The sequence below is a fragment of the Carassius auratus genome, linkage group LG44F, assembly GCF_003368295.1.
Source record: "Carassius auratus strain Wakin linkage group LG44F, ASM336829v1, whole genome shotgun sequence".
In the NCBI taxonomy this organism is placed as follows: Eukaryota; Metazoa; Chordata; class Actinopteri; order Cypriniformes; family Cyprinidae; genus Carassius; species Carassius auratus.
This window is the reverse complement of record NC_039298.1, coordinates 1,456,965-1,589,060: the sequence shown is the minus strand read 5'-3', so window position 1 is coordinate 1,589,060 and position 132,096 is coordinate 1,456,965. Positions and strand designations below refer to the sequence as shown.

Genomic DNA, 132,096 nt, shown 5'->3' with positions numbered 1-132,096 from the left:
AATATATATATATATATATATATATATATATATATATATATATATATATATATATATATATATATATATATATATATATATCAAATTAAAAGTTTTATTTTAATGTACATTTTAAATCCTTGGGTCATAATACACTTTTGTCGTGCTTAAAAAGGGTGCACTTAGTTTGATTAGTTGACTAACATACTAAAGTACTGTTTAACTACCAAAGCCCCTTTCACACTGCACGTCTGACCCGCAATATTTCCAGAACATTGCTGGGTCGCCTTCTGTGTGAAAGCAACCAAGTCCCGGGATTGGTTAACGAATTGAATGGGACAAGCGCTGTGTGAACAAAAGCCAGATCTAATTCCATGTGGAAGTGATGACGCGCGTTATCGCGTGACTCTTTTACCGGCTGTTTTGAAGGAAGATCAAAGTTCGCGACTAAAACATATGTGCAAACTGTAATGAAGCAGAGATCAGTTAGTTCCTCACTTTCCGCGCTGACGCAGAGATCGTTTGCTTGCTTCAGTTAAAGTATAACGTGCCAAGCGTTTTCGACTCGTACATTACACGTCACGCGCTGATGTCACGTGTCGTTACGGGATCTTCAAGGGTTGTGTGTGAAAGCACGCACATATACCGGGTCATCACTGGCAGTGTGAAAGTGAAAAATCTAGCGACCAGGGATGTTCCGGCAAGATGGCGGGCTGAACACACGCGCCCTCACTAAGCGGCCTAGATATCTCCCGTTTTCTATTACGAAAATAAGCTTGTTTCTCAATTACACCTACCCAGAGTGACTTTAAAGATTTGGTGTTATTGTTGTTGACCTAGAAAATGCGAAAATCTCACCAAACAACTCATCCCAAGATTATTATTCCTTCGGACCATCGCGTGGCTCAAACTGCAGCTTCAGAGATGGAAACAACAACTGATTCATTAGAGAAACGCCGTGATTCCTCTCACTTTACACCCACTAAAGTACATATGTCGAAAAAGCTAAAACCTCAAGAAGAGGACATCACCAACGCTACTCTGCTGCAAGCCATTATTTCCCTAACTGCTCGCTTCGATTCACAAGATGAAAAGTTAGAAGAATTGGCGAATCAAATGCGAAACAATTGCATCATGATTGCAGAGATTTCCAAAGCGGTTGAATTTAACTCGGCTGAAATTAAAGACTGCAAAGAAAAGTGCAAAGAGTTGAGCAAATCGGTCATGGGTTTAACCACCGCACACAATGACTTGGAAAGCAGAACATCTGATCTTGAACGATATAAAAGAAGATGGAATCTTCGGATTAATGGCATGAAGGAGAAGTCTGAAGAGGATCCCCGCAGGGAGGTGATTGACCTGATTGCCGAAATTGCTCCGCACTTGATACAGAAGTTAGACGATATTATTGACACTGTGCACCGGATCGGTAAGAAAGAATCAGGAAGACCAAGACAGATGATTGTCCAATTCGCAATGCGGAAATACAGGGACGAAATTTGGAAATCAACGAAAAACTCATCTGTTTGCCTTAACCGGGGAGTCAGATTTGTGGAAGACTTCACGAAGGAAGACCATAACGCTCATGCCGTTCTGTGGCCGCTGATTGCTCAAGCACGTAAAGAAGGAAAAAAAGCGTATGACAGAGGTCCGTTTGGTTACATTGAAGGACGACGCATTGACCCAACGAAATCCTTCACTTGAACTTTTTACGGGTAGGATGGTGTGAGATGTGATATTTTGGAGAAATGCTGGGTTGCGAAATGTGTACTCGGTTAATTGTCATCCATTTAGTACATATCTGATTCGAGTTCGCAATCTGTGTCTTTTTTTTCTATTTTTTATTTTTATTTGTTCTTCGTATGTTTCCAGTTAAGTTACCGTTTTCATTACTCTCTTTAAATGTTCGGGGCATTCAAAATAAGGTCAAAAGAAAGGCTATGTTTTTATTTTGTAAAGGAACTGGTTCGCATTGTATTTTTTTGCAAGAGACGCACTCTACCGTAACTGATGTTGCTTTTTGGTCGAATCAATGGGGAGATAAAATGCTATTAAGCCACGGATCCTCCCACTCTGCAGGGACTGCGATTTTATTTAACAACTGTCCAGGTAAAGTGATTTCTGTTAAAACTGATTCTAATGGACATTGGGTTGCAATTGTTCTGGATATTGAATCTATCTTTTTTATTTTGGTCAATGTTTATGGTCATAATAATGCAAAACAAAATCAACAGCTTTTTGCTGAGGTCTCTTCTTTAATTTGTAATTTTAAGAGGTTATTCCCAACAGATAATATTGTTATAGGTGGAGACTTTAATGTTACACCAGATGAAACTCTTGACAGGCATCCACCTAAAAGTAGTTCATCTCAACCGAACTCTATGATTACTCACTTTTGCAACAATCTTAAAGTATTGGATGTATGGAGACATCTTAACCCTAACATCAATAAATTTTCCTGGTTTAGACCTAATGCCTCTAGCAAATCGAGGATCGATTATTGGTTAATCTCAGATAATTTGTTACATTTTGTGAAGGATTGCTCTATTTCACCAACACCTCTAACAGATCATTGCGCTATTGTCTTGGTTGTTGAGCCAAAGAGTAAGATTTCATATAAAAAGGGGTATTGGAAATTTAATTCTGATTTGCTTGAAAATGCAGGATTTTGTGCAAAGATTAAAGATTTAATTAAAGTAATTGAGAATAGTAATGATTTCAGTTCTCATAAAGCCAGATGGGAATTTCTTAAATTTAAAATTTGTGAATTTTCTATAAGCTATAGTAAAATGCTTGCCAAATTAAGAAGACAACATGAATACAAACTTATATCTGAAATTAATAAGTACTGTAGCAAAAATGCATTAAGTAGCATTGAAAAAAGTAATTTTATTTCTCTTCAGACACACTTGGATAACTTATATATCAAGAAAGCTAAAGGTGCATACATTCGCTCAAAGGCCAAGTGGATAGAGGAGGGTGAGAAAAGCACGTCCTATTTTTGTAGATTAGAAAAAAGAAGACAGTCTTAAAACAATATTATTTCCCTAATGGTGAATAATACTGAAAGTACTGATCCTACAATAATAAGTAAAGAAGTTCATAATTTCTACAGTGATTTATATTTATCTAATTTTTCTCCAAAAGAATGTGATGACTTCTTTGAAAAAATTTGTAATTTTATTCCTAGGATTGACAATGAATTAAGAGATCTTTGTGATGCACAATTAGGTATGGAGGAACTCGATCTAGCAGTTCAGAAACTTAAGTCAAACAAATCCCCTGGTCCCGAAGGCCTTACAGGAAATTTTTATAAATTTTTTTGGAATGATTTGAAAATGTTATTATTTAATGCTCTTACTGAATCTATTGAAGATGGATTTTTGTGCCCCACAATGAGTCGAGGCTTGATCATTTTAATTCCCAAACCAGATAAAGATCATAGATATTTAGATAATCTCCGCCCAATCACCTTGCTTAACAATGATTATAAAATTTTTACACACGTTCTTGTCAATAGACTGAAAGAGGGCCTTAATGGGGTAATTAATGAGGTTCAATCGGGTTTCCTTAAAGGTAGATCTATTCACAATAATGTAAGACTAGTAATGGATATGGTTGAATACAATCATTTGATAAAGGATGATGGATATATTCTTTTCTTAGACTTCAAGAAAGCCTTTGACACATTAGAACATAGGTTTTTATTTAAAGCTTTAGAGCTCTTTGGTTTTAGTGAGCAATTTCTCAATATTATTAAAATTATTTATAAAGATATGAACAGCTCCATTTCTCTTCCTTACGGTACTTCACAAAGATTTTCTATTAGTCGTGGAATAAGACAGGGCTGCCCTCTATCCCCTCTTTTATTTATTTTGGCTGCAGACATGTTGTCTACTTTAGTTATTCATGATCGAACGGTACAGAAATTAAATGTATTTGATAAAAGTATAGCAATCAGTCAATTGGCAGATGATACTACGTTATTCTTAAAAAACAAGGATCAAATTCATCTGGCTATTTCATTAGTTAATACCTTTGCTAAGGCATCAGGACTCCAGCTAAATTTAAGCAAATGTGAACTCTTTGCCCTTCATCAGAGTGATATCACTTGTCTGAATAATATTCCGGTAAAAAATAAGGTAAAATATTTAGGCATTACAATTACCAAAGATCAGAAAATTTGTACGAAAGATAATTTTGAAAATAATCTACAAAAAGCAAACCGAATCTTAAATTGCTGGTTACAAAGAGATCTTTCAATTTTTGGTCGAATTTTATTAACCAAAATCGAATACTTATCCAGATTGATTTATCCAGCTCTTTCTTTAGCTCCCCCCACAAATTTTATTAAAACTTGTTCCCGGAAAATGTATAATTTTATTTGGAGACAAAAAGCTCATTATATTAACAAAGTTGACATTGTTAAATCTTATGAACAAGGCGGTTTGAATGTGATTGAATTTGAAAACATGAATATTTTGCTAAAACTCAAATGGCTAAAAATGTTTGTCTGTAATGAAGATAGTTTTTGGTTTACAATTCCCTCAGCTTTGTTTCAAGAATTTGGTGGAATTCAATTTTTGCTCAATTGTGATTTTGATTTATCGAAACTCCCGGTGAAACTATCAACATTCCATCAACAGGTTCTCTTATATTGGAAATTGGCATATAAACACAATTTTACACTGTTTCTATCTGGAACAACTAATATATAGTGCACAGGAACAAATCTTTATGCTTTAAGAATTGGCTAAGCAGAAGTTTATGGTCGGTGAAGGATCTAATGGATGAAAAGGGTAACCTCTTAGACTATAATGCTTTTACATTGAAGCATGGATTTACCTGTCACCCGAAGGAGTTTTTCACTGTCATTAATGCAATACCTTCTGGATTAAAAATGTTGATGAGATGCTCCCTTTCTTATGCTAAAGTTAAACCAGCTCTTCCTACTTTATTCATTGGAGATATTAATTTTAAAAGTGTTCATTGTACTAACAAGTATTTAAGACAGATCGTCTTAATAACATGTTATCCCTGTCAAATTAAAAGAAACAAGATAGATAACATGTTTAGTAAGAATACTGTAAAATATCTTAGAACAGCTTATTTACATTTTCCTATTCCCCCTAAAGCAAAAGAAACGCATTTCAAAATTTTTAATGAGATTTATCCATCTAATAAATTCTTAAATCAAAAATTTAAAATAGATACTGTCCCCTGTTCCTTCTGTAATATCCATTCTGAAGACACTGACCATATCTTCTTTACATGTAATTTTTCCAAAGTCTTCTGGATATCATTTCAGAACTGGTTGATAGAAAAAGAGGTGGTTGTTGATGGTTTTGCTTTTACTTTACAACATATCTTATTTGGTATTCCCAAAGATTGCTATGTTAACTTTTATTTGATTAATAACATTGTAATAATGGCAAAATATTTCATTCATAAATGTAGATTCTTTAAGTCCCTTCCATTATTTGTGGTGTTTAAAAAAGAACTAAAGTGTTATTCTAAAGCCCTTGAGAGAATGAAAGGTGGGAGTGCGTTGAAGCTGCTTGATCTTTTGATTTCATATGATTTGGTGTGATTTTGTCCCTAAATTTAATTTAATTTAATTAGTTTCTATTTATTTATTTTATTTATCTGACTAAGTAAGTTGTAAGATATGATATAGCCTTTTTTTTTTTTTTTTTATCCTTTGTTAGTAATTTTTTGGTTAAATTGTGTTGAGCCTATCATTCGATATCTTTATGTCCTGTAGAAGGAATGCAGTTGCCTTGGTTGTATGTATAATTTTGTATTCAATAAAAAAAAAAAAATAAAAAAAAATATATATATATATATAATATTTATAAACATAAAAAAAAAAAAAAAAAAAATCTAGCGACCAGGGAACAATTGCAGGAACACTTTACCCCTGTATTTGCCGGAATGGCAGTGTGAAAGGGGCTTTAGGCTAATAGCCTATTTAAAGTTAATATATTTTAAATTCACTAAATTCCAACTTTATCATTTTAAATATGTAACCACAAATATATTTAAATACATGACAATACATGACAAATTATGTTAAAGTATATTTTAGTTTATTATAAATGCTTGTCAGTACATTCAGCAATACACTTAAAACCATTTAAGGCTATTAAAGTAATTATGAAAATGCATATAAAGATGTGCAAGTGCTCCTTAAGTCGGCCGAAACCAAGTATGGCTAATTGCATTTAATGTAAATGTAAATTTAAACTGTACTAGAATTTGCAATTAACAATTAATTGCAACAGATATTTTCAAATATCATCGAACATTTGCTCTCCAGAAGTCTTGAATATCTGCTATTGTTTTGGAACAAACCTCTTTTTAAAGGAGGACTGGGATGATAAGTTGATTCCCATCTGTAATAAATAAATGGATTGTATTAAAGCAGGCACTGATGGGCAAACCACAGACAGTGACTGTAAATCTCACCAAAAATATGTTCGCACAGCCAGAGGTAAGATTACATCATTTATTCCTTCTCAGTGTATTCATTTCACAAAACCAACACATCATATACACCAGCCGCATATACATAAACTAGACTTTTAAAGACAATGTGAGTGGTGTTTGCTCGACATGATGTTAGGGTTTTGGGCATGATTGTTAAGGCACTGATTTGGTTTAGCCATAGAAATGCATTGAATGAATTGCCAAGGACAACAGTTTCACCTAAAAATCTTCTTTACTCTTCAACTAAAGAAAACAGTCACCTACATCTTTAATGGCCTGAGGGTGAGTAAATCAACATGAAATTTTCATTTTTGGTGAACTATCCCTTTGAAGCAGACAGACAAGTTTACATTATTAAGATATAGCCTTTTGAAAAAAACTCTGGCGCCTAAAGGGTTAAGTGAAATGAGTTCCACTTTAATAAAAAAATCTATAACAAACATGATTAATGTAACCATTTCAATGAAAAAGGGATGTTTTGTTATTACACTGGCTTGTTCACCATTATTGCTGAAGGATATTTGTGTAAGATATTTTATATCAACCTGCGAATATAATTTGCTTACCTGCAGTTAACAGGACATTAATAACCCATCTGAATGATCGAGCTGATGCTGCTTCCTCAAGAAAGTTTTATGATCATGTATCTTAAGAAATATCACACAAGATGTAGTGCAATATACCCTCGAGAGCAAATGTGATACTCAACTTACACAACAGTTCATTAAGAAGTTAATATTGTGTTATTTTAGACACAACGTTGTCTGTTTTGCTCAATTTTGCCAACCAAAACATAAAGACAAATCAGAACTGTTCATCCCCGAGCAACTCACAGCGGGATTTCATTTCTTAATCCACGTTTTGAATGAATTTGGTGAACCATTTGGCGCGTTGAACCATTTTCCATAGTCACATTTGTTTTTCAGTGGCGCACAGACCGATCGGTGTTTGACATCAAAGTACCGCGAGAACGATTCAAAAGCACAAGGAGTCGTCTGCGCTCTAAGCTCTTGCGGTTCTTTGATGTCACACACCGATCGGTCTAATGGTGATGATCAGCTTCAAGTTGAACAAGCTTAATGATTCAATGAACCATTCATAAAGAACCCTTTACTTTACTCCTGAATGAACCAGCCATTTGAACAAATCGAATGACTAAATGACTCGATGACTTAATCATTCGAGATTAAGACATTTACCACCACTAACTGGCTATTATTTTATATTTTCATAGTAGTAATAATAAAATTAAGAAATTATTGCATTTGGATTGCAAGTATTGCAACTCTTAACTCAAGTGTCTCAAAAACAGACACATGCACATTAAAAATGACTCTTATCTAATCAATTCATAGAAAAACCTTTCTTTGAATTAATTCACATATATTAAGGGCATTGTGTATACTGTTACTGTTGTTGTTTATTGTATATGTTTTATACATGCTTATAATAGATCACTAGTTAATATAACCTCATCTATATGATGTTTGGTATCTATGAGTTCGTATTTTCATGATCTAAATGAGCGTGTATATTATATTTTGATGCCTATGCAACACATTAGTTTTATAAGAATCTTAAAGATTCTTCTCTTGAACCCCCCCCCCCCCCCAAATCTAATTTCATATGCAAGACACTAGACTACAGACAAAGAGTTGTAAAACTTCCCTCCAAAATCACCATTCCTTATTGGCTCATTCAAATCCTAAGGGTGTGACATCATCCCCCTATATAGATCACCGATCACCAGATCAGGCGCCTCTTTACAAAGGTGTGTTTGAACTAAGAAACTGATGTTTCCTTCAGGCTGTAGATCTGCTGAATGTCAAATTGTACCATAGCTTCATGATTTTATTTATCTTCTTTTTACTGCTTGCTTAAGCTTTGACCCCTTCTCCTATGCCAACTGTATGCATATATGTGTGTGTTAGACTAATTTTATAAGTGTTTATGTAGTTAATAAAGTCTTACTTGTATGACATTTCAGGTTGTTCATTGTTTGTTCATAACTGAAGTCCCTAATCATGCAGATTTTTGTTACATGCTCTGAGTAGTATTATACAGTAAGAAAGATATTTTCATTAACCAGGAAATTAACGTTCTTAGAATTGACAGACAGTTGACACTGAGAGGACAAGTAAATACTTACAGCGGATCTAAATATTTATAATTACTCATAACTAGTTATGATTGATTATTCATATTTCCCCCTTGAGCCGATTCGCTACAAAAATTTTACTGGAGTAATATTTTATTATATGTATCTGTACTTTTACTCAAGTACTTGATTTGTGTACTTCAGCTACCCCTGGTATTAATAATATGCATGCTAATAAGCAAGTAGTTAACAGTGAATAATGCTCCTTAATCTAATGTGCTACTGAATGTTTTTATTTGAAAAAATAATACAATGTAATACAATACTATGTTGTGAATGAGTATTAATGTATCAGTATTGGAATATACAAAGTCTCACAAATGTAAAGTACTATAACAAAATAATAATTAATATGACTCATGCTTAGACTAAATCAATGCTCCAGTCAGTTCAAATGTTGTGAGACTGATGTAAATCTAGAGAACAAGTGTGGCAAAAGTTAAAACTTTAAGACTGATTTGTGGGGTTATTCTAACTGATGAATTAAAGAGAACCAGCTCAAGATTCATTCATTTGTGATTCAGATCACAGTTTGAAGTGTTCATTGTCATGTGCAGTGAGGAAATGCAACAGAAAGATGTGTAAAAATAGATTTCATTCATTTGAAATAAACTGGCATATTGATACAAATAAAGTTTTAAAATTCTAAAAGTTTTTTAAATTTCTAATTGCGAGTGATGATGTCACAATTCTTTAATTTCTGTTGGCATCGGCAAACACTGAAGTTTTAACTTTAGGCTGGATCACTGCTGAATAAAACGTGGCATTCGGTGAGAAAAAATAGCTGATTTTATCCATCAGAATTTGAAGAGCTTGATGCCAGAATACAAGTTTACTAAAGACAATCTCTAAATAGCTATTTAACTATTTGACACAGATCAGTGAATTATTCACAGTAATACTAGAAAAGTTAATTAATGAAAAAGGTATGAAGATGCATGCTGATTTCCTGTTCACTATTGATGAACATATATAAATGTGAAAAACATATAAAACAGTATCCAGGGACTAAATAGGAAGTACCGCCATGCTGTGGAGCCCTGGTTTAGACTATAATCTGTTCTCAAGCTAAGGGTGAACACCTGCTCAGGGCATGGAGCTAGATGCTAATTACTCCCATTAGCATTCAAGAGGAAGGAACATGAATAGTCATCGAAATAACAGAAGAATAGTGCAAAATTAAACCTCTGATCTGAACACAAATCGGAGCACAAAAAAGTCTGATATTTAGAGTCTGTGCACTAAAAATCTGTGAATCATATCTCCAACGACAGCTTGCATGGATTGATTGAGCAGTTGCAAACAAAAAAGTCATTAATGTGGAATCAGTGCTTCTCTAGAGAAGATTGCCTGAGAGAGAAAATAATTGAGATGTCGCCAGCGTTTCCTCTGAAACTCTACGAGCAAAGACAGGTCAGGTACATGTCACAGCACCCGTAATGGGATCGTGGGATCATTGGGGTGAAAGAGTTTTTGTTGTTGGCATCCACCTGCACATCCAAAACACTGAGAGTGCATAAATTACTCTCTCTTTAAATTAAGCTTACACAGGGAGTTTCACGGTAATGCCATAGAAAAATCCTTTTTTTTTTTGGTTTCTCAGAGATGCTTTCACTTTCACAACTCTTTTAGTGTGAAACACATTTTAGTAATATAAAGTATTTTTTTTTTTTTTTTTTTTTTACATTTATGCAGATGCTTCTATCCAAAACAACTAACAGTGCATTCATACTATACATTTTGTTTGTTATTTAGTTTTTTTTATTCGCTTTGGTACTATTTTCACAAGCAAGGTGTACATTTTCACAACTCATAGTATTAATATCACATCACATCATCAAAAGTGCACTTTTTTCAAACATTTCAGCATATTTTCGATTGTGTTAGTACAATACACAAAACCACAAAGTATCCTTTTCACTACACAAAATAAGTGTTTCATCTTAATAAATGTTTCATTCACAGTAACCACCTTTCATAAATCTCTTACTATCAAACTTTTGATTTTCGTCTCTTCTCGTTCAGTTTAATACATTTGTCTATTATTTAATCCAACTGATCATAATGGTTAATCACAGAACCGTTTGGTAAACCTATAGATTTTAAATTGGTTTGTCAGGAATATACAGTATATGGATTTTGAGAACTACAGAAATAAAAATGCTGTTTTGTACGAACATATAAATAATGTCCAAGTGCCTGGACAACCTGGAGGAAACATCTCCATGTGCGCAGCTATCTCTGAAGATGGTGTTGTAGGACGTAGGCCATTACTTGGCTCCTATAATGCTGCACATCTTATTGAGTTCCTCAATGAAATTGAGCCAGCCTTTCAAGGTGAAGGGGTCACTTATGTAATTTTGTGGGACAATGTCAGGTTCCACCACACAGAGGTAGTTCAAGCATGGTTTCAGGCCCATCCCCGATTCATGACCCTCTACCTGCCTCCATACTCTCCCTTCCTCAACCCTATTGAGGATTTTTTTTCAGCATGGAGGTGGAAGGTCTATAATCGCCAACCCCTTGAGCGTGCTGCCCTCCTTCAGGCCATGGATGATGCATGTGATCACATTAGTGTAGACCAATGTCAAGCATGGATTCGCCACGCCAAAAGGTTTTCTCCAAGGTGCTTGAACAATGATAACATTCATTGTGATGTGGATGAGAATCTATGGCCAAATGCTCAAGATAGGCTTGATCCAAATTAATTTAATGTGTGCACTAAATGTTATGTTTTCTTCTCCTTTAGTTAAATTTCATTATAGAAAGTATACCTATGTTACAATTATATCTGAAAAATAAAAACTAATTTGCCCAAATTATTGTAGAGGATGTCTTCATTGATCCTTCACTTGATTACACATAGGATGGATATTTTGGAAATTATAGATTATGTAAACGTTGGGTAATGTATTAAAAATATTGGTATATAAAAGTGTATTGCCTAATGTGAAAATTGTGTAATCTGTCTTTTATAGTACTGTAGCATATTCATTTCAGCACTTCTAAGGCCGATTTGAAACCAGTATCTTGCATTGTTTGCCGTTGGATGAACTGAATGTTAAAAGTACTAAACTGAAAGAAGATCATACTGTTGTGTTTCGGTGATTAAACCAAATGTTCTCATTACATATTACAATAATCTTGTGTTTATATGGAATGAAAACATGTGCAACTGAATTAAAGCACGAGATCAGGTTTTGAAAGAATGACTAGCTGTGTTACAAGTGTGATCAGTTTGGATTCATGACACTCAGCAAAGGATTTCTCAAGGTTTCTTTCATGTCATAGATGTCTCCATAACATTGCCATTTTGCTCAGTCTGCTCAAAAGCTCAGATAAGTACGCTCCATCTTACTCACTGATTTATTGTAGGTTATTTCCATCCGGAAGTGTGACAAGAATCCATTTTACTTTGGTTGAGGAGACTGTGTGTGAACTGTCGATAACCACAGCTAACTAATTACTTTGCACCCTCACAGTTGGCCAAACAAATCGACTGGACCGGATTAGCTTAAATGGCACAAACTAGCATTTTATTGCATTCACCTTCACAACAAACGATTATGAGCCTTAGCGTCAGGAAGAGTAGCCTATATTGATTTACGGCAGGAAACAAGGCTCCTATGGAGGAGTGAGTCAGACTCAAGACTGCCCATGTCGCACATAATTACAGATTCTATAAGAAAGGCAGCAAAGCACATCCAAATCTAATACTTGCATTATATCTTCTATCATGCCTTTGTAAAGGGAGCATAGATAGGATAACCGAACATCCTGTGCTTAGAGTTTGTTGGTTAAAGAAGAAAAATGCAGTGTGATGGAGCATTTAGTTTATAAATGTCCATTTGCGGCAGAGAAATAAGAACTGGATTCATGTAAAGCTCATTTGAATCTATTCTAGATCATTAGACTTGATATTCATGATGCCTGGAAAGCTGATCCGAAAAGGCTCCTTCATAGAAAAAATGGACAAGTAAGTCACTTTGCAAAACTTTTTGTAAAGCATACCATTTAAAGTGAAAAAAAAAAAAAAAAAACTTTTTCCTGTTTATTGTATGATTTGACACATTGCAAAGTAGCGTCAAACCACATTTTCATTCTCATTGACTTATTTGTATACAAGGTGCAACACATATATTGCTACTTCAATGCATGATCTGGCACATTGCAAAGTATGCACACTGTTTTCCCCTAATAATTAAATGATCTGACTTTTACATGCAAAATACTTCCTACAATTTGATTGTTTTGTCTCATTGCAAATGCCAAAAAACATATCTGACTCAAATATGGATACTGTAGCTCTCACATTACATGCAGAACACATATTCACATTCATTTCATTTTTGGTTTAACTCCTTTAAACATTTGGTATTAGAGGGTTTAATGTCTGCCCAAAGAAATATTCCTCTCCACTACACAACGACCGCTAGCAGTCTGAACGGTTGACACATGAAGGATGGATCCACCGATCTTGTTTACACACATTCTGACCCCTCCATCTACACGTCACCTCAGAAAGATGCGTCAGACCAGGTGACGTCTTTCCAATCTTCTGCTGTCCAGTTTTGAGGAGTCTATGTCAAGACTGACCTCAGTTTTCAGCCATAACCTGACAGGAGCAGAAGCCAGTGTCGCTTCTGACAAACACTGCAATGCACGATTATTTTAGCTTCTGTTGTCATCCTGTCACCATTCTGAACTCTCATTAAAAAAAAAGCAATTTAGTCCACATCACTGCCACTCAGATGGTTTTCACACAATTTTCTGTAATAGGATGGTTACATATATATATATATATAGAAGATGAAAATCTGGTGCAGCCCATGAGGATGATATGCAAAGCAGTGCTTAAAGCAGCTGTTAGAAACACAATAATACACACTGACCCTCCTTTGTTCAGGGATTAATTATTCCATTTATACAGATATTTACATATTAAGAAATTTGCTAGCATTAAAAGCAGTTGAATTGATTTTTTTCAGTTTTTATATGTAAGAGCCACAAGTAATTTCTTTATATCATTGTGGATTTAATTATTTTGAATTGCAATATAATATAATATATATATATATATATATATATATATATATATATATATATATATATATATATATATATATATATATATATATATATAAACTTTACATTTGAACTCCCATAATATCACTTTGTATGATGACGAATGTCTGTGATGTAATTAACTACATAGGGCTGTAGAGGCTTGATGTTTCAGAGTGAAGCACACATACGTCCAAATATACAGTGAACATAGCAAACAAAACAAATCTCTGTCTGTGCCTATGTCTGCTAATACACTACTTCCTTTTTCTACTGGTCTCTGGAATTGCCAGTCTGCTGTAAACAAAGCCGATTTCATTACTTCTATTATTAGTCATTCAAAGCTTCATCTCATGGCCCTAACAGAGACCTGGATCAAACCAGAGGACACTGCTACACCTGCGGCACTCTCCAATAATTTCTCATGTTCCCACTCTCCCCGTTTGACTGGAAGAGGTGGAGGTACTGGTCTGCTCATCTCTAACGATTGGAAATTTAATCCGTTACCATCTTTGGGTAGCAACAGCTCCTGTGAATCACATTCAGTTACTGTTACATACCCTCTTAAAATACATTTTGCAGTTGTCAATCGACCCCCAGGACCACTGGGTAACTTTTTGGATGAACTAGATGTGTTGCTCTCAATCTTTCCTGAGGATGGTACTCCCATATTTATGCTTGGAGACTTCAACATCCATCTAAATAAACTTTGCTGATTTCCACACTCTGCTTGCCTCTTTTGATCTCAACCGAGTGTCAACTACTGCTACTCACAAATCAGGAAACCAACTGGACCTCATTTATACTGCTCTACTGATCATGTTCTGGTTACTCCACTGCACACGTCGGATCACTTCCTCCTCACTCTTAACCTCAACAATTCGTCTAACTCTCGCATGGTTTTTAAAACATTTTACTCGCTCCTTTGTCCTCCTCCTCCCCTTTGAGGACATTACAATTAAAAAGTTACAATTAAAAACATCAGTGCACAATTTTCCACACCACAATCAGTCCAGCACATCTCACCAGCAGACATAAACTCATTCACATCCTTGTCTTTAACATGTCTTTCCAGACAGTTCTATCAAACTTACAATTAATCCAGAACGCGGCAGCAAGATTCATTTTTAATGAGCCGAAAAGAATACACATCACACTCCTGTTTGTCAATTTGCACTGGTTTGCAATAGCTGCTCGCATACAATTCAAGGCATTAATGTTTGCCTACAAAACCACCACTGGCTAAATGTATTGCCTCAGACTTATGTGCCTCTAGAAGCTTGCGTTCTATAAGTGAACGTCGCTTGATGGTGCCATTCCAAAGAAGCACAAAGTCACTTTTACGGACTTTTAAATTAAATGTTCCCTTCTGGTGGAATGAACTCCCCAACTCAATCCGAGCAGCTGAGTCCTTAGCCATCTTCAAGAATCGGCTTAAAACCCATCTCTTCCATCTTTATTTGACCCTCTAACTTTAACACTCACTATTCTAATTCTATTCTTTAAAAATCTAACTACCTTTCTAATCTTTTTGTAATCTATTTTTTTATTTATTTTTACAATTATATATATAAAAAAGACCTCTAACACTAGCCTGCTCTGTTCTTTCGATTCTATCAGTTTTCTTTTTATTATATTATTTAAAAGCCCTTGCTACGTGTACTGCATTTAAGCTGACTGAGACTTATATATCATTGCTCTTTTGTTGTTTTTGATTGCTTCCACTGTCCTCATTTGTAAGTCGCTTTGGATAAAAAAAGCGTCTGCTAAATGACAATGTAAATGTAAAAAAGACAAAGTCAGGTTTAATATTCCTACAACAGGTTTTATTTCCCTGACAAACTGCAGGACCTGCATCACTGCTCTACACAGAGAAATGAGAAGAGTACAGACTGGAATACACATCCTTCCTGACGTTCAAAGACAATACTTAGAAAATAACGCACTATACCATCATTACTTAACAATAGTACAGAAAAAATTAAAAAAGGAAAGGAAAAAGTTAATAAAAATAAAAAATAAATCCACAACAGATTTCAGTCAAGCCTGAAGGAAAGGGTGGATTACAATCAAGGCCAAACCCAAAGGGAGCGTATGACTGCAAGCTCTACAGGGTTATTAGACAGCTTGACTTGAAGAGAAAGGCTAGCGTATGCAGCGTGACATATAAACAGAAATACAGTTTCAGACAGAATATTGATCATGTGCATTGTGCACACTAACTCACACAAGCTCCAAACACACAGGGAAAAGCTCTGGTTGTATAAAAATATTCGACTGTTTGTGAAATGGACAAGCTCAGCAGGCTCCTGGAAGCCGTGTGAATGACAATGAGACTCCATTTCTCTGGCTCACTCATCCGGACACAACAGCTCGACGGTGAATCCCTCGGACTCAGGCCATCTTCTCAAACACATACACCAGATATATGCCTAAGAAGAGAGAGGAGGCAGTTGTTGGTTGTTAAGGAAGAGACATCATGGTAATCACATACAATGCATGTACTAAATTAAACTATGCAAAAATATCATTTGAGAAAAAAAGATAGGACCGTTTTAGAAGAGTGTCTAATAAAATATAACAATAAACACATTTTGCACAATTGTAATGAATGCAAACCACCACATCCACATAAAAAGAACGCCTTGATTCCACCATGGCACACGTCATCAAAAAAACAAAACAATTATTGTAACTACTTGAACTTTTCCGATCGTGTAGTTGCAAGTTAAGTGCTTCTAATTTAATAGTTTTTCTTTTTCTCTGATGGCCAGCCCACACGCTGTATTTCAGTAGGAGGAAATATCAAGTAATTTATCTAAAGAAGAAAAGTGATTTCACAGCTGGAGTCTTTAATTTCCTGGCTTAGGCACGGCCAGCGTTTTCAATACAAATGAGCCCTTCTGCATGCTACACTATGAGCTCAGCTGCGACTTTTGATAAAAGTCACTGCATTATCTTACTTGCATCTTTCGTTTTTTGTCATGTGAACTTATAAAAACCTTTGAGACAACATCTAATGTTTCACGAAGTTACATGTATTTCAAAGGACGCCACTGAACACTGATTTCAACAGGGAGGACATCACATACTTGTAGCCTCCCACTCAGACTTGCTCAAGGTCCCCTGTGGAGAAAGAGCAAACTATCAGAACACAGTAAACACCGAGAAAAAATGCTTTCTGTTGAAGAAAACGATATTGTGTCTCACCAGTGGACGTCTGGCGGCAGGACTGGCAGCGATTCTCTTGGCGTGGTCGTACTCGCCCGGACTGTCCGACGCTAGCTGGCTCCTCTCGTCCGGAGGGTATTGCTAGGACAACAAGATGACACAAAACTGTTTTTTGATTCTGATTCTGTCAAAATAAAGATAAGGCGGCATGGTTTGAAAGGCATCATTATCTACAGATCACAGATATAAAGTTAGGCAGTTGTTAGGTTGTCTGAAGGGGTTGCGAGAGCCAACTTTCAAGTCTGTAATGATGTTGCCAACCACCATGTGTCTATGATGTTTGAATGATTCACACTGCTGTTCGGTTGTTAGCGTGTTAAGAGTGATATGTAAGACTGCTTTCCTATCAAGTCAAAAGAGCCCACCATCGTATCACTACAATAATCTGGTGCTGAGATATGCTACATTGTAATTATACTTAATTGTTGCTAGGGTGCTGTAAATGGTTGCTAGGGTGATGCTAGGAAGTTGCTGGGTCACTACTTATTGGCCATGTCAACTGCAGCTAGATTTGGTAATCAATTCACCTTTAAGAGCCTAATCCTGTTCTGTACACCGAGTTCAGTCATTTACAGGAGTGACAACTGCATCACCTCCTAAAAACTCAGGTAGTGTTAACCACATATACAGAAATGATATGCAGTGTACGGAAGCGAACTCAACAACTTGTTGTTAGTGACATATTTAAACATGTTTTAAGAGTTGTGTCTGTTCAGTATGTGCAGTGGAAGAAATATGTGTGTATGTGTGTAGAAATGTATGTGTGTGGAAGAAATCACAGGCTACGTTTCGACTCGGTGTTGCAAAAAAAAAATTAAAAAGTGTTATCTTGCCACATACCAAAATATCACAATCTGCACCTGCCTATTTTATCACTTCATAAACTGGATCTCTTTATGATCCGAGCCAAAACAACAAACCCAAAGACGCTTAATAATCATCGCTTATAATAAGTGGATATGGTAACCCTTCAGGAGTGTGCTCTGCTGCGAAACAGCTCTCCAAACAATATCTTACAGCTCTGTCGATGGTGGTTTAGTTAAAATCACCAAACATAAGTCTTCGGTCGCTGCAATATTACTTTAGTAAAAAAAAAAAAGAAAAGCAGATATCCAAACCACAAGACGCCAGAACATGGCTGTGGTTTCATTGGTATCAATCACCTCAGTCCTGGAGAACGGGTTCGGTTCTGTACACGCACAGAATTGTAATTTAGGGGATTTACTCCTGCTGTCGCTCCTGAAACTTTACAGTGTGTGCGTGGCCAAATTACAGAGACATTTCCAAGGCTCTATGAGAGCCTGAATTAAGTCCCCAGGTGTTTTAGACCAATTTGTCAAGATGGTGAAATTTCTACAGAAGAACAAAGATATAAAGATGAAGAGAAGATCTGGCTCACATCGAAAAGCCTAGGATGAAATCAGACCAGTTTCATCCAGTCTGCTCAAAATCAGTTTTTTGTTTTTTTTGAGAGGGATTTCTCACTGGGAAAAGAGGCTTGAGGAGCATTAAATATGCTCAGTTTGTGCTAATACGCAGTTATGACAGCTGTGTTTGATTGAGGATTTGTGCTCATGTGGATACAGTCGACTTGACTGAAAACGTCAATCACAACAGGAACATGCTTTTAAAGACACATACAGGACTAATAAAAAATAGTATTTGCTAATATTATATAGCTATAATACAAAAAATGCCATAATTACTTTGTCAGTGACATTGAGTGTCACTTTATAGTCAGGAAAAATAACCATTTTATAATAAACGGTGCATTTAATTTCTCTTAAAAAACATAGTTCATTAATTTAACTGTGAACTTGATAAAATTACAGGAAATACAACAACAAAAACAAAAGACACAGAAACTTATATATTTACATTTAACTTATATTTTATATTTAAAGTCCATATAAAATGGCACTCACAACCCATGGTAATTTTATAAGGCAATGTATTCCTGAATAAAAGCAGCGAATTATAAGTAGTGGTCAACCGATATATCGGCCGATATTTGCCCTTTTTTTTTTTTTTTTTTTTTTAAATATCGGCATCAAAGTTTTTCTGCTCAGCTGATGTGTTCGAGGCGGGATTTATTTTGATGGCGCTGAGAGGGGCAGTGTCTGAGCACAGTGCTCTCACTCTCTTTTGTTTAATGTCATCATTAACAGTAATAGAAAGACAAACATTATAATGGTTTCTCGTTTGCTGTCAGCATTAAGCAAATACGCATTTATATCCTTTAAACAAATCTTTGAATTGCTAATGAACATTTAATTTCACAAACCTTACAAACTTAGTCAAAATCCAGCTGTATCCAGCATGATGTGTATCCTGTGTATGTGTATCCAGCATGATCATGTGTTCCCTGTGCAATGGTCAGTCCGTGTGAATTGAATGCTTTAAACTTTAAACTCGTGATTTCAAATTATGCTGCACTTTATGCATTCGCCCACTGTCATATTAATGTCATTTTCACTGTGTGCTGTGTGTAAAATTACTGTTACCCTGGCTTTATTTGAAAAATATGATTCCCAGTGCACACAATTTACTATAATACTGAGTGCACTGTTGGTTACAGTGTTTACTTCCTTTTTATTTCTTTAAATACTTATTGGTGTAAAATACTTGGTGATCTAAAGTATACGAATGTTTATTTTATACATTTTTTACTCCATTGCCAAATAATTGTACATTTCTTCAATATTAATAAAACTATCATAAAAACAATATCCACCGGCCGCTAATTAATCAGAATTTGACTGACTTATTAAAAATGTCATCTCTACATAACAGGTGGTTTAAAAGAAAATTCTGGATTTCTGGCTGTGATGTTATTATTTGACATATTATTCAATATATAGATTTTACTAGTAAAATAGACACTATAGGAAAAAGGAGAACTGTACCATAAAATGCTGAAATTTTGCATAATTTACAATGCATATAATAATGCATTATATTATTAAGTGATTAATTGTAATGGAAGACTATGTAATTAAAATTAATTGAAATACATTTAAATACTGTAAAAAAAAAAAAAAAAAATCCGATTTTTTTAGTGTCACATTTAGTAAGTAGATCTTTTTTGTACCGTGAGAAATAGGAGGATTTTCCACCTGGCTACCACCGCAAGTATATTTCAAACCTGTGCACTGTTTTAGGCATTTAGCAGAACAAAAGCTTATTTGTTGTTGTTTAAAGCTCAAGACTACACAACGAAAACTATCACGAAGCTCTTATTTAGTGTGTACTGTGACTGGAATGGATAGATCATCGTCTGAGAGACTTTATATCAGTCATATCGCAGAAAATGTACAGTGAAATTATTATGAAATAGGATTATAACTACTATAATCAGAATTAGACTAAACTTAGGGGTGGGTGATATGGTATAGGAAAATCACTATTTTATCACGCTTCTTTGTCATGTTGGTTTTACTATTTTGCAAATTGTCTGAGCAGTACAGCCAAACTAATCGCCTTTTTTTCAAAAACAAAGCATTACAAGTTAGCAAAATATAAAAGGCAGATATTTAGGCCAAAGTAGGCGAAGATACACAGTACAAATACACATAATATACACATAAAACAAGTAGTGGTTTATTATTAGCACTTTATAGATGAGTTAACAAATAAAAATAAACACTAGAAAAACTTCACTGTATTAATTATGAATTGATTCATATTAAAGCAACTCAAGTTCTTCAGCCAAGAGCAGAGAGTGATGTCGTTTTATTAACGGTCAATAACAATTAACAAATCTGTCTTCATTTACTCACTCTCATGTTGTTTTAAACCCGAATTAATTCCTTCCTTCTGTTGAACACAAAAGTTATTTTGAAGAATGTAGGGAACCAAAAACTTCACAGTGATTCACAGTGACTTCCAAAGTACTATCAAAGTTAATGGGGACCAGCAACTGATTAAACGGTTTACTGTTTTTTTTACCATTTACTGTAACTGTTTAGTTAATTTTTGATATTAAGTGTTTTTTATTATGCCATTTAAAAAAAGAAAAAAAAACTCTTGAAATTCGACATGACATTTATTGTGCAACTACAAATATTTCAGCAAAATTTATATTTTAGTCAGAGAGTTATTGCGCTCCTATTTCATTAAGCTCTGTCTGTTTGGTGCGTATGCGCTCGGCGGAGCTTGTTCTAAATGAAGTCTGTGGAGTTTAGTGGAGAATTGCAAAGCCAAAGCTCATGAACTTCTGACAGCAAAATGGAAATATTTCCATGGCTTTTTTTTTTTTTACATTTACAGATGGAGAATATGCCTGTGAAATTTAAGTTATGCATTAAGGAAAAGAGCATAGTTCAAACACATTAAACGGTGCGTCTCTGTCAGCCTCACACACAGCCTTTTTCGTCAAAGCTTCTGACGAGGTGAGCGCGAGCCACTTTGAAATTAAACTACAAGCTATAACTATAGGCTACTAGGAGAGAAAACAAAAAGTTATTTAAATGCAAAAAAAAAAAAAAAACACACAACAAAATGTTTATGCCACAAGGCTTTAAAGCACATGCAAATAGTGTACTTTTGTGATTGTGAATAAGGGAAGTGTCCCATCAGTGTAACTCCACCGCTGAGTAACATTTGATGTGAATGTATGTGACATTAAGTGCATTGAGACAGAGGCTACAGAACTGCAGCTGATAGAATGAGCACTGTAGCAAAATACGATATTTCTTCTAAAGCAGATCGTTTAGATCTTTTAATCATTCACACACCCCAATTAAACTGAAATAAGCTAGATATTTATTGACAGAGCTACAAACCTCCAGCCCCTGCATCCACTGCATCAGAACCTTATTCTTCTCTTCTTTAACCTTCTCCTCAAAGAACTCTTTGAAGGTTTTCTTGTAAACCAGACGCATGTTGTACTTTTTCGCCATTCTGGACAAGAAATGAAAAAAGATAGAAGTTATTAAGAAACAAAAACGAAATAAATGCATGATAATACAATTAGAAATAAAAAAAAACATCATCATTCATGATATTTGAATGTATTTATAAACGAGGGGCTTGTTTGTTTGAATCTGTAATCTTATAAGTCCATCGAAAGCAAACTGCAGGTGTTAAGGATCTTCTTAAAGCAGAGCTAAACATTATGAAATCAAGCATGTGTCCAAAACATATTAATGGAGCTGTAGCACCCTCTGCTGACATCAGGAGAGGAACAATGTGTTTGAGAGGAAGAGGAAACACTCACTCCTCAAACAGCGGGAAATACACCAGAAACTCCGGGACGTTCACCACACCCTCCAGACTGAAGTCATACTGACAGCCGAACAGAGGGTAGTCTCCCTTCTTCTGGAAGCTCACCCTGAACACTTCATTTCCAAAACTGTCGGAGTCCGACGCCTCCAAACGCTTCCTGTGGATCGAGAGATCGTAATATTAAAGCACATACTCAATGTGTAACAGCTGTGGTCAACAAATAATATCACTGTTTTGATGCTCTAGAACAAAATGAGAATTTATTTGGTCTGGTTGACATGATTACATTATTTCGTTGCCAACAATTTCTGTGCTTTAATTTGATAGAGATATCTTAACAACATCTCAGATTTAAAATCCAGTGGTAGAAATGCAGATTGTATTAGGAGGTTCGTTCGATTCATTACTATGAATAAATAAAAACTATACATATTCCATTAATCAGCTCAAAACACAAACTGAATGATTTGTTTGCATCAAAAACTACTTTTCTTTTTTAATAATAGAAGTATTTTCTATACCTAATGTACAAGTACATGAAGAACTGTTCAAGGGTTTGAGGTTAGTATGCTTTTTTGGTAACACTTCAGATTAGGGAACATATTCACTAAGGGCTTTTTGTTTAGGCATGGGGTTAGGGGTGCAACAATTCACTCGTTTTCTCGATTAATCGATTACAAACCCTGACGATTCATATGCATCGATCTTGAAACATGATTTTTGAATCGTGAATCGCCGATCTTAGACAGTAATCTATTTAAAATGCTAAGAATCTAATGAGTCTAACGTGCCAGCCTTTATCTGCAGCTAAACTGAATAAAAGCAGAATGAAACATAAAAAATGAATAAATAAATAAAATCCATGAATGATGCAGTGCTAATTGGCATATCATCTATTACAGTACAGAAACTATAAAGTATATTTTCTACCTTCTGTGCAGAAAATTGAAATATTGCTAATTAAATGTAGCCTAGTATATAAATCAATCATAAAATTGCCATTAGGAAAAATATATAGATTACAAATGATAGATCATTGTCCAGCAGTGTATTTGATTTCTTACAGCTAATTAAAAGTAATAAAAAAGAGGAGAATAAATAATAAAAATTATATTATAATAATATATAGGCTACATACATAAAATAATTGTATTTGACATTTATGTCACTTCTGAAAAATGATGGCTACGTCCCTGGTGTGACAAAATGTTAGCTTATGCATAATACTTTTAAAGGTCTTTTTTTTAATCTTGGCTTACACACATTTTTACGTATGCCATGTCATGCCATTAAACTAGCATTTAACAATGGACAAAATATATATATACTTTTTTTACCTATGGTTCTCTAAACATAAAGGCTGCTGTAATTTGAATTAAATAATTTAAATAATCCTGTGAATGCACTAAAAGAATGCAGAACTGAATCGTTATAATCGAATCGAATTTAATTGAGAATCAAATCTAATTGAATTGTTCTAAGTTTGCAAAAATCTAAATCAGATATCGGAATCAAAAACCTTTTGAATCGCGATTTGAATCGAATCACTGCCTACCCAAAGACTCACAGCCCTAAATCAGGTTAAGGGATCTAACATATGGTCATGCAGAATTAGACATTAACATGCACTTTATAAGTACTAACAAATGGCTGATATGCAAGTGATGTGCATGCTAACAAGCAACTAGTTCTTTAAGGAGAGCGGGAGATCTTACACCAGCTCATAAGCATCTGGAGTGGTCCCGATGAAGAATCCTCCCGGCCGCAGTCTCTCACAGGCGTTTCTCAGCATGGTGTCAGCCTGCTGCTCGCTCTCGAACGAATAATGACACACAAACTGACAGCTGCACACGTCAAACCGCAGCTCAGGGTCCCGCAGCTTCTCGGACAGCAGCTCCTGAGACAGACAGACAGAGAACGTGACCCTGCACTGTCACGCACTAACTTTGACCTCTCCTCCTCATTACAATGAAATCACTGAGTGTCTCCAACACATGAAGCAGCTGGTGAAGTGTGTAATCTTTGCAGAGCTGATAAAACAGCCGCTCATACCCTGCTGCAGTCTGCGGTGATGAACTCTGCTGAGAAGGTGCGGTCGTTCGGGTGACCCCTCCGTCTCACATCATTATAGCGCTGCTGACACTGCTCGATGGACACCGCAGCGATATCTGTGGCGTACAAACAAGTCACTGATTTACAATGTGAAGACATTTAAAGCTAATATGAAGCGCATTTGTCTTGATTAGTGGTCTGGATTTTGAGCAATGCTGCGTGGGCTTCCAGAAAGGAGATGACGAAAAGGAACTCAGAGCCGACTTATTTAGAAGTTGGCTCCACCCCTATTGACAGGCTGAAATGCCATTGGTTCGTGCAGCTACACAAACTTGAACAATTCTGGCTTTGGTATCAGGCTACGTTTAAACGATAATGATGTAGTTAAAAAAGAGAGAAATTGTTCCCTTGCAATTTTAAAAAAGTTTCACGTATGCACAAAACGTTTTCAAAACGCTGTATAACGTAGGCCAGGCAAGTAATTAGCACTGTCACCTTGTTAGTAAACCGTATCTGTAGGGAAGTGATGATTATATGCTGTATATGATGCGTCTCTGCTGTTGGTTGTAATATTGGTGAAGTGAATCCACACTGAAAAAGCGTTTTGAGCTCTTGAACTCTTGAGCAGCAACAACAGTACCATGTACTGCGCCATTGTTGTGTATGCTTGCCTTTAAAGTCGACACGTACTTCACATGTCTACATACCTAACACATACTACGCACATGCATGACGTCACCGCTTTCACAGATTCCCGTTTTGGGTATTTACATGGAAACGATAACGATGCGGTTTTCCAAAATTTGGAAACCCGTTTTCAAAAAGATGCGTCTTCAGTCCCTAAAACAGCACTGTCGTGTAAACAAACAGGCAAAACACATAAAAAGTTTGCCATTTTTTGCCGAAAACATTGTCGTGTAAACAGGAGTTTACCCATAAGTGTGCAATGCAACAGAAGCGACTGTTCGAAAGGGAACTTTAAAATTATCTATTTTTAATTCAGTAAACACTATGTAAAATAAACAAATTACGGTTGCACTTTATTTTACAGTACGTGTACTTACATGCACTTATACTGTACTTACAGTGTATTTATCTAAGAAAGTTCTGGTAATACTGCGTAACTACATGGGGTAGGGTTAAGTTTAGGGGTAGGTTCAGGGTTAGTACCTAGTTATTACATAGTTATTGTAATTACTATAATAAATACATAGTATGTACATGAGGAACAGGACTGTAAAATAAAGTACTACCCAAATTATTATACTATTTACTATTCATCCTCCTCTCAAAAAATCTATATTGGGTGAAGACTAGTCTCATCCTGCAAAGAGTAAAGGACAGCCTACTGACTGATCCACAATTATTGTGCTAATACAAGGGCTTTAAACTTTGTTAGCTATTCGTATATGCTTTTTTCAAATGGTAAAAAAAAAAGAGATCTTTGAGTCTTCCAGAATACAGTAAAGCGAAACAAATGTACAAATGAAGACAATAGTAAAGAATGACGAGAACTGTGCAGTTACCTGCACACACCAGTTTATCAATCCGTCCTTTCTTCCATTTGAGAAGATCTCCTCCTTTTCCACAGCCGAGATCCAGCACGGTCACCTCTCTGCGTCTCTGCCTCACCTTGTCCAAGATCTCCGCTGAGGAGACCAACACACAGACCTCAGAACAACAACGCTGTGAGATCCTGCTGGCCGGTCAACTCAACTGAGTTTATCAGCATCTAACCCAACCACGGACACTGTGAACGCACGCCCGTGCTGCTTCTCACCTATAAGCACACTCTTTAACCAGTTGTTGAAGTTGCGCATATGCACTATCCTGCTTTTATTGCGCTCTGCCAGACCACGCTCCTCGAGCTTGTTGTAATGTGTGGCCACTTTCTGACTGTGTAACGATTCCTCGGTGACCTGCAAAACAAAAAAACAATGTTTTTAAAAAACTGAGCAGGAGAGATCAGGGCTAGACGACACACTGCAATGCTAAAAATGTATGCTTGTTTTCTTTTGAACATAAGTTTATTTATTCTGGTTTGATATGAGTGGAGCATACTAACCCGACTACATGGCATGTTCTTAAATATTGCCTATTGTCCATCACATATATTTGTTATGGATATGATGCAAAATAAGTCGTTTTTATTATTTTGTATTTACATGTGTGACCTTGAAGGAATCCAAAAGTAATCAGATTACATTATTTTCAAATTTGCTGTTCTTGGATTAAGTTACTGAATTTTTATTTTTGGACTGGAGTGGTGTGGATTATTGTGATGTTTTATCAGCTGTTTGGACTCTCATTTTGACGGCACCCATTCACTGCAGAGCATCCATCGGTGATGCAATGCTACATTTCTCCAAATCTGTTCTGATGAAGAAACAAACTCAACTATATCTTAGATGGCCTGAGGGTGAAACCATTTTCAGGCCATTTTCATTTTGGATGAACTATTCCTTTAACAGCCATAACTCAATTTTAATATCCTGAGAGTAAACAACTAGCCCCAGTCTCTGAGTTTGTATAAAACTATAAACTTTCTTACATCTACTGTTCATTCCATGTGTGCAAGCTCACCTGCTTCTTCCTGGGAGAGTGTTCTTCATCCTCTCCGTCCCACTGTCTCTTGAGGGATGAGGATGAGGAGGATGAAGTCTGGGAAGCTGGTCCTGTGCTCTCCTGGGCAGCACACTTCCGGTCCGCTTCAAACAAACCTTTCAACAGACCAGCAGAGCGTTCAAATCTGTTATGAAATGCGCGTTCACCTTTTATATACACTTCTGGACCACAGAGAAAACACACTTCAAGAAAAAAAAAATCCAATGCATTTAAATGAAGTTTTTGTAGACAGATCGAGATGAACGTGAACTGGTAGCGCTCAAAAATAACTGCACGCGTTTCATCTGCTCAGAGACTGACTCTGCTTGAACTCGGAATGAGACGAACATTATAAATCATATTATGTATGTGATTATGTAACACACAGATCACTGAAGACTGAAACAATGTTGCTGCACTCACTCGAGTTCTGCGCCATCAAGATTCCACAAGCAGCGCGCTCTCTTCTTCTTCTTCTTCCTCTTCCTCTTCCTCTTCTTTTTCTTCTTCTTAGTTAATGGCGAGTTGCAATCTTCGCGCATATCGCCACCTACTGTGCTATTGTGCAATCAGGATTTACTTTTCATCGCTCTCTCTCTCTCTCTCTCTCTCAATTCAATTCAATTAAATATTGCTTTATTGGCATGAATGTAAATGATACAATATTGCAAAAGCTTAGTGTACATATATAGAAATATAGAAAAAAAAAAAACAAAAAAAAACAAATAATAATTAAATGGAACTGAATAACAATAATAATTCAGTAATGGAACTGAATATTATAACATCTTAGAATATTAAACTGTAACCAATTATACTGTGTGAACATTTGATACCACAGTCTTTAACTTTAAGAAACACACAGACATACTAAGGATCACTGTGGTGGACAGTAGGGTCAGACACACACACACACACACACACACACACGTTCACCTATTGTCTCTCTCTCTCTCTCTCTCTCTCTCTCACACACACACACACACACACACGTTCACCTGCTGTCTCTCTCTCTCACACACACACACATTGCATATAGAGCTCTTCGAGTTTTATCTTTGAGAGCATTCAAGTGAATTATTTAAATTTACATTTAATCATTTTATCCAAAGCGACTTACAAATGAGAACAACAGAAGCAATCAATACCAACAAAAGAGCAATAATATATAAGTGCTGTTTCAAGTCCTGGTTAGTCTAAAGCAGTAGCCTACATGTATTTATTTATACATAAAACATTTATAAACATAAGTTTATAATAAGTAGATGGAAAAGAGTTAGAATATATCTAGCTAGTGTTAGAGGGACATGATTGTTTTCATAGTAATTAAAAAGTGTTAGGGGGTTACTTTTTTAATAAAAACAGAGCATGTATAGAGCATGTAGATAGAACAGAAGTAGAATAGAGAGTTCTAGCGGGTCAAGTAGATGAAAGAGAAGTGTCTTTAGCCGTTTCTTGGTTATCAAATGATCAAATCGCTCAATTGGTAGAGCACTGCTATATCAAGCGCAAGGTTGGGGGTTCGATTTCCCGGGAACACATCATGATAGGTAAAAAATGATAGCCTGAATGCACTGTAAGTCGCTTTGGATAAAAAGTGTCTGCTAAATGGATAAATTAAAATTTAAATGAAGCCTATCAACGTCAGTTATTAACATGTTTGCATTACTGCAGCGCAGGTATCACTGTATCAAAGTCGATTACATTTATGTTCACATTAAAACATTGCCGATAACACAAAAGTCATTTATAGTTACATGTTTATATTATTTCAATTTGTAAAAAAAAAAAAAAAAAATTCTATACAAAATATTATTTTAATTAATATATTGTGCTGTATTATAATTGTTGTGAAGAGTGAGTGAGTAGTCAAGGGTATAAATCAAGCCTGTCTCTAATGTTTACTCTTGAATAAGTTGCTTGTATTAAGTGCGTTCTTCTAAAAAATATATGTAGGCTTAGTGAATATTACACTGTAATAAGGAGGCTAACACTTTTTAAAATAAATAAATAAATATATATATATAATATTTATTTATTGTGGTTTTGGAATTTGGAAGTGAAGTCACAGGCTGCGATTCTCCCGGAAATACATGCGTGTAGTCCATTCATCATCCCACGACTGTACTTCATTTCCCACAACGCACTGCGCGCGGTCACCATGTGTGATGTCGCTCTGCTCGGGGTCTCTGAATGACAGAAAGGACATGAATAAATGCGTATGTGTGTGGTAGGGAAATCTCATCACTCCTGTGTGTAGCTGTGCACATTTCTCGTGTGCTTCGTGTGTTTAGACACTGGACGGGTGCTACTTTGATTAGTTTAGCAGCTCAGTCAGTAGACATCACTTAGCAAAGCTAGCGGCTCATGTTTGGTGACTACCCAAACACTTCACAAGTTCATACTAAACATTTTAAAAACGATTGTTTTAGGAGGTCGGTCTGTGATTTCTCATCTATAAAGTTTCTTTGTAAATGTGACTGAGCATGTGCTAATGATTTATTTGATTTTATTTGTTTCTGCACTATTTTTAAGGTGCTGAACCGATGGGATATTGAAGGTAGGGAAAATAATTCACGTCAACTGATATGATGCACAGGCTTTATTATAAATCTACATGTTTTGCCTGTTGTCAAACCAAGAATAAGTGAAATCACAAGCTTTAAATAATATCAGGGTTTTAACACATTGTAACGGGCAGGAGAAAATATCTCAAGTGCACGTGAAAACTGTTGATTTAAATATTAATATAAATTATAAATGTGCTTCTAATAGAAGTATAATACCAAACAATGTACCATTAGCGCTATTTTAATTATTATTATTTTTTTAATTAACAACAAATTATCAAATCCTGTAACCGTTTGAATTGAAAATCAACAATATTCACAACTGCAAGTCTTCAATATCAACATCACTATTAAACATGAACTAATACTGTTGAAAATTTAATTTACATCAAATATCATTCTCATAATTTGAACCAATTCAAAAAGCGTTTTGAGCTTCAATAGAATTTTTTTTCTATAAATAGTGCAATTTATTATATATAATGTTGTTTCTCATTTTAAAAAAAAATACTTAATGTAAATAATGTATATTATAGTGTTTTCTGTTGTTTTTTTTACATTTTTGGGTTTAAATATAATAATAATAATAATAATAATAATAAAAACGATAAATTAAATGGTGTCAGTGTGGTCTCAGACTGTTGTTTATTGTGTATCTCAAACTACTGACCATCTGCTTACATCTCAGATGGTTTTGTTGATTGTTGTTTATGATCTTGTCGTCTTCACTTTGTTCTCACAGTCAGGTCCCTATCCGACTGTGCTCTTGTTTCTCTGCTGGCAGACGGTTGGGAGCAGAAGCTTGTTTGGGATGCAGTGTTTCGTGTGTGTGAGAGTCCTCCGGCAGCCTGCTGTCCTGCTGCAGATCAGTCCTCCGTCCTGCAGCCGCCCCGCACCGATGCTGGCTCCTCACAGCTGCCTGAAACGCCTGAGCTCCAGCCCGCGCTGGCTGAGCTCTCAGAGAGATCATCCGGGAAACCCTGCTCCGGTGCAGGAGGATCCGGACCCTCTGCAGGACAAGTCCATCGGCCTCATTCAGAGATTCAAGAAAACCTTCAAGCAGTACGGCAAAGTCGTGATCCCTGTGCACCTGCTGACCTCTACAGTGTGGTTCGGCACATTTTACTACGCTGCCATGAAGTAAGTAGATGATGGATCACAACTGTATCCATTTAGATCAAAATAATACTTGATATTCGACGACCACTGAGTGAATCACAAATACAATCTTGCGATGAATAACAGCTGGTCGTTATTGCAGAATAACCCCTAACAGGGTGATACAAGACCCTGACCCGAAGCAGCTACTTGCCACATATGTAAATAATAAGACACAAAATATTACTTTGAGTTTAAATATTTGAACGCAAAGCTTCCGTGAAAGCAGGAGTTGCGAGTCCACGATACAAGGGTGACTTAATTAAATAATTGTACGCATAATATTGAATTGAGTTTTAATATGTTATTATTAACTAACCAAACGCAATGATTACTAATCAGAATGAAGTATTCAGTTCAATTCAATTCAAGATTTTTTTTATAGTGCTTTTTACAATACGAATCGTTACAAAGCAACTTTACAGAAAATTTAGTAGTAGCTTTTGGTGGTGACTGTCAGTTTGTGCACGTTTGACAGGATTTTTAGAAAAATGAACACAAGACGTAGTCAGCTAGACGATGAACATTATTAATATTATTAATTAATAATTATTATATGATGCAGTCACGCTTGTAGCAATAATTGTTAGTTCTGTTTGTTGATTCAGGGTTAGCATCATCTGGGGTCCTCTGAGGGTCAGCATCATCTCTTCTCAGGTGTTCTGGATCCAGACTGGAGCTTGTGTAAATCCTAGTTACATCCGTGGCAAAACATAGAATCAAAATAGAGACATCATTAGCATAGCTGCTGATCCAACAAAGTAAAATTAGTTTAACCCAAGCTAATGAATAAAACTGCACATTTGATCAGATGCAACTACATTCACAATTTAAGAGATACATTATTCGAATGCTTGGGGAAAGAGATGTGTCTTTAATCTAGATTTAAACCGAGAGCGTGTGTCTGAACCCCGAACGTTTGGGAGCCAAATGTGAAAAAGCTCTACCTCCTTTAGTTGACTTTGCTATCCTAGGAACTACCAAAATCCAGTGTTTTGTGACCTTAGGGAGCGTGATGGGTTGTAGCGTGGTAGAAGGCTAGTTAGGTACACAGGAGCTAAACCATTTAGGGCCTTATAGGTAAGTAATGATAATTTGTAACTGATACGGAACTTAATAGGTAGCCAGTGCAGAGACTGTAAAATTGGGGTAATATGATCATATTTTCTTGACCTCGTAAGGACTCAGCTGCTGCATTTTGGACTAACTGTAGCTTGTTTATTGACGAAGCAGGACAACCACCTAGAAGTGCATTACAATAGTCCAGTCTAGAGGTCATGAATGCATGAACTAGCTTTTCTGCATCAGAAACAGATAACATGTTTCGTAGCTTGGCAATGTTTCTAAGATGGAAGAATGCAGTTTTTGTAACATGGGCAATATGATTTTCAAAAGACAAATTGCTGTCTAATATAACACCCAGATTTCTGACAGTAGAGGAAGTAACAGTACATCCGTCTAGTTGCAGATTGTAATCTACAAGATTCTGTGTAGTGTTTTTTGGTCGAATAATTAATATCTTTGTCTTATCTGAATTTAATTGGAGAAAATTATTTGTCATCCAATCTTTTACATTTTTAACACACTCTGTTAGCTTAGATAATTGGGAAGTTTCATCTGGTCTCGTTGAGATATATAGCTGAGTATCATCAGCATAACAGTGGAAGCTAATTCCGTATTTTCTAATAATATTACCAAGGGGCAACATGTATATTGAAAATAGAAGGAGAGCTAGGACGGATCCTTGTGGCACTCCATATTTTACTGATGATAAATGAGATGACTCCCCATTTAAGTAAACAAAATGGTAGCAATCGGACAGGTATGATCTGAACCATCTTAGAGCCTGCCCTTGAATACCTGTATAGTTTTGTAATCGATCTATGAGTATGTCATGATCTATGGTGTTGAACGTAGCCCTAAGATCAAGTAAGACTAGAAATGAGATACAGCCTTGATCTGTCGCAAGAAGCAGGTCATTTGTAATTTTAACAAGTGCAGTATTCCTAAATGTTCCACAGAGATGTGTCATAACAGCTGATATTAATTAGGGCTGGGAAAATAAATCGATGCATCGCGACTCAAGAAATGATTCTGCATCGATTCAGAAATTTTCCGAATGCATCGCGATTCTTTCTCGAGCCAGTTTTGAGCGTAGTTTGAACAGCAGATGGCACTGCATGCTTTAGAAACAGCTGTACTCTGCTCGTTTCCAAATCCTTGCACACACTTGGACCTAAAATAATTGTTTATAAAAATTTGAAAAGATGGAATCGAATTACAAAGGTGTTCACAGTGGGCTGTGTTTATATTAATCTCGCATCATAAAACTATTATTCTAAGCCGAGGTGATATTAAAGACTCCGCCGAATGAACAAGCGCTTTTCTCCATGAGCATTTGAGTGTGCGGATAAAAACTGGAGTAGAGCGCCATCTGCTGTTAAAATCTTTGCTCAGAATCAATTCCCGAAAGAATCACAATGCATTCGGAAAGATTGATTCTGCATCGATTTATCGTGCCACAATTTTATGATTATCGATATGTCTATAAAATAATAATCATTATTATTATTATATTTTTTGTTCTAAATAAAAATATTTCAAATATTTAATAAAAACATTTATTATAGTACACTATACAAACTACGTTTGTAATACTTTAGCTGTAAATTAAAATGTATTTCAAATGTTTAAGATCTTTTTTAAGATCTCGTTTAAAATCTTTTGATATTTGATAAAAATAAAAAGTACACTAAAATGTATCTAATGAGACTGTTGAATTTAAATTAACACTTATTTTGAACTCTCTCAGTATTTATCTGCTGCTTAATATCAGCCTGTCTGATACAGTATAGCGATCTGTTGTTGATGATATTTAAGAGTGGTTAATTAAAGAAAAAGAAATAAAAACTGAATAAATAAAATGCCAATGTCCTATGAGAAGCGCAGCATTAAATTGTAGATTCTGACAAAACAAACCAGTGAATAAGGGCCAGCTGTGAGGTTTTTGCAGGAGAGGGTGTGTTGATCTGTGAAGCTGGTGTGTGTTTGGTGGGGGGGGGGGGGTGTTAGGTAGGTACTAGGTCATTTTCTTTTTGCTCAGTCATTGTATGTGTATGGCACGCGGTGGATTGAGGTAAATGACACACTGGAATGTTTACTCTGCATTACATCTGGCTCAATGTGGGTCACCAATGTCTAGACGCTTGAGAAATGTGGGAGGTGTTAATGGATGCCTGAGACTCAGCATGAGCTCATTCTGCAGAGAAGACAAGACCCGAGTTATCCGTTTGTCTCCTCAGCCTTTAGCTCATATTAATGATGCCCATTTGGTCTAAATTGAATATTTGATTCTCAGATAAGTTTTCAGTATCTTTCGAAAACAAGAAGTGTTAATATACACGCACACACACATTATATTGTATTTATACTTTGCAAGTGTTTTTGTTCACTTTAAATACTTTGTTCAACCAGTGTGGGGGTTAATAATCATTAACTAAAACTATTTAAAAAATTTGGCAATTGAATTGAAGATTAAATCAAAAAGAAATATTGGATGAAGAACCTTTCAGTTATTTGCAACATTATTCATTTTTGTCTTAGAGCCTTAAAATTGCTCATTGGAAAAATAAAACCTAAAACTAAACAAAAATGTAAATAAAAATAAATATTTATAAAAGTAATAAAAATTGACAAAAGCAATAAAAAAAAGTTAAAATGTAAACGGAGTATAAAAATAAAAGCTAAAAAATAATTATAAAATGATTAAAGACTATAATAGTATGTAAATAATACAAAAAATACACTGCTCCGTACCTAATTACAGAAATTGCAACAAAATTACTACTAATTATTATTATTATTATTGCCATTTGTACATATAATAAGTCAGTGGCCACCAAAAGTGGTTGGTCGCCCACATGTGAATATATGACAATATAATGCTCATGTATGAATAACAGTGCCGTAAGAAAATGAAGTCTTTTATGAGAAATGTATTTCTATGCTTCCTGTCTTGTTTTGGTGTGTAGAGGAGTGAATTTGGTACCATTTCTGGAGTATGTTGGGTTTCCTGACAAGGTGGTGAAACTCCTGGAGAATTCCCAGAGTGGCTACGCACTGACCGCTTACGCCATGTACAAGGTGGGCGCACTAGAATTAATTCTATAAAATAATTGACTCATGTGTTGATTTTTCTGATTTACAAATTAGAATAAAATGGTAAAAATAAACTTCAATTGAACTTAAAGTCTGGTTAGTATCATGAAAATCAAAGCAAAATCAAGGATATTTACTGTAGGTTCAGTTTTCCAAAAGAATTTGCAAGAAATTGAATAAACAAATTTCAGCTCATCTCAAATGATTTAATTAGAATGTCATTGACATTTTATACTGTGAAGAACATTTTAATAATCAGAATGACCTTATTACACTTGAAAGAATCTTTAGTGCAATGGGAATGTCCTGTGAATGTGAAGTTCTTCATGGAACCATAGACTTTATTAAAGAAGCTTTATTTTTAAGAATGTGACGCTGGTTTGATGTTCTCTGCTCTCGTGAAGATTGCCACACCTGCGCGCTACACGGTGACTCTCGGAGGAACGTCTCTGTCCGTGAAGTACCTGAGGAAGCACGGGTACATGTCCACCCCTCCACCTGTGAAGGAATACCTGCAGGAGAAGATGGAGGAGACCAAAGAGAGGATCTCTGGCAAGATGGAGGAGACCAAGGATCGTATATCCGAGAGGATGGAGGAAACGAAAGACAAGTTCACAGAAAAACTTCAAGAAACCAAAGACAAAGTGTCTTTCCGAAAGAAAAAGGAATAGGTTTATAGACTTACTCCCCACATAGTTTCATGAAGATTCACGTTATTTAAAAGTTATAATAATACACTTAAGGAAACATGTTTTATGCATATATGAAATAGTGTAATGTAGCCTCTACACTCACTGTTAACAAAATATGCTAAACTATCACAACAAGATTATGGTTCATAAATTGACCATAGTTTCTAGATATAAAATATCACAGTCTGCTGAAAGCCTTTGGACTCTACTTGGAGTGTTTTTAACGGTTAAGAGTGTGTTTTCTAAAGAGAACGGCAGGTGTAATGTGTCCAGTATCATATTATGTAATAATTAATTTGAGTTGACCACATAACACTGGATCTTATTTAAATGAAGGATTCTAAAGTCACAGATTTGACACATACGTGACTGAGAATGAAATGGGTGTGTCATTGAATTTATTGTATCTTGGTATTACGCAAAAGCTGAAATTGTACGTTAAGATGTAATCCAGCTTATGTCATGGTTTAAAATAATGAAAAAAAGGAATACAGAAAAATTCACAAATAGTGCTGACGTTCATTCTGTAAATCAGCAACAGCCTTCGTCTTGTTTCCGTTTTGGTACACTCCTGCCATATTCATGCGTGTCATTTATGCGAGCTCATGTTCCGATGTCGATGTCTGTGGAGTGTCACATTTCACAAGTCCTTTTCTTCCTTAATTTTGCATAGTGACTAATGAAGTTTAATAATAATGGAACTGATTATCCAGCTGCTGATGCACTTGGGCTTTTGGGGTCTGATGGGATTGTGAGGCCTTTTATTGTCTGATGACGGATCTTCCACTTGGCTGCCTGTCACCAATAACAATAAAAAAGATATTGTTTCACAAAGCGTGAAGTACAATTGAAATGTTTGAAAGTTTACACACACACACACACACACACACACACATATATATATATATATAAATGCATTTTGGATATGTTTCTTAAACGCAAGTTTTTGTAGGGTTTTGCTTTTGTCTTGGCTTCATACTGACACTTTTCAGTGTGGATGATCGAAGGTAATAAAATTTTTATTTTTTTAAAATGGGCTCATTCTCCAACTCCCCCAGAGTTAATAAATTGAGTTTTAATGTTTTCGAATCCATTCATCGATCTCCGGGTCTGGGGATAGCACTTTTAGCATAGCTTAGTGATATCACTGTGCCTGCTGCGTCCATGGTACGGCAGCACAGTTTCTTGATTATTACCCTGGAATTGAAGTATAGTTCCTAATAATAAGGGCCTAGAAAATCGAAACTTTTCATTTTCCGCTGGTCTTAGTACACGATTTAACTACAGAGGAGTCTGAAAAATATCAAAACTCTTGCTACTGGTCTAATAGGATTCAACGATGTATGCTAAGCTATGCTAAAAGTGCTATCCCCAGACCCTGAGATCGGCTGAATGGATTAAAAAACTAAAACTCTTTATTAACCCTGGGGGAGTTGGAGATGAGCCCCCCCAAATTGTGGATTGTTCCTTTAACTATTGCCATTTCTTACCAGAGCTGTTTGATAATACTCAAATGATTTTAAGATTCAGTTCGACTTAGCACAACATAATGACAAACACAAAGCACAAACGAGACTCATTCTCTGCTTGTTTTCCTCAACTTTAATTGCTCTCTCTAGCCATTTGATGACAGCGAAAGAACAAGCGTGGAATCGTTTCATGAGGGACTACAACAGTGTCTTTTTTTTCCCTTGAATTTATTTTTTATGATTTTTTTTCAGTTGGTTTTTAAGTCACCTTTTTTCCTGTAAAAGTATTGCAATTAACAGACCTCAAACTGAAAACCGCTGACGTCACAATTAAATAGAACAATAGAAATAAAATAAAAAGGCGTAATGACAGCAGCGTTCCTCGCTCACTTCTTGTAAAAAACAACAACAACAACAACAAAAAACTTTGTAGTCCACAATAGGTCATACAGTCCTTGGATGGGATGTCGCTCAAGGCCGATGGAGAACGTTGCTGTGGATTGGCGGGAAAATCCAGATCCTTGTAACGGAACGCTGAAGTCTCTCACCAACACAAGTTTTCAGTCACTCGCTCGCGGATCCGTGTTTCTGGAGAGGAGCCTCGGAACCAGACTGCTATGCAGAGGAAAATGACAACGTGAACATGCAGTAAGGATCAGCTATGGGCTGGATTCTCCTCATTTGATGCTTATTTAAATACCACACAACTCAATTATGCGCATAAAAACAACAGAATGTTAACCGAAAAAGCCTCACCCTGAGCTATTTGATATGAACCACGTGACTAAAGGCCGCGTGGGAGCCCAGAAATCGACAATCCGTTCCGTTTCCTTGCAATGACTTTATTATTCTGCGTGGTTTTTACACAACAGCTAGCAGTCACAAAATCCAATAAATAAAATGACAAGCGCTGGCATTTATAATTCTCTCTGGAAGTTACAAAAGCAGCAGCTAGTTATCCTTTATATAGGCTAACTGCCTTAGAATCAGAATATTTGTTTCATCACATAACAGATTTGCATTTACTGTATAGGAAAAAAATATATTTATATAAGTCTTTTTGTATTTCTGTGACCCTATAATGTAGCATTTCTCTTTGCTCTGTTATACAAAAAAGACAAAGCACAATTGAAGGCATTCACAAAACTTGATGCCACCATGTTAAAGTTTTCTTTTTAATATTATCTATACATTATATTACAGTATTAACAATGCTTTCTTGTGGTTTTCTACCCATTGGGTAGGATATGTGCATAATATATTCAAGTTATATACAGCACCGTACAAATAAACAGAGTCCGACTACTGAAAGAAGCACCATAGGAAGTGAGGCACAACAAAGGTGGGGACTTTTGAGTGCAAGTGGGTTTCTATGTCTGCTTAAACATGACTGTTAGGCACCGGATATGCTCATGTAAATAGTAACATGCAAACCTTTCGGCTGCAAATGGAAAAAAATACATTTGGGTTCTTTTCCTAGCACGACTATGCCAGTGGAAACGCGCTAAAGTTAGCGAAGACAACCAAAACAGAGCATGAATATCTATGTCTCGGTTGGTACGCAAATAGAAAGTAATGGGGAAGGCCTACATAACGAATGGACAACAGCAGCAGCGGTAGCAGCGCATAGCAGCAGCAGCAATACAGTACAACTCAAACTGCGTGGTCAGAATGAGTGACGGGAAGCCAAGGTTTCAGAGCCAAAGCGGATGGGCGATAGGAGAGTCTTGCTATTTAAGGGGAAAAAAGATCATATAAAAGTCTATTTTAGTGGGGGGGAGTGGCGTTCCCTCCCATTTTGACTAAATGTCCTCTCAAACTGGTAACTTTAATAAATAGCTAGTTAATAAATAGGTTTTCTATGGGACTTTCTAGGGAAGGCCAAAGACTGATGTTTTATAAAGCTCAGGGGTGATGAAAAACACAATCTGCATGTCTGAAAGCATTACAAACGTGTGCCATGTGATTGAATACGACTTCAAATGAAGAAATAAAAATAAAAAAACGGGAAGTACCTCGTTATGATTGGTACACGATTCGTTTGTGATAAAACTGATGACAAATAACAGATAGAAGTGTGTTGCCTCGGAATAAAACAGCATTCCAGGAGAGATAAAATATGAGATCCATATACGATCGTGAACTTAAGTATAGTATTGATAAATGGGAAAAAAACAATATGCATGCTTTTTTTAGTGTGAAAACAAATTGAGATATGACACACTCATTCAGAAGGAGACAGGATGTGCGTAAGACTACAGTTCCCATGATTCCCTTGCACTTGGACCCCATGACAATGCTGAAGTGACGTAAGTTTAAAGTGCTACTCGACAGGATGAAAGTGGCGTGTGTGTCGTGACTTCCATCCGCAGATATCCATGCCAGTATCTCTCACTTGGTCGGTGGAAAAAGTGATCTGGAATCTGAACGGCTTGTTAAACCCCCTCTTTTTTAAATAAGTGCCATGATGCAGTTCAGGTGTGGAGATCTTAGGCTGGATCAGAGTTCTACATCTCCATTTCAGGAAAACGAGAAACGAGAACCGTGAAAATGAAGGAAAAAAATAACAGGAACCATGTGGATTGACGTATGAAAAGAAACTAAGGGTAGGCGTTTCTAAAGAATAAGTGCAACATAAAGACTTTTTGTTGTTGTTGTTGTTGTTGTTGTGAGTCACATCCCCAAGAGTTAAGATTTTTTCATGGCACTCAATTTGGATTTTGATTAGTTGAGAACAGTTTTTGTGCACGAGTCCTGGAAATGCACAAACAAATAGAAAATTTCTCAATCCTATGACCTATGTGGTCTCTCACGCAAACAATCTGTGCCAACACACGCGTTCTTTAAATACAGGAAAGCATAAAAGAACAAAGAGATTTAGCCGAGGAGCCCAAACATCCATACAAGGCCCCAAAGTTCTAGCAAAAAAAAAAAAAAAAATACAAAAAATAAACTTTGTAAGCTTGGTTCCTCAATATTTTTGATTTAAATTGTGCAAGGGGAGTGTACTAACAGTAAAACCACTCCCCTTCAGGTCCAGGAGGAAGTACCAGAGAGCACAGGTGATGGCACACACTCTCTACTGCCCTCTGCAGGTGTGTCCTAGTCACATGGGTTTGTCACGCCGGCTATCCTTATCCTTGACGAACAGGGTTGTGCTTGCGCCAGGCTGGGCGGAGCCGCTGGCTGTCCTCTGGTTGGAGGGTGGTGTGTTATTGCTGTGCTGGTGCAGGAAGGAGGCGGAGCCTGGGTATGTCTGACCCATCACCTCACTATAGGTGGGCGGCGGACCCTCCATGTGCGAGTTCGAGGCACTCTTGCCAGAGTTGCTGCTTGGGGGCCGCGGGCCGCCTCCGTGCACGTAAACGTCTATCAGGTCGCTGTCGAAAATGGTCCGGTTCGGGGGGGCGCGCACGGACGCACGGCTCAGCTCGAGCTGCTGCTCGGGGTCTCTGAGCTGGAGGGTACAGGGGCCCTTGTAGGGCGGCAGCTCCTCACCGTCTGACAGGCAGATGGTGGGCGGCAAGTGGATGTCCTGCTGCAGGTATGGGTAGGTGGGCTGGAAGCGGCTGAATCGATCCCTTTGCATAAATGAAGGTGGGTTGAAGCGCTCTCCGCTTCGTGGCCCATACATCACCTGAACACAGGAGAAAACATTCATTATAACTTTAGAAATAACATTCAGTAACATTCAGCCAAACTAATTATACAATTAGTTAATTATACAATCAATATACAATATGAATATTGTTCAAATGTTGTTGTTTTTTTAATTTATTGAAAGAAGTGCTTCAAGGCTGCATTTATTTGAACGAAAATAAAAGTAAAGCCGGCAATATTCAATATAACAGTTTTATTTTATTATTTTAATACATTTTATGTATGAAAATAATAATTTATTGCTGTAAATAATCAAAGCTGTATTTTCAGTGTCACATGATCCTTCAGAAATCAGTATAATATGATGATTTGCTGCTCCGGAAACATGATTATAATAATCAATGTCGAATATTTTGTGGATACCATAATACATTGTTTTCTGGATACTTCAATAGAAAGTTTATGCATGCTTTCTGAATAAAAGTTACAACTTCTGAACCCAAACCTCTGAACAGTAGTGTATATTAAGTAAACATTACATATAAGTAAATTTGGTTCTTTATGACTTTTATGCACTGTTATATAGTTATATATAATAAAAAGGATATCTTTGTATTTATTTAGCGTACACAGAGTCATTTCAGAGCATAAATGAAGAAATATAGTGATTTCTATTAGCTATTAGCTCTTAGCTATATTGCCTAGCCATAGACATGACAGTAAAGCATAAGAGAAAGGAATAATATTTAGCAGAAAAGTTGAATATGTCAAGTCAGTTAACTAACCTCAGTGGCTCCTTGTTGTGTCACCAAACTATCTGTTGGCCATGCACAGGCGTCCTATGATACAGAAAAGAAAAGCCAGTGTGAGTCATGCATTAAGAACAAGACACAAATCAACTTCATCTCATGCATTAGAGTTTTAAGTTTGAGTAGAAAAACTCAAATTCGCTTCAGGCATCTGAAATGTTTATCTAAATGCACACTCAGTAAATATGAGAATGCATTAATATCATGCATTATTAATTCAAGACCGCTGGTTAGTCTTGTGCAGTAGTAGAAACAGTGCTTTTCTCTAAATTTATTAGCTTGTTTCTGAATTTAAGAGCTTGGGTCCTTTCATGCTCTGCATCTGTTCCTAAATCACATCTTCAACTCCTTCATATCTGTTTATGACTCTCTCTCTCTCTTGTTCTGGGATCTGCAGTCTAGACGAGCATGTCTCGATCTCAACTACAGGACGTAAATCAACATAAAGAAGAACCACGGATGTGCAGAACTACGTATTTCCAAAATCAACTACTCTGTGGGTTACCTAAATGACTAGTTAGACTTCTGTATGAATAGGTTGGTTTAGTGTCAAGCCCACTATCAGACATGTTTCTTAATGACTCTAACCTTTTATAGCACAACATTTTCATAGTCCACAGAAAACAGAGACCTAGGGATTATAATGCACTATAAACAACATTAAAGGCACAAGTCAACCTAACTAAAGTGGACCATACTGACCCATCCCTAGTAACTAACTGCATAATGCATTTGTGCAGGTGTGCCGACACAATGACCCTGAAGCTGGCCCATATGAACACGGTCACAAAGTCACACACTTGGGGATCAAACAAAAGAACAGGAACTCTACACCCACTCAGTGTGCACACAGACAGGACACACATGGTGACTGGAGAATCAAACGAACACCCACTCAGAATAAAACACACACACACACACTCTTACCGGCTGCATGCCCTCCTCTCGTTGACGGGCTTGGCTGTGGCGTGTGAGGAAGGCCCAGGCCGATAGCCGATAGTGATTCAGCAAACAGATGATTACAACTACCATTACAGTCATCACCACAATTATGATTATTATCTGAACAAACTCCAGTTCAGCTGCAAGACAAGAAAACAGAGAGAAAATCATTAGCATATTTCACACATTCGCAGAGAGCTGCAGAAGTTACAACATTTTTATATTTTCAATCTATTTTCCCTGTGCAAAACTCACTGCAAGGGTTTTTTTTTATTGCTTGTTTTATTATCCGCCAGTTGAAAATCATAAGCTTGATTGCTTAAAAAGATTAATACCACACCTAACCACAAAAAATGCACAGTTTTATCAGATATCATTTATGTTTGCAGCATAAACAGTTCAAGACAGTATTAAGCATTCATTTTTAAAAATAGAGATTGCTGTTAATGATTTATGAGCTTTCAGGAACATCAGAGAGGAGGTGTAAAGCTAGACAGTTGCTAATGAATACAAGTAATGATATGGCAAGCCCATCATGTTCTTAGTTCTTACCACCAGGGGGCAGTAACATGAACACAGCTGGGAGTATTGAGATTGACAGAACAAAATCAACAGACTAATCCACAAAAATGTGATAACATGACATTTCAAATGGCATTTCTGACCTAGATCAAGTTAAAGAATGGAGAAAAAAGAGAAACGAGAGAGTTTTGGGGTCATTTCTATTATTAACGTGAGCACTGTCCACATGAGTAGCACAGCTCAATATGTGTAATCTTAAAGATTTCATAAACTGATTATGTCATATGTAGACCTCACTCAATCAAAGGAAGGAATACATTTTTTATGTTAATGTCTTCATACTTCCTTACTGAGAATCCTTTGAAAGGAAGTGACTGAATGAACATGACAATCTATTTATCATTGTTTTAGTGATTCTTCTCCAGCAATCGTGAAAAACGATCAGACAAGTTGTTCCAAACAGGGTAGACCTCTCTCGAAACCTACTCGTTCTGCAGTCACATGAAAACCCTGTAGAAATATGCCACACATAAATTCAGAGTTATCTTTTTATCCCTGCTGCCCACTGACGGAGTAACCCAGACAATTCCATCTGACACGTGAAGGTTTATTATGAGTCAATGGAAAAACTGCAGCAAAGCTATGAAAACTGAAGTAAACACCATCAGCTGTCTAACACAATCTCCATTGATGTTAAGGGTAATTGGCAAACATACGGCTATGACATCAGCAACACACAGTGGACTTTGTATTACGTAGGAAAATAGATCTGAATGAAATGGGTGCTTTGATGGTCTTTTCCCCGAAGCTACAAATTCAAATTCATCCTCTTTAAAATCCATCTCCCATGCCAGAGACCCATGTTCAAGATCCACTCAGAACAAAATAAGGGGTGGTGGTGAGGACCTGGAAGAGTGGGGTTACATTGGTGCCATGACCCGGATGGGAGTGAGGTTTAGGGGGTGAGTGTAATGGGAGCCAGAGAGTAGGTGCTGTGCAGGTAATCTTCACTCCACTGATCTCTCGAGAGGCAATTGTGGCTGCAGTCATTTAGCCTCCTTGTTAGTGCGTTCGCCTTCCATGCTGGAGACCCAGGTTCTAGACCCACTTGGAACAAGAACAAGGTGTGGCAGTGAGGACCTGGAAAATGGGGGTTACACAAGCTTATCTGCCTCAACTTTTGAGTGCAACGTCCACCTCTCTCAATCCCAAGTCCTCTCTCTGCATTGTTCTTTTATGATAATCCTTAAGACTTGGATAAACAATACAATAAAGAAGAAATGATCTATCACTTCTTCTAGTAGTTCCTCATTGTGACTTTAGAGTAAAGTTAATCAATCACCCTCAATAACCGACTTGCCAGATGACTAGTCAACCATCCTGACTCATCTCTACTGAAAAGTTTTGTCAAGTTAGTAGTTTATTTATGTGAGCCATGTCAAACTTTAGTTCCTGACCTTTCCATCATGGCCACTTTCTCTCTACAATAACAAGGCTTTACCCAGGATGCAGTTGGGCCATGACACTGTTAAATAAGCTGCAATGGCGCTGGCTCTTTGCCACGGCTCCACCAGAGAGAGTGCTTGCAAGACAAGGCCCCATCTGTTGAGGGCTTGGAGGAGAGAACCAGAGACCAGACACATCCCAGGAGTTAACCCAGCACAGGAGATAAAATGGCCCTAACCGGATTACAGCCTGGACCAACTCCAAGAGACAGACAACTGGTGGTAGTTTGAGGGGGATGGGGTGAGGTGAACATGTAACTGACACATCTCAACCTCCGTGACACTAGGTTTGTAATCTCAGCCAACCTAGAGTACCAGGCACTGCTCTAGCACCATTCCTTCATCCAGGACTGTCCATTGCTGTATTAACACACTGTAACAGTTTTCTCTAAGCTGCCAGGCTAATCTTATCAGAGCATCCTTACTCTGTCCTCCTTAAAAACGACCTGTTCTGAGCCAAACAACCCAAACAAGAGATGATGGCATCTAATGCGGTAAAAATTGACTGTAGTGAGTAGGGTTTTTGTTGATAGACGATAGTATTGTGTATGGACGATAGTCAGAGTTATCATCTGTGGCTGATGCCTTTGATGATATCACAATGATTTCTATTAATATTATCAGGCTAATAATACTATCTAATTAATATTAGGCCTTATTTGTTCCATTATATTTATTTGTCTGTGTTTTTACAGTGTGGCGTGTTATAACCAATCGCACACAATTCTGTTTAGCTTATGAATGCTATGGCCAATCAGAGGAGTTCAGATGAATCACCACAAAACAACAAGTTTTGTTGTCGAGTGCACACTCACTGACTGAATTCTGCTCTCTCGTGAATTATCTCATCATAAACAACAAAGTGCAGATGTACGTGCAATGTAAGTATAAGAAATGTATTCATCATACAGTGTAGATATCTTCACTGATTATAACGGGCATTAACTCGAGCTAGACTGAAGTCAGTTATGATACCTGCTGTTTAAATAACTGATGAAATGTAAGCATTATAATTAGTAACTTACAATATATTGATTAAATTGTGAACACTAGTAGTCAGGGTGGGCTTGAATGAAAAGGCTGTGAGGTACAGGTTGTACGGTCTTGTCTAATTTTCACAGAATTTTTTTGTAAAGACACCTTTTTATGTTTTGCCAGCTAAACAATCAACACCTGTACATCTTTCTTTCACAGCTTTAATTTGTCAATTTCAATATGCTCCCGAACTTTACGAGGATACATTAAAAGTGCATCGGGTGTATCTGGTCTTGATAAGTTTTAGTTCAACTAGATACTAGGGATGGGTATTGTTAGGGTTTTAACGGTATTACTACTCTTACCGATACTGCTTAACGGTCCGGTACTTTAACGGTATTCTTATCGGTACTTTGTGTTGTGTGTGTGTGTTTTTTTTTTTAAGAACAAGTTGAGAACAGAATTAACTTTTTTTTTTTTTTTTTATGTAAAATTAATAATGGGCTTGTCTTGGTCCAGAGGTGTTAGGAGGAGTTGGTTGGTTCATAGTAGCTGCAGCTTAAAAAATAAATAAATAATAATAATAATTATATACTGTTTTGTAAACTAACTTGAGGTGCTGTGCATTAAAGTTAGCCAAATAAATGTTTAAATTTACATACTGATTTTTCCTTATTTGGAATTTTAAAAACAAGTTGAAAATATGTTGATTTCATTCTCAATTTTCCCAAAAGAAATCAACAGAATTTCTACGTAAGGTTAGCAAACCAGGGAGATTTTACTTTTATTTTAAATGACGTGAACAACGTTGATTCAACATGATTTTAGCATACATACCTGACGTAGAGGGTGCAACAACCAGAGACGAGCAAGCTAGGCCGTCGATACACACAATGCACTTTTGAAAGATGCTTTGACAGATTGCTTGTGTTTCTGCCCTTACATGCAAATATTGTTTTGCACTTATGACAACGAGGGTTGTCAGCACTAACTCTAGTGAAGTATAACCACACTTTGGAACGTTTTGGTCTCTCTTTTGCCACTCTTTGTAATAAGCAGGAGTTTTCGTACTATTATGCGTGTACCGCGCTCGGCGCGCATGCGAGTTCTTGCAGATCTCACAGACAAACGTCTTAATAATATCGCAAATTAGAAATGTTTGGTGAGATAAAATGTGCACAATAACATTAAGCAAGTCTCTTCGCCATCGTCACTCTTTATTATTAAGCAGGAGTTTACGTACAGTTACTACATGTGCGTGCGCTCGTTGTGGTGTGTGTGTGTGTGTGTGTGTGTGTGTGACTGACTGACAGACAGCTTCCGCGGCGTGCATGAGAGTTCTCGCAGATCTCACAGACAAACGTCTTAATATGATCGCACATTAGAAATGTTTAGTGAGATTAAATGTGCACGACAACATTATTAAGCAAAAATACATAGTAGCCTACATTATTTTTTTCCCTCCAGTACCGAAAGCAGAACTGATACTGTCAGATCTTACTGATACTATGGTCTTTCATAATTTAGCCCCGGGGCCAGTTTAATACCGGGTTTCGGTACCCATCCCTACTAGATACTACTCAGATACCGATGAAACTGAATTCAATGTGACTTTATTGTCATCAGTCATCAGCTGTTTTATCACTACGCTAACACCGCAAGTTACATAAACTCGCAATCCCTATATAAAATCATATTCGTTGAGCCTCATTTAAACTTCCCATTGCTCATCGGAGGGCTCATGCATCAAAGTCAGACGTGATGGCATTCCCGGAAGATCTGTTAATGTATTATGATTACAGACACAAACCCCAGAGAGAGCAGACACAACAAACAGTCGTCAGCCTGTTTGCGACAGGGCAGAAATGTAAACAGGCTGCGATAATGTGGCAACAACTGCACAACAGCGAGGGAGAGAGGCAGCTGGGCTAATTCGGGTTAGCCTTATGTGGACTCTCTGAGATCAGACAGCTCAATCCTCTTACTGCTACGTATGCTGCTCGGTTGTGTTGTTAGCTAAGAGGAGATATGTGCTAACACCTGTCACAGAGCCTCTAACAGGCTCTTAGGTGAACTGGGTGCGCCGTTGTTCAAGCAGTCGTCACCTCGTCTCCGAGGTCGGAAAGCCCTGGCAGCACACAAGTTTGCTAGAAAGTGCGGTACAGCTCTCTTCTGCGGAGACCATTCTGTTACTGAGCTGAAGGAAATGGAGGAGGCATTACATAAGCCTATCCGAAACTTCCCCCCCTCTCTCTCTCACTCTCTTTTTTATACTGTGCTCACAAGCTGCAAAGACAACCATGTCTGGCCTCCAGATCTATATTTCATGAAACCATTTCCTGTTTCCTCCTCTCCACAGTTTCATAACAGAAGGAAAACAGCTGTGCTCTCATGATCTGGGAGGAAAGAAACGGAGCGGTTGGAGGAGGAGGGGGAGAGAGGCTTGAGAATGGGGACTGCTGCTCACTGCCAGCCATCTGTGCTCCGTCTCCAAATGTCTCTCCGGTACAGTACTATTCTCATGGAGTCAGGCACAGTACGTGGAGATCATGTCATGAGAGATCCAACAGTTGAACTCACAGCAGTGAGGGAAACTTCTTAGAATGGGCTTTGAATTCATACCAAAGCACACATTACACAACAAATTTCCAAGGGAAAGAGTGTGTGTGCAGTGAACGACTAATTTCCAAGTGACTTCATCGGCATGGCAAGACAGCGGGGACGAGAGAAAAACATTGAAAGTTTCCTTGCCTCCTCTTTAGTCTGGGCCAGCTTGTGTTTCAGGGATTACGAAACCACACTAAAAGCAAGCAATCCCCAGTAGATTCCATGCACAAACCCACAACTGAACATGCAGCCACCCATGTTGGCATTCATGACTGCAGGTTGTACTGGTAACTGCAGAAAAAACTGAGATGGACATATCCAGTCATAATACCACTGCTTCATCAAGCACAAGCCTTAATCTAGTTAACCATCCATTCACCCACGTCACTGCACGCACCAGACAACAAAGGCATTATGGGAACTTGAGAGGGGCACATTGCCCCCTCCTCCTGTGTTATCTGAGTTGTCCCATCAGAATGCCAGACAAAAGGAAAGGGCACAAGCCAGACGCCCATGTGGGATGGAGACTTGTGAGATGGCAGGTTTCACCCAGAAATGCAATCATATGGTAAGACTGAAGCACGTTTCACTGCTGCAGTAAATGCCCCTTTCTGAAACATTCCCTAGCAACATGCTATGAATCACTTTATGAGAGGCTGTGGAATGGGCAAAATAATGAAAGAAAGAAAGAAATGTCTGCAGAAGGTATTTGACCGAAGTAGTGCTATTTTAGTAAATATTTGCAGGCTACAACTATGTGGGACTTACTTTATCCAAAAAGGACAGAAAAGAAAGAAAGAGGCAACTAAGCATTTTGGAATTTTCTCGTTCTTCAGTTTCGGGGAAACTGAGAGAAAGGGGAGGGTGAGCTTGTGAAGTCTTTCAACAGAGCAGCCCTTTTCTGGTGTGACAGACATTTTCCATTCACACACAAGGTGTATGAAAAAACGCAAAGAGATGGAGTGCGAGAGAGACAGAGAGTATGTGGGAGACAGAGGAAGGAAAAGAAAGATTGAAAGTGAGGACACTTGAATAAACTGAGTTTCATGGAACAAATGAGATCAGAGAACAACTCAAAGAGCCACTCAATAAAATAAAGATGGTCCAAATCTAAGTCCTTGTGGCACACCATATTCAATCACAATGAAAAGTGCCGTAAAAATGAACTGTGCTATCTAACACATATATGGCCTTTCACTGTGGGAGAGATGCCAGGAAGTGCAATAGCAGAACTAGGGTGCATTTAATTGTGCCAGTGGCAAGAGCTATTCGTCTGTGCCTCTCTGGCAAAGTGGCACTGTCACCTAAGCAGGGCGCAAGCCACTGACCTCGCTCTCTAATCTGAGATAAAGCGCTCGTATTAAAGAGACGCCCCATACGGGCGCCAGACACGTCTAGACTCCCCATGCCATAACACCCACTTTTCTTTAATTATTTAACCTGCCAGTAAGACTGTACAAGATAAGCTCTGCCTGGGCCCAGACGCCACCTGCTACAGAGTCCCCCTACTCCCACCCCCAACCTACAGCTCATCTCATCCCACTGGTGACACCTACTTACTTCAAATATTGTTTTACACCCCTCTCCTCCTCTTCTTCCATTTGACACCCCCTTCTCTTCCTCCTCCACCTCTCACTACCGTTCGCCCAGGCGGATTGAGTCATATCCCCTTGAAACAGGACCCAGCCCTGGATTTAGTTCTTCATCAAATAGTTTTTGGTACATGATGTTCTTTCTGCAGTTCCGACAGCATGACAGAGCTCTTTAAAAGCACTCTACAGTGGAACAGCATGTGTGCTAACAATGTACAATAAACATAGTGTGTACTAATAAAAGAAGACATGCATCATATGTAGCTTTCATCCTCACAATCACATTTTCGCCCTCATAATCAATGTTATTCTACGGTGAGGCTATTCCTAACTGGAAGTCTTTGTCCCCAGGGAAGTCTTGAGAGCAGACATGTGGGGACCTCACACCGAGGCATGCTGGGATACTAAACACTCGGCTCAGACCAACTCCTGTCAATCCACATACTGAAGGATTTTTACCACCTATTGTAAAAAGATAAATGTTGGAGGGTCATACACAGCTGTTCCAAATCTCTGCGAATGCAGGGTTTTTGGATCTATGCATTGAAACTTGTGCAAAACCAACTATACTTCCATAGTTTTTGTATTTCTGAGTATTTCATTATGAAAAACAACTCGAAAGAGAACTGATTGGATTGTTAAAATTGAGCATTCAATACCAGAATGGACAGACCATGTTGTAAACTTTATTACATTAACAGGCATTCAATTACTGTTTTAACTTTTGAAAGGTTGCACTGCCTACAACAGCTGCCTAAAATATAAATGGCTAAATGCTTAATATTAACGAATAGCTTGTAAGACCTAGGTGATGTCAAACAAAAATAAAAATAATTTTAGAGGTGAAAGATTAACATTTGTTTTCCATTAACATGCACTGACATGCACAACAACACCAGGAAATTTTATTAAGGTAAGCTATAGAATTTAAATTGGTTAACATGCAGCAGAAGAGGGAACACAAGCAGAAAAACACAAATATGTTTTAACTGGCTGTGTATTTTGAACTGCACTGGCATCAGTGAGCCAAACCCTCATTTTTGGATCAAAAGATTAAATTTCCATAGTTACCCTCATTTTAAAAGTTCCATTTTCCTCCATTTTGTTTATCTGCACTGCACTGAACAACATAAATGATTAGAGAGCAAATGGCTCGTTGGCTCTTACAACAGAAACAAGTGTCATGGTGCAAATAGCTCTCAAACATTCATGTCTCACGCTGCCAAGCCCCAGACAAAGTCTATGGTATCCCTCTGTGATAATTTCCATTATCTCTTTGGAAAAGTAAAGAAAGAATGCTAAGCCTTGATAGCTTTAGTCCTGGCAGGAAAACATCTTCTAAACATAGCGCTGGGAGACTCGGAGAATAACTGCGAACATCAAGTCAACAACATGATGATTATGACAGGGTTCAGCATGTGACTTCACTGACTGCTGTAATACGAGATGTGAAGGTAAGAGCCCATCCTATCTGAACACTGACTCACTACATTAACACACAAACAACCCCTCGGCCTCCACGCGCTCCCTGAGGATCACACTACCTCCAGAGCATCATCTCCTACGCAGCTGACACTGCCGTTCACGCAGAGAGAATGAGTGGTTGACGAACGGGACCAAAAAAGAACTGGAAACAAAAAGAGTACGACAGAATAAAACGTGCTTGAAATGTCCTTCATGATCACAGAATGGACAGTTCTTGTCCTGGAGGCTGATTGGTCAATACAGCGTTCCAGCTGTGATAAAATACCCCGTATAGTAACAACTACGTTCTATATCACTCTATCCATATACACTGCACACCTCACAAAGATGCCAACTATTAACCTTAATTTACACGTCAGCGAAAAACACTATATTTTTCAAAAGCACTAAGACACAACATCTAATATAACACAGGCAGCATCATATATGTCTAACAGTCTCGTGTGATTGAGGTGCTTGAATGTTTTAAGCACAAATCTGATTCCTACCCTTAAAAAAAAAGTTAGATACTATAAATGACAAGGGCAATTTAAGAGGTTTTTTTTCCAGACAGGCCAACTGCTGACAATCTTAATAAAATAATGCTCCCCCATTCTCTCAGTTTGGGGTTAGGTGCAGACAGGGGTGACTGACATAATCAGATCCCCGACAGACTTTCAAATGAGGGTCAGGACACATCCCTCCCCCAATTTCAGCCACCAGAAACACAACAAAGCTATTATGTGATGGGGGTTTAATGTTGCTATATTTGAATATAATAAACTATAATACTACAATGCATTATTTAATGGTTTTGTGCAAGTACAATTGGGAATATTACAATGATTGAAATGCATGTTTTATTTGGCCATTAAAGTTAGAAAACTTGGCTTCACAATCCCTCTCTGCATTAAACTGAAGTAAGTAGTAAAAAAAAAAAAAAAAATGATTCAATGATTTGTGCATCACTTAAAAATGTCTGCATATTGTTATATTAAGGCATATTACAAAAAGATAATTTTGTAAAAAAAAAAAAAGAATTTGTGGAAAAGATGCCTTTATTTTTATTATGATTTTACCTATTGTGTTAAACATTTGCATTGTGAAATATATCACAACACAGAAAATTACACAAATCCAAACATCAGTGTTTGCTGTGAAATATAAACCTAAAATATTCAAATTATTGCTAAAATAATTCTTTACGCTTTGACGGTTCTTTTTCTAGTAATTGCCAATGCAGAACAGACTGTTTTTGTATTTAAATCAGGCAGCCTGCACTTCACGAGGACGAGCACCATGAATGAGAAGCTAAGGGTTACGGCAGAGGCCTTCTGACCTTTCAACCCTGAGAGGAGGGGATAGGAGAGCTGCTGTCTGGGAGCAGGACCCAGTGCATGCATGCCTGATGAGAGGGGAAGGGTGTGAGACACACAGTCTGATAGCATCACGTCTGATCTGATTCTGTTTCGTCTGCTGTCTGCTCGGCTGTCTCTTTTGCGCCGAGCACCAATGCACCATTTTACAACAACAACAAAAAAGGCAGCGGAAGGGAGGCCAGACGCTGTGTGTGTTATGCGCACAAATTGTTTACATTCCCGGGTAAACGCTAAACAGCAACACTGCTTCAGATAGGGTCTGCGTTCTGCCACGACTGCTCTGAAAACCACACGCAGGATTTTTTAAATCCAACATCTATGCTTTAAAAATATGCTTTTCTTCTATAAACTTTCTTTTGTTATATGTTCTGTTTTTGCATTCAGACAATTACAGGATATTGGCTTTACAACTAACTAACCACACACACACACACACACCAAAAACATAAAAAAATAAATCCTTAACACGTGCATCTAAAACACTGCATTTTTGTACTTAATGCTCTACTTCAGTTTTATTTTTTTAACCTTTAACTTCAAACTTGAATTTAGACCTGATCTAAAACCTATTTTAGAAACGTCTTGTTAGATCAATATTTATTCTGACCAGCAAAAGCCAATACATTTACTAATATTTGGCCATTCTGACCAATAAAACCAAAACAAATGTTAGTTTTTAAATCTAAGTTAAATAAACTTAAAATAAACACTAGCTTTAAAAGTTAAGCACACAGAGGCTGCACTAATTTAATCAGAAATTCAGCAAAAATATAGAGATATAACAACAACAAAAAAACATATTCATATTCATATTCTGAGTTTGCGTTTTAATTAATTTTTTGATGAATACTAAATCTGTTTTTTTTTTTTTTCTGTTTTTTTTGTGAGTGGGATAAATTAATGCACATTCACGTTTAATCTAGAACTACATCATGTTCACACAGCACTTCTGTACTTCCGACCTCTCCCAGTATGGGGACAGGAGTCTTGTCAGTCAATAAATGAGAAAGCTTTTGAAAAAGTACAAAAAAAAATATTTTCCTGTAAATGAAAAAATGAAATGCGCTACTTTAATAGTTACTTGAAAAAGTAATCTGATTACGTAACTTGTGTAACTTGTAATGCATTACCCCTATCACTGATTGTAATATATTTCTAAATATAATTTATTCCTTTGATCAAAGCTGAATCAACAGCATCATTCCTCCAGTCTTCAGTGTCACATGATCCTTCAGAAATCATTCTGATATGATGATCTGCTGCTCAGAAACATTTGTTATTGTCATCAGTGTTGAAAACAGTTGTGCTGCTCCCTTTTCCTTATTAGATTTTTTTAAATTAACTTAAACTTCTAAACAGTAGTGTATCTGTGGTTAAGTTTGATAAAATAGTGCATTATTTAAATTTCTTTAATTTTAATTTCTCATCACTCTCTTGACATTATATTAGCTACTGAAAAATCTGTATCAGAAGGTGATCAGAAGATGCCTTTATATAGAAAATAGGTTTATTAATCACTAAAATATATATAACACTGAACAACACACAACAACTCCCACTGTGTTGTGTGACTGCCTAAAGGAAACGACCTCCAAATAAAAAGGGCTGACATCAGACACAAGTCTGGACCTCTGGTTATACAAAAGCCTAACAGAGGCGAGAGATGTGCACCCTTAAACCCTATCCATTATCAGCACCCCTCCGTCAGACAGCATGAATACATACATGGGTCTGTCCACATACGACTCAGCCAGACACGTACAAAACACACTACACTCCCTCCCCGCAGGGCTGGCCGAGCCCCCAGCATGACGACCAATCTCCTCTGAGCTCAGTCCCCGGGGCCCGTGGAGAGTCCCAGAGGGTGGGAGGGGGGGCCAGACACAAAGGAGGGGACCATGGCCAATGTCAAGGCTGGCTGACTGCTGTGGGAGAGGCTCAGCTGCTGCTGTCAGAGGGCAAAGCTCATCGCTGGCAGGAGCAGAGGGTGACACCCGGAGCTGCCCCCTCTTTGCCTTCCAAAGACACCCGGAATACTGTGAACAAACGACCCAACGACACTCACATAAACAAACAAACAGAGGCTGGGTCCGAGGCTATCCAGTCATGCTAACTCAACTACAACTCAGATGTTTTCCAACAGTTCCTTTAATGTTTTCCAACAGGTTATATTGTAGTGCGATTAAGGCAACATCACAGGTTTTAACGAATAATCAGTGATCAAGTGTGCTCTTTAAATGTCTAATCTGATGTCATGAGAATACTGATCTATTTTACACAGGGATGATTTCGTATGAATTCATTTGATTATTTTTTAGAAAAACAAGCATGAAGATCCACGTCAAACCTAACCTTCAGCGGGGCACAAGCAGATCACAGGAAAACATATGAAAGAGACCGTACGTCATGTAATAAAAAAACCATGTAATTCATATGTTTAGCATAAACTTGCATGTAAAATGTACTCCAATAAAATCATTTTTACAGCGTTTATGTTGGTAACTTGTTGTATAAGGTAGCTTGTCTGTAGTCTTCTGAACTACATGTAATTATAAACAGCGTGTAGCTTGAGAAGCTCCTGTTTCAGAGTATCGTCCTGCCAGTCACAAAGACAGACGTTTTTACGCTGCAGTCCAAGAGACACATTTCATTAGCACAGTGTTGTTATCTTGGTAAAGTGGATCTTTGGTAAGTTTAATGATCTGACGGAAATGGAATGGTGCATTTTAGTGCGTTTCGTTTTAGTACTGTTGTAAAAGATGAATCTAGTTACCCCTCAGCTGGCCGACCCTCCCCCTGTGTGCCTTAAAACCCTTTGACATGACACCGAGCACACACACACACACACACCCCTCAGAGCGAGAGCAGGCCATACAAAGATTAGCAGGAGGCGTTGACAGCTGACCTCCGGTGTGACCTCATCAAACTGGCTCACAGACACACACACACACACACACTGCTGGTGCATTAGGTGCATTAGATTATTGGATGCAGCGCTGTTATGGCCGGGTGGGCCTGTAAAGTCGAGTTTTGATGGCCCTGCCCGGGGTTACTGGGGCAGGGGTGTGACCTTGAGTCTACCCCGGAGCCACGCTGGAGAGGAAGAGCGGGACAGAGTGTGCATATTGTACTGGACAGAGCACTAGGGCCCACGGGGTTGTTTGACTGACACCTCTCTGACAAGGCAATTACTGATCCCTCCTATGTGTTCACACACTTCACACAACTGCTCTGCTCACAAACACACACACATGTGAATCACGACCACACATTCTCCACAACTTCACTTAGTCAAGAGCTGGTATAAAAATAATGAATGAAACTAAAATGCTGCACAGTTTATTTTATTTTATTTTTAGGGGTTCAAGGATGTAATGCGGAAACCATATATATATAATATACCATATTCAGTTTATAAGTACTGAACATTTGGATATTGGTATATACTTGACAGATATATATAGATGCTTACAGCCAACAATGGATATAAATTCAAATAAAAACGTCTATTGGGTATTGGCCAAATTTGGATGGCTATTCGTGCAAAAATTCGGCTATTACCATAATTCCTTCAGTAAAAGCAATGCCAAGATATAACCTTATAAACCTAAGCTGACTGTATTAACTTTAACATCATTTTCAAACATGTTAAGTTTAGCTTTTAAACACAACAGCCTCCCACGCTAGACTTTTACCAGCACATTTCTAAAGGCAGCATCTGTAATAAATAGTTAACAACAGAGACAGAACCTCTGGCCCCGGACAATAAACACTCGACTCTAGTGTCCCGTCTCAAGCCTCACCCTATAGTCCGGGCCAAGCTTCGGCCCGCCAGTGGAAAATAAAAAAGGTGCCAAATTGATGCAGAGATCAGATATTGACGAGGATGGTGTTTTTGTCCCCTACGTATTCATTACATACGAGCTGCAGCGCACTAGTGAGCCGAATGCCAGTCCAAATATCCTGTTTCTCCATTCTGGTGCTCGAATTTGGCCACTGTCCCACTGGAAATGGACTACACTATCCCTTCGTGTGCAGCCATTTGCAAACTAGAAAGAAAGACGCAATGACCGTGCATTTCTTTTGCCGTGCAGCATGACTAGCAATACAACAGTGCTGTTCCACACGGCGCTCTATTAATAGCCAGGTTCTGTTTTCACTTGAAATAGCCGCATGGTGTAAGGCCTTTGTCAGAGAAGATAAGCAGCCTTTCGCTCGTAAAACCTCAGACGCAGACTGTGCCTAAAACAGCAGACAGAACAATGGCTAAGACAGGAGGGAAGGAAACTCCTAGAATCTAATAACATGCAAACACGCATGAAAATGAAGAGAACTGAATGCTAAAGCTAATACAGCAGCGATTATACAGGCAAGGTTTGAACGCAGACAGCACTGCAGTAGAATCTGAGCACCAAGGCACCAGGCATTCCACTGTCTGCACGACGGCCCGTCCCAAACACCACAGCTCAGACACGGAAACCCACAAATGCACTCTCACCTTCACGTCCCGACACATGCACACACACACATACAGTAGTCATACGCTTATTTAAATTGTGTAGGGTTGGTATGCTTTATCATTTAGGAACAAGAACAAGTAAGACACACACAGTTTGTGCCAAGACCACACAACATGCATGAGCAGGAAAATTAATCCAAATAAATAAATTGATAATAATAACAACAGTAAAAGTCAAGAATGAATATTGGTTATATTTATTAATTTCACAATCAAAAGCATGAAATAAGAAATAATATTTTAATGAAAGTAAAGTATACTTTTAGAGCCATTAAATTGCATCATTTTCAAAAAAAAAAAAAATTTTGTTTAGTTTTAATGAATCAGTTACAAAAAAAATATTGTAAAATTTTTGTATTGCAGTGTTGAGAATCACCAAGAACCCTTTACACATTTCAAAAGCGGAAGTCATCATAGTTGGGTAAATTTCTAAAACAACAAACAATAGCATTTACAAAAAAACTACAACTTTACAATAAAAAGCAAACATATGTAGAGACTGATTACATCAGAAAAGAAAAAGATGTCAAGTTTGCCATCACTCCCTCATCTGTTGTACTGTTGTATTAGAAACACTAGTTTTCTGTATTTAAATGGCAATGTAATACAACAAACAGCATAGAGTCATACATGTACATTTATTACAAATATATAAATAAAGTATAATCATTGTGGGTTTTTAAAAACTAAAAAAAAAAAAAACCTCTAAAGTAAAACATTCTTTTGGATTTGCGGTTATGGAAAATTGATTAGGGATTGTCATAATAATTCAAAATTGCACCTGGCTAATAAACAATGCAAAATTTCTTAACAGTTCTTTATATTCTTTACACAAAATTCAAGTTCTTCTTTTTTTCAGGGTAAAAAGTCTATAGCTTTCATGAGATCTACAAAATCTAATTTCTCGAATCTCTCTTTTTTTCAAAGAACACAAACCTTTTCCCTTTTTTCCTGATTTTCTCACTAGCCGAGGGACACTGCATATGCATCATACATCTTACAGAACAGAAATCAATTCAAGTTCATGAGCAAATGAAAAGATTCTGGGTCAAGACATCAGTGCCGTCTACCAGGGGGCTTTGAGAAGAGGGATGATTCTTTTATATGAAGGTTTACTTTTAATAATTCATCCCATTTGCGGCAGAAATAGCCAGTGCGAGTACTGATTATGACAGGCCCTTTTGTCCTCTGTGGATTCAGAAAGCCTGGAGTCTCAGCCGGACTTGAGTAAGACAGTCTGGGCTGAAGTGGGGGAAGGGTTGACTGACTGGCTGCCCGCTCCAGACCGCAGTGAACCAATTCCCAGCAATAACGCCAGTGGAAGTACACACATCTTTAGATCTACAACAACACTTCACCCTGCATCTTTCATGTTATAGTTACGACAACATGACACAGCTACAAGGAACTACACAAAATAATATCACACTCACTGCATGTAATTCATATGTTTAGCATAAATGCTAATGCAATATGTGATTAAATGGTACATTAATGGTAAGAATAAGCGCATCTGGACAACTAAAGCTGTGTTTGTCTGGGAACCCAGCAGAAGGAATAGAATTAAATAACGTGTGCACTATGGCAAGCTGGTTTAACATTGGTAGGCTACTTATTTTTAAATCATTACCAAGTGACTACTTTTACTAGCAATTATTCATTATATACCAATACCTATTTCAACCATGCTTAGAATCTATTAAAATAGTTACCAGCATCTATTCCTGTTATCCTGGTGTGAACTAAATACACATTAGTGCCTATTTATTATAGGCTAGTGTGTAATTGTTGCAATGACCTAAACTAAACTTTTAAATTTAATAAGAAATAATCAAATTCCAACTGAACTGTAAAGTAGCCATTCTTAACAATAAGAAGTAAAAAGCAAATGGAGATAATGAGATAAGAAATAGGGTTGTGTCGATATTCAATAGTATTCTGTATCAACTATAGTAATATATATTGTTTGTGGCTGATAGTTTTGAGATCAAGATGATTATTATTATTATTGGGCTAGTATTATTATCTAATTAATACTGGTGCTTATTTGTTCCATTGTATATATTTTTACACATCTTACAGTTTTACAACCAATCACGCATGATTCTGTTGAGCTTATGAATACAATGGCCAATCAGGAGTTTAGATGAGTCATCGCTGAAACACCAGTGCTGTTGTTCGGTGCACTCGCTGACTAGATTCTGCTCTCTCGCGAATGTTCTCATCATAAACGACAAAGTGCAGATGTAAGTGCGATGTAAGTATAAGTGATTTATTCATCATACAGTGTAGATAACTTCACTGATTATAAAGGAAGTGTTTTTTTTAAAGTGTATAAACTCACGCTACTGAAGTCATTGTTCGCGTTCTCTGATAATGTAAATGTTCTTTGCTTGTTTTGAATAACTGAGGAAATGCAAGCGTTATAATTAGTAACTTACCATTTTTTTGTGATTGTGTTAAATACGTATTAATTCACATTAAAAAAATTATATTGACATGACATCTATATGTTACTTTACTAAAAAGATGTGTATCTTCTGTTAGCCTTACCCTGGTTCACTGGTGGAGTTGGTTCACTCTCCGGCTATGAAACTAAGTAAGTAAATAATTTAATAAATTCGAATGATGGAGCATATTGCCCAATACTACTAAGAAATGCACCTAGTGACAACTTCATAAAATACTAGTGTCTTATAAATCCATGCTAGAACCTTTTAAATAAATACTGGTCCGTAATTGAAAAGATACTAATCACTATTGCATTACCTATTAGAAATCAACCAAGAAAGAATAAAGAAAAAGCATGTAACACAAAGCAGACACGTTAGTTTTAAGAAATAAATGTTAAATCGGCTTGCCATATTGTGCGCAGCCCCCACAGCAACACCAGCAATATTCAACTGATGCATTGAGTTGTGTTCCAGTGCCAAACACTCCCAGACACCCGAGTCATCAGCAACACTCATTTGTTTTAATATATGTAATCGGTCAAACGGTTTAAAATACATCAGAGGCTTATTAAAAAGTCATTTCTGACAAGCACGTCGCATTTTGGGGGCGCTGAGCGAATAGTTTAATACGCCACAACCAAATTCGATGGGTGTGCAAGTGAGTTAGTGACAAATAACGGTAAAATACTGCAATACTTCGACCTGGGAATGATATTTACATTTAGATACATCTTTAATATGTTCTCGTTTGACATATTTGCACAGCTTGGTGCCATAATAACGGATTCGGAAGTGCTACGGTTACATTTGAGACATTTTCGAATGCGGGACGAATTAAATTATTGAATCTGAAACTGTTATGCTGTCACGAGAGTGAGTCAAGTGCGGTAAACATCACAGGTTAAATACATTCTATTTTCATTAAATGCGCGTTCGAAATTGGACCAAATGTAACAGTTCTGGGATTCACGTTACGTTCTCTCCGCATTCGAAAACGGCTGAGAAAAACCCGCCCTACTTACATATATCCATTCCCTGTGGCTGGGATAGGGTGCAGTTGCAGGAGCATGTGTCATTGGAGTTGGCGTTGTTGTTATTGTTGTTGCTGGAGCTGCTGTCCGGGACCGTGATGTTTCGCATGGGGGCTCGGGGAAGTGACGGGACGGGGGGGAAGAGAGCCGCCGGCCGCGGCCCTCACATGAACCGAGGAACACTTCCAGAGCAGCGGCAGCAGCCTGCGGTCTCGGTGCGCGCGCGTCTCATGCCATTCTCGCGACTCTCCGACGCATTCTTTTTTTTCTGCTGCTAGACTACGGTAAACACGTTCCCAGCATCTTGACGGTCTTTTCCTCACGCTTTCATTCAGGAGAATGGCTTTCTGTGACGGTCTCAGGCTCACAGCCCACCTCCTCCTGCGCCTCCCTCTTCCTCCGAGAGGGGAGCAGCTCCAGACAGACAGACAGGAGCGGTGGGAGGGAGACTGGCGCTGACAATGACGGTGGAGAGAGAGAGAGAGAGAGAGAGAGAGAGAGAGAGAGAGAGAGAGGGAGAGAGGTTGCTCTACCCTCAGTGGGACTGTGTGTGTGCGCGCGCGGTTAGAATTACACACACACACACACTCATTAGTGCCAGCCACGACCAATCAAGGCAGGCATTGAAGAGGCTTTAACCTTGGGCTGACCCCTCAGTCTAGCAGATATTCAGCAGATGTGTCAGACACCCCCCTTCTTTCCCAAACTGTCTGCGGTCTATAAATATATCCGGGGCGGTTTGGTGTGGGGAATGTCCGGCTGAGTGGGCAAAGTGAGGTAAACTGAGTTTGTGAGAGGCAGTGCACCTCAAAAGTATTTAATTTGTGAATTCAATGGCATTGCGTCACAAAATATCAAACTAAGTGTCATCTGAAAATATGATTCTAGAAATGTTATCATAACTAAGCAATTCACTGATGTCACAGTGCTTTTAAGATGCATCGGTTCTCCAGAGAAACTACAATTATAGTAATGTTTGACGACCAGAAAGACTGAAAACTTAATTCTGAACATATATTGTTATATAATTTTTAGACTTTTTTTTGTATGTTTTGGGTGTGTACAATATTTTCCTTAAAAATCTTAAGTTTAAAACGAATGCCATATACTTTGATATTTTAGATTCATTATATATTTGCACATATTTCATTCCAAAATCAAAAGAATTGTCCACATACTAAGAAAGCCAATTTAAATAAATACAATTTTAAATATTTTTCATTATCATTTAAGCACTTGACTCACTTGGGTACTTAACTGAAATTATTATTACTGTAATGTTAAAATGATTACTATTAACATTAATTAATTAATTTAATTAAACTTTATCAGTGTTATTTTAGTATTATTTATATACTATTATCATATTTATTCATATTTTAATTAGCTTTTATTTCAATATTTTTAGTTTTCATTTAATTATTATTTTTTTTTATAAAAAATGTAGTACTTCAACTTCACCTTATATCATTTCAGTTAGTTGACACGGCAATATTTAAAAATGTGGTTAAATCTTTACATTTTTCTAATATTTTATTTTATGCAGCTTTATTTCCAATAATGAAATTGATTTCTAATAGTTTTAGTTAACAGTAACAATGCTGTTATTTTACAGTATTTCTGTCACTACCTCTATACTGATTTGCAATTAAGAATGACTATTACAGTAAATAATAACCACTACTGAGAATAATAATGGGCAATACAAAAATTCTTAAGATGTGTATTTTGAAGTGCAAACTTAACTTTCTTTCTTTCTTTTTAATTTTATTTATTTACAATTTATTTATTTATTTTTCTTTGATGTGAAATGTGCCCCAGACGTGTTTTTCTAACTCTAACATAATGGAAAGGAACGCACAACTATCTGTGTAAACAGACAAAACAAGTGATTATGTCTCAAAAAAAGGTCTAATTCATCCGTGTTTACAAAGATGAAACTTTTCTGTCATTTAACTGTTGTTTTTTAGGCCTGTTTGTCAGACTGGAGAGCTAATATTGTCCTCGTTATGTCTGAAGCTGAAAGAGATGCATGTTTTGCTGTAGCGCCTTCTGGCGGCCTCTCAGCTCATGGCACCACTGCGTTGCTTTAAACAAGCGAAGAGTGACCTGTGTTTGTGGCCTACTTCCCCCTGTGACCTCTCACTGATGGATTGAAGTGTTCATGGCCGAGTCGCTGTAACAGATACATGTGAGTGCGTGGCTGTGAGGATATTTACAATGATAAGACAATCTGTGGTGAGACGAGCTTTCCCTGTACGAGCCGGTCACGGTAATGTCAGACAGATAAGAAGAGTTTATGACAACCTCTGAATTTTTTTAAAAGAAATGTTACTGGCTGATATAACTATACAATTTTGCATGACTTGTCAGCCACAGAAAAATAGTCTGTTAAGTAAAACACATGATTTATGGTGTATTTAATGTCCGAAGCACAAACGATTGCATGTCAAAAAAATTAATAAGGGTGCAAACGCCTAAGAATGAGCAAAAGTGATGCCTTAGCAAACAAGGGGAGTAACTTCAGGGAAAATGAAAGGAAAACTGGAATCATTTACACTAAATCACATGGTACAGACTTCATAGTTACCCAAAACTAATTAAGCTTTCTTACAATATCAGCTCATGCCAGAAACGACTCCTTTCAATGCCTGTCAGTGTCTTTAGGGATGACTCATAGAGTGTTGCTGGAGGCCAAGCTTCTTACAGCTGAGACGCAGACACATCCGTCTGGCTCCGTCACAGCACCTGTGATTGCTCAGGTGGAAGTCTAAATCACACTGCCTTCAGCCATCACATCAGCAGAGATCAACATCACAGTGATCATGGCTAGCCAAAAAGGCAAACGTGCATTATATATTCATGGAAGTTCAGACTGATGTATTACACTATGCATCTAGACAATATAAGATGGGAATAAGACAAACTGAACTAACTGAAGCAGGACCACTTCTACAAACACACAAACTTATACAGATACACTAGAGACAACATTTCCTTGACATTTCATATTAAACTGATTCTAATAACAATGTAACTCAAAAAAATTCAATAATATTAAATGTACAGTAAAAACAGTTTATAACGGTATATTTCATTATATACCATGCACTGTAAAAAACGAAAAAAGACAATTTGAAAAAAGAAATGCTACAGTAAAATGTATTAATTGGTTAACTGTAAGTTAACTTAAACTGTATATGGTTTAATATCACATTATGTAATTTTACTGTAAAAAAAAAATACTGTCATATTTATGTTTTATTATTATTATTATTTCAAATAGCTTGGTCTTAACATTATATCATTATTTTATAATGATACATATTATAAAATATATATTATATAATTATATATTTTCTAATATATCATTATTGTACTGAAGAGGATTAGAAAAAATTAAACCATCTCGAGATTAATTAAAGTCATCAATATGCAAGATTAAACTCGTTAAATTTCAAGAAAAATGTCGAAATTAAATATTGAGAATAAACTCATTAAATTACAAGAAAAAAGTTGTTGTTTAAAAAAAAACTTGTCCAATTTCGAGAAAAAAAAAGTCTAAATAAAATGTTGAGAATTAAATCATTACATTTTTAAAATAAAGTCATTATGTTTCAAAATAAAGCTCAGTAAATTTAGAGGAAAAACAAGTAAAAATAAAATGTTGAGAATAAACTCATTAATTTACAAGAAAAAAAAAAACTATTGGTCCCAGAAAAAAACTCATTACATTTTAAGAAAAACACTGAAATAAAATGTTGACAATTAAATCATAAAATGTATATTTGATAATAAATTTGTTGTTTAAAAAAAAATTCCATAAATTTCAAGAAAAAAAGTTGAAATAAAATGTTGGGAATAAACTCACTGGTGAACATGAATAGTCAACAGTATTGATTAGGAGTGATTAGAGTAGCTGCAGTCAGCATTGACTAATGTAATCCTCATTAGTCCTCTCTCTCTAGACTATCAACTATGGTAATACCCCAAAATGAGCTACTAAAGAGTAGAAAGGAAGAAAGGCCAAACACACAGAAATAAATCAGATGGGAACAAACCAATACAGATGCAGGTTCTAGTCTGTTTGCATCAAGCCTGCCAAGTTTGTTTGTGTGTGTGTTTCACCTGAGGACGGGAGATATTGATAGGCTGTAAAGTCATGGGCGGCGAGCGGTCGTGCCCCTGGGAGATATGCAGTCTCTCGCTGCCGCTGTGATGAAGTGTTTACATGAAGGGATCACCCTGAGGGGGCGGTATTCATTAACCAGTCTTACAGACTCAGACTATTGACTTCTCGCTCTAGACTGAACTTCTCTCTCTCTCACACACACACTTTTACCTTTAACACAATTTCCACAACTTCTGTTTGAGTAGCTGCTCTTGAACTTAGACTTTTGTTATTAAGCTCTGTTTCACTTAGAGCTCCACAAAACCTAATATTATTCATTTACAGACTTTATAGACCAAACCTAAACTATAGCTCTGAAAAGTCTTCAGTGCAAGAGTGCCATAAAAAACTTTTACATGTTATGAGGAAAATATGAGTTGCACTTGCTGGTGAAAACGCACTGCCAACTTGAAATGGCATTCACAACCCCTTATACTTACACAATATGGTGTACTTCAGAGGATATTCAGAAAGACCAATTTAATGTGGGAAATTGTTATCATTTGCAGCGTTCAATTTTCATGATGCAAATAATGTCAATAACTGTTGGGTAACCTTTACCTGTAAATATTTGACAAACTTCACAAAATGTATGGGTCACATTTTGCACAAATGTATTAAAGTTACAGGTTACTAAGTCCGTAGCATTATTTGTCCATCCATCCATTCATCTAAACCTCCATCCATCCGCTCATACATCCATCTATCCACCCATCCATCCATCTATGCAACTGCCCATCCATCTATCTGCCCATCTATATTGACCCATCTACCCAACTATCTATCCATCCATCCATCCATCATCCATCTACCCATGTATCTTTTCATCCATCCAACCGTCTACCCATGTGTCTTTTCATCCATCCAACCATCTACCCATGTATATATCCATCTATCCATTCATCCATCCATCCATCCAACCAACCATCTACCCATGTATATATCCATCTATCCATCCATCCATCCAACCATCTACCCATGTGTCCATCCATCCATCTACCCATGTATCCATCCATCCATCTACCCATGTGTCCATCCATCCATCTATCCATCCATCTACCTTTGTATCCATCCATCTGTCAATCCATCTACCCATGTATCCATCCATCCATCCACCTGTCCATCCATCTACCCATGTATGCATCCATCCATCAACCCATGGATCCATCCATCCATCCATCCATCTATCCATCCATCTGTCCAACCATCTACCCATCCATCTGTCCATCTATCTACCCATGTATCCATCCATCCATCCATCCACCTGTCCATCCATCTACCCATGTATGCATCCATCCATCAACCCATGGATCCATCCATCCATCCATCCATCTATCCATCCATCCATCCATCTATCCATCCATCTGTCCAACCATCTACCCATCCATCTGTCCATCCATCTACCCATGTATCCATCCATCCATCCACCTGTCCATCCATCTACCCATGTATGCATCCATCCATCAACCCATGGATCCATCCATCCATCCATCCATCTATCCATCCATCTGTCCAACCATCTACCCATCCATCTGTCCATCCATCTACCCATGTATCCATCCATCCATCCACCTGTCCATCCATCTACCCATGTATGCATCCATCCATCAACCCATGGATCCATCCATCCATCCATCCATCTATCCATCCATCTGTCCAACCATCTACCCATCCATCTGTCCATCCATCTACCCATGTATCCATCCATCCATCCACCTGTCCATCCATCTACCCATGTATGCATCCATCCATCAACCCATGGATCCATCCATCCATCTATCCATCCATCTGTCCAACCATCTACCCATCCATCTGTCCATCCATCTAAACATGTATCCATCCATCCATCCACCTGTCCATCCATCTACCCATGTATGCATCCATCCATCAACCCATGTATCCATCCATCCATCCATCCGCCTGTCCATCCATCTACCCATGTATGCATCCATCCATCAACCCATGTATCCATCCACTCATCTGTCCAACCATCTACCCATGTATCCACTCATCCAACCATCTACCCATGTATCCATCCATCTATCCATCCACTCATCCATTCATCTATACATCCATCTAACCATCTACCCATGTATCCATCCATCCATTCATCCATCTATCCATCCATCTACTATGTATCCTTTCATCCATCACCCATCTACACATGTATACATTCATCTCTCCATCCATCCATCTATCTACCCATTCATACATACATACATTTACCCGTTAATCCGTTCATTCATCCATTTATCCTTCCATCCTTTTAAACTTTCAGACAAGCCTTCAAGTCAACATTCAAGTTTATCTTGACAAATTTTCCTTTTCTATTTAATTAAAATGCTGAGTTTGAATTGCATTTCTTTTTTACTCTCAGTTCCACTCTGAATGGTGAAGAACCCTTTAAACTTTGTACACAACATATGAATTTTTGTTTTCCTTTGGCCTTCCAGAGAAAAACCCAAACACTCATAACGAGACAAAATATTACACAAGTTCCTACAAGAGCAGAGGCACAAAAAAGGAGAAAAACCACAGTCCTGAACTCTTGAGTCACACACAGACATGTAGGCTATACATAAAACATTTCACAAACTCCTGCCATATTCTGTCTTAATTTTTTAAATACGGCTTACACTGTAAGAAGAAATAAGAAAAAAAAATGTAAAAAGTACTGGTAAATACAGCAAATTCCTTCATATTAACACAGTACATCTAAGAAAACAGACTTTTCTTAAAGAGTGCAATCTAAACGTCTGCAGCTTTCTCCTGCTTTTTTCTCACTCCTCACAGGACACTCACGGTAAGTAAAACCACTCGTAAAAAAGCCACACACAAACCACTGGGGGAAACATACGCCCAGGTTTGTCCTTACTGAGTGTCTCGTCTGGCTTTTAGCAACCTTTAGAGCTTCCGCTACATGATTGTGACCTCAGATCAGGACACATCTCCTTGACTGTCAAAACTAAAAGAGTGAGACAGAAGAAGAAATAAGAGAATGAACCTGATGGACACTTTCTATGTAGCTCATTGTGAGCCATTTCTTACATTTTTTCTGTGGATGGATAGATGTAAATACATTTTTGATTGGAACTGGTTGGAATATCTAAAAGAAACCAGTAATTAACCATCTTTGTGCACCCTAGGGGTATGAATCCTTAGGTAGAAAGGAAATCAATTTGATCTCATTCCTAATTCAGAGGTTTTTATTATCAGATTAAATAATTTTTTAAGTTCAGAAAAATTCAATTTACAACAAAATTCAGTTTGATTTTGAGTGAGGATTTGATTCTGAATTTTTATAAATGCATTTACAAGATCATTTGAATACTAAATTCAGAATTGGCAAATTGGAAATTTGTGCTGATAGTGCTGTTTTTGATGTATTGGTGCTTAAATCACAACTTTACATATTACTGTACTTAAATTAGATTTCAAATGCCATTTAGCTGGATTAACAAAAGTGTATTAAACTGGACACTACTGTTTGAGGTCATTACTGTTTGTTCAGCAAGGCTGCATTTATTTGTTAAAAAATAAATGCAATATTTATTAATATTGTGAAAAATGATTACAGTTTAATATAGTTGTTTTCTGTTGGAATATATTTCAAAATATAATTGATTTCTGTGATGCAATGCTGAATTTTCAGCAACACGATCCTTCAGAAATCATTCTAATATGCTGATTCATTTATTATCGTTGAAAACAGTTGCTTAAGATTTTACTTTTCAGTATTCTGTGATAAACACAAAGTTAAAAAGAACAGCATTTTGAAGTAGAAATCATTTGTAACATTACGAATGTCTTATCTATCACTCAAAATTGATCTGATAGTTGCATCTGATTCAAAAAACTGATCAAAATGTCTGGAATTAGAGTTAATCACATATAAATACATGCATCTAGTCCACATGATCTTCTATAACAGCTACAAACATACACCTCCACCTTAGCAACAGCTACAGAGAGCTACATCCTGTTCGAATCGCTACAAAAATCAAGATTAATAAGCGTAACTCAAACATCCTTTTTAGAGCACTGATCCCATCCGAATGTGCTGATGGGAGATGTCTGATTTATGCTCGACAGACTACACCCAAAGATCAGCTGACAGCTGCAGGAACGGTCTCATTTCTTACACAGAAAAACACGGTCTCTCTCTTCCATCATCTCGGAAACAACAGCCAACCGATGACTTGATTGTCTCGTCACTCTTCCCTGCACATAAACTGGGACATTCCACTCTATATAAACTTTATTCAATCTATGACAACATTTAGTTTAATTTGTCCCCCGTGAGATTAGATCACTTCTAAACAGTCGAGTTTGGAGGCAGACTTTAGCTTTAAAACCATGTATCTGCAGTGCCTCCTGTTGCTGATGCGCTGTCTCTGACTGTTTTGGGGTTTGCTGCAGAGAGAGAGAGAGAGAGAGGTAGTGTACACTTCACCATCGAAACACTCACTTCCTTCCCCAAACAGATGAACACACTCTGTGCACAACTGCCAGAGGGAGGGAGCAGAAAAATATTTAAGGGCTGACTCCACCGGACTGACAAATAACAGGCAGACATCTTGAACGCTGGCGACATGAAACATGCTATCATCTCGCAATATTTTTGTCTGAACCTCTCCCTACATTTAAGAGACTACAAATGCAAAAGATACGATGATTTGATTTGATAATGCGGTTTTAGCTTCCCTTGTGTTCTGTGTGTCTCACATTGTCTTATATTTTGGGATTATTCTCTCTGGAGCACACAAATCCTCTTGGTCTCTGCAGGCTACACGCGTCAGGATATGAGTGTTTGTTTAAGCGCAGCAGACAGACAGAACACAGTGACAGTGTAGACTCATTGCTTTGTTTCCATTTGTGTGTCCGTGCATCAAGATATTTCCACCTCCCAAAGTTCAGTGATCCAGTAAACACGGATCATATATAATGTGAGCTCCTCAGCTCCATCAGGGCACATTCTTGTGTCCCATCTGCACTATTTTGCAGTCGTTTGTCCCGTTGCACATGCAGAGGATGGATGTCTTTGGTCACTGAGATGTTATTTTATCATCTTACGACACGAGCGCTGTATGAAGACATTGTGTCATGTTAAAATAGCTCAACTAATGACACAGCAGATTGCTAATGTGAGTTTAAACAGTTCTAACTCTACACTGTAAAAAATAATTCAGTGGCTTAGTAAATTTCACAAAAATAAAGAGCTATATTTACTTAATAAAATCTTTTGAAATCATTTAAGTGATATTTTGAGTGGGTCAGGTTAAAAATAATAATTAAAAATCCAACAAATAATTTCTCTAAAATTTACATATATTATTTAAGTTTATTTAATGAAAATAAATAAGTATTTAACTAACTAATTATATTTTTAATATACCCTCAATATTTCTGGTGAATTCTAATATAAATATTTGATAATTATTTACTTGTACTGATCTGTTTTAGAAACTAAAATTATTAAGTATTTCCTACCAATTTTCCTAAATAAAGTTCCAGCTTAATAAAAAACGGTTTAAATAAATTAAGTAAATTTCGCGGCTAAAGTGATCACGTGTGCAGCTCCACAGGGAAAAAAAATCTGCTTTCCTCAGCAGAGACGTTGACTAGCCATACTCCTCACAACTCCTGGTAAGTAAGGTTAGTCAGCTAATCCTACTTACGTTTGTAACACTTTATTATAAAGTTAATAATTATTAAGCATTTCCTAACAATTGTCTTTGTATTTTACGTCATCTTCAACAAGTTTCGTAACTTAATCGAGGTCACCTGAAGGACGGCAAGACCCGCACTCCTCTCATATCGGGGTACGTTATGTAATTTAGCCAGCTTAAACTAAATATGTTTGTGATGTTTAATTCAGAAGTTAATTATTAAGGATTTCCTAACAATTGTGTTTGTATTGTGCGACATCTTAAGAAGTTTAACGAGTTTCGCGGCTCAAGCAAGAGGCACCTGTCACTGAAGGACTGCTTTTCTCAGCAACGACGTGAACAGCATTACTCGAATTTCCTGTAAGTAGTCATTTTATAACGATGTATATTTGCAATACTTTATTCAAAAGTTGATTAAACATTGACCGTGTGTACGTGTACATAACAGTGTAGTTTTCTAAGTTAGTTAGTGGGGCAGCGATATGTATGTTAGGGTTTTTTTTTTTTTTTTTGGAGTGGATTAACTTTCGTACTATTTGGATCACCGTTTAACCGCCATTTGAAAGTATAACGATAAGTGTACCGTGGTCCAGCAACTATAACTATACATGCCCAATGGAAAACGATTTTGTATAGGTTCCCCTTTGGGGTCAGTGGCTTGTCAAAAGGGAACACATCATTTATGAACTTTCAAATGACATTCTGTCTTGTAAAAAGCTGTCACGTTGTTGTAAAACATCATAATTACTATATGAACTCAAGTATGAGCTCTTAAATAACCACTAAAAATACCATGCAAAAGTATTTAAAATGGCGTGGACATAACATAGACTGGTGCGTTTTAATCAGCTCCCACTATAGGGAGTCAGCCAGTTTAAGGCCTGCTCCGTTGTAAAATCATTCTAGTGCACTGAAACCTAGATCACATACAATATCGGTCAAAAGTTTGAAAACAGTAAGCTTTTTAATGTTTCTAAAATAAGTTTCTTAAGCTCATTAAGCTTGCATTTATTTAAAAAAAAAAATAATGCAGAAAAAACAACCGTCTATTATCCCCCCCTACCCTCTATGGCTATTTGGCTGGTAATTTTTTTAGGGTTACTCGCCAGACTGATATAATATTTATATATACACACACACACACACACACACACACACACACACACATATATATATATATATATATATATATATATATATATATATATATATACACATACATACATACATATATACATTAAAGCCGAATTTTCATTCCATTACTCCAGTCACCGCAGCTGTTTCAAAACAAATCCAGACCTGGTGGGTATTGAAGGACAGCGGAGGCTGGGGGAGGGGTACATTGTTTTAATTTTAATTAAAGTAATATTTTTGTTCCCTGAAACAGATCAGTTTAATTTTGCATCCTTAAATAGTTTGATAGAAATTTCCAAATATATTATGTGTATTATAAATAAACAATTTGTTAGTCAAATACTAAATTGTTTTAGTGGAAAAAAAAGATAAAATATAACTGTACATTTTAGATAAAATTAACTGTTGTATTTTTAGTCAATTATTATGTTTACATTTATGTATTTGGCAGACGCTTTTATCCAAAGCAACTACATTGCATTTCAAGGTACACATTTACAATCTTATAATATTCAGAGATTTTATTAAGTTCATAAAGTTAAATATTATTGTAATATTTACTAAGCCACAGAATTATTTAGAGGGTTAAGGGTTGAGTGTGAGGGTTAATGCAATGCATATTTTTTTTCAAGTAGTGCAATTAAACAAGCTTTTTTGTTTCAAAACCATTAGTCATTTTACTTAAATATTAAACATGTTTATAAAGAAATTGGTTGAAATAATGCGGACCTCAATAAAAGCCTATAGCATTGATTTAAAGCATAGAAGCTCACAGTTAGTCTCTTTTCATTTTTCTTTTAGGTTTATTGTTAAAAATAAATGTCCCTATGTAGAAAATTAACCTGTCCTCTTGTTAAGAAGAATGCTGTTAATTTTTGCAACTCCTCCCCCTAGTAAACTTTGTTTGAGATTTTACCTATCATACGGTCCAACAGAATGTTTGCTTCTTCAGGTGCTATTTGTTTTGTGTATTTATCGCTTTTTGTAACATTCAGGTTTGAATGTTAGCTCTAACCAGTTATCTTTAAAATTTGCCTGTAGGGTTCAGCTGATCTACCCGTCTTCGTACACGCAGAGTTGGCAGAGGAGGTCATAAAAATCTACATCCTTCGGGACAATGATGGGGCAGTCAGCGATGTAGGAGTTGTGATTGAGGGCATCACTGTCCTCCGCAGTCTTGGGAATCTCAGCAGAGCCTGCTGCTATCTTTTGGGAGTCACGTATGCATTGGATTTGAGATATCCCAAGACCCACAAATACAGGTCCTTCTCAAAAAATTAGCTTATTGTGATAAAGTTCATTATTTTCCATAATGTAATGATAAAAACTAAACTTTCATATATTTTAGATTCATTGCACACCAACTGAAATATTTCAGGTCTTTTATTGATTTAATACTGATGATTTTGGCATACAGCTCATGAAAACCCCAAATTCTCAAAACATTAGCAAATTTCATCCGACCAATAAAAGAAAAGTGTTTTTAATACAAAAAAAAAAGTAAACCTTTAAATAATTATGTTCAGTTATGCACTCAATACTTCGGGAATCCGTTTGCAGAAATGACTGCTTCAATGCGGCGTGGCATGGAGGCAATCAGCCTGTGGCACTGCTGAGGTGTTATGGAGGCCCAGGATGCTTCAATAGCGGCCTTTAAGCTCATCCAGAGTGTTTTGTCTTGCGTCTCTTAACTTTCTCTTCACAATATCCCACAGATTCTCTATGGGGCTCAGGTCAGGAGAGTTGGCAGGCCAATTGAGCACAGTAATACCATGGTCAGTAAACCATTTACCAGTGGTTTTGGCACTGTGAGCAGGTGCCAGGTCGTGCTGAAAAATGAAATCTTCATCTCCATAAAGCTTTTCAGCAGATGGAAGCATGAAGTGCTCCAAAATCTCCTGATAGCTAGCTGCATTGACCCTGCCCTTGATAAAACACAGTAGACCAACACCAGCAGCTGACATGGCACCCCAGACCATCACCGACTGTGGGTACTTGACACTGGACTTCAGGCATTTTGGCATTTCCTTCTCCCCAGTCTTCCTCCAGACTCTGGCACCTTGATTTCCGAATGACATCCAAAATTTGCTTTATGCTATATTATAATGCTATATGCCAAAATCATCACTATTAAAACAATAAAAGACCTGAAATATTTCAGTTGTTGTGCAATGAATCAAAAATATATGAAAGTTTAATTTTTATCAATACATTATGGAAAATAATGAACTTTTATCATAATATAAAAATTTTTTGAGAAGGACCTGTACTCACTTGAGTTGTTCCAAAAACTGTTTCTTGAGCTGGATCCTCCAAAACTCTCTGTTAATGTTCAGAGGTTAAAAAATTATCTTCTTGCATAGTAGTGGTTCATGGTCATCCCACAGAATGGGTATTCCTGATGGAAGTGTTTCTGTTATCGGATTAATTCTGTTGAAGGGATAGTTCACTCAAAAAGATGATGTTGTCATAATTTACTCTCCCTCAATTTGTCCCAAACCTGTACGAGTTTCTTTCTTCTGTTGAACACAAAAGATATTTTAAGTGAAGTGACGTGACATTCAGCCAAGTATTAAAGAGTGTTGGTTAACGCTGTTAAAGGTTGCCATTGACTTTGCATAGTAGCCTTTTTTTTTTTTTTTTTTTCTACCATGGAAGTCAATGGCAACTTTCAACTGTCTGTTAACCAACATTCATTAAAATATCTTTTGTGTTCAACAGAAGAAAGAAACTCTACAGGTTTGGGACAACTTGAGAGCGAGTACATTATGACAACATCATCTTTTTGGGTGAACTATCCCTTTAATATTGATGTAAGTGTTGCTTTTTTTTTATGGTTTAATGAGTGGTAATGAGTGTGACTGCAAATGGCTGGTATGCACCAGGAACAAAGTAAGATGTCATTTCTCTTACGGCTATCATATTTTACATGTAATCTACTTGAATACTAAGATGGATGAAATGTTTCATAAGGTTTAATCATTTCCCTTATGGCTGCTTTACAGTTTTTAATTTTTGCAATCTACTGGAATATTAAAATGGATACAATGTTTCAAAGGTTGATTTTAGACTTTGTCTGATGTTTAATTGATAAATAAATGTTTAATAAAAAATGTGTTTCTTTCTTTATTTGGTTTTATTATATTAATTGTAAAGGGTAAATGGTGTAAAAAAAAAGTGAATGCAACATTTTGATCATTTATAGTCCAAAATTAAGTTAAATTCACTTTTACATGTAGTAAACGTAGCACATTTGTTTGGTTAAATTTCATCCAATATTTCAATTATATCTACTCAATATTTTTTGTTTATTTTACATAGAATTACAGTTGTGGTGTTTTATAATTTTGATTATATCTAATTAATTTTATTTCTCATATAAAGTTATTCAGTTATTCAGATTTACTTAATTTTTTTACTTACAATTACTCAATTTAAACAGTACATTTCATTGATTTCACAGCTTTAAAATTTACTCAATTTTTTTGAGTGTAAAAATGTTTCACCAAAAAAATTGAGTAAATAATAGTTAAACTTTTTACAGTGTATATAACTCTTGTGAAAAAAGAAGATTACAGAAATAATATAATTTTAAAAGAATATAGTGAAAACTCAATGTAATGTTTTCAGACATTTTAATGGGATTAAATGAAAATGCATTACAGTTTAAATTGATATCAAATGTAATTAGCTGAAATGTATATGCAAGTACAGTTTTTATTTATTTACTACAATTATACTACAAGTGTACATTCGGCACAATTAGCACAGTTCTTTTTCACAAGGATACGATTGGACTAGCAACAGATCTTTTCTTCCATATTATGACATAAATTTGCAGATATTTCCAGTGTACGATGAATTGGAATGTGACAGTGACCTCTGACCCCAAACACACATCACCGCTAGAGTCCGACTGCAGATAAACTGGCGGAGTGTAATGAGTACGTCAGTATCACACACATAGTTCTGTGGGAAGGTCATGTTGAGCAGGAAAAGCAGCCGGACAAATTGAGTCACTAGATTTTCCAGCTCAGCAGCCGTCAGCACCCTCTTTCACCGAGACACACACTCACACTTATCTCTGTCCCAAGTCCTCCATCAGTCAATAATTAGCATTTACACATATTTTTGGTGGAGTACATGGACTCACTGACCATCTGTGTGTTTTTATTTGATGGTGGAAACTTGTCACATGACACCTAGACTTTGGAATAATTAAGATTTTTCATGTTTTTGAAAGAAACCTCTTTTTCCTTTTCTACCCCTTGGCTGCATTTATTTGATCAAGAAGAAGGAAGAGGAAAGAGAAAGAGAAAATGATGACAGAATGTTCATCTATTAGTAAAGGATCCCTTTAGGGGCCGTTCACATTTCGCGTCTTTTGTGCGCGCAAGTTGGTTATTTACAATGTAGGCGCGTGGCATGCGCGCTCATAATGGAAGCGACGCGGTGCAACGTGCCCATTTTTTCCAGGCGCGTCTGCACCAGGGGGCAAGGAACTCGACCGGAACTTGAAGTCGGGCGGGGGCTGCCATATTTTAGCAGAACTTCACTAGCGTTAGCATTCCCATTGACTCCCATTCATTTTGGCATCACTTTGACAGCGAATAACTTTACATCTGAGGTGTTTAAAGACTCTGTTTGTCCATTATTTATTTCTAAAGATACACGACAATGTATAAAGGGCTCCATTACCTTCTATGTTACATTATGGCCCCGTATAAACAGTTTTTGTAAAAAATAGGCTAACGATTTCGTCATAACCACTCGACTCTGTCGCATTACCGTACAGACAGGAGGAGAAGCTCGCAGGCAATTAACTTAATATGGCATACTGGCGTTACATTTTAAAATACTATACAAAATAATTAATCAGAATACTTACTCCTGCTCACTCACGACAAAGAACTCCCCGCTCAAGCTCGCCGTCTCTGCAAGATTAACGATGGCAGTTTGCACGCACAGCTACTAGAAGATTTACATCTGTCAGACAGGTTGCTGACGTCGTCAAGCTTCGTTTGAGTCTGCGCGTCAGAAACGGAAGTGCTAAAAAACGCTAAAACTGGGCTTCATTTGTCTCAATTGAGTTCCAATGGGGTCGCTGTGTCCATTTCTTTTACTGTCTATGGTCTGCACTGCATCGAGTTAAAAACATCTCAACTTTTCAGAATGCCGCGGGTCATGTGACAAGAACTAACCAATCAGCTTCATCCTTTGCCGTAACAACGTTGATGGATTGCAATTTTGAAATAAATTTAGCAGCAGCGCTACTGCGAGCGATTTTTTTGTGCTGCAAATCCATTTATCCTTTGCTGAAATTTCCGCGTCTTCATGGAGAGAGCACGTCATGGTTGCTTAGCAAAGGCAGACGCCTCAGGAGCACTTCTGTCAGAGCGCTTTGGAAAGAAGGAGAAAGCGGCACGCCTAGCGTTTTCCACGCGTCTTTAGGCGCGATATGTGAACGGCCTCTTAAGACACAATGTCAGAGATGATGTTTAACAATGACGTCGGCGTCGTCATCTTCATTGAACCAAAGCCTCCTGTGATATTGAGTCACCTCCTTCTCCTGTCTTTCTGATGAGCGTATGATGATAAACATTACATTTCTGCCTGAAAATGCTTTGATTTTCTCCACTCACAGTCTGTGTGTGTGTGTGTGTGTTGTGGAGGTGGGTTAGTGTGAAGGCCCCTCTCGTACAATGCCCCCTGACTCACCCAGACACCAAGCGTCTAGACCATATTCATGATCCATCTGTCTGAGCGAGAGCTACGCTACCGCCGTGGCCATTAGAATTGAAATCATTTTGCTCCCCCCCCCCCCCATCTCTCGTTTTGCCTCCTCTGTGTCTCTCTTGCTCGCTGTCTCTTTCTCGACACAAAAATCAGCACTCCTCGGCTTCTGAAAATTCAATCACGGCGCACACAGGTGTCTCTAAAATAGCAGCCAGCCGCAGACGCTTTCATTAACATGCGGCCCAGACTGCTAAATATTTTAAGTGCAGCAGTTGGACCCGTTTCATCGGTAAAGAGTGGCCCTTGTTCAGCAGACAGCAGGGAAAAAATAGAAAAAAGTATGTTAAATAAAGCACACAAAACCGAGCAATCCCAGCGTGGGGAGTGTTCACGAAGAGATGGCTGCTGGGGAAGGAGAAAGAGAAAAAAAGGAGGAAATGGACACGACAAATTCACTGAAAATGTAACTCAAACTCAGTTTATCCAAGATGCAAATGAGTTTGTTTCTTCATCAGATTTGGAGAAATGTACTCGTTCACCAATGGATGCTCTGCAGTGAATGGGTGCCGTCAGAATGAGTTTCCAACAGCTGATAATAACAATCCACGTGTGATTCACACGACTCCAGTCCAACATATTGTTGCTTCTCGCTAAAATACCAGAGTCCTTTATTCATAATATTGCTTTTTTTTCCAGTGAAAAAGTCGTCTTGTCTGAATCAGGAGAGAAATCTGCAGAGATCAAGCACCGTTTACAAAAACTAAATAATTCTATATTGGTGGATTTTGATGTGAGAGGACAACATAGGAATGATTTTTCACACGCGTTATTATGGATTATTTGACTAGAAACAATGGTTCGAATTAAAATTAAAATTAAGTTAAAACACCTCAATGATTTTCACTTTTCATTTTTCCCTTCACAGTACATCAATTGATAGACGGGAGTGGTGTGGATTACTTATGGATTATTGTGATGTTTTTATCAGCTGTTTGGACTCTCATTCTGACGGCACCCATTCACTGCAGTGCATCCACTGGGGAGCTAGTGATGAAATGCTACATTTCTACAAATCTGATGAAGAAACAAACTCCTCTACATCTTCATGTCTACTTTAAAACTAAAATAAATAGATGTAAAAACTAAATTTAAAAAAATGAATATAACAGCTTACTGTACACCTATCAACAACCCTGTTTGTCCCCTCGGCCAATCTAAATGTATTTGAGAGTGAATAATAGTGTTAAGCATCAAAGCAGAAAATCAACTGACCATAAGTTTTCTTTCTATTAGAGTCAAAGACTTCCAAAGAGAGTAGAGCTCAACAGAATATGGAGAGGACAGCACTGGTGAATTAAAACCAGCTAATTCGGCTCAGTCCTAAAATGAACCTTGAGCACCTTTGTTGAAGTTTAAAAGCGTTAACCATCTGTCTGGATGTTTCTTATGTTAACTGGCCTTGCAAGAAAACTGATATCAAGCAAGAGTCAGAGTGTGTGTGCGCGGTAAAGATGTAGAGCTCACATATTCATCTACAAACAGTGTCCACATAAAAAACACAGATTCGAACACTTGTGGGCACACATTCATGCACATGATGGAAGGAGAAGGTCATACAAATAACTACCCAAACCGATTCGGTAAAAGCTCATATTAAGCAAACACATAAAAGCAGTGAGCAAGCAAAAGACAAAGCAACAAAAAAAATGCAACCTTCAACAACAACCAGTCTAGCACTGATGCCGACAGAGTCAAATATAATGATGCATTCGGCTTTCAAATGGACAGAAGATAATGCTGAGCACAAAGACTGCTCAGCACAGAATTATGTTCTAAAATGCACAGTATGACTGCAACAACTACTAAATAAATTAAAATATATTTTTTAAAGACATTTAATATTTTTAGGACACTAAAAGTATATTTTGTATATTTTATATTACTCATCAATACTGAAAATTCTGTTTTTATAAAAATACTAAGCAGCAAATACATGTTTTCAACAAGATTTTTTTGTTCTCACCATATTATACGGATTTCTGAAGGATCATGTGACATTAACATGTGACATGTGATATTAATAGAAATAAACTGCATTTTGTTTCTGAATTGTAATATTATTTCACAATATTGTCTAATTAAAAACCACAGCCTTAAGCACAGCAGTGTGACTTCTTTTAAAAACAATTTTAAAAAATCCTTTAAAAAAAAAAAAAAATCTTACCAACCTCAACATTTTTATAGTAGTGAACATTTGAATGTTATATTCTTTAAATGCAAAAAATTTCCCTTTTTTAAAACAATGCATCATACAGTTGCTGTCTTGTTACCAGAATGCAATAATATCAATCAAATGATATTTGTGATTAAACATCATATTTAAGATTAAAGATTCTTTATGCATCCCAAATAATGCTATTTTACATGAATATTAACTTTAATTTAATCACAGAAAAAACTAAGTTAAATGTTGATATGTTCAGAGGAGGGAATAGCACATTTTAACCTCTGATTTGCTAAAACTTTGGTTGTGGTTTGGTAACTTTGGTTATTTAAAATGCTCTGCTGCTAGTATTGCAACCTTTAGCTTTTATTTTTAAAACAATTTTCACACAATGTGTAGTATACATTACATATTTCAGTTTGTACAATGCTTGATAGAGAATACAGAGTAATATTGGATAAAACCAGAATAAATCTGACTGGATAAGCCCCTTTCATTGCACAGCTAACGCACATCAGCTGAAATTCTGTTTAAATGCACCAAGTCAACATATCTGCAGTATCATCTACAGTTATGCTAATGAACTGTATTCCTCAGCAGAAGAGTTGTTCTCACACTTGTGCTCGGTATGTTTCTAGCATAATTGTGGTAAGATAACTGCACCACATGGCATCTTGTGGCATAATGCTGTACAAAGTATCAATAAAACAGGATGATCAGCAAATACAACAGCAGAGAGCACAAAGCAAAGAGATCTGGGCGACACCACAGACCTATATTTTACAGTCGCATAACAGCAGTTCAGCTGTTTTCAAAATAGTGCAGCTTTTCCAGTAGCAAGCCATTTTTCTTCCCAATGAGTAAGTGTCATGTTGCTGTTTTTATGTCACTTTTATAATGCACAGCCAGCCTTGCAACTGATTCAAACACACTAGTAGACTGTTGCTCTCCGGCACCAAGTCTGATTCGTTTTAGTGAGTTGGTTCATTTGGACCTGGGTCAGAAATCTACTTTTCCATTTGCATCTTTATCGTGAACTTGTGGGCCATTTTTGTTCATTTTGGTGGAATTTTTTACATAAGCCCATTAACCAAAGAAAGCAAGGGTTTCATTTCATTTTACGCCACATAAACAGTGCTCTTTTTGAACCACATAATCGAATAAATATTTAATTCAAAGACACAAAATCACTTCAATGCATGCAGCTACTTTTGGTTCGCCTTTTTCTGAAGGGTATTTTGACTGTAGCCCAGTGGTTTTCTACAGTAGCTGATGCAATATCACCTGTCAGAGATGCAGAGGTGGGCGGACGGACTTACACTGGATGGTGTCTGGAGGTGGAGGTACAGCAGCAGGACAGTGTTCCTCATCACTGTTGTCTCCACATTCATTCAGATGATTGCAAATCAGCGAGAGAAGTTTCAGACATCTGCCATTGGTGCAGTGGAACTTGCACTCTGCAGTAAGACAAAGAGAGAAATGCGTCTTCTAGGATTGTTATGACACAATGCGGCACTATTATACAACTGAAGGCATCACATACCAGACAGACTGAATAATTAAGCATTTGCAGGTTGATGCAATGCACCACATGCACAATTACATCTCAGCTTTGGGTGGAGCGCCAAGACGAGCAGATATTTCAAAACTTTATAGTCTACCCAGTTGCTCTAAGACTAGTCTAAACCTCAGACGGTAACGCCCATGGACCGTCTGATGGATATTGCACACAGAAATGTCAACAGCAGGCTAAAACCGCAAGCTCCAATCTGATTGGCTGCCTTCCAAACAATTTATGTAATTCAGAGTGCACAGGTTTTTAATCAGCTCATCAGTTTGCTGATGTGGTATCATCTATTATAGATTAGTGTTTCCAAAACATCTTGTCAACAAACCGTGGTTGGTTGCTTCACATGTCAGTCGTCTTCCTGTAAATAATATATATTATTTATACTAATTGTAATACCAAGGAAAGCTTTCTAATTCACACTTTTTGTTTCTTATTTCAGCCTTCAAATTAAAAAACAACATTTATTTTAATAGTCCTAATTTTAGTTAATAATAACACTGGAACAGGCTCAAATTTAAGTCATTATTATCTGTAAATCGTGGCACTTTAATGATGCTTGTTTGCTTTTTGAAAGCCTGAGGATGTGCATCAGTGTCACTGTGTGGAAGAGAGCAGCTCAGACATTCTGCAAAGCCCCTCCTCTTTTGAAGTCTCACGAGTTTGGCGATTAAATGATGACAATTAACATTTCTGGGTGAACTGTTTCTTTAAGGAATCGATCAACAGCACACGAAGATCAAACGTGAGCTTAAATAAAGACAATGTAATTTGATTAGAAAAAGCCTTCTTAAAGAGCTTTGTTAGTGAGGAGACTTAAAAGATCCCGAGGGAGGGAACATATGAGGCAGTTGTTCGGCAGTCTGCTGTGAATAAAAGAGGTCAGGGCTGTTATGATGGTGTTTTACAGGGTCTGTAATCTACCCAGACTCATGATGCGTGACCTGACGCCGCACCCGATGACATAACATGTACCATAAAACCTTCACTTCAAAACCATTTCTGCGAGCTTGTATCAGGCAGTCCACCGGCCGCTGTCTCGTCTGTGGTGTTAATCGCAGATTTGATCACCAGCAGGGGAAATGAGACACCATGTTTGAGACGCTAGTCTCTACACAACGCCCAAACAAACTCAAACACACTCGTGAGGACAGACAACTATCTATCTGTCTCGAGCAGACAGCCTGGCATGTCACTCAGGTTCAGGATGATCTAGAAATGTAGAGCAAAATCTGAGCCATGCAGACAATTTCTGAACAAACGGTGTGACATAATGCTAGGGTGCTTGGGTTCATGGCTTTCAAATCACTGAAAGAATTTTGATTTGTTTTTTGAGGCACTTGAAGCAAACTAAATATACAAGAACAGAACTGTTATAACTGTTGTACTGCTGTAACAGTTTCTGTATATTCTCTAAATATTTGAATTTGTGTACAAATATTAATGAAAAGAGCCTTGCCATTTTGAATTTTTTTTTTTTTTTTTTGCCAGTCCAATATTGTACCATTTTAGAGTAATCCAAAACAGAAATGAAAATTAAAATAACTTGTGGCTGGTTGCTTTACTTTTTGGTCAGTCTCTTCCATAAGGCGGTGGACTTTATGCCATCACTCAGACATAAGTATATCTGATTTCTTCCCCGTTTCTTCATCTACCAGACTAAAAACACAGTCAATTTATTTGTTTAGTGATTTTTACAATACACATTGCTGTTTTACAGAAAATTATGACATCAGTGTTAATCTTAATATTTCCATTCCTTACTGTTGCATTTAGCAGATTAATGTTGGTAAATTATACTTTACATTTTGTGATAATACAAGCAATCAAGCAGTTGAGATACAGATAACACTTCGCAAATTTACTGCATGTACACGGTAAAAAAAAATAAAAAATAGTGGAGTACATTTTATATTTTACACATTTATTTAAAGTGTTACTTTTGTCCCCTTGCAAAATGATTTTTTTTTTATTGAAAACTGATTTCTTTCAGCTTAAGCATATTAAGTTGGACATAATTAGATATATTTATAACTTTATGTAAAGACCTGGGAGATAATATAGTTAACATTTTCAGCAAAATAAAATAAAAATCAGGCAGTAGAGATTTGTTATAGTATACATCACTTCACGTGAATATACATATGTGTATTTGTGTGTAAGATATAAAATGAGCTTTGCTGATAATAGAGCTCACGGTTTTCAACAATATAGTCTAATGTAATAATGTATCCAGGTAAGGCTGTATATACTAATATTAGTTGTATTATTAATTATTAATTTAAATCTAAGTCTAATCACTAAAACTATTTTTTTTTTAATTTAAGTCTAATGACTTTGAAAAAAAGCATCCCGATACTCAACAAGCTTCTTGATTTGAGGTATCAAACATGTCTGTATCAACAGTCAAGGACACACATTTGCGTGACCAACTTGAATCAGATGCAATTATCGACCGCACATTAAACTCCTAATTGCACAGATTCCTTCGATTACATTTTCTGTAAGTTACATTGACGTGCCAGGAGATGATGTAAAGTAACTGCCTTTATGAGTGAGTCATTGAATCATCCAGTCAAATGATTCATTCAACAACGCAGGGGTGCATTTCCCAAATGCATAGTTGCTAACTAACTAACTACAATTTCCCATTGCCAACCAACTAAGATGCTAACAGGTTAGCAACTATGCTTTTGGGAAACGCACCCCACATCGATTCAGGGATTTAAGTGAATCATTGAATGGTTCACTCAATCGATTCATTCAAAATGCTCTCATCATTCATCAGCTGGAAAAAAAAAATCTGAAAGTGATTCCAATATTAACATTCCTCTGTGCCATCATCTTTATAACTGTGGTGATGACTTCTGCTATCTTGTTAAATTAAGAATGATTTTTTAAACTATATATATATTGTTAATATCCTTGGCGTGAGCAGGCCTTTAGGCTGTTGTTTAGTACATTTGTCAGTGTGTCTGATGCAGCAGTTGTCTTGCAATAGAGCAAGACACTCTCTCTCACATGCTTTCCATGTCTGCTCAGCCAAACTGATGCTCTATGACCGCTCTCTGTGTCATCGGCCGCTCGTCTCACAATCGCCTGCCATTCTCATGACTCATCCGAGCCTGATAAGACCTCGAACCACCCCGCGTGTCTGGGTTCTCCTCCCTGGTCCAGCTGTTGATGTCACCTGCCCTCCGCTCCCCTGAAGCAGTCAGACAAGGCCATCTGTGTGCGGCTGCTTGGCCGGTGGAGATCATGGGATGGATGGGTGTGAAAGAAGTCTCAGTGCCTAAATTTAACCATGCACTTGGGATTTGGAGTCCGCTGGCAAGTTCAGGCCAATTGTGCTAGCTGTTCATGACTGCGGTACGTTGTCTTATTTTTTTTTTCTTCTTAATTTTCCACTTGACATCATGAAACTGCATTCATAACCCACTTTATTTCCATAATGTGACCATAAAGTGAAACAGGATTTCCAACAGGAAAAATGAATGTAACACTTTGCATTAGGTAACACCTATAACTAGTACCCAGTTGCTTATTAGCATGCATATTACTACCATATTGGCTATTTCTAAGTGCTTGCGATGCACATATTAATGCCTTGGCTTATTCTGCATGACCATATTCTAGATCTTTTAACTGACCCAATACCTACACATCACTACTACAATGAATACCTTATTGGGGAAAAATTCTTAGTTAATAGTGAATGTGTTACCAAAAAAACAAAAAACAAAAAACAAAAACAATGAATGACGGGACTTGATTGGATCATGGACAGTGGGCGTTCCATTCCAGAACGGGCTCCTCCCATCCTGAAGCACCACCAGTGCCCACTTTTGGATGCCTTGGATGCAGAGAATGAAGGTGAAGTTTACTTAAAATTATTGGCTATTATTGTTGTACACTTTATTACGTAAGTGTTAAGTGACATTAACTGTAAAGACTTAAGAAAGCCTGGATTGCTTACATTAGTAGCCTTAATCAATGACTAAAGGCCCCAATATACATCAAGCTTAATTGAAGAACGAACTGATGTCGTCATTTCGAACAAAATCCAGCCAAAACTAAACTAGTTCTGGGAGATGTCTGTGGGAAAAAATTGAACACAATGGAGAGCTGCTTTATAGTGGCAGATTAAGTTGTAATACTGAGGAAATGAAACACTGGCCCTGTTTGTATGTTTAATACCACTGATTGTTTTTAAGATATACACTCACCGGCCACTTTATTAGGTACACCTTTTCAATCGCTTGGTAACAAAGATAGCTAATCAGCCAATCACATGGCAGCAACTCAATGCATTTATGCTTCTAGATGTGACTCAATTATTCACTCGTTACAACCAAGGTATGCAGAAAACCATCTCTGAACACATCAAACCCTGAATCATATGGGCTACAGCAGCAGAAGACAGGAAACAGAGGCTACAAATCACACATGCTCACCAAAATTGGACATTAGAAGATTGGAAAAACATTGTCTGAATGGGTTTACAAATCAGTTTAAATGATTTGTTCAATTCCCTACACACATTGAGTTTTCTGAGGTTTTTCAATCGTACCTACAGTCAATAGAAAGCACATCTGCAAATTCTGTGGTTGAACACTGCATGTTTTGTCTCAGAATGATTCTACAGGAATACATTTGATTTCCTTTCATATAAGTAATACATTGTAGTAGTGGTAAGCTATCTATTATGACTTAAAGTATATGATTTAGTGTATGAAGTAAAACATGAAATGAATGAAAAGTGTCGATTGCAGCATTGAATTCACGGTAGTTTTAACTTATTACGTTGCATCAGAATTCTTTTTGAGCACGGTTTGCAGCAGTAAGCATTGTAACCAATCACACGTTTCTGTTGAGCTCATTAAAATAATGTGCAATCAGAAGCGTTCTGATTGGTTACTGCGGAGAACTCTGGGGTAGCATGCGCTCACTGACTGAATTCTGAATCAGCGTTGGTCAATTCTCTCATCAGCATGAACAACAAACTGTAGAAAAGAAATTGATTGTTCAAAGTAGACAGCATCAGTGATTATAGTGGGGGGTTTTGTTAGTGTATAATTCACATTAGACTAAAGTCGTGGAGTGCTTCAGTGTTCTTTGCTCACTTCCTTTATATAATCTATTCTTAGTTTGTACAATGTTTTGTTTGTCATGCTACTGAAATAACCAATGAGACGTTTGATTATCTATTCTGTAAAAAGCAATTCATAAACGGTTCACGATTTTCCAGTTTCTATCAGATCTCATATGCATCAATGAGCATTATTGCAATAATAAACAATAATGATTTTTATATGTATGTATAATATTGTGGCTTCACCCTAGCTCTAATGAGATCCTGTTTTTGTTTTTTATTATTAGATTTAACAGATTGATTGAAGTAACTGGTTAAATTTGTGAAATTAAATATGGTTAAAACATATTTAATAAGGTAGTTATAAAATTGCCCTTAAGTAAAAAATGCAGGGGCAAATGTTGCCATTTATAGAAAAGTTAATTTCTGATACTGATAATATTTGACTATGATCCAAAGAAACTAGTAACTCACTACTTGAGTAGTTTTTTTCATTGGATACTTATTTTACTCTTGCTCAAGTATCTATTAAGATTATTTTTACTTTTACCGGAGTAATTACTTCTATAATTACTTGTACTTTTACTTGAGTACCATTTTTTGCATACTCTACTCACCTCTGACTTTTAATGACAGTTATTTACTTATTGTTATTTACTTATAGCAACTTGACAATGAAGTATGTCTCGTCACAGTTAGCATTACCGAATGGAAAATAATAACTGTTTACAAACAGGTTTCTGCTAATGGTTGGACAAAGGGCTAGTCCCGCCCTCAGATCCCATCACTGGTCGAGTCAAAGTTGCCATGTAAAGCTGGATAGGGTAGTTAAACAAACAGAGCAATCTTCTGATAGTGCCACAAAGCTGCAACGTTTACAAATCAACCTACGAACTTCTTACCGATAGTTGCCTCTGCATGCTAAGCTGGCAAAGGAGAATGACGAAAGAAGTCAGACGCACACACCACCTTTAAAAAATGTGTATCAGTTTATTAGCCGGAAACATAGTGTGTGTTTCACTTCTTAAAAATGGATTGATACTTTTCCGTCTAGTTTTGGATAACATGGCTTGTTGTATTACACCTGTCTTGAGCACTTCTCCGCTGGATTTCTCCTCCAAATGCTGCAAAATGAGTTTTGTTCCTAATACCTTTAATCTTATTTGGACCTCGTCTCCCACACATCATGCTATATCTTTTGTCACTTTCAACACTCCCCTCCCTGTCTTTCTCCCTCAGTCTGTGTCTGTCGCCGCCTCCAGGTCTTGGCTCCTTTATTATGAAAAGAAAATAAGCCTGCGAAAATTTCTGCGCCAAATTCGCCGGCACATTGAGGGGGAGCGGTGTGTGTCGTGGTGAGAAGCGAATGGCCTCCGCCGGCTGAGCTCGGATAATTAAGTGTGCATGCATAGCAGAACCGAGTCAAAAAGTGCGAGACGGAGCAGCCGTCGCAATATGTTCCCACTTCATTAACATTTCTGAGTAAAATGTAAAACAGACAAGGAGTAGACACTGTTCTACATATAGCTGGTGTGATGGTCTTTTTTTAAAGTTGAAAATTATTAAGCTAATTTTGAAATGTCAGTAACTTAAAGAGACAGATTTAAAGTGCACTGGAGCTTTCAAACAGGTCGGTCCACCGCCACGGCTCAAACCCTAAAACAAGCACAGCTAGCCAGAGTTTAACCCTGCGAGTCATCTCCCTCGTTCCTCTTTGTTTAGTACCGCCGTATTCCCCGGCATTCGGCCCACTTTAAACTCCCCCAACCTATCCGGACCTCCCTACGCAAACCTGTGTGCTGTGGGCTCACAAAATGACGGGAATCGATTTGGAAGCTGTCCACACTCAAAACGCCTCTGCCATGAAACACCAACACAATTCCTACTCCATGAAGACTAAAGTATGTGTGTGTGAAGTGAGTGAGTGAGCACAAGCATCAAAACTGAGTAGCTTTGGCCTCTGTTGCTAGGCAAAATCATGAGCAAATTAAATCAAATCATATCAACGCAAAAACAGTGGCTGCATACATCTCTGTGATTGGGATAAAATGAACTTTAAATAGCTTTTAAACGAAAAGCGACTTGACTGATCAATGCTACAGACATACATCTAACAAATTACATGATAGTTGGGTTGTTATTTATAGTATTTTGTCTAATTACATTTACTAGGCTTTGTGATTGTCTCTCTCAAATGGTTTTTAAGTAATAAACCATGGTCATTTTGTATTTTAGATAACTTAAGTTACAATAGTTCACAAAAATAAGCATTGTCATTATTCACGCACCCAAATGTCAATCAAACCTGACTTCCTTTCCTGCATGGAACTTAAACAAAGATATTTTGAATAATGTTCAAGCTCCTTATTTCCATGCAACAAAATTATAACTGAAGGATTGAGAAAAAAAGAAAAGAAAACAAGTATCCGTTTATTAAAAATTTTCACAAATATATTTATTAAACTATGGTATGTTTTAGCAAACTAATTGCATGTCATGTTTGAATTAAATGCAAAGAACAACACAACACACAAGTCACTAGCTTTATGGATGCTTTTAGAAGCACCTTTTTGACATTATTCTTTTGAGATCCACAAAAGTCTTAAAGCATTGGAACGACATGAATTTGAGAAAATAATGACACAATGGTCATTTTTATGTGGATTTCAAACCAGCATTGTAGCGTTTGTTTGGTTTTGCTAGTTGAAGTGTTTCATTCTGTTGTGATATCTTTGACTGACAGGTTGCCTGAGACCGTGGGCCAGCGCTCTTGCCCCTCAGCTGGAGAGCCCATCACATGCTTTTGAACAGAATGTTCTGGATTTTCATTTCTCTCCATGATGAATAAAATAGCAGAACATTGTGACCCCGGCTCAGCTTGGGGGCCATCCAGTTGTTAAAACAATATCCTCTACCTCAGGTCTCTCAGGAATTTTTGGATGTATGGCTCCAAATTCCACTCCAAGTTCAAATTCCACATTTGATATTAAAAGGCTGGATACTGGAGTATTTTCAGTGTCAGCACTTGGCCGGCCCTGAACAAAGGCAGAAGTTTCACTTTCTGAAAACAGTCTGTTTTTTGATTTTTGTGAAACACAACCTACCAACATGATAGGCACTCCTTCCAGTTAAAAAGTCATGTATTCTCAAAAACGTAAAGGTGAACTAAGCAACTTTTCATTAATAAGTAAATGATTTGACTTTATTCAAACACATATAGGGCGTCGTGCTCTAATATTATTAAAGGGGTGCCAGTGGCGGTCCGGCCTCACTTCTTTCACTAAGTAAGTTTGCACCTGAAAAGCAATCCATAGCACCATTTTGAGTACCAGGGGGTTATCAGATGATGCTAATGATTGGCAGAAGGTATAACTCAATTGACCTTTCACAGGGAGTTTGATTGACAGGAAATCTGACCAATCATAGCAGAATCTACCAATTTGTCCAACAAACAAACCAGACAAGAGAGTAGATGAATGTCAGTGGACTTCAATGGGAACATTACTAGGTAATTACTAATATATTTTGCCACCTGGTAATTATTATTATGAATAATAACAAGGGTTGCTAAGGGGTGGAAAATTTCTGGTAAATTTCCAAGAACATTTAGAACTTTTGGAAAGTTTCTGGAAATTTACCAGAAACGTTCCACCCCTTTGCAACCCTAATAATAACATAATAACAATCTAAAAAGACGAATAATGACATTACTTATCCTTTTGTTGTGGATATAAAAAGGGAAAAGGTAACTTGTGTGGTTATGTGATAACTGCAGCAACTATGAGGACCCATAGATAATCTTGATAATTGATGTGAAGTCTACGTCCTCAAGCAACTGTGCATCAATTGTAACATGTAGCTTAAAGTATTATTAATTCACTTATGTGTAAAACTTAATTGAGAAACTCAGAAGACTTTAGGAGAAATTTAAGTTACTTAGTGCAAGGGGTAAGGCGATTCTTACCTGTGTTATTATTTGTGGCTGGGTAGTCAGCTGCCTGCATACTGCCCTTGCAGTAATGCTTTTGAATGCAGCTTTAACCAGTCTGGTAGAAAGAGCATTGGTGTGTGACCTCCATTTTGGATCCTCTGGTTCAGCTCATGTGTGGCAATTACTCTATAAACCCTCTGAGCCAAAGGAAGTGCTGGATTAGCTAAATGACCCCTTAAAAACTCACTGTTGTTAAAATGCTTGCTAAACAAGGGATCCTATCCTCCAAGCCATGGATATGCAGCCATGGCCAACTGTGCAAAGTTTCACTCTAAAGCTTGGAAGTGTTTGACGTGTCTTCTAGCACTGTCTTTCTTTCCACTTTTCAGGCTTGGCATGTGAGTGACACAGATGCCCATAGGCACCGTCCTATCCGATGTGATAGGGGTGTCATCCTTCTTCAGGAGTGCTGGAGTTTCATCTTAGGAGAACTGCAGAGAAAAGAGAAAGAGATAACTGGTTAACACGATTATATTTGAACAAGTGATTCCCATTCCCCTTGGCTGGTTCATTTCGGAAGAGAGCCATATAAAAGGCTACACTGGAGAAACAACCTTCTTTATTTGTTCAGATGCAAAAACACAGCAGGGTGGCACTTTGAAGTCTGGAGGTAAATATAACTGGGGGTGGCGTGCACACCTCTGAAAGTAAAATCATCTATACTTCAAACGCAAAGGGGAGAAGAGAAGTCCGCTCAACAAGAAAAGGCAAGCAAAACATTGTTAGCAAAAAGTACAAATGTTAGAGAAAAGACTAAGCTAATAATATAAATATGTGTAGGGCAGCTCTGGACATGGCAGTCTGGGTTTGATGGCTCTTATCTATCAATAGACAATGTGACAGTTAAGCCATTAGGAACAAAAGGTTAAGAAACAGCTGGACGGAGCTCAAGAGAATGGAAGTGGAATTATTTAAAAGTTGGACTATTTTTAACCTGATATGTTATCTTAAAAGCACAACCCTTAAGGAGGCACAAAAAAAAACAGCACAAGAAGCAAAGCAATGGTCAGACATCCATCTGAATCTGTAGAGCTGTAGCAGTAATAAAAGCAAAAGGCTTAAACCAGACCATAAAAAAGCACCTGTGACCTGACTGACCAAATCAGTGCTGTTTAACACCATCTGCCAATAGTCCAACTTTTAGAAATGCATCTCAAGACCTGCACATTCTGTTCCATTCTGCTGCACTCAGTCCAGATGTTTTCAAACTGAAGAACTATGTGAACACTCATTAAGAAACATGTCTGCTTGCTGTCTGGTGAACATGACCCTAAGGGACAGACTTACTAACAGATTGCGCCAGCACAAACCGTCTTTTGGCGTTAAAATAGTACTAAATACGCGCAGTGAAAAAAATCACTGAAAAGGTGTGGACACAGTTATTTTTGCACCTGACCTTTTTGAAAATTGCAGTTTGCCTTTCAGACGCACAATTTATGGGAAGAGAGTATTTAAATGTATCATGCAATTCAATTTCTAAACAATGTGGCTGTCAAATTACTGGTATGTTCACCATTATTTAACCTTCCAAAAAAGCATGTCTTAATACAGACGCTAATTTGCGCCGCTCTTTGTAGATTGTATTGGTCATTAAGGAAATGATCTGGCAGCATCTGTGTTCTTTAATTTGCGCACTGTCAGGAAATCACCAGCATAAATTTGCACTCCCATTAGCGCTTTTATGGAATTGGACTCTAACGCTAATTTGCCCTTTGTAGTAAATCTTACCTTTAGTCAGCGAAATTATACAAAGCTCAGGGTTGAGAAAAACAACTGGTCTGTGTGCACAGATTGACAGTGTGTTTAACCGTCTAATTTGAACAACAGTTGAGTTGATTATAGCGATAAGGATGTGGAGGAAGTTATGAAGGACTGAAGTTTTCTTTTTGTCCCCATGACAGAATCTGTACATTGTCTGACTGACGGCTCCGATATCATCATGCACAAGCCTAGATGCTCCCTCGCTCCTCTCCTCCTTCTTGAGGACAGTTCCTCCTTGTGTCAGCATTCTATGCGACGGATATCTCTCTCTGGAGATCGGCCAGTGTGCCGCAGCACAGTGATGAACGGAAAATGGAAGATAGGGCCTCACAGCAACAACTGCAGCGGATATAGAGTGATGCGAAGAACTGATCAGCATCATTTTTGCTCTTACTTACTGTTTCAAGTGACTATGGTACTTTCTAAAACTTCTTAAACTTTTTTGAGAAGCTGACACCGCTCGTACACCACTTGTAGGAAAACCCTAGGTATGGCACTTTGCTGCACACAAATCATTCATATCGGTCCATCTGACCATGGATCTGTTCTACAGGCCACGTCTTGTTCCACAAAACAAGGCCAAGAAAGCACATCTGAAGCTGAGGCTATCCAGGAAACATATAAATGCATTTTGGTTATGACTGAATGATAAACAAAAGGTTCTGTTAGACAGGAATCTTGAGGCTCATATTTGACATAATACTCTGACTAATCCATGCATTCCAGTCAATGGCTGCCCATACAATCCCATTATGACACAGCCACATGGCAGCACTTTCCTTTGAGATGAGAAACGCCATAGGGCATGTTGCTCTTCTGACATTGATTAACGATCTAACAACTTCCCACCATGCCAGATAAAGGCAGTTTGGCTGAGGGGCAAACACAAGCACACACACACACACACACACACACACACACACACATAGACATATACAGTGAAGGTGAAACCTCCACCCACACACTATCATCGTTACACTTACAGCCACGGTGTGGAGACCCAACACGCAATGTGAGAAAACACTTCCGTGCTATTTAAACTGAGCATGTGGCAAATAAAACTTGCACTTTGAGGAATGAGAAATTCTAGACCCGCACAAGCAGGAACCCTTCTGGGGAAGAGATGGATTATGGATGTTTAAAGGTAGTAGAGGACAAGGCTATTGGCACCAGGGGATCATGTATCCTAATATTTAAAGACCTACAGTAGACTGGTAACAAAAACATTGTAGGTTAAAATTCCCAAAGAGTTGATTCATGAACTACTACCATTGTGCAGTCCCTTCCCATGATTCTACAGGTGCATTTTAAATCACCTTGGATAAAAGAATAATCTAAATGACAAATTAGTAAATTAGACATTAGGACTGCAGGTCAGATACTTGAATGTAATTCTTACAGTTACTGAGAGCCAAAGCACAGACCTGAGCAAAGACTTTATGGATGGATGAATTTATGGAGGTTGAATACAGGTCAAGTGCCGGTTTTCTGGTGCACTCAGGGGGGCTTTTGTAGACCAGCAAGTGAGTTGTATTAGCCAAGCCATGAAATAACTACTGCCTAGATAAGAAGCACTGACCATAAAGCACTGAGAATGGCCAGTTGTCGTAATGTGGTCAGCAACGTTTAGGGTGAGATGAATTGAGAGAGGTTCTTGGCTCAAAAGAAGAGTTATGTTCATATATGTTGATATGTCAGCATGGCATGTCGAGATCCACTCTGAGATCATAGGTGTAGACACAGATAGGAGGAAAGAAAATGTGCTGAGAATAAGCAACAAACTCTATGACAAGCAATGAATGCATTACAGATCTGAGTGCAAATGGGGAAAATAATGAGGCCAAGTACCAAACCCTGTGGTACCCCACTGCTGAAGATAGAGTATAAACAATTGCTGTAAAGATGTTCCTTCTTCCATGACATGGCAGACTCGCATAGTACATATTTATTGTTTTTGGTTGGTATGGGCTGAACATGTACAATGCAATTCTGCCATGTCATGGAAGATGGACCAACTTTACACCAATGGCTGTCTGTATACCACTACCTTTAAAACACAAGTTCTCCTAGACAATCAACTAAACCCCACTTCACTCTCATTGCAATTTTATGTTATTACATAGACATATGAGCACTTCACAAGCAGCCTACTGCACACACCTCAGCAGGGAGCTGATGAAGAACATAAATCGGAGAGTGGGGAGCCTAACTGTGTTTACCAGATTAAACTCTGTTCTTTCCTGTGTCTGAAGAGAGTGAAATCAGAGGAGTTCCTGTTAACCACTTCTGCAATGCTTGTGCGCTGTTGCTATGGCCCTTCACTGTCACTAGGCAGGAATGAACTTGCCAGAATTTACAAATACTTATTTGCCTACAAATGATCTTTCAGTTTCAGTTTCACTGCATCCCCCTTGACCCAAACCGACTGAGAATCCCTAAACCTAATTCCCAACCCTAATCTTAATCTTAGATTTGTCTTTGGCCACACTTAGGATAACCTCCTCACTCACAATCCTAACACTTTATATAACCAGCTGTCTTATGTAACCACACATTCTCAACAGCCAGTGTGCAAATTATACAATGAGAAAACTTTTTAGAAGCTAGATGTCAGGACACAGTTTACTGAGGTTTTATACATCTCACGCAACCCAGATTGCCTTTTGCAGCCGAACCAAACATCAATCTTGAGGACTTTTTCGATAAAACTTTTTTTGTGTGTGTGTTTATTTGTTATATATCCATGATCTAAAGAATTAAGGAACAGTGATCTCCAACTACAAAGTGGGATCCCATCTTATCCCTGAGAGCACAAAGCAGCAATTTTTAAAGAGGGAGACCCTCCATCTATTTGGCACCAGGTGAAAATACACTTTTCTGAATAATTTGTAACCTAACTTTTGTGGCTACAGAAATATGTGGACATTTGGAACATTCTTAAAACGTGTAATATAAAGGAAAAAAGTTCAGTATTTTGCTTCCACCTCTTCTGGGGTTTCAAGCTTTAAGTAGGTGGGTCAAACCACCCCAATCTGCAGCCAGTTGAACAGCTTTTGAGCAACTGCTGTCAGCATCAAAAGGAATATGATGTTATAAGCACCTCATGATGTTCAGCCATTATTTGGCACAGATCTTGCTTTTGCCGTAGGAGTGCCCACGTAATATCCCAGCAAGAATATTTGATGAATCTTTTATCTTATGTAAGGTCCCACATCCCATCATACTCTCCCTATCTGCTCTCCCATGAAGTTTTCCTTCTTACTTCCCCTTCATTCTGTTGTTCTTCATTATAAGGAGGTGTGAATCAGCCGGATATGCCAACCTCGGATTTCATCCTCTCAGGCATATTCTGCCACCTAAACACACACGGATACAGACACAAACCTGCAGATAACCAGCAGGGCCTATTTATAGAACATCCACCTACTCTCGAAATATCATTTTTAACATTTACCTTTTTTTTTACCACTTGGCCATCCTGAACTGGACAGGCACTCATACACACCTGTTGGCCTCAACGACCACTGATTCATTACAGTCCTGCCATGCACCCAGTGTGACACAAGCCTTTTGCCTTCTCCATTAGATGAGTCACAGCTCAATTAAACCTCCCCTGGCAGACACATACACACACTTGAAGCAGACTGAGCGCTCAGGAGGGTGGCACTTGCTATAGCAGTCCTGCCTCAGGCAAATGTCTCTTCCAGACTTTTGAATATCGCCATAAAGTCTGGTCCACTTTGCAGCTTATTCTGGCCAAGAACTGTCCTAAACAGGCATGATGTGACAAAGCAACAAGCAATAATCATAAATCCAGGGCTAGACAGGATGAGTGTTTCACTTGCATTTGCAGTTAAAAATAGATGCATTCGAACTGTAAAAATATATTTAACAGCACTTGTGTGAATAAAAAAGTTCCTGCAGGTCCTTAAAAAGAAAAAAGTTTGATGAAATTTAAGGTCATAAAAAGTCTTTAATACTGGTATATCTTAGTTATAATTTTATGAGTTTTTAAATTCGGAGATGGAAAAACAGGAAATACCATACAGCCTAATGTGATTAAACTTCAAAAGGTTATGACTTGATTAAAAATAAATATGAGCGCTGCACTTTTCAAAGTAAAAAAGTGGCACTATTGCACATTCAACAGGTTCATGGTTTCAGAGCAGTTCACGATCGATGAAAACAGCACATTTCGCCAATAGACTGCTGTTCATGAATTGTAACTTACTAATGTTTATACCGTAATACGTTGTAGATAGGTTGCGCATATCTATAGGAGTGCATTTTTTGATCACACTTACCTTTTTGACTGAGCAGTCAGCAATAGTAAAGAATTAACATTTTAAAATAGCACTCCCGGTGTACTTTAGGTTTGTCCAGCATCGTTCATGCATAAAAAATTTTTGTTTCGTGGTTATTATTGGTATTTTGGTTACACAATAAACTGTATCTGTCATAATAAACTGTATCTGTCATTTGATTCAAATATTGTTGCTTTAGTCTTGGTTGCTCTATCACAGAAAGGAAAGACTAAGAGCATTATTTAACAAATATTATTAAAAATATAGATTTGACTAGTATCGGCGCAATAATCGGTTTCAATAAAATCTCATTGGTCCAAACAACGCTGTTATAGCAGCCGAGTATCTTGTAAACACATTTGTTTCCAGGTCTTACACACGGAAGCAAAGCCAGCCAATCAGAACGCAGCTTGAGATTTTACCAAGTGCTTGCCATTTTATATGGCTAATACTGTGAAACAAAGCATGGAAAAGACTGACAGGTCCAAAACTGTTGTGGCTGTGTGCACACTGTCTGTATTTACATCTGCGATTTTAGATTATGTGTATCTTTGTTTTGTGCCGGGGTCTCATTATTGTCTGTGTGTGTGTGTGTTTCTGTGTGTGCATAGGGGTTCAGGGCTGAATGGTGCCAGTCGTCTGCCAGCCTCAAGATTGATTTATCAAGACACAGAAAAGGAGACAACACCCCCCCCCTTACACCATCTTTCTGTCTCTCTCGACTTGAAAACACAAAGTCCCAAACTCACCCCCACCCCCGCCACAATCACATTTTCCCCTCAGACAAGTGCTTTGCAGCCAGAGCTAGACACGTCTCACACACTCACACGCAAGGCGGGGGCCGCTGGGGGGGACTGGCACAGAGGGGAAATATAACACATGATGCTGGCGGAGCATGTCGGAGGTAAACAGCATCATTTTCTCTTTTATTTCATTTACGACACAATAAAATATGGAAATAAAAAACGTGGGAGGACGTGTCTCCCCCTCCCTGCGCAAAAACTTCCGTCTCTCGCCTGCATCATTATCCGTCTGCGTCGTTTTCAATCGGCTGGCGAGACGGAGAGCTCACAGGGGGAAAGAAAAGCCAGCAGAACATTTTTAATCTCTGCTGTGTTCCTGACAAGAGAGAAAAAAAAAATTGAGTGGATTGAGTGCTGACAGGGGCTTTTACATTTACAAAAAAAGGACTGGGGCGGTACTATAGTTATGGTAAATAAATATGGTGTTTTGATACATGCCATGGTATCAAATGATTATTGAAATGGACAATTTGATATTTTCATCATCTTGATCCGTATGACTGATCAGCAGGAGTGCATCTGAATCTTTTCCAAAAATTACTGACAGCCTTTTCAAAAACTAACAAAAATCAATTTTAGAGTAAATATTGCTTAAAATAAGTGTTCATTTAATTTCATGTGTACTATATGAGATTATTTATATTCGCAGGGTCCAAAATTAACACTCCAAGTGCCAAATGCTAGTAAAAACTGGCTTAGGTGAAGAAATGAGTTGGCCAATCGGCCAAAAACTTTAGCGGAAGCAATTTATGATTTAACTGAAGAAAAATATTCTGCGCCTCATTGATGTAATTGATAAGAGCATATCAAGGCAAATACAATCTGACTTTGAAAAAAGGAAAAAAAGTATCATCTTCAAGCTTATTTATTTTAGTGTTTCTTTTTCCATGTGGTGATACATATGTGAATAAAGAAACTAGACACAAGGTTCTTGAAATATAATTTATTATGACTTCAGAAGGACTTTAAGCTCAAGACGATGAGAGTCAGATGAGTATATCAGGGTACGAATCGGATACTTTATCTTTTTATGTTTCAGTTTGATGCCTCGTTGAAGATTATATCAGAATATACTTGTGTCTAAAGGACAGCTTTTTACAAAAACGTTGGCTGATGCAAAACGCCTGGTACAGCCGGACGACACGATCTTATATCTCTGCAGCAGAAACTTTCACAGCTCATTGGTTTGCTTTATCGGCCGGAGGAGTGCAGGCCTGGGCTCCAATTCGTCCTTTTTAATTGACCTTCTAATTCTTGCTGACGGGGTTATTTATGAGTTTCTGTCTTAAAGGAATAGTCTTTCCAAATATAAAAAATAAAATCTCATTACAAACCCTCTACGACTTTCTTTTTCCTGTGGAACACATGAGGAGACAATCTCCACATTTATAGTTGTTGTTTTGCCTGATAGCCTCTTGCCATTCATTAGAATATAACAGTTAAGATAGTAGTAAAAAAAAGAAAAAGGTGAGTAAATGATGATACGATATTCATGTTTGGGTGAACTATCCTTTAAATCAATCTCAGAGATAAATACACAAACAACAGCAGGATAGAGATGTGCTAAAATAACCACTTAGACAGAAAATGGGAGAATGTGAGTGTGATTGTCTGGTGCATGAAGACATGAGGTGTCTGTGACCTTCCTCTGGCCCTTCAGGTGTCAGCTGAGCGTCTGTCTTTGGGGGCCGCGAGAAGACGAGAGAGAGCTGAAGAGAGAGTGCATGGAAAGGGCAGAAGCACATTAACGTCTCGTTTGGTACTGAGGGTGCCAGACTATAATGAATAAAGGAGGTGATATAAAAAAAAAGAGAGAGAGAGAAAGAGGTGTGAGGATGCCGAGCGATTTGAGAGACACAAAGGGACGCGATAAACCCTGTCAAAGGATGTTGGGAACAGAATACTACTGCAGTGCTTACTTTATACTGCACTTTATAAACTGTGCACTGCACACTATTAAAAAAAAAAACAGTTTGTGAAAAAATATGCAGCAATAAACATTTAAAACCCTGCTGTCTAACTCATGGCAGTTTGTTAAATAATTAATTTAAAAAGAAATCAAACATTATATTGCTTTTGATTAATTCGGAAACGGACGGTCGTGTGCATTGCCTAGTATCCCATACAGTGCACTCTGGATGTAAACCACACAGTGTTTTGCCACATGTACTGCAGAAGATCATTTCGTTTTCAAGGCATACTGTAAATATACTACACGCTGCATACTGCAAAACTTATTTAAGTAGTATGTTAAACTATGTTCAGTTTTGAATACTAGCAAACTGCTTACTGCATTTACTGCATGGTGCACACTGCTTATTATTTTAAACTAGCATGTGAAACTGTATGTAGTATGCAATGATATGTTTCAAGCATGCTACTTGTTGGTCCACATGGTCTGTCTCACTATACAAATTATTTAAGGTTGTGCATTGTGGGATACAGTACTGTGCTTTGGTTGAATACATTCTGAAAAATATAATAAAGCCCCAAGAAACTGTGGTTTACAGTGAATTTATTACAGCTAAGGGGCATTGTTAGGCAATTATGTTTATGTAATTCAGGTATTCTGTGCAAGTACTGATGATCATATTATAAATAAATCCTTAAAAAAAAAACTTTTATGTTTTTATAAGAAATTGTTGGTTAAAAAATTGGACAAATGTAGCACGTAATCCATGTATGTATATATATATATATATATATATATATATATATATACAGTATTGTTCAAAATAATAGCAGTACAATGTGACTAACCAGAATAATCAAGGTTTTTCGTATATTTTTTTATTGCTACGTGGCAAACAAGTTACCAGTAGGTTCAGTAGATTTCTCAGAAAACAAATGAGACCCAGCATTCATGATATGTACGCTCTTAAGGCTGTACAATTGGGCAATTAGTTGAATTAGTTGAAAGGGGGGTGTTCAAAAAAATAGCAGTGTGGCATTCAATCACTGAGGTCATCAATTTTGTGAAGAAACAGGTGTGAATCAGGTGGCCCCTATTTAAGGATGAAGCCAACACTTGTTGAACATGCATTTGAAAGCTGAGGAAAATGGGTCGTTCAAGACATTGTTCAGAAGAACAGCGTACTTTGATTAAAAAGTTGATTAGAGAGGGGAAAACCTATAAAGAGGTGCAAAAAATGATAGGCTGTTCAGCTAAAATGATCTCCAATGCCTTAAAATGGAGAGCAAAACCAGAGAGACGTGGAAGAAAACGGAAGACAACCATCAAAATGGATAGAAGAATAACCAGAATGGCAAAGGCTCAGCCAATGATCACCTCCAGGATGATCAAAGACAGTCTGGAGTTACCTGTAAGTACTGTGACAGTTAGAAGACGTCTGTGTGAAGCTAATCTATTTTCAAGAATCCCCCGCAAAGTCCCTCTGTTAAAAAAAAGGCATGTGCAGAAGAGGTTACAATTTGCCAAAGAACACATCAACTGGCCTAAAGAGAAATGGAGGAACATTTTGTGGACTGATGAGAGTAAAATTGTTCTTTTTGGGTCCAAGGGCCACAGGCAGTTTGTGAGACGACCCCCAAACTCTGAATTCAAGCCACAGTACACAGTGAAGACAGTGAAGCATGGAGGTGCAAGCATCATGATATGGGCATGTTTCTCCTACTATGGTGTTGGGCCTATTTATCGCATACCAGGGATCATGGATCAGTTTGCATATGTTAAAATACTTGAAGAGGTCATGTTGCCCTATGCTGAAGAGGACATGCCCTTGAAATGGTTGTTTCAACAAGACAATGACCCAAAACACACTAGTAAACGGGCAAAGTCTTGGTTCCAAACCAACAAAATTAATGTTATGGAGTGGCCAGCCCAATCTCCAGACCTTAATCCAATTGAGAACTTGTGGGGTGATATCAAAAATGCTGTTTCTGAAGCAAAACCAAGAAATGTGAATGAATTGTGGAATGTTGTTAAAGAATCATGGAGTGGAATAACAGCTGAGAGGTGCCACAAGTTGGTTGACTCCATGCCACACAGATGTCAAGCAGTTTTAAAAAACTGTGGTCATACAACTAAATATTAGTTTAGTGATTCACATGATTGCTAAATCCCAGAAAAAAAAAAATGTTTGTACAAAATAGTTTTGAGTTTGTACAATCAAAGGTAGACGCTGCTATTTTTTTGAACACACCCCTTTCAACTAATTGCCCAATTGCACAGCCTTAAGAGCGTGCATATCATGAATGCTGGGTCTTGTTTGTTTTCTGACAATCTACTGAACATACTGGTAACTTGTTTGCCACGTAGCAATAAAAAATATACTAAAAACCTTGATTATTCTGGTTAGTCACATTGTACTGCTATTATTTTGAACAATACTGTATATAAGGTCATATACTGTATATAAAAAATATAAATATTTTTTATTTTACATTTTAGAAGATTTTATGTTCAAATGTTCCATCTGTTTTCAAAAAACTTTTGTGCATCTCACCTCCCGCCACTCAAACCTCACAAACACAGCTGTTACGGGTCTATAAATGTGAGAGCATGTCTCAACAGGTAAAAGTAGACTACTTTCAGTAAAGGATATCAGGAATACTCAGGTATGCAAACTTTTGTGAAAATAAAATGTTGAAATACAGGGTGAAATAATGTTTCATCGTCTTCAGTGTAACAGATATATTGTAAAAATTACTTATTCGGACCTGTAATATTAGTATAATATAATCAATTAAGAATTTATATATATATATATATATATATATATATATATATATATATATAATCTTTATATATGTATATGATATATATATATATACACACATATGGATTTAAAGATGCACCCTGAGCATTGTTAAAAATAACCAAGGAAACGCTGTATCGCTGCTAATCCATAAGCGCCACCTGCTGTCAGAGAGTGAGTTAGCACCTTCATTCAGTCCGTCTGCTGTTTCTGTTTAGTTCAGATATGATTTGTGTACTATAGTTTCACAAATATAAAGTCAGAACATTCTGTTTATACAATGTAATTTAAATCAAAAACGAATCATGCTGCAAGTATGCTGCATCTTTGTTTGGATCATGATTAAAATGCAGTGGACGCTTCTAATTTTAAATGCGAAGAGCACAGACAAAGCTTTAGTTCATTTATGTGAAGAGTTGTTATTATTGTAATTTTTATTATTTGAATTATTCATTTATTTTATTTGGGATTTGTTTTAAATTTTACATTTCCCAAGAAATATGCAGAATTTTGCCTGAGAAATAATAAAAGGACACCTTATAATTTATAATTTGTTTTAAATCTAATCTTGAAAAGAAATTGTGAGACAATCGTATTGTGAAATCAATATCATGAATCATATCGCATCATGAGTTAAATTAATTGTTGCATCCCTTATTTTAAATGATTCAAAAATGTGTAAAAGCCTAGTGGTTTGAAGGTTAAAGCGTCAAAGACTGGCAAAGATTCAAAAGGACTATTGATTTGTTTAAATTGATTGACTGATTGATTGATTGATTGATTGATTGACTGACAAGATTTTTTGGTACATAAATTAAACTGAATCCCATTTTTCCTGTATATCATGGTAAAAAGGTATGATTGCTAAAAAAAAAATAATAAGATTATACTGGGCACATTGTAATGTATTTAAAGAACTTTTATTTAGATGCATGAAAACCCCTTTTGTCTTTGACCCACATATATTCATATTTATACTCTAATTATTTACTATCAGGTTGAAAACAGACTTGGAACCGGTGTAACAAAATAAGGCTTAATTCTAATGTAAAGGTGCGGTAAAGACCACAGCATTCTATAAGGGACTGCAGAAAAACACCCTGACAGGTCTCTATGGTTGTGTGTGTGTGTGTGTGTGTGTTTATGGAGCAAAAAGGCCCTGACATTAATGCCGGGATGGTGGGGGGAGTCGGTACACTCTGTCAGTAACGCTCCCTCTCAGCAACGCTAGAAGTGTCAGCTTCCACCCAATCAATGGCTCTTACGGTAGCACTAACAGCGTCTAGACGATGGGGTCATTGACTGCTCTTCACAAGTGTGTGTGTGTGTGTGTCTGTACAGAGGTCTCCAGCGGGACAGACGAGGCATTACATTGACCGTGCGTGTGGGGGGAGATTGCTATCTCGTCCTCACATACCTCGACACACACACAATCTGCTGGCAGACTAAACATTTGACTTCAAAGGCCGTGTGGTGAATTAAAGCATGTCTGTTCTGTCTGCACGTCTGATGTATGAGGGCACTAGAGAAACGAAACTAAATTCTAAATGTGTGTCCTAAAAGGCCCAAGTTTAGACACAAAGACGGGTGGACTTGACATTACAAACTCACATCTGACATTACTTTACAAAAGTTCACAAACACACTTGGCTAGAGCATTATAAGAGCAATTTCAGTTCCTCAAATGTGCCTGTTGTACATTCTTAACGTGTATTCTGTTCTGTAAACACTGTTGTTTACTACCCTCAATACTCAAGAGAGCAATAGAGTTAACTTCAAATGTCTGTGTCAGTGAACTACTTATTCAGGTAGCTAGCTATAAACAACATCTTTAAACATTCTCGTTACAAAAAGATCGTACAGCTTGACAAAAAACTGCTTAGTGTACAAAAAAGAGCTGCTAGTAAATGTATTATGAGGGAAATATGTATTTGAATTTAGCCATCTTGGATTTTCACTGTAAAAAGTTATGGTGCTGAAATGCTCAAAATTATGTGTTTTAGCCAACACAATATAAAAAAAACAGACTCCTACACTTCAAATTTGTAAATCTTCATTAAAGGGCTATAAGGCATGAACCAAACCAACCAGCTAAGATAAAAAAAAACTACAATTGTTACAAAGAACTACAATCCCATGAAGCACTTGAAATCGATGGTTTCAATAAAATATTTTATCTTTTTTAGTTAGTGGTCTATTTTGACTGTCATTGTTTTAAAAATGTATTTTTATTTTACATTTCTACACTTTTTATTAAACTGCCTGCAGTTCCTTCACAATCTCCAGTTTGGGAAACCTTGATTGAATGTAATTTAACACACTCCATGTTGTTAATAACAATACATGGAAAATGTTTTCTTTCCATTTGTATATTTATATCAATATGATACAAGTTTATCCTACTTAAATCAATGAGATAAATAAAACAGATCAAAGGTAATCTGAAAGTAATCAAAAAGTAGTCCAATTATATTTCCAAACATGTGTAATGTCATGGATGACATAACAACAATCTTTGTCATGTAATTTGGAATCAGTAACAGATGAATATATTTTAGTAATCCACCCAGCTCTAATCATAATCCATCCATCCATCCCTCAATAGACCTCTCTCATCATTTCATCTGTGTACGAGAAGAAAAAGAAAGACAGCATACAATTTCTTTTAGAAGTACACAATACAAAACAGATTGCTTTTTTAATTCATTTTGCCATAAAAGCCTTGTCTGCTTAAACATGGTGAGGTCTGACATTTAAAACTCTGATGTTCTTTTAGCTGAAGTGTTTTCAGGATTTGCCTGCTCTGTCTCTCCGTTCCTGAATGCGTCTGATTGTATTCGTAATGTTCGAAGCCTCTTTCTAAAGGAGCCCTGTGTTAACAGATGACGAGAGACACAAGCCACAGCTGTGCGTGCAGTACAATCTAAAGAATGAGGGCTTGTACGGTGCTGTTCTGTTCTGTTCTGTTCCATTCGTACACACACACATCTCAATTGAAACCATGCCAACTGCAGGCAGAGTCTTCCACAGCACCAGCAAACATTTATAGCACACTTTTCGCACAGGAAAGGTGAGGTGTGTGTGTGTGCATGAGACAGACACACGTGTGTTAGCATTTACGCATTGCTATTTTAAGATTTTACATAAATTTTCAACTCTAAAAATCATCTAGCACATGGTTTAGAGGTCACCCTTCTCACTCAAATCAGGCGGAGGAAGAAAGCTTCTCATTTGCAGCAGCCGTAGGATCAGCGCGGATCTGGCTAGCAGCCTTATGCGGTCCATACTAACTAACACCACCACACTGGCTCAACATATACGACTCTGTCCTCTGGGAAGATGCACCAGAGGGGTTGGCCTGGGTCGAGGCTTTGCCCCGGGAGGGGATTAAGGAACCACTATGGAGGCCTAAAGCATCTCCATCTGGACCTTCTATCAGAAACCATGTCCCGCAGGCGCTAACTTGGGGCATGTCCATGAAATATGTTCCGCAAGAGCTAGCCAGAGCTTGGCAGACACGGCGGAAAACAGACAATGCTAAAAAAACACAAAGCCTTAATTTGTAGTATGAGACACAACAATGGTCTGTAAGGACAGCTAATAAGAAACACTGAAAGCATGTAGCCTTGATACACTGTGCTTTCAAATACATTTTTATGGGGGAATCATAAACAAACTTTTTAGATTTTAGAGTAAAAACACCATGAAATCAAATTTTCTTTTCTTGCAAATGAAGCGTTTTCCCCCAAAATCTGAGTTTTCAGTTTTAATTTCCAGATGTATAATCAACTGAATACATGCAAAATAAATTTTTTATGATCCCTGAAAGTTTACTTATAGATAGCAAAACTGTACAGTGTGAATTAGTGCTGGTATCATTACAACCACAGAAAAAAAAAAATGTAACCGGTTGCTTGATCACAGGGTAGAAAGCTAGTCTGTTTTAGGGCTGGGCGATCTGTCTGATTTTTTTAGATAATTTGAATATAATATTTTGCCATGAATTTCTTTTTTTTTTTTTCTTTTTTTTTAATCGAGGAATCAATTCAATTTAAGTTTTATTACATTTACATGTTTGGGAATTTGGGCCATATTGTAACTATCTAAGTGCAAGCGCGATTGTGCTTGAAGGGTGTCCGAATCCACTTTTGTTAGTTTAGGGAAAAATGGTCGTGGTCTAAAAGGGTTGTCCCTAATCTCTTAATGACTAGTATGTTATGGGCATAACGTGCCATAAACAATCAAAGTCTCATCTCCCATAACCTTTAAAAGCCAGCTGTATTCGCGCTATGCCCGATTCACTATTTACACCATGGAATTTGCAAGTGGAAAGACTGAATGCTTATGTAATGAGGGAAAAGATCTGCGTGTGCACATAATTCTGATGCAAAGACTATCCATTATGACATGTAGGTATTTTTATATTTATGTACGCAATAATAATCTTTTACATTTAAATCCTTTAATTTCTCATTTTTAAAAATGTTTGTGTTGTGCTGCGCATTCCTGTGTGTCTAATAAGCAAAGTGTACGTGCATTGTGCACCCGCCCATAGTGTAGCCAAAAACACTTGCGTCGCACCTGGCTCCGAATTGCACCGAGTGTATGATAAAGCCCTTCATGTGTTGCAGTTGACTTATCAGTAAGCCCCGCCCCTCTTAATTACTGTTGCTCACTCGGACAAACAAATGGGATACTAACTGCCTTACAATGACAGCTTTCAGTATGAAAACCTCGTCCCAAGATGTTTTCGATAAATCTTGGACACAGAAGGAGCACCGGTCAAGTGGGACTTAAAGGGGGGGGGGGGGGGTACAATGGTGTTTCATGTATTCAGAGTTGTTCACATTGTTAAAGAGATGTATTCTTATGCTAAACAAAGCCAAAGTTTTAAAAAATAATTTAGAAGAATGACTGAGAATTTCCGTGCCGAAAATCTTACTTCCGGGTTGGTACAAGTTCCGGCTGTTTTTTTTTTTAGATTGTGGATCTAATGACGTAGACGAGATCGGTCCTTATATGAGCATTTCTCTCGGAAAAGCGCACCAGCACACGACCGGAGGAGAGCGAGACCGTGCACATCAACGCGCTTCAAAATCGTCAGAAGCGCTGCATAGGATTTGTTCGAGAATGCCTCCAAATAAGTGCACTTTTGGATGTGAGGGAAAGTTTACCGTGTTCAGCTTCCCCAAGATCCCAGCGTTACATGAACAGTGTATGCAGTTTGTTTTTCCTGGGCAGCAATGGAGTGTATCAAATGCCTTTGTGTGTTCTGGTCATTTTAATGACAAATGTTTTATAAACATGGCCCAAGTCGACGCTGGATTTGCACATCGTTTGCTATTAAAACATGGAGCAAAGTGATAAAAGACCCCATTCATGTAAGTACAATTGCATCAGATTTCTGTTTTTTGTTGGAAATCAGCACATAAGTGAATATATGTTAATGGAAACAACACGAAACATCAGTATCATAGCTCCGCTCACGGCACGCCTCCAGGAGCTTGGCTTTTTCTGGAGAGAATCGGAAAGCTGTATTTTTCTTTTATAAATATGATAAAACTAAAGACTTTTTGGATATATGAAGGATGCAGTACTACTCTATAGGTACTCAAGATTAACATGAGATTAGGTGAAACAGTGTATGTTATATACCCTTTAAATATGCCATGGAGGGATATATAATTTTTTTAAAATATATGTGGTGGATAACAAGATTTATTTGGAAGCGAGGGTTTACAGATCGCAATGTAAGAGGGAGAAGCCTCGTGTAACAGTTGTCATGATCGTAGATCCATCCAGGATTCATGTACCTCAGGGTAAAATCAAATTAATTTACATTTAGTTTAATATGGAGAGGCACTAAAATGTAGACCTTCATTTATGTGTTTTTGACCAACACTGAGAACTATTAGCCTGGCTATTTAGGTTCGTATTTTAATGTCTCACTGTATTTAACATTGTTTTAGCTAGAGATACCTTCCTGAAGCACAAGATGACATTAACATTCTGCTTGAACAGATGAAAACTGTAACTTAATGAGAGTATGACAACCAGAAAATTACGTTTTTCGACTTCATTTTGTTTGGGGTTGAATGTTTTGGGACATTTTGCTCTGTTTTGTTTGAGTTTAGGAAATGTAATAAAATTAATTGGCACATCGTTTTCCCATTTTTGTAGCATAAACACAAATCAAATCAAACCGATGAGTTTCGGATTTTCCAATGTTTCTCTATGGTGTTGAAACCTAAAGATGTCAGAGTTCCCGTCCCTGTGCAGCTGATACTCAACCGTCATTGGCTCATCTGCATTCGAGGGGAGGGGCTTATTGAATAGAACTTGAAGCAGATGGTTCTATAAGTTTTTAATAAAGAGAATGTTACTTGAATCATGATATTTATAGTTCATGATATGATATAGTTATTTCTGTCATCATTTACTCATCGTCATGTCATTCAAACCTGTATGCTGTGCACAAAAGAAGAAATTTTTAAAAATCTTAAATTGGACAAACATTCTTAAAAAAAAAGAGAGAGATAGAGAGACACTTTATTTTTTTGCTATATTTCTTTTATAATTTTCTTAATAACATGTCATGCACTCTACTGCAAGACCTTCCCCTTCAGGCGAACAGAGTTTGGCCAAACACAAGCCATGGCGAGAGTGCTGCCCCGAGAGCAGTTTGACTGCGCGGTCGGAGACAGACGTCATGCATTCCCCGCCTGTGTCAGGAAGCTTTCCTGCTATGCTGTAGGAATGCATGCTTCTCTCGGCTCTCTCTCCCCGGGCCAGGAAGAGAAGAGGGGGCGGGAGACTGTGAGAGAGAGAGAGAGAGAGAGAGAGCTACAGACGAGGAGCAGTCTTCCTCGCCACTTATGGGCATGTTAGGTGGCAGGGGCACAAATGACCATACATGAGTCTGAAGCTGGTGGAAGGAGCTGATCACAATGACCTGGCATCTGTTGCCAGGTTTTGCCATCAAGCAATCAAAGCCCAGGTACAAGCCTCATCTCATTCCTGATCTGTAATCACAGTCCGTGACCCCAATCTTTGCCATAGCACCAACATTCACGACTGATCACGGGTCAGCTGATGAACACTGTGCGCCACAGCTGGCTGAGTGATGTCTGCATGGATCAGCAAAGTCATCTAGACTCATCACACCACGGCTATCAAATAACAGGCCTAGTCTGGCTCACTCGCTGTCCAGACGCACAGGGTTTGGACTGTTTGTACTCTGTGTTTGTGTGGGTGATTGAAAAGCTTTCTGTGGCCAGTGGTGTAATGTAACAGGGTAATAATACTTCGTTACAGTTCTAAAGTATTTTTGGGGAGACTCTGTACTTTGCTTGAGTTTTTATATTTGTCACCCTTGAGGCATTAGGTGAGGATCTAAATAAAGCACAATTTATTAACAAAAATAATGAAAGAATCCAAATGAGGCAAAAACATGGCAGAGAAACCCTGGCAAAGCAACAAACATACAACAGTTTAAATTAAGTAAAACAACGACCGGCAAACAAAAATAGAAACACAGAGGTACATATTAATGCACACAGGGTAACAAGATTAACAAGGGGAGGAGCTAATAAATTGCCATAGAAACTGATAAGGAAGAAAACAGTAAAGTGTACAGAGGAAAAACAGGAACTAAACACAGGAAACCAACAGAGAAACAGAAACAACTTAAGAGTCCTTAAACAAAAGACTGCAAAAACAAGACAGGACTGTAACAATATTTAAATAAGTTTTTAAATATGTGTACATTTCCCCGAAGCATATTCATTACTTACTACAAAATAAAGTCAGAAGAACACAGACTGCAATAAAGCAGGTTTGAGGTTTTTTTTTTTTGGCTGATTTAGCTTAGTAAAACATTTAAGGCCCTATTTTAACGATCTAAACACATAGTGTAAAGCGCATGGCGCAGGTGCACTCAGGGCGTGTCCAAATCCACTTTTGCTATTTTAACCCTTGTGTTATGTTGCGGGTCAATTTGACCCGTTTAGATTTTCTAGTTGTTGGAAATACTGGTTAACCTATGTTTTTTTTTCTTGATATTTAGTGACTTTTTCTCATTTATCATCATGAACATGCATGCAAAGTTTCAACATGCTGGTGTTTTTTGACATATACAAACAAAATTACTATTACGTTCGTGATGTCGCGGGTCAATTTGACCCGCATATTTTAACGCTCTAAGGAAACTGTACTGAACCAAAATAATAACATTTATTGGTTATATTTTGTTATTTTACTACTTTATGAAGCTAAAAAATGGGGATTTCCACACTTATTTCAATACAGAAAAATATTTTGTAAGCCACAGATGGTAAAAATTACCTATCATTTATTTATTCAAGCTACCTGAAATAATATTAAACCTTTTTTTCTTTTATTGATTTTTTGTGACTTTTTCTCATTTATCATCATGGATATGCATGCAAAGTTTCAACATGCTGGGTTTTTTTTACATATACATTCCAAATTAATATTACATGTGTGATGTTTGTGGGTCAGTTTGACCCTCATAGACAGCCATTCAAAAGAAACTGTACAGACACAAAATAAAAACATTTATTTCATGTATGTCAGGGCATCAACTCCAGTTCTAAAGTGTAAGTGTATTTAAAAGTGCTCTAACCCTAACCAAACACACTTCAAAAAGCTAAATCACTGTGTTCAAAATTAATGGCAAATTACAAATGACAAACCTGAGCTACCCAAAGAGATTCTGAACATGGAGGGCAGAAACGTGCATCTGGAGTCAGACCCACAGAAAATAAAGGAGTGAACACAGATGATAGGGAAAAAAAAACGGAAGAGATGTGAGGTGTGCCCATTCAAGCGCAACAGCAAAACCAGCACCATGTGTGTGAAGTGCAAGAAATTCATATGCCAACAGCACACATTTGCTGTGTGCTCATCATGTCAAAAGTAACTTCATGACTTTATGAAATGAGTTTACAAAACAGCCAACTGAAGAAAATAAATATTTTCATTTTACAGCTACATTGAATTGTTCAGTTATGATGTTCTAAGAAAAAAAAGAAAAAAAAAATGTATATGCAAAACAAGTCAGCATACTGTTTATTTTCAAATTTTGTCAAAACAAAATATCTTTAAAAATTGTTAAAAAAAACATTTTCATTAAATCATACCTTCAGATATATTTTGGGGGGAATATTTGACACATGTTGATAATAAAAGTTTTCAGTTTGTACCTGAATCTTTGTTGTTTTTCATAGTGTGATTTTTGAGGAATTGTATTGAATCCAATTAGGGTCAATTTGACCCACTCCATTAAGGGTGTACACAGAAATCGAACAGTGCACAAGGGTAAACGACGGAAAAACGGTCAGCGCACCCGGATGCATGGTCTTAACGGGTTGTCCCTATTCTCTTAATAAGTAATGGGTGTTTTTTTGGGCATAACCTGCAATAAACCAACCAGAGTCTCATCTTCCATTCCATTTAAGAGCAAGTTGCGCTCGTGCCATGACGGATTTGCTATTTACACGGCGGAATTTGGCAAGCGCAAAGACAGAAACGCGTCTCCAAAATGAAACGGAGATGCTCGTGTGCGAGCAAATATATTCATTTATTTATTTAGCCTACATAAAAATCATATGCATTGCAATCCTTTAATTTGTAATATTTGGCATGTTTGTTTGTTGCTGTGCGTCCCTGTGTTTAATAAGTAACGTGTACACTCTTTAAATAAAAAGAAAAAACATTGCACTTTAGACCAGGTTTGAGCTGGTCTATGGCGCAGTCTATTTTCACCTCCTTCGTTATCTGGCTCAGCTCTGTGTTCATCTTCAGTTCTCTCTTCACATCAGTTCAGTCAGTGTACTGTTTGAGTAAATGAATTACTCAGGGATATTGGTTTGTTTGAACTCAGAGGGATTGTCAGCCACATTAAAAAAGTTAACAGCTTAAGTCAATTGTGGATTAAAGCGTATTGGAGACTCGAACCGTTTAAAACAATTCAGTTCGATTTGGTGAACTGGTACAAGAAGATCCGGTTACATCGAATGATTAGTTGTCGAACCAGATATCACTAAACTGCAGTGTTTTTATTATCTTTCTGGACATGGACAGTAAACCGTACACACATTTTCAATGGAGGGACAGAAAGCTCTCAGTCTAAATCTAAAATATCTTAAACTGTGTTCTGAAGATGAACGGAGGTCTCACGAGTTTGGAACGACATGAGGGTGAGTCATTAATGACATTTTTGGGTAAACTATTCCTTTAAGTGACTTTTACATTTTAGACAAAATATTGTCTGTTTTTGCTCAATTTTGCCAATATATATATATATAAAGATCAAAGCAATGTTTTGACTCACTTTCAATACTTTCCATACTTAAGAACATTTCATATTTAAAAAGAAAAAAACTTTTCATACTTAAGTACAATAATTATTACATACTTTAAAACTTTTACTCAAATAATATTTTAAACGGTGACAGCTTCTACCAAAGTAATTTTCTGGTAAGATATATGTACTTTTACTTAATTGTGGTTTCAAATACTTCATCTACCACTGTCTGTAACTAACTGTAACTAACTAAAGTGAGCTGAATAAGGTCAGGTTATGTAAGTTTAGGTTCATGTGTAAAATAAGGTCTGTGATAAACATAACTCGTAAATATCTGCTGTTTTGTTGGACAGCGTAAACTGCACACACTCAAAACCCCATGTAGTCACTTCTAACAAACATGTTTTACAAACATACATCTACAAAATTTGTAATTCATGTTGTAGAGCAAAACATCAAAGTATTTTAAAGCTACAATAACCAAAGACCTTTCACCTTTTAAATTGAAAAACCCCATTATAAAATCCCATAGAAATCTTGAGTGAACCATGGTGAATTAGTGTACTTGGTTTGAACAATTAACCCCCCCCCCCCCCACACACACACACAAAAATGTATCAATAAGTTAACTATTGACAGATCTTTTAAAAACATTATAGGCAACCTATCTATAACTTTTCTATATAACTACCATAGTCAACACAAAAAAAACGAGATCTATGGATTATGTATAATATCAGAATCATTGCTTCCAGCTGACAGTAATTGTCTTAAAATGTTTTGTTGATGGCGGTGGATTTGTGACTAAAGCTGTACTTTGATGGCTGTGCTGCAAAGCTTTAAAGGGGATCAATTTAAAGACAGAACTTCTTAGAGAGAGACAGTCTAATAGCTCAGCATGCTAAAATCTCAGAAAGGTTAGCGTTAGTCTCCCAAATTGTCTCCTCTAAAGCACTGCTGGTAAAAGTATAAAATAATCTAGACAATTCAGCCTTAAATTAATCTGCTAGTTGGTTGATCAACAACTACTCAACCATCCCTACATCCCTAGCAAAGCTACATATTTGAAACGCACTAAGCTAGTCAGTCTTAAGGTCTATTCACACCAAGACAAACATTTGTGCAATGAACATTTTCATTTTTTTAAATGCAAGCCGACACAAGCATTTTTTAAGCCTCCAATGCAACCCATTTTTTTACTGAGAGGTGGTAAATCTCTTTCCCATCACATTGTGAAGAAATTTGGCCAAACAATAAGATTCACACTTTTAGCCACATGGCCAGAACTGCTGCTGTTAAATAAAACTATGATTTGCACTAAAAATAAATCCTTTTCAAATAGTAATGAATCAACAACTCACTAAGTCAACTAGGCCAATCTAACCAGTCAACAATTTGGTTAGTGAATGACTAGCTAACAATGTAGACCCATCCCTAATAATTTTGTTTACTTAAATGGGGAGTCATCTCATTTATCACCAAAGTAAAATATGGAGTGCCACAAGGATCTGTCCTAGGTCCTCTGCTATTTTCAATATACTTGTTGCCCCTTTGTAATATTATTAGAAAATACGGGATTAGTTTCCACTGTTATGCTGATAATACTGAAATATATATCTCAACGAGACCATATTCAACTTCTAAATTATCTAAGATAGTGTGTTAAAAATGTAAAAGATTGGATGACCAATAATTTTCTCCTATTAAATTCAGATAAAACAGAGATATTATTTATCGGACCAAAAAACAGTACACAGAATTTAGTAGACTACACTTTGCAATTAGATGGATGTACTGTTACTTCCTCTACAGTCAAAAATCTGGCTGTTATATTAGACAGCAACTTGTCTTTAGAAAACCATATTTCCCATGTTACGAAACAGCATTTTTTCCATCTTATAAATATTGCCAAGCTATGAAACATGTTACCTGTTTCTGATGCAGAAAAGCTAGGGATGGGAGATATATCGCATGCGATTGTCACGAGCATTTCGTCAGTAAAGCCGGTTCCCTGATTAACGGTAAATCACCATCACCTGCTTTCAAATGGAGCAGCATGAAGCCCATCCCTAAGAAAAGCTAGTTCATGCATTCATGACCTCTAGACTGGACTACTGTAATACACTTCTAGGTGGTCGTCCTGCATCTTCAATAAACAAGCTACAGGTAGTCCAAAATGCAGTGGCTAGAGTCCTTACCAGGTCAAGAAAATATGATCATATTACCCCAATTTTACAGTCTCTGCGTTGGCTACCAAATTAAGTTCCATATCATTTACAAATTAGTATTACTTAAAGGCCCTAAATGGTTTAATTACTGCATACATAACTAGCCTTCTACCACGCTACAACCCATCACGCTTCCTAAGGTCACAAAACGCTGGACTTTTGGTAGTTCCTAGGATAGCAAAGTCCACAAAGGAGGTAGAGCTTTTTTCGCATTTGGCTCCAAAACTCGTCTGTGTCTGAATGGTGGACATTTACAAACTGTACAACCTTTTTTGGCTAATTTTAACAAATTCATAATAAAGGGCTATTTTATTTAATTTTCCCTAGAATGCAAGACTTGAAGCTGATATAGCAGTTTTTAAACTTATAAGTTCCTATGTCTTTTCAGGTGATGGACTTGGCTAGATGCTAAATAGATGTTAAAAAGCTTGCAAAGGGAATTAAAATGCAATTTTATGATGTGCTATACTTAGTATTAGAATGAATATTGGGATGTTTCCAGGTCCTCTTCACTGGGGAACTAAGAAAAGTGGCAACGGGATGTGTACGAATTTAATAATTCTGGTTTAAGAGCCATTCAACTAGAAGGCATTGAAGACACGGCTGAGGACAGGCTGCACTTCAATAGCCGCAAGAGAGAGCAGGATTTAATCTCCATGAATAAATATGTAGGCAAGCAATGGCTGGATATGCATCAACACTCTCAACATCTAATATTTTATTCTGATCTTTCTCTCGATCTGTATTTTGGATGTGTGATTGACACCGGGCCATTTTTGTTTTGTTTACTAGCTCCTAAAGTAAATTCTGCTGCTAGTACAGTTCTGTCCAGTTAAAGTCCCAAATTAATTTCCTCAAAATATTGAGGTTAAAGAAGAAAGACTTTGGCATTGTTTCCAGTGTTGGGCATCCTCCCAGGCTTGATTGAGGCCTTGAATAAAGACTTCGAAATCAAGCGCTGTCCCTAATGCTCCCTCTTCCTGCCGATGAATTATTCCTGCAGGAAACGAATCCATCAATAAGCCTTCAAAGCAAAAAGATGCGTTGAACCAGGACTCTGATCAATATTTATGGAGCGTACATGAATAAAACTGAGCTTCTTCAAAGGCAGCTAAGAGAAACCTGCAGAAAGACAGAAAGACCCTTTCTCTCTTTCTCGCTGTAGATGCTAAAATCTGGTGAATTTGGTGTAGCCTTAGCCTGAGCTACAACAGAGCGAGACACCCTGGGTGGACTGGGAAGGGTGCCTGAAATGGCTAAAAATAAAGATTGAGAAGAAAGGAGATGGAAAACAGCAGCCTGTTAGTCCCTAATCAGTCTCCCAACCTTAGGAACAAGTACATAGATGGCTTGTTGCTAACAGGCCTGTTCCCTAACGCTCCAGCACCACAGGAGTGAAGATTTATGTACGACATGTATTATGATGTAGTGATTGTTGATGGAAAGCATGCGAGTGAGTCACAATAAGCCCTGTTTGTTGGCTCTGCTTGATACATTACACCCCATAAAATCAAAAGTGAAGCTTTGTAGACGTCTATTCTATACGCTAGTGCAAGTGCACTCCAAAAAATGTATACAGGCATTAAGCATATGTACATACTTAAAATTTACAGTCTTTCTCTTCTAGAATATTAAACTTATCATCATCATCTTCTATTCAGGCCATACAAAAAAATTCTCAATGATATAAAAATGTCCTCTTAATTCGTATTCCCTGTGACTAGAAATAGCAAAGTAATGGGCTTTTCAAAGTGAAACACTATTTACCAGAGATGTATAGTAACGAAGTAGAACTACGTCACTGTACTTAAGTACTAAAAGGCGGTATCTGTACTTTACTAGAGTATTATTTTTTTCTCCTACTTCCACTTTTACTTCAGTACATATTTTCGCTGAGTTTAATACTTTTACTCCGATATATTTTTAATGTTCTGCATCGTTACTCGTTACAATTATAAAAATGTTACGAATCATTCCATTACAAACCACTGCCAGAACTGTAGATGGCAGGTTTGATGAAGCTGGCACATCATTGAGCGAATCAAGCGATTAAGAAGACTGTGCATGCTGACTGAACTGCTGTGGAGAGAAATGAACAGCCAGCCGAGCCAGATAATGACTCGTTTACGAGTCAAGAACCGGTTGCATCGGTTCTCGGATGACCAGTAACGTTAGTTCTTTCTGACAGTTCGATTCAATAAACCAGTTGAAGAAAACAGTTCATCGATTCTTTTGCGCTTGACGCAATGGCGTCATTGGCGTTGACTGCACCTGGGCTCATAACATTAACACAGAATCAGTTCAGAATCAATCACCAAAAGAATCAGTTCGGTTCAGACGCTCTGTGTATCGGTTTGCTTCACGCTAAATCACACATGCGCAGTATCATCAGCTCCTCGGTTCACGAATCGGACGCGTCTGACAGAAACGGTTCTTGACTCGTGAACGAGTCATTATCTGTCTCTGCTCGGTGTTCATCTTCAGTTCTCTCTTCACAGCAGTTCAGTCAGTGTACTGTTTGAGTCAATGAATTACTCCGGGATATTGGTTTGTTTTAACTCAGGGAGTGTCAGACACATTAAACAAGTTAACAGCTTAATTCATCTGTGGATTAATGCGTATTGGAGACGCGAACCGTTTAAAATGATTCAGTTCGATTTGGTGAACTGTTTCAAAAAGATCCGGTTTACATCGAATGATTCGTTCGCGAACCAGATATCACAAACTGCTTTGTTTTGAACTGTCTTTCAACAGACACGGAAGAGAAGACAATGCTGAATAAAGTCATAGTTTTTGCTATTTTTGGACCAAAATGTATTTTCGATGCTTTAAAAAATTCTAAATGACCCTCTGATGTCTTATGGGTTTGAAACAACATGAGGGTAAGTTATTAATGACATAATTTAGCAAATTGGGCTAACCCTAGTAACCGTTTTTTTGTTTACAAGAAGTTACAGTCAAAGGAATTGTGATTGTCCTTTAGGTTAATCATTTGAAATAGTAAAAACAATACGTTCAAACTTTTGACTACTTTCTTTAATAGCTACATAACACAATACTTCTACTTTTACTTTCAGTACTTGAGTAGTAAATTTTAAAATAGACTACTTGCAATACTTAAGTACAAAAAATGTTGAATACTTTAGTACTTCTACTTAAGTGTGGTGCTTAAAGAGCACTTCAACTTCTACTCAAGTTACTTTTTTGATAAAGTACTTGTACTTTTACTCAAGTATGGGTCTCTAGTACTTTATACATCTCTGCTATTTACTGAATAATAATTGTATTTTTTAATAGCAGGTGAAACAGTAGGCATTAATTTTATTATATTTCAGACAGAAGTACGCCACAGTTATTATCATGAAAATAAAAAAAGCTTATTTTGCCATTTTACATTAAAGGCAGGGTAGGCGATTTGGTCCCAAAGAATCTTTTGGTTATGCTTTCTGAAAGTCTCTTCACATCCCGATAACAATCACCAAGTTAAGTACTCTAAATGTATTTATGTGGTCTTTGAAAGATGTAGGAGCATAAAATGTTCATCCATTCATATGGAAGGTATTTGCAAACCTCCGTGTGCACTGTTCGCTCATAATCCGTCATAAGTGCGTTCCAAGGCATTATTATTATAATATTCTGTGCTTTTTTCTGTAATGTTTTCTCACCGGTAAATGAGACATGAGGTAATCTGACAGCACTGCATTCAATCCTCCATCGAACAGTTCTCCTGGTGTCACCGGTCAGCCTCTGCTGTGCCGGAGCGTGGTCATATGATCTGGAGGAGGCGTGGCTTTGGAGAGTGATTTGCAGGAAGGGTGGGATCTTATGCTTTCAAAGCTAGCTTGCTATTGCTATCCTGTCTGAAATCCCCAACATTACAATTAATTTTGAGTTCTAACTTTGTAACTTCTGGCAGTCTAATAAACTGACTAGTCAAAACAAAATTTGACTCATCCGTGCTAAAAACAGAAAAACAAGTCAAACACGTTGCATTTGCCAGACACGGGCAGTGGTGAAAAAAAGGAAAAGAATAAGCCCTTCAAGATGTTCCACCACATTTTCCTGTTTTAAAACTAAAGACATCAAGAGTAGAAAGAAAATAGTATTTCATAGCATCTTCAACAAGCAATAACAGTAAAAAATAAGTAAACCAGCAGCTGTATTATATGTGTATCAGTACATACACTATGCATGAATGAACTCCATGAATATACTGAAGGAGTGAGTAATGCTATCAACATATTTGTGGTAGGATTCAAAAGATTACTGTAATACTTGCTCCAAGTTGGACTGCATTTTTTATCAACTGTTCAATGGCCGTTTCATTTTTTTACAGTGTTCAATGGCTCTTTGGATGTAACAATATAAAGTCAAAATACTGCGATGTAAAAATAAAATCATGCAAAAGCGAACACCAAAAACTGCAGCACCCAGCATAAACAGCAGGGCCAGCTTCAGACAGGTCAACAAAAAACAACCCTTCAGGGAGTACAACTTTATTTTCATATCCTCTCAGCACTATCGTTCTAATAAGAGTCATGTCTGTGCAGAAGTGAAGCGTTAGCTGCAGGATCAGATCAGGCTTTGCTCATGCACATATGTGGAATTTTTTTCAAAAATTATTTGCCAATTTTGAGTGAAAATCTGGCACGGGCAAACTAGACTTTCAGAGAGCAAAGATTTGATGGACACTGAACTGGACGGGAGTGGTGCTTTTTAAACATATATGTGTGTGTGTGTGTGTATACTAATATATACTAACTAATATTAAGAATATAAACTATACAAATTCTGCAACAATCTCATCCCGCATTTTTAAAGTTTGCATTCTTTTAATTTAACATTGTGATGTATCGTCCTTATATTGATCATACATTTTCACACAACAAGAATTTATAGATCAGACTTCACCAAACTTTAAAGCTGTGAAATGCGTGACTTCTTGTTTTCAGTCTCCTGCATTTGCATGCATATAAATGGAAGTGTGAGCACCATTTTATGTAGAAGGAAATTAACCCTATAAAGCCTACTGTGGCATATTTGATACAAAAATCTCTAAGGACTCTAAATGATGACCATGAACTAAATCTTGCTGGACAAACTGTGCTTCATAATCATGCTTTTTGTCATCTGATTGATAGTTTATATTGTTAGTAATATTTCAAAATGAACCTTTACTGAACTTATAGGTTGATTTGATAATCCATTAACAATTTTATGGAAAAATGTGAGTTTCAAATATGATCAGGCTTTAGATAAACCTTTTTTTGTTCATCTCTCAATCATCATTGTATTGCATGTTTTGCCCCTACAATAAAAACTACAGAGCTTTGATCATAAAACAAAGCATTTAAATATAATTTTACCTGGACATGCATTCCTAGAAAGATCTAAAGAGACAACTGATACATTTAATGTAATTTGTCTGCTGTACTGCTATAAAAGCTCTCAGTGATTTATATACTTTTTGAATAAATCTTTCTGAATAAAACGGAAATGATTTTTCCTTCATGCGTATAAGCTCTATATTCTCCTTTATCATACCATAAATGCCTGATTTATGAAATATAATATCCAACAAAGTGTGTCTAATTAGCTAAAATATTCAATAGAGATGTAAGGAGCCAGAGATTCTTAGAATTTTATGAATGGCAGGCGTTCCATTTCTGTGGAAATCCTTGGTGCGTCTGCAGGTACAGACAGCATGATCAGAGTTATACTCCACATGACTAAACAAGACTGAGAGTTTCCATGATGTACTTCTTGCTGGGTGTTTAACAGAAGTGGAATCAAATGAACGTTGAGTGACGTGTGTGTGTGGGGGGGTGGTCACTTAATTTGGCAGCTGAAAGGGAAATCACAAGCTCTGTTTCAAAACCTAGTCAGCTGCCTTGATGCCTACGTAAGCAGCATCTGAAATGGAACGTCCTTTTTTGGAACAGCCTTTGTATCCGCAGTGTGCCTATGATGCCTACTTAGGCAGCTAACTACTGTAGGTCCACAGGTTCCATAGGTCCATTGATTTTTAGCGATAAACCTTTACAGACAAACTTGTTGTGAGCTAGGAGATTGTTAATCAATGGTATATGGTTTTGCAGAGGCGATCAATTTGCTGAAGCTAAACAATTGTGTTTAACAGCGGAGCTTGTGGTGAAAAACTACATTACCCATGATGCTGTACAAAAAAATCTAACCAATCAGAGAGCTGGGATGAGCACGAAAACTGCATCCACTGAATAATTTTGCCTACAAAATACATAAGTATTTGTATGCATATAGTTTGCAGTACACTCAAAATATACAGTTTCATTATATAATCTAAGACATAATATACTTGAAATTAATAGTTTTATATTCTACCATTGTTTTTAATTAAATTATGTACTTTGCAAATGTTTGTGGGATTGTAGTTCTTTTGCCTCATTAAAGTGGTTAAGTGCATGGTCTTTTATCTTCATCTCTTTGTTCATTTGTTCATTTAATTTATTACTTCAAATAAAAGTTTGCAATGTTATGATTGACCTCGTAGCTGGTTGGTTTTGTTCAATTGCTTAGATTTCTTTAACAAAGGCTTTTTAAATATCCCTATGAGAAAACTGAATGGGAGAAAAAAAATACTTCCGGATCCAAAGGCGCTGAAAAAGTGGGTGGGCACTAATGCACTCTATGGTTCTAGTCTGTGTGCGTCACTAGGAACAAATGAGGGAATCGGATGAGGGAAATGAGGGATGCCTGGAGCTCTGCATAATGCCACTTTATGTTACTTCAAAATGACCCCAGGAAAGAGACAGAGGAAGTTTTTCTAAGAATTACTGTCAAGCCACATTTAAGGTACCAGGCTGATTTATGCATCTGTGTGAGACTCTGTGTGAGAATCATGGTCTCTGATTCACCTCTCAGACATGATGAGTTATGAGTCTTCTGAGGTTGTTATGTACGCCTATAAGGGAACAACAGTGTAAGAGCTCCATTACATGCCAAAGAGACACAGCCCTGTAATATCCAAAAACATTTGAAAGAAAAGTTTCAGGTTTTATCTTATTTTGTCAGTATTTTTTGTTGCATAACATTCATTACACAGCATTAAAGTGCATAAATACCAGAGCCATATTGCCTCTCAAGAAAAAGGTGTTTCTATTGCATACTAAAAACTGACAAACTGTCACAAAAAAAACGTATATTTCACATACTGTGTTTACCTTCTGTACAGAAACTTTTAAACAGACAAGGTTACCAAAGTCCTGACTTTGCAGCAAATAAAAATTAAATAATCTTGACATGAAAGCAAAACGTTTTTTTTTTTATAAGTGCACATATCCTTTATTTAAAGATTATTTAATACAAGAACGCTGCAGTCGAGCGGAGGGGTAACTGAACATTTACGCAGCATTGATTAATTAGCAACGGTCCCTTTAAGAGCGTGAACGCGCATAGTATCTTTTCCATTGCGACTATCTGCAACAACTTCAATTGCTTTTTCCTTGCAGAAATGCAGCACATTTACTGTCTCGAACCACTCCTTGCCATCATAAAATAACTTCGTATGATATGTAGAAATGGCTTACGCTTGTAATGTGCCGTCGTGATGAGGATAGAGCCGCAGAGGGAAGTGTCTCTCCTCCAGACGAGGCTGTCAAGAGCGTCTAGACTGACTGTCTCACTCTCACGGCCAAAACTCAGCAGAGCACAAACTCCCGTTGTGTTCCAGTCAGTCCAGCCCTCTGTCTCGCTCTGTGAGTGATTTACAACACACTGCAGCGACACCTGCAGGACAGGAGTACAAACTAGCAATAGATAGATAGATAGATAGATAGACAGACAGACAGACAGATAGTGTGTGTGTGTGTGTGTGTGTGTGTGTGTGTGTGTGTGTGTGTGTGTGTGTGTGTGTGTGTGTGTGTGTGTGTGTGTGTGTGTGTGTGACAGCAGCAGGAAGGGGCTGGGCTGGTGCAGAAAGAGGTGCTAATGTGAGAGGAGGGCTTGTGTCATTGCACCCTCTTAAAAGAGTCATAAACCAAAAAGAGCTTGAACCCTCTGGCAAGGATTTACCAAGTGTGTTTGCCGTAACTGTGTGGTTCTGTTTGAGAGATGGTTTGGTATATATATATATATACATCAGATATATCAGATTCCAAAATTAAGTACTTGTTCAATTAAATTAAATTTAAAACACTCATTAACAGACTACAGTTACTTTTTAATTGATTACATAATTACTTATTCATGCAATAGCAATAAATGATTCTTAATTTATGGATTCTCCCTAATACTTCTTTTACATATAAAAACGTTTCCTTTCTAAAAATCGCCTACCACTTATATACACTCAGAAAGTCATCTAGTTTTGTGGACATTCACACAAAGACCATTCACTAGTCAGCTGGCTTTAATTACACAGAAAAATTAGAGGCCACACATCATTTGACTACTAGATTTACAAAAATCATTTCAGTTTTAACGGTTTTCTCAACATTTCAACATTGTATCAACTACTGATGAACACATGCATATTTTTTATTTATCACTCAGTGTTGTCACATTACCACAGTGTGTTATTCAACCATGTATTATTATGCCTTTGGAAGTGCCACAGTGCTACTGTGAGGGAGCCCGGAACAAAGAGTCCAGGAGTACATCAAGAAGGAATTTAATGAGAAGACAATACAAGTAGCACATGATGTAGAAATAACACAGGAAGCTGAACTAAGACAGTGAACATTATTTAAACACCGGCACATCAGGGGACTCGGGAGGCCATGGTGGATCTGGAGGCCATGGCAGATCAGAAGACTCGGGAGGCCATGGCGGATCAGGAGAATTGGGAGACCATGGTGGATCAGGAGTTTCGGGAGGCCATGGCGGATCTGGAGGCCATGGCGGATCAGGAGACTCAGGTGGCCATGGTGGATCAGGAGATTCGGGAGGCCATGGCGGATCAGGAGAATTGGGAGACCATGGTGGATCAGGAGTTTCGGGAGGCCATGGCGGATCAGGAGACTCGGGTGGCCATGGTGGATCAGGAGACTCGGGAGGCCATGGTGGATCAGGAGACTCGGGTGGCCATGGTGGATCAGGAGACTCGGGAGGCCATGGTGGATCAGGAGACTCGGGAGGCCATGGCGGATCAGGAGAATTGGGAGACCATGGTGGATCAGGAGTTTCGGGAGGCCATGGCGGATCAGGAGACTCGGGAGGCCATGGCGGATCAGGAGACTCGGGAGGCCATGGTGGATCAGGAGACTCGGGAGGCCATGGCGGATCAGGAGAATTGGGAGACCATGGTGGATCAGGAGTTTCGGGAGGCCATGGCGGATCAGGAGACTCGGGTGGCCATGGTGGATCAGGAGATTCGGGAGGCCATGGCGGATCAGGAGACTCGGGTGGCCATGGCGGATCAGGAGACTCGGGTGGCCATGGTGGATCAGGAGACTCGGGTGGCCATGGTGGATCAGGAGACTCGGGAGGCCATGGCGGATCAGGAGAATTGGGAGACCATGGTGGATCAGGAGTTTCGGGAGGCCATGGCGGATCAGGAGACTCGGGTGGCCATGGTGGATCAGGAGATTCGGGAGGCCATGGCGGATCAGGAGACTCGGGTGGCCATGGTGGATCAGGAGACTCGGGAGGCCATGGCGGATCAGGAGACTCGGGTGGCCATGGTGGATCAGGAGATTCGGGAGGCCATGGCGGATCAGGAGAATTGGGAGACCATGGCGGATCCGGAGAATTGGGAGGCCATGGCGGATCCGGAGAATTGGGAGGCCATGGCGGATCCGGAGACTCAGCTCAGAAAGCCATGGTGGATCCAGAGACTCAGCTCAGGAAGCCATGACGGATCAGGAGTCCATAGCAGATCAGGAGACTCGGGATGCCATGGCGGATCTGGAGGCCTGGGAGCCCATGGCGGATCTGGAGGCCTGGGAACCCATGGCGGATCTGGAGGCCATGGCAGATCAGGAGACTTGGGAGCCCATGGCGGATCAGGAGACTCGGGAGGCCATGGCAGATCAGGAGACTTGGGAGCCCATGGCGGATCTGGAGGCCATGGCGGAGCAGGAGACTCGGGATGCCATGGCGGATCTGGAGGCCTGGGAGCCCATGGCAGATCTGGAGGCCATGGCAGATCAGGAGACTCGGGAGGCCATGGCAGATCAGGAGACTTGGGAGCCAATGGCGGATCTGGAAGCCATGGCGGATCAGGAGACTCGGGAGGCCATGGCAGATCAGGAGACTTGGGAGCCCATGGCGGATCTGGAGGCCATGGCGGATCTGGAGGCCATGGCGGATCAGGAGACTTGGGAGCCCATGGCGGATCTGAAGGCCATGGCAGATCAGGAGACTCGGGAGGCCATGGCAGATCAGGTGACTTGGGAGGCCATGGCGGATCTGGAGGCCATGGCAGATCAGGAGACTCGGGAGGCCATGGCGGATCTGGAGGCCATGGCAGATCAGGAGACTTGGGAGGCCATGGCGGATCTGGAGACTCTGAGTCCGTGGTGGAGCATACTCAATTCTGAGTATGGGTCACCATACTTGGCTGAATGTCACGTCACCTCACTTCACTTCTTCACTTCACTTCACTTCACATGGGAGGCCATGGCAGGCCGGCCTCTACAGCTGGAGCACCCCCCCCCCCCAAATACTAGGGGACACTTACGGGTTTTGAGGTCATCCATGGGCCATGACACAGGTCTATTGCACTCCCAGGGCTTACTTGAGGATATGGATACCTTCCTGGGCTTAACTGGTGATATCGAGCCCTCCCTGGGATCGATGGGGGATCAGGAGCCTTCCCTTGGATCAACTGGGGTCAGGTAAGCGTTTACGAGGTGCTAGCACTGGAGGGCACTCTGGGGGTGCAGGCTACGCAAGGCGCTTTCGAGGAGCTGGTACTGGAATGAGCTTAGGGGCTGGAGCCATCACAGGAGCAAGTTGTGGGTCTGGAGTCGACATGGCAGCAGCTGGCGGGCTTGCCATAGGAGCAGCCGGCAAACTTGGGGTTGCCATGGCCAGGGGGCTTCACATCGGAATGGCAAGCATGCAGGAGGATGCCGCGGCTAGAGGGCTGGTTCTGACTCTGGGTCGGACACTCTCCAGACACCGGATGATTCCTTCCCTCCAGCTTAGCCCCGTGGTGTCTAGGAGGTCCACGAGGCGATGGTAATTGTCCTTGTGCCAGAACAGTGAGTTGAGGGTAGAGTCATTGAGGGCCATAGCCACGGCGAGCCTACAGAACTCCCAGAAATATTAAACGAAGGGATGATCCATGCGAGCTAAGGCGGCAAACCAAACGTCAATTTCCATAACCGCAGGGAAAACAAAAAAAAAACTTTCAAAAAAGGCAGAAAACAAACACAGGGGAATGACGCTGCTTGGTCCGGTATTCTGCCACGGAACTACTGAGGCGAAGCACGGAGCAAGGTTCAAGAAGACCAGGAGTAAATCAAGAAGGAATTTAATGATAATCAAGAAAATACAAGTAGCACAGGATGTAAACATAAACAACACCAGATACTGAACTAAAGACAGAGAACACAATTTAAACACCTGATAAGATGAGGGTAAGACAAAACACACCTGGGATCAATGAAAACAAACAGGGAACACCTGGAATTAAATCAGCATAATCAGGACAGGAACAGGAAACTAACCAAGTATGGGCATAAACACTGGGACACAGGGAGCACATGGGTAACAAAACCTCTTCCACCTAATATATTTACTTGAAATAGGTTAAGGTAATAAGTTCATAATTAAGTAACAAATTTGCAGCAGGTAAACAAATATTTAATCTTTTAGAACCTGTTTTATTTTGATTTAATGTAATGTTGAATATGTTTTCTTTCTCTTTCTATTTTTGAATCAATATGGACAAGATTATCCTATTTAAAATAAATGAGATAAATAAGTTAGATCAAAAGTAAAATAAATGTATTCAAAAAGTAGTCTGATTATATTACATAAAATGTGTAATATAATGAATGAAAATCAAAAGAAAAGAAATGAGAAATCTTATTTATCTAAATAAAACATTCAGTCTGGTTTGGGACTGTTATGATTTTTTATAAAGCAAGGATAACTTTCCTTAAAAATAAATGTAAAAAATCAATAAAAAAATTCTTACAATACAACAAAATTAACTACCCTTAATTTATAATTATTAAACTAAAAACATTAAACTTTAACAAATTAAAAAATATAGAGGAAAATCAATCACAAAAAATAGTAATTTATCCATTACATTTTAGGGTAAACTATGATCTGGACATAACAAAGACAATTTTGATAATGGCAATAAACACATTTGATGACACAGATTATACACACCAAATGTGAAGAACCATGAAAAAATTATGTTGTGTGATATTTTGATATTCATTCATGTTCGTCGTGTTGATTGATGGAGTTGGCCATTTGTCGATGACGTACAGTATCTCAGGCTCATACATTTACTAGATGAAATTTGTTTTATTCTGTTTTCTTAAATTACATACAGATTTACATAAAATAATCTGTAATTAAATATGTAGCTCATTGTATTAAAGGTTTATGTCTAACAATTTACTATTCCTTTTTTGTAATTTTAAAGTCAATCTTTTTTATATTTAAAAATATCAGTTTTATATTTAAGTGTAATTTTACATTCAAACTCTGCCATTCTGAACACAAATACTGCAAGCTGCTTTTAAAGAGTATAAAGCTCCACTGCTCAGGCCTCTACCCAGGTTCAAACTGCTTAACAAAGGATATTGTGAATAGAGATGAGAAAAGAACACTTATATTACAAGCTCAAACTTACTTGCCAGTATCAAGTAAAATGTACTTGACTCTAAATGTAACATTTGTGAAAACATTAAAGTAATTTTCAATAAGTAATTAGGTAGATTTTATAATGTCTGTCCATTTTACATTTTGAATTACTTAGTTTAAAGAATTTATATTACTCACTATTATTATGTAAATGTTTTTTTTTTTTTTTTTAAGTGTTACCAAATAAATGTAATAATTTTCTCTGCATCACTGTTGGAGAGTGTGAGAGAAGCCCTGCCTAGAGACAATTGAATACTAGAAAAAGCAGAACATAAACATAAACAGAACATAGAAAAGGGTCTGAAAGTACTGGAATGTTTCCCAGTATGCAATATAATCAAATATAAACAATGAAGAATCCTCAGTTCATCAAATGTACATGTATTTCTACTATGGAAACACATTGCTGAGGGGATAGGACCAAGCCGTTATCTTGATGCAAGCATAGTGTTGAAATGAATGACAATTCATGTATTATCAAAATGCTCAGTTATTGTTGAATAAGTCAGAAAGCAAGGATAACAATATTCATGATGGAACATCGCTCTGGCTTAGGACCAATCCATACATTGCCTTTACTTATGGTCAAGCAGAATAAGACATTAATATGTGCTTTATAAGTACTAATAAACATAATGAGGCATGCTAATAAGCAACTAATTAATAGGGAATGGTGTTTCTTAATCTAAAATGTTACCTATCTACTAAAATTTGTAGTTAACTTGCAAACTAGATTTATGTGATTTTATTTTCCACCACTAAACATTTAGACAAAACTGATGAAATTAAAACAATTTTCGTAAGGTTAATTAAGGTGACTAGCTAATTTGGTAATGAATATTTTTTTAGTGTCTAATAAACTTTTATTACACAGAAAATAAAGAAAAAACTCTTTTGATAACTTTTAATTAAAAACTGCAGCATTTAATATTTTAGCCTTCAGTCGCCACTATAATTTACAGGGGTCAAGATCTGAGTGGGACTGAATCAGGATTTTGTTCACAGTAACATTACAAAAACGCTAAGATTTTTATTTTCTTTTTTTTCTTTTGCAAAGTCTCCTTAACTTAAGGACAAACACAATTCAGTCAGTTGTGAGGTTTTTATTACATAACTCAGTACTGAAAAACAAACTTTATTTTAGAAAAAATACACTCATGAAAGTTATATTAATTTCTAAATCTGCTTAAATGTTCCCCTTTTGAATTCCCATTTCAAGTGGAACCACTGTAAAGAATGTGCGGAGTTCCTGTAATGAAGGAGAACAAGCATCTCAGGATCCCCAATATTGTATATATGGCATTAATGATCAGGTTCCAGTCTTTGATTTATGGTGATAGTTTATTAACCCAGAAAGATATTGTTTGGCATGTCAAATGTTTCATTACTGGAACCACTAGGATTTAGCAAAGCAAAAGGATGCTTTAAAAAAAAACAATCTGTGCTTATATCATAGAAGGATTACTGAAATCTGGCAATTCAGTTAGTCTAATGGGTTAAAGTGAATGTGTTAGTTATTCCAAGAGGATATTTGGAGACAGAGCAATTTGAACATACCCTGGCTGAATGATACACTGTCTCCCTCTACTGTCCACAACACTCAACACATGCCAGCAGCTTCAAAACAACAGTCCATCATGTCTAGTGTTCTGGTCCTGGTCCTTATAATGATTCTGATTCCACTTTTAAAGTTTCTGCCGATTTTAGATCTAGATAAGGCCTGGGTCTTATTCACATGAATGTGAGAAGTGTACAATCTCTGATTACACAATATGATTGGGATATGATGTTGAGTCTGCATGGAAATATTTGTATGATGGCTTTATATCATCAATCAATAAGCATGCACCTTTAAAAAAAACTGCGTTAAAGGATAATCCATGCTCTTATTCGTGAGCGTGATGTCGCCTGGGCAAAAGCTAGACAATCTGACTTAAGTTCTGACTGGATCTGCTTTAGGCAGCTTCAAATAAATACACAGTTATCAGAAAAAGCTAAGGCTGATTACTTTATTTCAAATGCTACTAATTCAAATGATCCCAATCAATTTTGGCAGAACATAAAATTGTTAACAGGCATTAAAAATAGTTCTAGCTTCCCTTCATGTATAAATATTGAATCCACTAGTATCTCAGAAAAAGAACAAATGCTTATCAGCGAACAGTTGACATGTTATTTGAATGCAAACAAAGTGTTGTCCATTAATCAGTTGGGGTTTCGCAAAAAACACAGTACTACAACAGCTGTACTGAAAGTCCTAAATGATATTGTGGGATCAATAGATAATAGTGATTTCTGTGCCTCTCTTTTTATTGATTTATCTAAGGCTTTTGACACAGTGGATCATCAAATATTGCTGCATACTGTATATTGAAAAGCGTTGGTTTATCAAGTTATGTTTTTCTTTGATTTAAAAAAGATTTAAGTAAAAGGACTCGGAGTGTATAAATAGAAAGTAAACTTTCCGGTTCATTGGAGACTGCTAAAAGAGTTCCCCAAGGAACTGTCTTGGGATCACTTTTATTTACCATTTATAAAAACAGTATTGAGTATGACATTCAAGATGCCAACCTTCATTTTTACGCAGATGATACTATCATGTACTGTAGTGCTTCTTCTGGGCAGCAAACCTTGTTCAAGCCTGGGCTTCAGTCAGTCTTTGATGTCAACTTGTTCTGAATGTTGATAAAACCAAGTACTGTATATGTTATTTTCAGGTTCAATAAAACTTAAAAGTAATTTAATTTCTCTTCAGACCTTACAAGGTACTATGATTGAATTAGTAAAAGAGTACAAATATCTTGGCATCATTGTTGATGATGTTTTATCTTTTGGCTCACATATTACTCAACTGAAGAAAAAACGAAGCTTTTTAGTTAAGGTTTTAGTTTAGGAACTTTTATTCGTCATTTGACACAAGAAATAAATTAGTTTCTGCTACTTTTTTAATCTATACTTGATTAGGGAATATGTTTTCACTATTAATATAAGAGTTTTCCCTCAATAAAATCCTAATTTGCTGCTTAATAAGGTAGTTGTATTATGTTTTGGTATTGGGTAGGTTTAAGTGATCTAGAATATGGTCATGCATTAATATGTGCTTTTTAAAAACAGCCAATATGCATGATAATGATCAACTAGTTAATAGTCAATACTGTTCCCTATTCTAAAGTGTTTCCTCAAAAACAACTACACTGAGGGTCATATACTGCATTGAAGTCCTGCTGGCAAGTTCATATAAGAGTCGGGAAGTTGTGATTACGATATCAGTTGCATTCAAATCACTGTGGAGCAAGAAACCTTCTCTAGAGCCTTTTTCAAATACCCACACTTGAGGTCTTTGCACTTGATCACTTGACTACTATACTTCTATGAGGTATTTTCTGTATTTGGCCGAAGTGTTCAAGACAAGTGAGGATGAAGACCACAAGTGTTTCTAAAACTTTTCATTATCAGATGTAACACACTTGCACTTGCACAACCAAATTATAAGTAATATCTAATATATGTAATATATGTAAAGATGGGATACACTTAGTCTTGAATTCTGCTCGAGAGTGGATTTTATGTGCGTTAAGTGTATAGCGCTTTGGTGTTCTATAAGATCTGGACAGTCTTGCACACTTACTTCCTGTCGCATGCACATGCTCTCAAGTGGCCAAAATCGCAAGTGTGGGTATTTGGACAAATAAAAAATATGCATCGGTTTTGTTGTTTGTAATAAATTTATGAAGTTGCTGTAAACTGAAATGTTCTAAAAACAATCACAATTGTTCAATACAATCACATTTTATTTATTCGATTAGTTTACTGCAATCCTTTGTATTTTTTAAAACCTTTAATGTCAACTACAGACTGATGCATCTACAGCGTCTATCATATTTTCTCACTAATGTGCCCCCAAAACAGATACTTCGGGCTCGAATAAAATCCACAGCCACTCTCAATTATGAATTTGAGGGTGCTGTTCAAGTGCATTCAACTCTTGAACGCACCCTTACTTCTCTAACTACATCACAGCACTGTCACAAACCTGCTAGAAGAAGTGACCCCAACAACCTTCTGAGCAGCTCCAGATTGGACTGCAGATTGCAGATTGGGTTGACAGCTGTGTGATGTGCTGGTGATGTTCCAGCTCACGCACCACACGTGAGAGTTATGACTGTCAAACTGAGCCATCACCTGCACCTCAAAGCTGTTGGTGCTGTCTCTCTTGTCAGAAACACACAACACAAATCAACTACACCGATAATATGTGTAGAGTCTTAGGAAACATGTAAACTTGTGAAACCCAGCACCATGATGTGAGGTTACTAAGATGTTCTGATAATGCCACATTGCTGTAGCTGCTAGGCCACTGTGGGAGGCACTTACTTTGTAAAAACTGACATTGTGATGTTCTGTTTTATTTTGTTTGATGTTTTATTTTGTTTATTTTTCAAGTACAAATACTTTCAAGTTCAAGTACAAATACTTCGTTACCTTACTTAAAGGGGGGGGGGGGTGAAATGCTATTTCATGCATACTGAGTATTTTACACTGTTAAAGAGTTGGATTCCCGTATAGCAGAGCCCTGAGAGGCTGAGCGCAGACATTCACTGATCAGAGCGAGAGCGTCGCGAAATGTCACAAAAGAAGTGTGTTTTTGGTTGCCAGGGCAAGACAACCCTGCACAGATTACCAAAAAAAAAAAAAAAAAACAGCATTAAGGGACCAGTGGATGGAGTTTATTTTTACAGAGCATCAACGGAGTTGTGCAAGTGTTTGTGTTTGTTCCCTGCATTTCGAAGATGCTTGTTTTACAAACAAGGCCCAGTTTGACGCCGGATTTGCACATCGTTTATTTCTTATAATGCAGTGCCAACGAAAAAGGGTCACAATCGTGTGTTGGAACCGCAGGCGGTGAGTAAAACTGCTTCAAATATCTCTGTGTTGTTAACTTAGCTATCGGCGCGTAAGCACATCAAGTAAACAACATGTGATGTTGTCATCAAACTGCACTTTCCACATGTACAGCTTAAATAAAAAAAAAAAAAAAAGAAGACATAAAGTGGAACTTAGTCATTTTCCAAAACCGCTAAGCAAATATATACAGTTTCAGTACATACCACATAGAGACGTCGTTGCTGATGCTGCTCTTGTTAAATTTCAGCCTCTGGATCTGATTCTGGATCATAAATATACGCTGAATCTGACTGTTAGCCATGGTTTGTTTTGGATGTTTTTTTCCTCACGGTAATTTCACAGCTTCCACATGCTCTCAACGCAAAAGCCTATTCGCGCTCATGATTCTTTAGCTCCGCCCACACATCA

The 132,096-nt window shown here is 37.5% G+C and overlaps 3 protein-coding genes across 11 annotated transcripts; 1 reads left to right on the top strand and 2 right to left on the bottom strand.

Annotated features, from left to right (window-relative positions):
- Positions 1-15,494: 15,494 nt before the first annotated feature.
- On the bottom strand, positions 15,495-27,361 carry LOC113068289 (mRNA cap guanine-N7 methyltransferase). The gene is made up of 11 exons (XM_026240977.1): positions 27,227-27,361; positions 26,783-26,919; positions 25,980-26,118; positions 25,726-25,848; positions 24,200-24,315; positions 23,863-24,044; positions 22,140-22,304; positions 21,706-21,823; positions 16,901-17,002; positions 16,783-16,816; positions 15,495-16,122 (listed from the first exon to the last, which is right to left on the bottom strand). Exons 1-11 carry the CDS (start codon positions 27,240-27,242, stop codon positions 16,085-16,087), a joined length of 1,170 nt encoding a protein of 389 aa, XP_026096762.1. The 5' UTR covers positions 27,243-27,361; the 3' UTR covers positions 15,495-16,084.
- Positions 27,362-28,935: 1,574 nt separating this feature from the next.
- fam210aa (family with sequence similarity 210 member Aa) lies at positions 28,936-36,215 on the top strand. Of its 8 annotated transcripts, none has more exons than XM_026240971.1 (5): positions 28,936-29,033; positions 29,339-29,363; positions 30,114-30,513; positions 34,563-34,674; positions 35,094-36,215. In XM_026240971.1, the coding sequence occupies exons 1-5, from the start codon at positions 29,019-29,021 to the stop codon at positions 35,358-35,360; spliced, it is 819 nt and encodes a 272-aa protein (XP_026096756.1). In that variant the 5' UTR covers positions 28,936-29,018; the 3' UTR covers positions 35,361-36,215. The 8 variants fall into 8 exon arrangements, with proteins under 8 accessions (XP_026096756.1, XP_026096759.1, XP_026096758.1 ...); XM_026240974.1 differs by having other exon boundaries at positions 28,937-29,238; positions 30,158-30,513; XM_026240973.1 differs by having other exon boundaries at positions 28,937-29,238; positions 30,116-30,513.
- Positions 36,216-36,968: 753 nt separating this feature from the next.
- Positions 36,969-121,664, bottom strand: ldlrad4a (low density lipoprotein receptor class A domain containing 4a). Of its 2 annotated transcripts, XM_026240967.1 has the most exons (6): positions 121,539-121,664; positions 89,806-90,263; positions 80,502-80,639; positions 42,187-42,341; positions 41,236-41,289; positions 36,969-40,487 (listed from the first exon to the last, which is right to left on the bottom strand). In XM_026240967.1, exons 2-6 carry the CDS (start codon positions 89,843-89,845, stop codon positions 39,957-39,959), a joined length of 918 nt encoding a protein of 305 aa, XP_026096752.1. In that variant the 5' UTR covers positions 89,846-90,263; positions 121,539-121,664; the 3' UTR covers positions 36,969-39,956. The 2 variants fall into 2 exon arrangements, with proteins under 2 accessions (XP_026096752.1, XP_026096753.1); XM_026240968.1 differs by lacking the exons at positions 80,502-80,639; positions 89,806-90,263; positions 121,539-121,664 and adding an exon at positions 60,240-60,717.
- Between the last annotated feature and the right edge of the window lie 10,432 nt (positions 121,665-132,096).

What these genes read in the sequence shown, in the direction of transcription:
- fam210aa (XM_026240969.1), top strand. Translation starts at nt 28,972, where the DNA reads ATGTCGCTCTGCTCGGGGTCTCTGAATGACAGAAAGGACATGAATAAA. An exon ending in GAAAGGACATGAATAAATGC is followed by an intron (nt 29,023 to 29,338) that starts GTATGTGTGTGG and finishes ACTATTTTTAAG; the next exon opens with GTGCTGAACCGATGGGATAT. An exon ending in CCGCTTACGCCATGTACAAG is followed by an intron (nt 34,675 to 35,093) that starts GTGGGCGCACTA and finishes GCTCTCGTGAAG; the next exon opens with ATTGCCACACCTGCGCGCTA.
- ldlrad4a (XM_026240967.1), bottom strand. Translation starts at nt 89,845, where the DNA reads ATGCAGGCAGCTGACTACCCAGCCACAAATAATAACACAG. An exon ending in AGCCACAAATAATAACACAG is followed by an intron (nt 80,640 to 89,805) that starts GTAAGAATCGCC and finishes GTCTTACTGCAG; the next exon opens with AGTGCAAGTTCCACTGCACC. An exon ending in ACCTCCAGACACCATCCAGT is followed by an intron (nt 42,342 to 80,501) that starts GTAAGTCCGTCC and finishes CTTGTCTTGCAG; the next exon opens with CTGAACTGGAGTTTGTTCAG.
- LOC113068289 (XM_026240977.1), bottom strand. An exon ending in TGATAAACTGGTGTGTGCAG is followed by an intron (nt 24,316 to 25,725) that starts GTAACTGCACAG and finishes TGTACGCCACAG; the next exon opens with ATATCGCTGCGGTGTCCATC. An exon ending in CCAGATGCTTATGAGCTGGT is followed by an intron (nt 22,305 to 23,862) that starts GTAAGATCTCCC and finishes CTCGATCCACAG; the next exon opens with GAAGCGTTTGGAGGCGTCGG.